General features: G+C 38.3%; 1 protein-coding gene across 2 annotated transcripts; it reads left to right on the forward strand.

Annotated features, from left to right (window-relative positions):
* The first annotated feature begins 2,412 nt into the window (after positions 1 to 2,412).
* Positions 2,413 to 101,045, forward strand: GRB14 (growth factor receptor bound protein 14). 2 transcript variants are annotated; one of them, XM_036421851.2, is made up of 14 exons: positions 2,413 to 2,742; positions 4,168 to 4,300; positions 61,818 to 61,974; positions 75,758 to 75,879; positions 78,274 to 78,348; positions 81,355 to 81,492; positions 85,640 to 85,750; positions 85,981 to 86,076; positions 90,256 to 90,336; positions 96,360 to 96,476; positions 96,568 to 96,640; positions 96,777 to 96,864; positions 99,316 to 99,409; positions 100,674 to 101,045. In XM_036421851.2, exons 1-14 carry the CDS (start codon positions 2,594 to 2,596, stop codon positions 100,818 to 100,820), a joined length of 1,581 nt encoding a protein of 526 aa, XP_036277744.1. In that variant the 5' UTR covers positions 2,413 to 2,593; the 3' UTR covers positions 100,821 to 101,045. The 2 variants fall into 2 exon arrangements, with proteins under 2 accessions (XP_036277744.1, XP_036277743.1); XM_036421850.2 differs by lacking the exons at positions 2,413 to 2,742; positions 4,168 to 4,300 and adding an exon at positions 46,376 to 46,592.
* The last annotated feature ends 43,134 nt before the right edge of the window (positions 101,046 to 144,179 follow it).

Below are 144,179 nucleotides of genomic sequence, written 5' to 3' on the forward strand. Positions count from 1 at the left end.
ATAAAAGATACCTTTAAGAGCTCTAAGATGTAAGACACAAAATGCAAGAATATACTTACAAAGAGCTGGTAACTAGAAAATAAAAACTATTAAAAAACAAGAAAAATATAATATAGACAACTCATCATAAAAATGGGCAGAATAACTGGTACTTATCAAAAGAGGTTGTGCAAATGACAGATAACCGTGTGGAAAAGTGCTTAACCTCATTAGTCATAAAGAAAAGTCAAATTTCACCATGAGATAGTGCTATACACTCACCAGAATGTCTATGGCAAAAATCCTAGTAATATTCCAGTTGTCAAGAATGTAAAGAACTTGGGAAACTTATGCATTTCTGATGATGGTAAAAATTGGTACAATCAATTTAAGAAACTGGCAGTGTCTATTAAAACTGATCTCACAATGCCACTCCTGCACATATACCATATGGAAATGCATGCACTTGTGCACCAAGAGAAGTATACAAAATGTTCATGGTAGCAGTATTAATAGTCAAAAACTGGAAATTGTCCTGATGTTTATTAGTAGTAGAATGGATAAATAAATTGTGGTATTTACATATAATAGGAAAAAAACTACAGCTACTTGTAAAAGCATGAAAGAATCTTATATAATAAAAATCTAATATGCAAGTAAACTGAAAGGCAGAACAGCCAGCGGAATGACTGGTCACTATGATACGCACTGATTGCCTCTCCTGTTAGAGTGCTCCAATAGTATCTTTTTTAGGAGAAATGGCTGCCTGCAAGTTTTGGATGGAAATAGGGATGATGGCAATGATGATGATAATGAAAGTTTCTTTCTTTCTGTCTTTTGTTCAAGTTTTCTGCTAATACAAAACTTTCATTTTGCTGGCATGACCTCAATATGTCTGTATGCTTTTACATTAAACTCTTTAAACACACACACACAGAATCCACACCATGATTTAGGGAATTGGATGTGAGTGAGGGCTTTGCCTGGAACACAGCATCTACATGTGACCTATCATTATCATTATTAATGATATCCCTCAGGAAAACTACCCTTTTGTCCTATCTTGGCCATCGCTCTGTATAAAGCCTCCTAGAGAACACACCCACCACCTGACCCAGGCCATCCTGCGCTTTATTGGGTGTTCATGTTGACATCAGGAAAATGAAGAACTTGGATTCATTAAGCTCTTTCACTCAAAGAATTTCTGCCTCCGTGAAGTTTCTCCTCGTTTCCTCAAAGGCTGGGAGTTAGCGACCCCTGGATGTCAGCGGAGGTTGGTGCCAGTGTGTGTGGTGGTGGGGCGGGGGATGGGGAGAATGCACGGATGTTTGGCCCGTTTCCTCGGGAGGCAGAGTGTCATCTGCCTTTCCCTGGACAGAGGTGGTAGAGGTTAAGAACACCCGGTGAAACAGATGCCAGGGGCAGATGTTGTCTGATTTGGTCAAGGAACACAGCGTAAAACATTTGGAAATCCTCCATGGTGCCCGGGGCTGGGGGCACGTATGGAAGAGCAGAAACAAGCGTATCACCGTGATCCTCTTGGTAGAATCGCCTCATCGCAGAAAGGGAACATAATCGCCATTACAAAGGGGCCTGGATTTTGAAAGGGAATCTTCTGGGGGTGGAAGTTCGCCTGCACCAATTACGTGGGCTGTGTTGCTCAAGGTCCTCCATGGCTTTCAGCCCCAATTTCCTTATCTGTAAGATCTGACACGAGGCGCTAGGGCCAGGCGGAGTGGAAACTTATTAAACAAGAGCTGTTCCGATGGAAAAAAAAAAAAGAATCATTTCTTTTCTAATTCCTAAGACATCTTCAGGTTTCCTTGTGCTTTCTTAAGAATTCCCAAACACTTCAGCAGCTTTCTATATTGATTGTACTTACTGCCTCCCCTCCTCCTCCCACCCTGGCCCCTTAATTCCCCCCACCCCAGCCTGGGGCTGCGGATGGAAGGAGGGGAGACTGGGGCCAACCTGGCCCCCTGGCCCCCTGGCCCCCTGGCCCCGTGGGCCTGTCATGGCGGCCCAGCCCCAGCTTAGGTGATGATCTCAGCTTGCAGAAGGAGAAGAAAGGAATAGAGGGGGGCTGGGGGTCCGGGCGGCGCGCACACAGCCCCACCTGCAGGCCCGCAGGCAAGCCGGGCGGGATCGCCGCCCGCTGGCTCCCCGCCTCCAGCGGCGCGGGGCCCACTCGGACCTCGGGCTCCTCCTCGCGCCCCGGCGCCCACTTGAGGGGCTCGGCGGCCAAGCCAGGGGCGCAGCCACCAGAGCCCGGGGAGGACGCCAGTGCCCCGGAGCGCCCCCGGCCCGCTCGGGGCCCCACGGCACCCGGCGGACTCCCCGCCCCCTGCGCGCGTCGCCCCGCCGCCCTCGGCCCCCACCCACCGCTCCTCCCCTCTCCGCACCCTCCGCCCCCGCCCCGCCTCCCCCTCCGCCGCGCCCGCCGCTGGAGCAGCTCCGGAGCCGCCCGGGCCGGAGCGCAGGCGGCGAGGCCACCGCACCTGCAGCGCGCCCGGCGGCCGGACCCGGCACCTCGCCTCCCGCCTCCCGCCTCCCGCCGCCGGCTCCCGGGCGCGGGTCCCCCCGGACGCCCGGGCCCCCGATCGGATCGGCCGCGATGACCACTTCCCTCCCGGACGGCCCGGGCGCGGCGGGCAGGGCGGCCGCCCAGGTGTGCGGCGCGGCCCGGGGGAGGGGCGATGCCCGGGACCTGGCGCCGGGCCCCGGGCTGCCCGCGCGCGCGCTCCCCGCCCCGGCGGCGGACAGGTAGGAGCCTGCGGGCCCGGAGGGGCCGGGCCGGCGGCCGGCGCGGGGGCGAGGGGGTGGGCCGGGGGGGGGGGGCGGGAGCCATGTGCCCAGAGCGGGGCCAAGTTTGGGAAAGTCTCCGAAGACCAGTCCCTCGGAGCTGGCAGCCACCGGGGCGGCGGGACATTGCGATCTGGAGGAGCCTTATAAATAGCATCTTCGCTCCGGGAGAGCCCGGCTCTGCCCATCCCTGCGAAGCGGGAGGCCTCGCTTCAGGCTCACCGCCCACCCCCTTTATTCTTCCTGGCCCTGTATTTAAAATATAAATAAACAAACAAACAAATAAATAAATAAATAACGCTTTTTATTTTATAGATATTTAAAAATATTTTATTGATATTTTACAGAGAGGAAGGAAAAGGGATAGAGAGTTAGAAACATGGATCAGCTGTCTCCTGCACACACACCCCCCCCCACACTGGGGATGTGCCTGCAAACCAGGTACATGCCCCTGACCAGGATCAAACCTGGGACCTTTCAGTCCACAGGCTGACGCTCTATCCACTGAGCTAAACCGGTTTCGGCTTATTTTATAGATTTAAAAAGTCCTACCTTAAACGAGTTCACCTCCCACATAGAGTCTTACAGCGACCTGGAAGGAGAGAGAGCATGGATTGACACTTGAGCAGTGAAAGAATAGAGGCTTGGGAAAGGTCTCCCAATGCCATAGCATTCAGCACGAAGTGCCTTTAGAGTTCACGATTTTACACATGCTTTAGAAAAGGAAAGGGTTGCAGCCATACGCAATTCTCGAGTCCTTTACATGCATACATGTAATAGGTACTTTCTCCAGATTTTCAAAGTGCTTCAACTTCACTGAAGTTAAAATTACTTTCCAGTAGACTATTTACACTTGCAAGTTCTATTCACTTACCTACTCAAGCCTCGCGATTTGGTATCTATAAGTGCTTGAAAAGCCAGCAGACTGTGTGTGGGCAACATTGTGAATGAAATTTGAAGTGAGATGAATCACAGCTATAATTAATAAACCATAACTTCCAAAACTGATTAGTAAAATAGCGAGGGATGAATTCACTCTATTTTTTGTAGACTTTGTCAATTTAATGGATGCATAATAATGCCTAACTCCTAAGGGTGATTCTTGCATTCATAAATATATAGTATGTATTTGGGCTTCAAGGAAATGATCAAAGTGCTGGAAATGGGGTTTCTATGCCTGGTGACTTTTTATCCCCCCTCTTCCCAAAGGATAGGAAAACTATACATGATTGAATATTAATTAGCATTTTATCTTAACCCACAGAAGGTACATCACAGACGCTTGTCACCGAGTGGTGCATGTTAGCCTTAGCTTTTTAATTCTGACAGCACTTACATTTTACTTTCTGTTTTATGTAAATTACATCCTATGTTCTCTTGGTGTAGGAGAAAAAAGAAAGATCTTGATGTTCTGGAAATGTCATCTATTCCAAACCCTTTTCCTGAGCTATGCTGTTCTTCATTGACATCTGCGTTATCGACAGACCTGCTTCCCAAAACAAACTCAAGAAAAAAACAGGTATGCATTTTAAAAATCTAATTAAAAATTATCGGGAGTCCTAAATCTGTACAGTCTTTACAATGCTCAATAACTTGCAATATTAATAAAGGCCTATTTTATTTTTATTTATTTATTTTTAAATAAATAAAATTTTATTTTTATTTAAAAATTTTTTTTAAATTTTATTGTTTTTTTTTTACAGAGAGGAAAGGAGAGGGATAGAGAGTTAGAAACATCGATGAGAGAGAATCATGATCAGCTGCCTCCTGCACACCTCCAACTGGGGATGTGCCCGCAACCCAGGTACATGCCCTTGACTGGAATCGAACCCGGGACCTTTCAGTCAGCAGGCTGACGCTCTATCCACTGAGCCAAACCGGTTTCGGCTAAAGGCCTATTTTAAATAAGTCTATTGACTGACATAGTTCTTTGGCATTATTTGCCCGTAAGGCTTCAGTTTTCACAGTTGTATAATGGGAATGTTGAAGCTTACCTGTCAGGCCTGGCCAGGTGGCTCAGTGGTGGAGCTGTGACCTATGAACCAGAAGATCATGGTTTGATTCCCAGTCAAGGCACATGCCCAGGTTGTGGTCTTAATCCCCAGTGTGGGCCATGTAGGAGACAGCCCATCAATGATTTTTCTCTCATCATTGATGTTTCTCTAGTTCACTCTCCCTCTCCCTTCCTCTCTGAAATCCATAAAAATATATTAAAAGAAAACAAAACATGTAGCTGTCAGGTTTTGGGGATGGTTTAAATGACAAAATGTCTGTATGTGTAGAGTCTGAGAGCTTTTATTATTCACAGAGTAGGTGGAAGAGGTCTATGTGATACTAGATTATTAATTGTAGGTAAGGAATTGGAAAGGGGGTGATATGGGGATGTGAAGGGGATTGGCTGGTTAATATCCTTTTTAATCTTTCATATTTTCAACCCAAACCAACCTTATTTACTAAAGAAAAGTGATATAGTGGATCTGTGGCAAAGGTAATTGGAGTTTAGGACCCCATGTCTTCTTTATTTCAATTAATTCCTCTTACTGAAGGTAGGAAGGAGATGACTTGTAAGTGATCATTAGAAGGACTTTTATTTTATGACTAGAGGCCTGGTGCACGAAATTCATGCACGGAGGATATGTCCCTCAGCCCAGCCTTCACCCTCTCCAATCTGGGACCCTCAAGGGATGTCCGACTGCCCAGACATCCCTTTCACAGTCCAGGACTGGTGGCTCCCAACTGCTCGCCTGCCTGCCTTCCTGATTGCCCCTAACCACTTCTGCCTACCAGCCTGATCACCCCCTAACCATTCCCCTGTCTGCCTGATTGATGCCTAACTGCTCTCCCCTGCAGGCCTGGTCACCCCCAACTGCCCTTCCCTGAAAGCTCAGTTGCCCCCAACTTCCCTCTTCTGCAGGCATGGTCCCTCCCAACTGCCCTCCCTGCTGGCCATCTTGTGTCCACATGGGGGCAGCCATCTTTGACCACATGGGGACAGCCATCTTGTGTGTTTGAGTGATGGTCAATTTGCATATTACTCTTTTATTAGATAGGAGAGAGGCCTGGTGCATGGGTGGGGACCAGCTCGTTTGCCCTGTATGGTGTTCTGGATCAGGGTGGGGGTCCCCTTGGGACATGGAGCTGCCTGGGCAAGGGGCCTCTGGTAGTTTTCAGACCAGCCATGCCCCTCAGCAACCCAAGTGGAGACGCTGGTACCCTGTTTCTCCAAAAATAAGACAGTGTCTTATATTAATTTTTGCTCCCAAAGATGCGCTAGGTCTTATTTTCAGGGGATGTCTTATTTTTCCATGAAGAAGAATACAGTACACATTTATTGTTAAATGAAAATAAAGGAAATTTATTACCTGTATGCGGTACGGTAGTACGGTAGTTGTCAACACAAACCAGACAAACTGTGAATCCTACAGTATCAAGAATTTACTCATTTATTCAATGACCATCATGTCATCATCTTTTGGAACATCATCATAACAATTCAATTCCTGAATTTCCTGGTGAATTTCTTGTGACTCCATTTCTTTCAGAATCAGTGGGCCAAATCTCTCATGTTTAGCCTAAGGGGGGGCCTTATTTTTTGGGCGATGCCTTATATTTCACTCAGAAGGAAACCTGTAAGTAGGTCTTATTTTTGGAGGATGTCTTATTTTTGGGGAAACACAGTATCTGGGATTTATTTATCTTCTATAATTAAAACTTTGTAGCCTTCAGTAGAGGCCAGGGCAGGCTAGGAACTTGATTTCTTCCATCACCAGGGAAACCCAAGCTTCCTGTTCCCTCAGTGGCCACAGCCATTTTTGTTGGGATTTATCTTCTATAATTGAAACTTTGTAGCCTTCAGCAGAGGCCTGAGCCAGCCAGGGTGTGCAGGAAGCTTGGCTTCCTCCAACACTGGTGAAACCCAAGCCTCCTGTTCGCTCTGTGGCTGGCAGCCATTTTTGTTGGGATTTATTTATCTTCTATAATTAAAACTTTATAGCCTTGGGCAGAGGCCAAAGCAGGCAGGGCTGCGGAAACTTGGCTTCCTCCATTGCCAGGGAAACCCAAAGCTCTTGCTCTCTCTGTGGCTGTAGCTATCTTGGTTGGGTTATTTGCATACTCACTCCTGATTGGCTGGTGGTTGTGGCTTGTAAGTGTAACAGAGGTATGGTCAATTTGCATATTACTATTTTATTAGATAGGATTTTCTTTCTTTATGAGTTTCTAGCATGGTACCAACTTAAGCAAATTAGATTTCAAGATTGAAGCAACTAGGGGAGATCCATCACGATTACATATTTCCAAAAGAAAACAAAAAAAAATTACTCTATTCTAGAATAATTATATCTTTTCTTAACATTCTTCCCCCAGTTCTGAACCATGAAAACAAAGAGAGGCTTCACTAGGCAAAATGTATCTTGTTCTTGTAGGATAGAAGCAATACATTTAAACAGTCAGATGCTTGTAATGAGGAGAGAGAGGCTGTGATCATTTTTTCCCATCTGTTGTTTCCTTTTTTTTTCTGCACTTTTACTACCTGTGATGGGTTCAGTAATGTGTGTTTATAGTTTTAGGAGTGGAGGAAATACCATCGGAAAGAGATGAATCCTTGTAACATATAGTAGTAATGCCATCCATGGAATGTTGTGTTTTGACAAAAGTCTGGTATAACAAGGCATATACACTGAGTGGCCAGATTATTATGATCTCTGAACACATAATAATCTGGCCACTAAGTATATATCCTATATAATAAAAGGCTAATATGCAAATTGTCCCCTCGACCAGACCAGGAGTTCGACCAACAGGCAGGCCAGCCAACCGCCCATGTCCTCCCCCTGGCCAGGCTGGCCAGACCCCACCCATGCATGAATTCATGCACCAGGCCTCTAATATATATAATGAGTGGCCAGATTATTATGCATTCAGAGATTATAATAATCTGGCCACTCCGTGTATATTTTTCTTTGGTGCAGGGGAGGTGAAATTTAATTGGTGCATGTACCTTTTGGTTAAGGACTGGAGACAGTGGGAGTAAACATTCCCAAAGCAAACCTATGTTAGGAGTTATTCCTTAAGCGGTGGGCTGAGACTTTGGATGGGGAGATGAACAAGAAAGAGACTCTCTTGAGAACTTTATTGTAGAGTGAGGTTTAAAGTAAGAGCCCAAGGGAAAAATGCCATTCTGAAATGTCTGGGCCCGTTGAGAGCTTGGCTTTTGAGGCTATAAAATGGAAGTGTGGATGATAGAGTTGACTGTGTGTCTTGCTGGTGGAAAGAATTGATTCTGGATTGTCCATGTGACCCAGAACGGGAGAAGGAAACGTCTGGTGGAGTTTCAGAGCTCTGCCTGTTCATTGTGCCTAGGCTCCAAGACACTGAGCTAAGCAAAAAGGCCATCTAGCGGGTGTTTACCAATGTGGGGCTTTGATTTGGGGTTGGATTAATTTTGTGAATGGATATAGAGAATGCCCGTGTCTAAGAGATGCATCGGTGGGGCAGGTTTCTTTTGAATAGAGGGAGAAGTATTGCTTGTTTATGTTACTAGAATAAAAAGAGAAAGAGTGGGTGTGGATGTGAGGGTAAGCCAAGGTGTGCCCTACGTGTGAGTAGTCATCATCCTAGAGTAAGACATCTTATCTTGGGGAAGGACATTTCTTCAGATCAGGCTTAGCAAATGGCGCGATGGGATGAGGGTACTGTATTACTGTCTCAGACTGATTTCCTGCTCAGGCCTTGTGCCCTGTTTCCCCAGTGACCTCCTCAGAGAGCTCCGCACCCATAGACAGCTGTGCTGTTTCATGAGCGGAGTTCTGGCCTGAGTCCTAGAGACCGGTCCCAGAGGGGCGCTCCCTCCAGAAAGGGCACTTCCTGCTGATCTCTTCCTCCAGCCCAAGTGTTGGGGTCTCTAAGAAGAGAAAGGCTGTCCCAAGGTGGAAAAAGGAAAGGTACTTTTTCACATATTTTTTGTTTTCTTTTCCCTACTGTGACTTTGCCTTTAGAACTTACCCTTTGTTTTTATTCCTTTGTATAGGCTCAGTTCTTTAGAATGAGCGAAGTTTGGGGAATGCATGATTCTATGTTAGTGATTTCCCCAAGATCATTCAGTATCTTGGTAACACAGGTTACCCTTTTACAAGATGTTAATTTGTGGACCAGTTGTCTCTGAACTTTGGTTGAGATGATGCAAATGACAGTATGGAATAGGGACTATTGAATATTGCACATGGGTAAAACGTTCTAGGAAACTATGTATCTTCTTTATATTCTCTCTTTTGGTTTGCTTAACTATTCCTGTCATTTTAGCAATTATTTCTCCCATTAGAAATGCTAAATTTTATGTGGCTTTTCAAAAGCAAAATCATTTTACAGGAGATATATATATATATATATATATATATATATATATATATAGTTACAATTTGAGTTGCCTACATAATGCATGAGTGCTAAACTGCCATGAAACCACAAATAGGATATGCCTTATCTCTTTTTGCAAATACAATATCCCAGAGTATTCAGTATTGTTGGCATCTTGTATTTTTCTTTTTTTAAATGAGAGCTAAAATGAGATAAAATCTGGATTCTTTTTACTTACCCTCTCTTCTAGTATTTTTATAACATTGGCCAGATATATTTCCTAGGCATAGTTCTTTGTGTTCACCAATAAAGCAATTTCAAAGTGTATCGTCTTTTTGTACATGGACCCGTCTCATATATTGTAGTAGCTCTGGTTAATTGCTTCCCAGAATTATGTAGTATATCTAATTCAAAATAAAACCTCTGAAGATTTTAAAGATAAAAAGACACCTATGAAAAACTATGTCATGGAATGTTCAAGCTGGAAAAAAATCTTTAGGATCATCTATAATAGTCAAATGAGCTTCTTTTACAGCTGAGCAAATGGAGGCTAAGAAATGCTGTGGCTGATAGAGGCATACCTGGGACCCAGAATCTGGCTTTCTTTTTTATTTTTAAAATATATTTTTATTGATTTCAGAGAAGAACGGGGAGGAAGAGAGATAGAAACATCAATGATGAGAGAGAATAATTGATTGGCTGCCTCCTGCATGCCTACATTGGGGATTGAGCCCACAACTCAGGCATATTGCCTGACATGTAATAGAGCTGTGAGTTCCTGGTTTATAGGATGAGGCTCAATCACTGAGCCACACTGGCTGGACAAATTTGGATTTCTTGAGGCTTTGACCATCTTTTTTTGAGGAAGGTACAATTTCCAAAGAAATGAAGAACTGTAAGTGTTCTTCAATTAATAAACTTAGTGTTGTTAGTGATAACTCTGCCATAATACAAGAGTAGGGGTGACAAATACCATTTGTTAATATTCTAATAGCTAAGGACCTGAATCTTTTTATTTTTATTTATTTATTATATTTATTTTAAAAAAAATATATTTTATTGATTTTTTTACAGAGAGGAGGAGAGAGGGATAGAGAGCTAAAAACGTCGATGAGAGAGAAACATCGACCAGCTGCCTCTTGCACACCCGCCACTGGGGATGTGCCTGCAACCAATGTACATGCCCTTGACCGGAATCGAACCTGGGACCTTTCAGTCCGCAGACCGACGCTCTACCACTGAGCCAAACCGGTTTCGGCATGAATCTTTTTATTTTTGACAAAGATAACTGTGCCATTGTATTTTCCCCTTCTAGTTTTCTTCTCCATCTTCAACCTAACATTGATAAGAAAAACTTACCAAAAAATTAGTTATATCGCTAAATAAGATGTATCAGCATTGTTAATAACTAGCTTTTGTATGTAGTTTATGGTCCACAGGATGAGGTAAGAGATAAGGCATCTAACAAGCACACCAGTGAGTGGGTCTCTGATCTAAATTTTAAGCTTTAAAAAAGGAAGTCCAAAGCCAGAAGTAATTTGCCTGTACATCTGCAGTTTATTTATTTATTTTTTTAATATATTTTATTGATTTTTTACATAAAAGAAGAGAGAAGGATAGAGAGCTAGAAACATCGATGAGAGAGAATCATCAATCAGCTGCCTCTTGCACACTCCCTACTGGGGATGTGCCCGCAACCAAGGTACATGCCCTTGACCGGAATGGAACCTGGGACCTTTCAGTCTGCAGGCTGACACTCTATCCACTGAGCCAAACCGGTTTCGGCACGTCTGCAATTTAAATAAAAGGAGATCAAAAAGATGATTATGCCTCTGTGTGCTTTGCCCCTCACCACACTATTTCTAGTGTATTCTGTATGCAACTAAACCTTTTTTGTTATTTCAGAAAAATGAAAAATATCTTCCAAATAATTAAGAAATGACTTTTCCATATATGCTCTGCCTTTGAATTTTTTCCCTTTCATTTGTCAAGGATGATAAAAAGAAGCTCATCTCTGTTCCCAAATTAGGGGCCTCTGATTTTAATCTTTTGTGATGAAGTAATTATTCTATTTTGTGCGATGCAGAAACTGTGTGCAGAGTCCATTAGCCACACTCTCATATACTCATTTCTCCAGTCTACACAATAGAAAACAATAAACTGCAGCCCCTATTCCCAAATATCAGATTTAGCAATTATTAGGATTTTATATCCTTTATTTCATCTATTTCTTTAAAAAAAAATTATTGTCTTTGAAATTTTATAAAGTAACCCCTGTACATCCTGGTTTTGTCTGAATCTCTGAAAAAATATTCACATTTCCTTAAAAGGCCATTATTCCCTAATGAGAACATTAATTACTTTTAAAACCATCTATAATCAAATTTTCTCATTTACAACCATCTATAATCAAATTTTCTCAGTTGGAATGTTACATCAAATACTAAAATTATAAACTGGCTGTCTTTCAAAGTCTTTAAATTAGTGCTTTGGAAATTTAAATTTATTTTCACATGAAACATTATAAATTGTATTTAGGCCACCCAAGCCATTTTACAAAATCCTATTTGGTGTAAAATGAAATGCAGATATTATGTAAAGGCAAAAAGAATAATAGAAACAATACTTGCTTCTATTAGGGTTTCAATTAAATATGTCTTTCCAACAGCAATTACTACTTTTGAATGTTGGCACTTGATGAATATAATTTTTCTTGGAGAGGAATTTGAAAGTACACAGATCTTTGTAGCAATATTGAAGCAGGCTTTAGAACAGTACTTCTTGAAGTGTAGTCACTGGACCAACCTTCCTCAGAATGAGCAGGGATGCTGGTGAAAAATATAGAAACTCGAACCTGTACCACCACCCACTGAAGAATAACTTCCTGGTGAAGGGCATAGGAATTTGACATTTTATTATTTTTCTCTTTGACATATGTACAAAATCAGGGGTATTCTTATCCTCTGCTGCTTTGAAACTCTGGGGCAATCTGACTTTTTGAAATTGTGGGCAATTTCCTTTAGTTGGTGAAAGGTAGGGATATTACAAATGGACTTTAGTCGCTCTTTGGACCAGGTATTGATTGTTTGGTGGAGGAAACAGAACTTCACATGAACTAGCCTGAAAGGTTATGTTATAGTACCTGAAGGTCAAAGGTCACTGGTCTCATGAGATATTAGAGACTAGAAAGTCAGCAAAAATCACCACAGCCATTTTCTCCCTTCTCTTTTGTTCTCTCCCAAGCGTAGCACGTAGTCTCTGCTTCCTGTAAATCCATTTCATTTTATGACCTTCTGCAGTCCTGCTTGTCTTGACTACGTGTCAGTGCATGTGTCCCAAACGGTCACCCAAATAGGTATTTCCTCCTGGTAACTGCCTGGAGTCTATATCTGGACAGAGATTTTAGCCCAGAGTGTTTAATTCTTATTCAGTCAGCTGTGGCCAAAGCACATAGGGCCCTGGACCAAGGCTCACTAAGCAAGGGTTGTGGGAACGCATGTTTGAACTGCTGGTGCAGGTTCAGTAGGTATGGTATATAGCGGTGGAGAAGAAACAATGGATGGCTAGGGACCCCCAAAAAAGATCTCAGAAAACAAATACCCATAATAAGTGTATGACGTGGTGATCCATTGATTGGTTTGGCTAACTTAACCTATAGTGACCAGTTTCTAAAACCTCAAATATCTTAATTCACTTGGAGTCTATTTAATTGATATGGTTTCAGTTGATGCCATCAGTTAGTGATGGGAACACCCTTGCCCATTGTTCTGAGCTTAGCCTCTGATGACAGGAGCTACCAACTCTAGTCTCTCACTCATTCATGCTAGTTACGGTACTTTCATTTGCAGCTGATCAATGATTCTCTCTCATTATTGACATCTCTCTTTTTCTCTCGCTCTTCTTCTGAAATCAATAAAAATATATTTTAAATTCAGCCAGCTTATATGAAATAGAAGTAAATTATGTTGTGTAAGCATCTGATCAGGGATAAGCAGACTTGGGAATTGTCCTTTTGGCACCCTTGATAAAGGACAGCTCACGGGAGAACCTGGGAAGTGACTACAAGCCTTTGCCAAGGCGTGGGAGCCGAAGGGAAACTTTTGGAATGAATTCACAAGAGAAACGGGAGAGCCAATATGGGGAGAACAGCCAATAGTTCTTGTCCTTCCCTTTGGTCCCACTTATTTAGTACTTTTCAAAGCCACAGGAAAAAACAAGCTCAAATAGGAGGATATTCTTTTTTTTAAAATACATATATTTTATTGATTTTGTACAGAGAAGAAGGGAGAGAGACAGAGAGTTAGAAATGTCAATGAGAGAGAGTCATTGATCAGCTGCCTCTTGCACACTCCCTACTGGGGATATGTCCGCAACCAAAGTACATGCCCTTGACCGGAATCGAACCCAGGACCCTTCAGTCCCCAAGCCGACGCTCTATCCATTGAACCAAACCGGTTTCGACGTGGAGGAGGATATTCTTAACAATTTTATACATATTTCTCTCTGTTCCACAAGATCATTTGTAAGTTGGCTGTTTACTTACACACATTTTCCTATAGATGTAATGTTACATATGTGGTTAGGTTGGTGTGGAAGTCAGTAAAAAACTTTAAACCCATAATAGCGCCAAAGAATAGTACATTTACAACATCCTGTTTACGATTTTTAATAAGTTTCTGTGGAAAGAGGTGAGTCAGTATGATGTGATGAAAAGATATTAGGCTGGGAATAAAGAAGCTTAGTTTTTAATAGAGTCCTGCTGATGGGTGAGGGAGAAGTGACCATTGCCCACACTTTCTGGGTCTTTGAGCACTGATTTCTTCCTATTCTGAGAGCCAATGATTCTGATGGCTCTTGAAGAACTAATGACTCAATGTAGTAGGTACAGGAGTCTTGGAAGATTTCTTTGGTTCCATTGCCCCAGAAGTTTTTTCTAAGCCTTTGTTCGATCTTCCCACCTGGTCACCACACCTCCTTTGATAAAGGGTCCATTTGGGATTCCATGGGACAAGGAGCATAGGAGCGACCTTTGTGGAAATGATGGGGGAAGGCGGGGCTAGTTAAACCACAAATTGTGCATCAAAGTCAAGGTCCAAATATGAGAGAGTCAGAAAAGGTATATCTGGAAGGGGGGTCAGATTAGGTGACACAGTCATATTTAAACTTAGATGTATGGATGTAAGATTAGATGTGGACTCTTTAATTTTATTCTTGACTTTTATTTAGGTAAATAAAAAAGTTGAAAGTCAATGTGAAAATGACACTCACACAAGGGAGTTTCTTGCCCTTTTTGACACTTCATCATACTCCTCAGAACTCTTAATTCTGCATTTAATTTTGATTGCTTTCAGTTATTTCTCTTATAAGATATAATCAATAATTTTGATAATCTCTTATTGTATAGAAAAGTAAAGCTGGACTTTATCTGATAGAGACCCTAATTGCTTTACTGGATGATGGATCATTAAAAAGATTCGAGCTCAGATGGAATTTAAAACTGTCATTGCTTTTCATTACCTCTGCACTCTTTTCTTTCTCCCCCAGATTCATTTTTCTTTCTAGCTCATCATAGGTTGTCACATCTATGTGTTCATTCTTTGCCTTTTCCCACTAGAACATCAATCCTAAGAGAGGGTAGGGACTTTGGTTTATATACCGCTGAATCAGTGGAGACTGCAATGCCTGGCACTTAATAGACATTCAATACATTTTGCTGAATGAAAGAATAAATGAGTGAATAAATTAATGTGGAAGGATCAGAGAAGTGGTTGTTATTAAAGACAGAAATGAGGAAATATTTAGGAATTTACTGATAGTTTAATATAAATGATAAAGAATTTGCAATGAAACTTAGAAAAGTGAAATTTAGTTTAACTACTAAAAGGGATCTGATGTTGTTAAAAGAGATCCTAGACAGGATAAACATTTAAGTGTTGATTTGTCGCTTTTAGCACCTTCTCAATTTGGGTCATCTTTACTTAGAACAAATTCTATTTTTTGTCTCTCTGGTCCCCTTGTAAGCATTTTCAGTTTTACCAGCTCACATGTGCCAGTGAAGAAGCATGTATACTTTATGGGGCTGAGTCCAGTAAAAGCTTTTCACTCAACCCACATTCACAGTGGAAGATTACTGTCATTCTTGGGAAGGGTGGCATATGTGTGTGAAGCGCAGTATTCAGATGAAAGGGTACTTTGGTATTATTCAACTGTGTATTGGCAAGACTCAGGCCAGTATCTGGTTTCTCTTTGGAGACATTTTGCATTATATTACAGTGCTCTTACTGTGCGGTGCCAGGGAAATTAAGATCAGCTGGAACACTCTGTAGGTCATTGGCTTGGAAGCTGAGGGCACTGGGAACTTGATGTTTTGTTTTAATGACCTCATTTAGGCTGAACCTGCCTTTGTTCCAAAGGCATAAGGGCCCCTTACAAAACCAAGTCTGCACCTTTGGGGAGGTTTAAAGAAAGTGACCAAACTATTTAAAGGCATTGGGTCGACGTCCATGTAAAGGGTACTTGGTAAATTATGGCTCTTGAGTCAAGAAAGATGAAGAGGCACAATTAAAGTCTCTTCTACTTGTTGTAGCCATTAAATGTCCTGGTATCTGAAACCTATGTTGAAGGTTGAAGGAGGTAGTTTTAAGAAAAATGGAAGGAAGAAATGTTAATAGGTCATGGGTCTTGTGCTCTGGCAGATGCTCTCTATAGAGATCTCCAGAGGACATCACTCCTGTGGAATGAAGCACCACCTGCATATTTCTCCAACTGAGACGTGTATATGCACAGGGGGTGCCTGAGGATTGTGGGAGGGCTGCATGGGAAGTTGTAAGATGAACGTGGAGCATCTTTCAGGAACAAAACTTTTAATTGAAAATAGGGGGAAATAGTTTTATATTTATATTATTTGTATTTGTATTTTATATTTCTATTATTTCTATTTCTATTTCTATTTATGTTTATATTTATACTTATATTTATATTATTTATATTTATATTTATGTTTATGTTTATATTTATATTTATATTTATATTTATACTAGAGGCCTGATGCATGCAATTTGTCATCCGGACAGACGGCCATTGGGTCGATTTGCATATTCTACTTTTATTATTTTATATTTACATTTATTTATATTATTTATATTTATACACTACTATTTTTAGAAGCAGAATCCACAGGTTATGTGTATATTTAAGAACAAATTAAATACCTTAGAATTATTGCTTACCCTGAGATGGACAGGGCTATGTGATTACTTTCTTTTGCATTCAGTGGTTCTGGTGGAAAACACTGAGAAACATTAGTGTTGTTTTCAGTTCTGTGGGAAGTGGCTCTTTGCAATCCTCAGGAGATTTGGTTATCATCACTTTTTTCCTTCTCAGTTCTTTAGACAAAGTTCTTTATCTCTAAAGCTTCTCTTATTTTATTGGTACCTATGCCATTAATATTGAGGATATTGGCCCAACTGGAGTGTCTCAGTTGGTTGAGTCACTGAAAGGTTGCTGGTTTCATTATTGTTCAGGACTTATACCTGGGTTGCTGAGACATCATTCTTTCATGGTATAACTGATGAGCCTGATGGAACAGAACATGTTTTAGATTTAAAAAAAAAATACTTTTATTGATTTCATAGAGGAAAGGAGAGGGAGAGAAAGATAGAAACATCAGTGATGAAAGAGAATCACCTCCCACACTGGGATCATCACAACCCTGGCATGTGCCCTGCCTGGGCATGGAGCCATCACCTAGTTCATAGGTCGATGCTCAACCACTGAGCAACACTGGCCAGTCCTATTTCAGATTTATCCAAAGGTTTCTTTCACTCAGCATTAGCTTGGACTCGATTAGTTTAGTTCTAAACATATAAAGTTGTAGTCATATAAAATTTAAATATAAAAATGCTTTTTACTTCTTTGAGAAAAATGATTCTTCAAAAACAATTATTAAGACAATTAGAGGCCCAGTGTATGAAATTCATGCATGGGGGTGTGCAACCCTCAGTCCAGCCTGCAAACTCTCCAATCTGAGACCCCTCAAGGAATGTCGACTGCCCGTTTAGGCCCAATCCCACTGGGACACCCCTTTCACAATGCAGGACTGTTGGCTCCAAACTGCTCGCCTGCCTGCCTTCCTGATTGCCACTAACCACTTCTGCCTGCCAGCCTGATCACCCCCTAACCACTCCCCTGCCAGCCTGATTGATGCCTAACTGCTCCCCTGCCAGCTCAATTGCCCCTAACTGCCTTCCCTAACTGCCCTCTTCTGCTGGCCTGGTCCCCCACAACTGCCCTCCCCTACAGGCCTGGTTCTCCCACAACTGCCCTCCCCTGCCAACCTGTTCACTCCTAACTGCCCTTCCTTGCAGGCCTGGTCCCCCCACCTGCCCTCCCCTGCCAGCCTGGTCACCCCTAATTGCCCTCCCCTACAGGCCTGATCACCCCCAACTGTCCTCCTCTGCTGGCCTGATTGCCCACAACTGCCTTTCCCTGCTGGCCATCTTGTGGTGGCAATCTTGTTTTCACATGGGGGCGGCCATCTTTGACTATATGGGGTGGCCATCTTGAATGTTGGAGTGATGGTCAATTTGTATATCACTCTTTTATTAGATAGGATATGGTTGATGCAGTTATAAAGCAGTGTGGTTTCTCTTATGCTGGTTTCCAAGGAGCATATATCCTGTCTTTATATTACTGATGATACAATTTTCAAGGTACTTTTGAATATGTTATCTTTTCTATCCTTTGAATATCTTACTATAGTAAGTATATGAGTTAGTTTTATCTCTCTTTTACAGATGTAAAGAGATAGGGTTAAAGATCGAGGGTTAAATCATACGGTATTGCATGACAGAGTTGACTTGAACCCACATTTTCAGATTTCAATTTCAGCCCTGAATGCCTAACACAAAATTTATAGGTGGACTTATATTAAAATCTAGACACAAAGTCAATATTGCAGATTTTTATATGGTGAAACATGCAGTGTGACAATAATAAAAAGACTTGTCCTTTAAGATGCACATGAAACCCATCCTTAATATATTCTGATATCCCATGACCTCCAGTTTTTTCTTATGGTGTTGGTATATTGTTTTCAGGAAACCAAACCTTTTCATTATTGTTTCGAAAAATGTCAGAAATCCTTACTGTTATTTTTTAATGTGTAGTATTTTGAATGATTTTGAGAAACTAGCAAGGATATTGGATGATTCTGAAATTAGAATGTATTTTGACTGAAAGAGTTGAGTTATACTCTGAGGTGTTAAATTAATTTTCATTGACAGACCCCTGCCTGAGATTTGAGATTTATGTTAGTAAAAATCCTGCCCTGTGGCCTAGAGAACAAAGCTGAAGGAGATGGAGTGAAGAGGAATGTGTTTTTGCTTCCTTTTTTCTCTTGGACAGGACCCAGGCCGCCTCAGAAACTGTAGATGTTTGGTAGTGGACCTGTCCTGCCACCTTAACAAGTCCAACATCTATCACTGGAACACTTACAGGGCTATAAATACCAGTGTAGAGAAAAATGGTTTTAAAGCATGGGATCAAAAATGATTCAAATATTTAGAGATCAAATTAAATTCCATTATAAAAAAAAGTTAGCAGTCCTTGTCCTTTACTTATCAATATGATACCCCATTCATCTTTAAGAAGTTTTTTTTTTTTTTTAATACTCACTGAGGATGTTTTTTCATTGACTTTTAGAGAGAGTGATAGGGGGTGGGGAGAGAAAGAGAGAGAAACATCAATGTGAGAGAGACACATTGATTGATTGCCTCTTGCACACATCTTGACCTGGCCAGGAATGGAGCCTGCAACCGAGATACATGCTCTTGACCTGAGTCAACCCTGCAACCCTTCAGTCGGTGGGCCAATGCTCTGTCCACTGAGCCAAACTGAGTAGGGTGAAAAGTTTTATTTTTTATTTTTTGTTTTTTATTTTTATTAGGCTTTAGGGTGGCAGTTCTCAAATCTTTGTAGGCATGTCACATACCTGGAGTACTTGATATAAGTACAAATGCCTGGTCCTCATTTCTGAGCAGTCTCGTTCCATAGGTGTGGAGTGGGACTAAGGTATTAAAACTTGCCCGGAGAGTCTTATGATTCTGATGCAGGCTCTCTGTAGACCCCTTTTGAGGAAACCATGGTATCATCTGATTGAAACAGCAGTTGGCAGGTCATTTCCCCAACAGAGGAAGAATTGGGAAATCCACCTTCCTTTCTGGAAGTGGTCTTACTTGTACATCCACATATTTTATATATGTTTGTGGCTCTATAACATTTTTTCTAAAGGGTAAAACTTGTTTAAATGTTTTTGCTTCATTTCAAAGCTGATTAGCTTCTGCTTGAACTTGAGGTTGCATTATCTTTAAAAGGTAAATTGTACTTGTTGTTTGAAAATGAACCTCAATGGCAGTGGGAACTGTCAGGGCTCCATGACTGTGGAAGTGGTGGTTGAAGTAGGTCACACAGGGGCGCTGTTGAGATATATTTTTGTTCGTGGTTAAGTTCCAAATGCAGACAGCAGAGGGGGCATGCTTTCAGTGACCCAAAGGATCTGGGACCTGATTGTTTTAGTATGGATTAGTCTAGATTGTATTGTTCAATTCATGTCATTTAGACTATTAGAGAAATATCATTCATTGAGATAAATGGTCTATTTAAGAAAGGACCATGTGATCAGAAGCCTTTATCAGTTAATTCTTTGAGGAAAAGTATTTTAATAATGCATTTAAATAATTCTGATTTCCAGTCACATTTTCATGATACATTATGAACAATGGTTCTAGATACCATTAGTCTTAGTTGTAAGAGTCTGATACACTAAAGTGTTAGTTGACCATAAAACTAGAATTGACAGATATGTCCTATAGATTATTTATTGAATAAAGTTTCATAGTTTTTTTTTTGTTTTGTTTTGTTTTTGCTTAAGAATTAAAGATAAATGTAATTCAGGTCATATTATATGATTAAAAACATTTGAAATAAAATCCCATATCCTATAACTTTTCCCCCTCTCCTTCCAGATGTAAATATTTTATTTGTATAACCTTGCTATGTACATCTATGTGGCATTTTAACATACATGCTTTCATCAATAAATGCTCTTTAGTAATAATAGAATATTATTAATTATTATATTATTTTCCATATGAACAACTATAAACCTGCTATTGTACAACCCTCTATAACTAAGACAAATTACAGGTATTTCTACTAGATTGTAAATCCTTGATAGCTAGTCTTGATTTTTTTCTCTATAATAAATTTTTACATAATTTTGAATGCTTAGCAATATTAATAATATAAATTAATAAAGATTAAAATTTTGACCTCTCTCTATGATCACATATCTGTGCTAGAGATTGGTTGAATGCACTGAAAATTATTTTATCCTGTAAATGCTTGCACATTCCCCTCATTTCTAGCTTCTGTGTTTAATGCAAGTGTCTGTGAAATGTTAAAGTCAGTTTTTGCCTTTGGTTTTCTCTTTTACCATTAATTTTCACTCTCACTGATGGTCTGGTGATACTGCTTTACACTCTTATTATGATACTATAAAATGTGGAGCTGTGCAAAGGCATAGGTGTGCTGTGGTTAATTAACTACTAATAAGGGGAATATATGATGTTATTTCTGTTCATTGGAGTAAGACTAAATGAAAGTTTTGTAAGTTATTTCAAGGATTGAAGGCTCGATATTGGAAATTTTTTTTCCCCAGCTGGTTTTTGATAACAAGTGAACTATAGTTCTTTACTGAAGCAGAGTAATGTGCACTGTGACCATTTCAGCTTTCCTCAAGGATAAGACAAAAGTTATGCTTTAAAGTTCAAGGTAATTTTTGTCTTTTATGTTTCCTTGAGCCTGATTTGAAGTGTAAAAATAAGATGCCAAGATGACCCAACTTAAAGAACACATTATTCCACAAAATAGTATATTTGTGTATGTATCAGTTTTTTTGCTCTTGCTATTCTAAACTACTTTCTATTTTTATCTTCTAGACTAAATGTACTTTAAATAATGCTTCAAGTAATCAAGAGGGAAAACACAGCTATGAAGGAAACCCAAAGAGTAGTTTTAAGAGAGACTTAGACTATGTAAGGAAACATTTTATTAAGGTTCTTGGTAATTCTTAGGGTTTTATGTTTTGTTTTGTGTTTTAGAACAACTGGAACTAAAGTGGCTTGGGTTCTTTAGACATCCAATTGGGCACAAATTCTTTGGAAACTCAATATTTATAAAGGTGAACCTTAACTCTATTTGCTTTACTAAAACTTGACTAATATCACATATATCATAGCTTTTTTTAAAAAGCAACTGTTATCACTGCTTAATCACTTTTGTTTTGGAAAAAAAAATATATGTAATCAGCATGTTTGAAGTTGGAAGTTGATATGTAGGTTCCCAATATAGAATGCAGAAGTTTGAGAAATAGCTGGTCAAAGCGGCAGGCGCATGAGATGCCGAGGGAGAAGTAGCACAATGGGAAAGGAAATAAGGCAAATGGAGGTGGGTATTTAGGACAACTTTCAGAGAGTGATGACTATTTCTACATGTTCATAATAAAATAGTTTGAAGAATCCATGCTTCACCACTTATAAAGCCCACACAAAGTAAGCAAAGGGAAGAAGGTTAGTCTTACCATGGCTTCCCAGAATACCTAGTGAATAGCAAAGTATGAATCAGAAAGTTTTACCACTTCCAAAAGAGAATACCTATCTGTACACACCCTGAAGAGTTTTGATAAACTTGAGATTCTTAAGGGTTTCAGTGATTTTTGGCTCCACATCTATAGTCAGTAATAAATACCATTCAGTGATTCAAAATGAGGATGACGAAATTGTAACATCCTTCTAGAAAAACAATTATTCAAAGACTTTGCTGGTGGAAATTCAGATAATGATGCTGAATAAATAGTTCCATCAGGCTTTGTGTATGTGTAAGTAAGAAAGATCTACTAAAGCAGCATAAAACAATACGAAAAATGTTTGGTGATTTGAAAAAAACCTTGCCTGATTTCTTATATTCATCTCTATTTGTTGAAAGAATATAATTTTATTTTATATTTATAATTTAAAATTATATTTACATTTCAATAATTTATTTGAACTATTAAATATTAAAGAAAATTAGAAACTATATACAAATAAAATATAAAACTAGAACTACTGAACAAAATCTAAAAGCACAATTGTGTTGCTTAGAAATAACTCCTGCTGATGTCTTGGGTATCTGTCCCATCCTTCCTACCTTTTTAATGCATCTAAACATAATTTTAAAAGTGTTTGTCAAATATTGTATATTGAACTAGAGTCAAAAGCTTTTAGCAGAAAAGGACTCTATTGAGGATTTCTTTTCTTGTTTTACAAATGTAGGGTCTGAGACCCAAATGAATTGAATTACTTACCAGTACTTGGCTATAATCCCTTTATCAGCCAGAGGAGAACCTGAGTTGATCTTTTTTCAGTGTCACTAAGTGCAGGTCCCACACTTCCTTTAATTTCTCAGATTGTTAGCAGGTTGCCATGCACACAAGTGCCAGACTGTGAAGATGGAGCTGCATGAACACAGTGTGCCCAGTGGCTGATGCCAGCCACCTGCTTGGATCCCAGCCTGGCAATGCCCAAGAGACAGGGCCTCCACGTCAGCTGGCTTGTTCAGGGTTGGCCCATAAGCCTACCTCAGACCAGGAGTAGCCTATGAAGTAGAGCCCTGGACCAAATTTACCAAACGTGGGGCCCAGCTGCTCGGAGCAATAGCTACTGCTTTGGAGAAGGCAGTGGGATCAGGGGATGGTTTCAGAGGGCTAGAGAGAATGATAGGGAAGTAAACTGGTCTGAGGCCTTTGGAAACCTCTGGCCTCCAGGCTAACCCCTGAAGATTGGAGGATTCCAGTCCTTCGTATATCAGTCCTCTAGTTCTCTGAGGGTTAGCAAACTAACAAGATGGTATTGTAGGACCCAGGGGGGCCTGGGCAGAATAACTTTTTCCCTTTCACATTTTTATTGAAAAAAGGAAGTACTGTTAAGACACGTTGAACCCAAGGCTCTGCTTGAGGTGTTATTGATGTGCATGAGGGGGAGGCAAAGAGAAGGAGGTAAATATAATATGTGTGTGTGTGTATGTGTGTGTGTGTGTGTGTGTGTGTGTGTGTGTTTGTGTGTTTGTGTTGTTTTTTTTTTCTTTTTTTAATCTTGAACCATCCCAAGACTTTTGGTACTCAGTAGACACTTTCAATGCAATGTTTTGTTCAAAACCTATTAATGGACTGGGATGGAAGGCGACCTCAGTGAGATGCTGACAATAAAAGCAAACACTAATGTAATCTGCCTGAGTACTTTTTCCATCCCTAGTCTTAGAAAGTCTATCATTCTGCACATAAGACAAAAGTATTGAATGTAGTTTCATTTGGGTGTGGCCTAATGTCACTCGATGTATGCTTTTTATTCTGGGATTGATACATCGGAATAAGTTCAGTCTCCTTCAAGTAGTCACTAGGAGTCTACGTTGATTCTAGGGATGGTGCTACTACTCAGGACTTTTGGAACAACTGACTTGTTTTTAGAGATTGATAGCAATCTCAACCAATGTTCCCACGGGTGGCTGATCTTAATTCCTTCTGACTATCTGATTTTCAGAAAGAGCAAAAGATTGTTGAGAGCCAATTCTGGAGAATGATGTAAGCCCTCAACCGAGGAAGAGCATGAAGAAGTTAATGAGGCTCTGCGTTTCTTGCTGGACTTGGACATTGTTGGTATTCCCCAGGGGGAATATGGAGGCTGTGCGTGGAGAGGCACATTGTTAGAAGGAGGATACAGGATGTCTAAAACTTGCTGCACCGTCTTCTGTGGAACTGCAAAGTAGAATATTTGAACTAGGATAGTATTGTTTCCAAAGGTAATTTCAACGAAATACCTCCCAGCAGGACAGCATCACGAAATCAAACACACCATAACTGCAAATCCTATAAATAGCAGTTGAATACAGTCTTGTAATTCTGCTCCTTTAAAATGTCTGTAAAATATACATATTGGTTCGTGGCAAGAGCTTTATGCACCGTGCTGTGTACATCAACAGGTAAAAGCTGTAATGCTCAGTTTTGATGTGCCCCTCATATGTATCATTATGTGAATTTCGTTAAAAGTACCTTCTTAGAATGACTTATCTGAATTGGGAATTGTAATAAAGATCTGGGATGTTTAAACAGAAAGTATCTTTTTTTCAAAATAGCTCTTCCTGCAGCAAGCTGAACTCAAAACTACCGCATTGACTTTAGAACCATGCTACGAAAATAGCTTACAACTCTTTCCCTTTATGCCAGAAAATAAGGGTCTCTTCTTTGTTAAAGATAAATGGATAAAGATGGCTGAAAATAAAAGTATAGGTTTATTTTTAAACATTTTAGAATGAAGCACGACATGATGAAAGCTACATGAGTAACTTCTGAGACAGTAACTATAAAAACTATTTTTTTTAATTGATTTCAGAGAGGAAGGGGTGGAAGAGAGACAGAAACACCAATGATAAGAGAGAATCATTGATCTGCTGCCTCCTGCATGCCCCACATTAGGGTCAGAGTCCACAACCTGGCAGGTATGCTGACCCAGATTTGGAAGAGTGACCTCCTGGTTCATAGATCTATGCTCAATCACTGCGCCACACCAGCCAGGCTGCGGACACTCATTTTCTGCATCTATCTATCTATCTATCTATCTATCTATCTATCTATCTATCTATCTTTTTAATATATTGACTTTTTACAGAGAGGAAGGGAGAGGGATAGAGCTAGAAACATCAATGGGAGAGAAACATCGACTAGCTGCCTCCTGCACAGCCCCCACCAGGGATATGCCTGCAACCAAGGTACATGCCCTTGAACGGAATCGAACCTGGGACCTTCCAGTCCGACGCTCTATCCACTGAGCCAAACCAGTTCCAGCTGCATCTTTATATTCTGGTATATTTCTTAAGTCAGTATCATTGCATGGTCACACCTCATAAATATTTGAACATGTGGTCAAAATGCATATTCTTCCACAATTACAGTTAAGAATATTTTTTCTTTCTCCACCTACAGACAGCTCTGTAATGATGTCCACATTTGCTTTCTTGAAGTTTCTGCTGTGACCACTGGCAGAAACAGCATAGGGACCAGGTGGTCTGTTGAGTTGAGTAGAGAAATTCTTTGGCTGTTGCTTAATTCAGTAGTTCTCCTTGGTCTGTACAAGGAAGTCTAATGAGAGAACATAAGGATGCTGCTGTTAAGAGGAGGTACATTGGCAACATTTCTGCATTTCTTGCCTACCCTTGGCTGGCGTGTTTGGAAGTTTCTTTATCCTTATAAAACCAATAAATGAATAATTTAAATATTAAATGCATTTTTTCCATGTGATGTAATATTTTTAAAAAATTGTTCTACATTTAAAATCCTGTTACCTAGATAGGTTGTGAAGACTGGAAACACAAATTTGTCTCTTGGCAATTGATGAGAAGTTGGTAATTTCATTTGGTTTAAGAAATATTTTGTGACCAGTGTGATTCCAATGGGGAAGGATTGGGATGAGTAGGAATGGGTTCCTGAACAATGCAGGGACTGTCTTTGGGACTCTGTTTTATATCAGATATTCTGATGACAACACCATCTTTGGAAAGACCTGTCACATCCGCACCTCCTTATGATGTTGTCTGCAGGGATTCCATGTCACACCCTATGTGGTCTTTTACTTCTGTGAGAAAATTTTAAGGCAGCTGCAGTTTTCTTTACAGCTGGTCCTAATACCTAGAGTAAAATTTTGCTTTGGAAGATAATGCTAAATGTCAGTTGCTGATGGTAAGGTTAGCAGACTGAATTTGGGGAAAATAAAAGTAAGTATCTTTGCTTTGAATTATTTCTTGGAGCTTCACTTATTGACTGCCTGACTGATTCCCCCCTCCCCTCCCCTCCCCTCCCCTCCCCTCCCCTCCCCTCCCCTCCCCTCCCCTCCCCTCCCCTTCTCTCCCTTTCCTTTCCTTAGCAGTAAAGTTATTTGTTAGTTCATGGTATGAGATTTGATAGGTACAAACTATAATACATTATTTGTGTCAATTCCAGTATAAAAACACTTATCTGTAGAAATATTGGAGATGAGGATGTTTGGAGAATACAGCATTTTAGTAAACTGATTTAAAGAAAATTCTCACCTAAGGACGTTTTTATTAATTTTAGAGGAGAGAGAGAGAGAGAGAGAGAGAGAGAGAGAGAGAGAGAGAGAGAGAGAGAGAGAGAGAAACATCGATGTGAAGGAAACATCAATCAGTTGCCTCCTGCATGTGTCTGGATCTGGGATCGGACTCACAAACTTTTGATGTATATAGGACAATGCTCCAACCCAGCCAGGGACAATAAACTGAAACTTAAAAATATAAACCGAAAGACAACTTTTTATGCAGGAAATCTGCCTTGGGCAGAGTAGTGCACTTGAAATAATGAATGCTGAGCACCATGCCTGAAACACATAGGGTGTTTATAGGGCATAGAGAAAAAAGCTCTATTTTAAAGGATTTTTTTTTACTTGTTTAATAATTTGTCTAGGTATAGAATTCCAGGTTCAAAATAAATATGCTGTCAGACTTTGAAGCTCTTAATACATTGCCTCACAGCATCCAGTTTTGAAGACAAAAAGTTTGTTGCCAGTTTGATTTCTGTTTATTTGTGAAACTTTTTGTTTTAATTTGTTTGCTGGTTCTTAATCTTTTTTTTTTTTTTTTTTGGAAGCTCTGTAGTCTTTTTCTTATTGTTGGAGTTAAGATATTTCACTAAAATATGTTTAAAATACTGTCTTAAAACATTCACTCTTCCTGCTCTGTGCTTGGTAGGCTCATCTGAAACCTAGTCTTTATTTAGCTAAAAGAACATTATGTGTTTCATTATTTTCCCTCTTCTGTTTTCCCCTTCTGGGTCCATCTTTTGCCAAGCATTATGTCAGCATTGTGGTTTTGAGCAAGTTAACCTCTAACATCTTTGATCATCAGTTGCATTGCTATCAAGTGGAAATTATAGTCCCAGGAGGCCGGTACCCAATATGGTAATTATTCTTTCTCCTGCAGATGCCTCGCTCCTCTAGGCTTATCGTTTTGATCAAGGCACTTGAATCTAAATATAGACTTCTGGCTCCTAAAGTGATGTCTGGGCTGTTTTTAGCATGAAGGTTATTGGACATGCCTCTGTTCTTCTTCAAGGTAGCACTGGCTCATTCCTGAAGGCTTCTTTGGAGACTGTAGGCTGTGTTATATGGCACATTCAGAGACCAGCACAAGAGGAGTCAAAGCATATGCGGAAATGGGAAGGAGGATGTTAAATGTCAGGGTGACACAACACTTTGTTATAAGGTAGAAGTCTATGAAAGAAAACAGTGGCATGTACAGGATTCATCTGATGAGTGTGTGCCAGATTCATTTTCCCAGAAGGACAGCTTGAATCACATCACTCTGCTTAACAATCTTTACTGGGACCCACCATTGCCTACAAAATTAACAACAGATTCTTGTTAATTTTCTAGTTGTCCAAAATATTGACTACAGTGAAATATCCCAATCTTGTATCCTGCTATTCTCTACATATTCCTTTTGTGTCATCAAAATATATTACTCTGTTTCCAAATCTATCCTTTGTTCCTTTTCCATGCCTCCTGGTCCCACCAGCAAAATCCTTCCCTTTTAAGGTCCACGGCCTCTTCCTGTGGGAAGCCTTTGTCAATCTCGGTAACGTTTTCCCTGTATGGGAAAGCACACAATCTGTGCATCTCTCTGGCACTTAACGCACTACACTGAAGTGACTTTAGGTAGGAACTATGTTATACTACTTAGGTCTAACAGTGCTTCCTGTGTAATCTGTGCTAAGTAAATACGGTTGAACGAATAAATGAATGGATGCATTACAGTTACTCTGCATAGTGATGTTTTACATAGAGAAAAGTAAATTTGGACTATATTTTTTTTTAATGGAGCTGATGTAACTAAAATTGTACTTTGTTGACTGTTTTTATTAGAGGTTTTTATATTATCTGTATGATCACTTCTTAGTTTTGTGTGAATAATTATAAGTGTTTGCTAATGACACTAGGGTAGTGTCAGCTACTTGGGAAATAGTTACTCAGCTTTCAGTCCTTTTTCAATAGTTTATATGAAAAAAAATGAAAATGGAATATAATATTGCTGGTGACTGAAAATATTGTATGCTTGCCAATGAAATTTCTTGTGTCATCAAACTTGCTTGCTTGGGAAAAAATAAACAAACTTGTTACTTAGGATTGATGGGAATAAATCTTCTTAGAGTTGAGGTCTATTTTAAAATGCATTCTGTCTTCTACTTCTTTTCCCCTGATGAAGTTAGAGATACTAAAAGATCTTATTCTTTATGTTACAGCATTCCCTATAACTTTTATACAGGCATTTGGGGTTTCTTGATGAATGTGAAGAGGAATAGGGCAAGACATCCCATGGGAGTTCGTTATGAATGATTTATAATATTTGGGAGAAGAGCAGCCAAAATTTTGTCTTTAGTCAGTAGGATGACATTGATTTATGGCAAATTAATGTATTCCTATATATTTGTGTAACATTAATAATATTTAAGAGAAAAGTACTTAAACTTTCTGGAATGACCTTTATGTTTATTTATTTATTTATTTATTAAACAACTAGAGGCCTTGTGCATGAAATTTATGCATGGGAGTCGGGGGTGTCCCTCAGCCTGATCTGCATCCTCTCTAATCCAGGAGCCCTTAGGGCACATGTGTCAAACACAAGGCCCGCGGGCCAAATCCATCCCGCCAGGCCTTACAATGTGGCCCGCACCGCTCCGCATCACTGCACTCCGCTGCGTTTCCATCACAGTGACAGTTTATGACTGTTCAGTAAACCATTCGGCCCGCGATTTAGGCTGGATTTTAGATTTTGGCCCCTTCTCTGATTGAGTTCGACACCCCTACCTTAGGGGATGCCCTACTCATGGCGTAGGCCCGCTCCCTGTGGTTTGTGTACAGGGACTGATGCTCTATCCACTGAGCCAAACCAGGGAGGGCTGAAAATGACTTTTAAATTGTAGGAACTTACATTATTTTAGTCATCTGATAAATATACACATATATTCGTTTCTTTCAGGGCATGAATGTGTTTATAAATTTATATTAATATTTTCCCCTTTATGAATAGGAAAATACTTAAAGATCATTTTGTGTAAATAATTTATTTTACAGATAAGGATCGATTCCCTGAGAGTTGGTAGAGGACTAGGGTCAAAATTCAAGTCTTCTAGCTAGTGCCGTAACACATGCATAGATTCTGGGGATTAGGACATGGACATTTTGGGAAGAACCATTATTCAACCTGCTACAGGGAACAAAGCAAAGCATAGTTGGAGAGACAGGCTCTAGAGAAAAGAAGGGGACATTTTTGAATTACTTGAAAATGTATTTTGTTTGGTAGTGGAAATCTGTTTTGTGGCTGATGATTCCTCGTAACATGGAGCATGTTTCACTTGCTTGAAGGGAGAAGCACATATAGGAGATCTGTAGATGAAAGCGCCACTCTACCAACCAGCGCACTCCTGCCTTTAGCTAGTAGTTAATGAGAGCCTGCTAGAAACAGTAGGCTCAGGGGTACAAAGATAGCAACACATGGCATTTCTTACTTTCCCCTGACTAGAGGTTTCGAGGGAGTTTTAAATGACCAGTTTGACCAGAGGTGTTTAGAAAAGATTCCTCGGTACTAAGTGACATGAGATGACTTATAGACAATTCAGATATTTGATGATTGTATGAGAAATGTCAACTTTCTAAATATAATGTATTGTAAAGATATGGGTAATGTATCATAGAATGTACTAAATTAAATTGCAGGGATAATTACTCAGAAGTAAAGATACAGGAAGAGTTCTTAAGGAACCATTGCCAACAGACCGAAGTTCTATCCACTGAGTCAAACTGGTTTTGGCTAGTTTTTTTTTATGTTAATTTTTGTATAAATAGTAAATGAATTATAAAAAATTAAATACCTGAAAATAACCAGTTCATGATCACATCTCTTCTCAATCTCATCTTTCTAACTAGAGATGAATATAATTAAAAATTTGGCATGGATTCTTCTAGTTTTTTTCCTATGGGCTTACCTATACATACATATATAGCTTGATTTTACACAAATGGGGTCACACTAAATTACTGTTCTGTAATTAAAAAAAAATTCAGCAGTATGTTTGGGAACCTTAATTGTTAATCTAAACCTTAGTTCTATCAGTTGCTACTTAACAATCCATAGTCTGACTGCAGTACCTTTTATCAATATGTAACCATTTTTAGCACATCAATTATTTTAAAAAATTTCCTCTTATAAACAGTGATGCAGTAAACATTCTTTCAGGAGCCTTTCTAAATATTTATGCTAATTACTCTATGAAAACAGGAAAGTCGGAGTCATAGCAAAGGGTGTGGCTTATCAAGATTTTTATGGTTGCCCCCAATATCCTTCCAAAATCTGTTCCCATTTAGTATTCTACTTTCAGTATCTGAGAGGATTGCTGTCTTCCGAAAACTGGTGTCATCATTTGATGTTTTCAGTCTGATATTTTTGTCCAGTAGTGAAAATGCCTTGTTTTAATGTTGAGACCGAATATCTTTTTCTGTTTCTATATTCAGTGATATAATATGTTTACCAGTATGTGTGCATATCTGCCCTTTGTTGATTTTTCTTTTGGGATGTGATTTTAAGAACTCTTTGTGTATTCTGGACATTAGTCCCCTCTTTAATATGTTGCACATGTTTTCTCTCACTCTGTGCCCTGTACAGTATTTGGATTTTATATGTGAGTCTTCTATACTATAAACATTAAAATATTAATGAGTTAAACTTGTTAATTTTTTATATGGCTTCTAGGTTTGATTTAGGAAAGTGTGTGTGTTTTTTTTTTCCCACCAGAAGATTATTCAACTAATGTAGTTATTTCTTCGAACATGTTTATAAATTAGTTGATTTTGAGAAATTTCTCTTTAGTTTTCTAATATAGGAGTGTGTCATGTTGGGCTTGTTAAAAACAACATCCCACTGAGTAAATTTGAAGATCTAATGAGCTTTATTAAGTGATCATGAATCAAGTAGTATCCCATTAGAAGAAGGCTCCAAGGGGTTGTACAAAATGGAAGGTTTTTATAGGAAGAAGGGTGTGACAAGGAATTATTAGCAAAAGAAAAGGATTATATTTAGGCCAGGACAGGTTTTTGTGTGTGTGTGTTGGGGGAAAAAAGGGTCAGGCAGGGTTTTATCAAGTCAATCACATCTTTATTTATTTATTTTATATTTTGGCAGGAGGATGGAGAGGGATTTTTGTCATTCTTGTTGTCTAGAAAATTCCATACTGTGTAATTGAGATTACATTTCTGGTGAAGGTTGCAACTGCGAGAAAGTTGAGTATTTAGTCTAGGTTTGTTATAATGGGGTTAGAGTGTCTCATCTATTTTCCATTCATTTCAACTGTTGTATGTGCACATGGATTTGTCAGTATCTTTTAGAATTTGAATGACTGCAGTTGTATAGTATATCAGTTAGGGGAAACACTTTCTTCTAACTTTCTTGGCTGTAAGTGTATGTTTTCTTTACATTCATCTAGTTTGAATAGCATAAAATTTATTTTTCCCTTAAAGATTATATAAAATTTACCTGTTAAAAAACAATTTGGGACTGGGACACTTTATTTTTGGAGTAGCTCTGGAAAATTTTTTTCTATGGTAATTGAATTTTTTGTTTTCTGGATTCAATTTCTGTAAATTATATTGTCCTAGAGAATTATCCATCTTATCAATGTTTTATTTGCATAAAACTGGGGGAAGTGGTATCTTAATATTCTTTTAATTGCTTTATTTCTCTGGAGTTATTTCTCATTTTATACACTGGTACCTTTTTTCTTTTTCTCCCTGGATTTGTTTCACAGATCTACTTACTTTAATTATATTTTCTAATTCTGGATGTTAATTTATTTTCACTTTTGTTTACTAGTAGATGTGTTTAAGGATATGAATTACCATATGATGAGATGTTATCTGTGACCTAAAATTTGACCAAGTTTTTTTTTAAACACACTTTTAAACAGAAGTTATATTCTCTGATTTAACCTTAAGAATTCAATATGCAAACAGTTAAATCTATTATATTAATTGCATCAGTCTTTCTATTTTTATATTTATACCCACTTGTTAATCCACTGTTGCTTCATAGTTTGAGAGGAATGGATAAGAGTCTATTTTACCTAATAATAGACAAATATGTAAATTGATGGTACCTCTGCTACGCTTATAGCCAATCAGAGTGAGCATGCAAATTAACCCAACAAAGATGGCGGTTAATTTGCATACACACCTGGGTCCTTTCTCAAGCCTGAAGCATCCCAAGCCAGCAATCAGAGGGGTGGGGGTGGGGATTTCCCAGCAATCAGGTCACCCCTGTTCAAGCCTAAAGCCTTGAGCCTAGCTGGCGATTGGAGGGGTGGGAGTGCCCTGTCTAAGGCTAAAGCCTTGGGTGGAGACATTACTCCATTTAGTGGAAATTATAACTAGTGGGGTCTACTGAAACTTGCTGAATGTTGTGGACAAATAGTACAACAAAGACTGCCCTCCCACCTCCTTATACACAGTATTTATAAGATATTAGAACTTTTTTGCCTTGATCTCTAAAGAGTTTTTTTAAATTTGAAGTCCAGTAACTTTGCTAGGTGTCTTACTATTGACTGTTTAAAGTGAGTTTCTCTGGGGAGCTGGGCAACATTTTCAGTAAGTATTTTATCACAGAAAGTTTTCTTTCCTTTTATGTTTATTTATTCTTTTCCATTATTTTGATTTTTCTTTTGTGGAGATTCCAGTTGCATGTATTATATAGATACTAGAGGCTCGGTGCACGAAATTCATACACAGGGGTGAGTGTCCCTCAGCCCAGTCTGCACCTTCTCCAATCTGACACATCCCTCTCATAATCCAGGGCTGCTGGCTGCCAACTGCTCGCCTGCCTGCCTTTCTGATTGCCCCTAACTGCTTCTGCCTGCCAGCCTGATCACCTCCTAACCACTCCTCTGCCAGCCTGTTTGCCCCTAACTGCCCTCCCCTGCAGGTCTGGTCACCCCTAATTGCCCTCCCCTGCAGGCCTGGATCCCCCCCAACTGCCCTTCCCTGCAGGCCCGGTTGCCTCCAACTTCCCTCCTCTGCCAGCCTGGTCACCCCTAACTGTCCTCCCTGAAGGCTTAATTGCCCCCCAACTGCTCTCCCTTGCAGGCCTGGTCCATCTCAACTGCCCTCCCCTGCTGGCCATCCACATGGGGACAGCCATCTTGTGTGTTGGAGGGATGGTCAATTTGCATAATACTCTTATTAGATAGGATAGAGGCCTGGTGTGTGGGTGGGGGCCAGCTGGTTTGCCCTGAAGGGTGTCCCGGATCAGGGTGGGGGTTCCCTTGGAGTGGCCTGGGAAAGGGGCCAGTGGTGGTTTTCAGGCCAGCCATACCCCCTGGTGATCCAAGTGGAGGCCCTGGTATCTGGGATTTATTTATCTTCTATAATTGAAACTTTGTAGCATTGAGCAGCGCCAAGACTCCTGCTTGCTCAACGGCCACAGCCATTTTTGTTGGGATTTATTTATCTTCTATAATTGAAACTTTGTAACCTTGAGTGCAGGCCTGGGCTAGCCAGGGTGTATGGAAAACTTGGCTTCCCCAATTGCCAGGGGAAATCCAAGTCTCCTGTTCGCAGCCATCTTGGTTGGGTTAATTTCCATACATGCTCCTGATTGTCTGGTAAGTGTAGCGGAGTGATGGTTAATTTGCATATCACTCTTTTATTAGATAGGATCCTTTACTTGTCTTTAGATCACTATTTCTAATATAAAATTTGTAGCAGTATATAGTGTTTTGGCTGCTGTTCTCGTATCTGTTATTTTTGTACTTCAACTCTGATTTCACTATAGATTTCAATACATAGCAATTAAATCTCTTGAACTCTGCCATCAAATGTTTCATCCCCTCTTATTATCTTAGTGTTTCTTATGCTTTAATTTTCTTCTTTGAAGGTGAACAGATATGATTTTGCTTATTTCCTTTATTCTTGGTGTCATATATGATCTTAATTTCTATCTGATTGTTTGCAGTACTTTTATTGTAAGTACCCCTTATCTGCCATTTGTTTTTCCTGTACCTTTTCACTTTTCATCAATACTATGTTTGCACAGATTCAATCCATTGTTTCCATTTAAAAAAATATATATATATATTATTGATTTTTCACATAGAGGAAGGGAGAGGGATAGATAGTTAGAAACATCGATAAGAGAGAATCATAGACCAACTGCCTCCTGCACACCCCCTACTGGGGATGTGCCCGCAACCAAGGTACATGCCCTTGCCCGGAATCAAACCCGGGACCTTTTGGTCCGCAAACTGATGCTCTATCCACTGAGCCAAACCGGTTTTGGCCGTTGTTTCCGTTTTATTATTTATCTTTATAGGGGGTAGGTTTTTCTTGGACTATATTTATGGGAAGACCCTGAGGAAGAAGGTCATGGTAAAAAATATTTTCCTCTTATGTGTTTGAATTTTTTTTAAGTCTTTATTTCTTCTAAGCTAATGAGAATGGGAAGGTATTACTCTCTCTTTTTAAAATATAATGCCTTCCTACTGCTACAGAGGTATGGTGTTCCCTGAAAGGATAGATTTCTGAACTCATCTGGTTATTGTTATTTTGTGTGTGTGTGTGTGTGTGTGTTTTTGTGTGTGTGTGTATGTGTATGTGTGTGTGAGTGTGTCTGTGCTCATGAGCGACATTGATGAGAAATTGGATAATATTGTCCTACCAGTCTGATTCTCATACCTTGCAGGTAAACATTAAATTTTCTCTAAGGAAGTCTTAAGAATTTTATTTTTTCTCTTTGAATTTGTCACATTTTCTACTATTTCTTCATTTAAATTTCTTGACTTTGTGGTACCTTTCATCAGATCATTCTCTTCTACCTTTCCTTTTTTTAATTTTTTTCTGTAATTCATATTCTATATGTGTTGCTCTTTTGGGATTTTTTTCTTTTTTTTTATCATTTCTTTAATTTTTTCTTTTACATTATATAAGACACTCAACTTTATCTCCCACACTGCTTATTAGTTTTTAACTTGTTTATTATAATAATATATTATCATAATTCTATACCATTTATAATATCCAAGAATGGTGTGGTTTTTTGATGACCAGTTTTACATAGCAGAATGTCCTCTTTTATCAATACCATAGCACCTTGAATCTTAACTCTATTTGAAGAGTTCAGTTAGACTTTTCAAAAAATATTTTCTCCTAAACTCTTTCTCATATTTTTGGAGGGGTACATATTTATTCTTTTTCAGGTTGTTTGTTTTCTTCAAATGTTTAGTGATCCTTGCATGTCTACTATTAGTGTACAATTATTTATTTAGATATATACTTTTTAATTTTTTATCTCTTGTCTCTTGGAAGTTCTGGGTTGTGTGCATCTCTGCTTTATTTTTCTCTTAAGTATTTACATAATATTTATAATGAGCTTTCATTTTCTTTAGGTATACTTTAAGTATAATTTCTTGGATCTGTTTTCATTTCATTTCTTTGATATGTAAATTTTATTTTAATTTCATATATTTTTATCAACTTAATCCCAATAACTTTCTAGCTTGTAGAAATTTTTAAAATTAATGATTTACTGAAGGTAACTTTCTTATGTCCTACCACAGTTTAAAAAAACAAACACAATTTCTTCTTTCTTAACAAGTATATTTTTTCTTTTTCCTTGTCCTCTTCCTTCTTTTTCTTTGTGTCATTTTAAGATTTTGGTGATATGAGTAAATATAGGCACTTGTTTTTTGACTCTTCTCTTGACCCATTCTTTGTAAATTTTTGATGAGTATTTTTCTTAAGAAAACCTTAAAGTGTCTGAAATCTGAAGAGCTTAGATAAAATGTTTATATATTTTTATAGTCTATACTTAAAAAAGTTATAACTTATTTTATAAGTTTATATATAGGAAAATTTAATCACCTTTGTGTGCACTTGGCTACCTGATCCTACTATCATCATTGTTATCTTTAAACTCTTGACTTCTTTCTAATCTGGTAGTACAGATTTCTCTCTCTTTGGCTCATTTAAGCCTTTCTGTTCTTCTTGCTTCTAGTTACCATTCTGAGAAATAACACAGTTCATCTTCAACACTGAGGTAAAATTCACAACCTATCAAGTATTGCTGCCTTCAAGGACAAAGTTAAACTCTCAGCATGACTTTTCTTGCCTGGTCTCATCCTCCATGTTTTCTCAGACTCATTTTTGTATACCTTTCCTTTACCTGGAATTGCACATATTCTTGAAATGTATGTCTTCCTGGGAAATTTGTCTGCTATCTCATGGTGAAGTTCAACTCTTTCTTTTTGTGGTTCCAGAATTTAGCATATTGTTATAATTATTTTTAACTGTTAATCTGCCCAATAATTCCTTGCTAGGTAGTCATAATGCTCCTAGAAAAATATCAGGTGTAGAAAGCATATTTTTATTGTTTTCAATATATTTTTTATTGATTTCAAAGAGGAAGGATGAGGGAGAGAGAGATAGAATCTTCAATGATGAGAGAGAATCATTGATCACCTGCCTCCTGCACATCCTTCACCGGGGATCGAGCCCACAGCCCCGGGCATGTATCCTGACCAGAAACTGAATCCTGACATCTCGATTCATAGGTTGATCCTCAACCACAAATCCACACAGGCCAGGTACATAGGCATTTAAAAAATACTTGAATAAGTATGGTTTACTAATACCATTACTTGAGCTTTTAAGTCAATCTATGATTTCTTTGAAAGAAGAAATTTAAAAAAAATATATATTTTTATTGATTTTAGAGAGGAAGATAGAGGGAGAGAGAGAAACATTAATGATGAAAGGGAATCATTGATTAACTACCTCCTGCATGCCCCCTACTGGGGATCTGCCCTTGACCAGAATCAAATCTGGTACCTTCAGTCCTCAGGTCGATGCTCTATTCATTGAGCCAAACCAGCTAGGATGAAAGAAGAAATTTTTTATTAAAAATTTCACATCAATGAGAAATCCTTTTATAAGGAAATAGCTGTAAACAAGGAAGGGGAAATAGGATAGAGGTAGATCAGATCAAGTTCATCAGGTATGAAGACCAAAGCCATGCCCTCTACCTAGGGAAGTAAATTTAGTGGCATAAACTGAGCAAGAACTGAGTTTAGATATAAGATTTAGGCTGTCAATTACTATATCAAAATATTTTAAGATTTTTATGAAACTCGTGTTCTCAGGATGAGTTAAACTTAGTGCTCACTCTACTGACGACTAGCAGAACTCTATCAGATAGCAAAAGAATATCCAAATGTTCCTGTGCAGAAGACTGTGTGCTTTCGATTGGAATAAATCATAAGGCCAGCAATTGTTAAAACGAGAAAGGAGGCTTGTTTGCTGTGTAACCAGAGTGACTAATCTTTCCGCGCTGATTGTGCGCGAACATAATGCCTACTGTGTACAGAGAGAGCACTCTGCAGAGGATATTGGAGGTTGGGACCAGTCTGTAAGGATTATATATTTTTTTGTCAGGCCAAAAATAGGGCTTATAAAAGGATTTGTTGGTTATCAAAGCAGTGTATTAATAAGTACAGAGCATGACATGAAAAATGGAAAAGTTTAAGCCTTAAAAAGAGTCCAAAACAAAGGAAGCTATAATTTAGATGGAAGAATGGTTTCTTGGAGGGGAGAGTTTTGATCTGAGTCTTTGAGTGAGATAATGGACCTGGATAGGAAATGATCTATTAAAAAACAACGACAACCACTTTTCTGTTTTAAAGCTCCCCCTCCCTCCCCCCATATCAAGTGTGATGGTAAAAGAGAAGTTAAACATGTCCCTACCCTCAAGGAGTCTACATTTCAAATGATATAAAGTGCAAACACAGCCCTGGCAAGTTTTGCTCAGTGGTTAGGCATCAGCCCATGGATCAAAAGGTCATGGGTTTGATTCCCAGTCAAGGGCATGTCCCTCAGTTGCAGGTTCCCCAGTCCCAGTAGGTATAAGGGAAGGTGAACATCTCTCTCCCGTTGATGCTTTTTCTCTTTCTCCTCTCCTCTCTCCCTTCCATTATCTCTAAAAATCAATGGAAAAATATCCTCTGGTGAGAATAAAGAAAAAAAGAATAAAGTGCATACACATAGGAAACAGTCACTGAAGCTTGGCTAACCTAGTGTATTATAAGAGTAAAGAGACAATGTGGAAAAGTTGGATATAGTTTGAATCTATAAAATGGGATTACAAAATATCTGCTTGACAGGTGTGTTAGAATAAAATGAAATGACAGGTAAAGTGTCTCACTTGGTAGGCAATTGATGTGCATGCTGTCTTTCTTGTTCTACTTCTCAGTTCCAAGGTGGTTTGTGGGAGAAGGGGGAAAGAAGAGGTGCCTGAAGGATGCATGATTAAGGAAACTGTCCAAAGAGGCATGGCCTGTCTTGGGTCTTCAAAGGTTGTGGGGTTTAGTGATGAACATACATACAAAGAGATAGGAATGCAGAATGTGCATTTGGGAGATCCAACAAGCTTTTATTAATATTGAGTGGTAGACGTGATTTATAAGGCAGGCTTGGAACCTGGAGGCTTGGAACCTGGAGGGTGACTGTGCTTATGTACATTCTTCTTGTGACCAGATCCCAATTTTCCTAGTACTCTGAATAATTGTTTACATGTCACCATGTGTCAGCTTCTTTAGTAAACAGGAATCAGAAGTTGATCACCTTTGGGTTCCACATAGCAACTAACATAATAGGTTATACATAGTAAGGCCCTCCATACATATTTATTCAGTTAGTAAGATAAACACTTAGGTGCATCAGAAACAAGGGCTGTTGAAGGTGAACCTTATATGCTGATAGTATATCAGGTTCTGTAGCACAGTGTGGGAGAGAATGTTGTTGGGTGGAACAGTAGAGTGTCCTGGAGATGGCCAGATGCTGTTTTCACCTTGGCTTACTGGCTCACGTATCTTATGAACTTGAGCAAGTTCTTGTTCAATATGTACTTTTATTTGAGCCCATTTCTTAGTTGTCTGTTCTTCTGACCTTAGTTTCATCATCTATTAAATAGCTAATGCCTCGCTCATAGAGTTGTGAAGATAAAGTGAAAACTAGCTCAGTGCCTGGCTAATATAGGGTGCTCACATAAATATTATTAATGGTCATCATAATAGTTATTTTTGTTATTATTAATTCACATTGAAACATGCTTATGCGCCTTTTTGGTGGCAAAATTCACAGTTATTCTATTAAAATATTGAGCAAAAACTGAAATAATGGACAGTACTATTCTGTAGTGCTTCATTATTGACCTTGCTATATTAAGTTCAAAATGATGTTATGTCAAAATTTCATTTTTGGAAATAAAGACCTGTGACAACCTAAGGAGAATGCATCTTAAAGCCCACTACTTCGCAGTAGGAATTCAAGGAGTGTTTTTCAGTACCTGCCTGGGACTGTCGCAGTCTGTACACTAACTTGATTTCTTTGATCCTCATAGCAGTTCCGAAATTGTTGGCCATAGCTTTTTATCCTCATTTTTGCAGCAGCTGAGGGAGTTAAGGCTCAGGTGACAGCTTAGTGAGTATGAAAGTCATTTAGAGTAATGATAAAAAAGTTAAATTTTGAATCAGTGTCTACAATAACTAGGAAGTAAGATAAAGCAGGGTCATTATGAACACTGAGGAAGGATTACTGAACAATGAGACTGTTTATATTAAGTTTGGATGTCATCTCATTAGTCTTTCTGTTGACTATGAAAAGTATGTGTGAGTTTTTCAAAGATAGATGCCGTTCTGGTAACATAGAGTCACAGAATGTCACATTTTGCTCTTTGTGGTTTTCACTGAAAATTTATGAACTAATGTTCCAAAGAGATGACATCACACATCAGCAGTTAGTTGTCTGTAATGTTTTTTAAGCCCTTATTGAGGCTTAAGAATATTAATAAATGCAGACATAACTATGGACATTGTTTTGACTCGAGGAATTCAGTTTAGTGTTTTAAAAGCTCCATACTGTGATATAAAATAGCAACTTTGATTTCCACATTCCCAGATTCAAACCTTGGTGTCAGTTTTGACAGCCTCACTCTGTATCCATATTAGTTATAAAATTCTGCATATTCTTGTCCTTTGATCAAACCAAATGCCATTTCCTTCTTGAGGCCTGCTGTGATCTCACTTCTCTTACCTTGGCACATTCCTGGTATTTGGCATTTAATCACTATTAGACTTACTTAGCCCCCTCCTAAGGGTGATTTTTAAAATACCAACTATATTTCATATGTCTGTTGGCCTTCCTTATGTCCTCTTTCAAAAAGTATCTATTTAGCTCGATTGCCCATTTCTGATAAAGTTATCTTCCTTTTGTTAAGCTGTATGAGTTCCCTGTAAATGTTGGAGGTTAAACCTTATAGGTGATAACATTGGCAAATATGTTCTCCCATACAGTGGGCTTTCTTCTTGGTTTATTGATGGTTTCTTCCGCTGTACAGAAGTTTCTTATTTTTATGTAATCCCACTTGTTTATTTTCTCTTTAGCTTCCATTGCCCTAAGAGCTGTATCGGTGAAGATATTGCTTCGGCATATGTCTGAGATTTTGCTGCCTGTGGATTCCTCTAATATTTTTGAGGTTTCCTGTCTTATGTTTAAGTCCTTTATCCATTTTGAGTTTATTTTTGTGTATGGTATAAGTTGGTGGTCTGGTGCAGCCACTGTGGAGAACAGTGTCTCAAAACTAAAAATGGAGTTTCTTCAAAAAACTGAAATAGAACTCCTATTTGACCCAGTGATCCCACTTCGAGAAATATATCCCAAGAAACAAGAAACACCAATTAGAAAGGATATATGCAACCTATGTTCATAGCAGCACAATTCACCATATCTAAGATTTGGAAACAGCCTAGGTGCCTGACAGCAGATGAGTGGATTAAAAAACTGCACAATGGAATACTATGCTGCAATAAAAAAGAAGGAATTTTGCCGAAACCAGTTTGGCTCAATGGATAGAGCATCAGCCTGCGGACTGAAAGGTCTCAGGTTTGATTCCGGTCAAGGGCATATACCTTGGTTGCAGGCACATCTCCAGTAGGGGTGTGCAAGAGGCAGCTCAAGGATGTTTCTAATTCTCTATTCCTCTCTCTTCTTCTCTGTGAAAAATCAATAAAATATATTAAAAAAAAAAAAAAAGAAGGAATTTTTACCATTTACAACAGCATGGATAGAACTGAAGAGCATTATGCTAAGCGAAATAAGCCAGTCAGAGAAAGATAAATATCACATGATCTCACTCATTTGTAGAATATAATGAACAACATAAACTGATGAACAGAGACAGAGAAGCATCGATCAGACCGTCAAACCTCAGAGGAAGGTAGAGGAAAGTGGGGGTAAGGGAGAGAGATCAACCAAAGAACTTGTATGCATGCATATAAGCCCAACCAATGGACACAGATACCAGGGGGGTGAGGGCATGAGTGGGAAGAATGGAGGGGGGAATAAGAACACATATGTAATACCTTAGTCAATAAATAAAATAAGATAAAAAATAAATAAAAATAAAAAACAAACTATAATCAAATATTCTTTATTCCACTATGAGACAGTGACCATACCTTATTCATCAAGTGTTTTTACTGCCTGACTCAGTGCCTAGCACATCATGGGCACTTTATTTCATGCATTAGTAGGTGAATTGCTTTGATTCTGTTGGAACCCCATTTTTGAAATCAGATATCATACTTCTTTGTAATATTCAAAGGCTAAATGGAACAAAGAAGAAAGAAAAAACTGAGTATCTTATATAATAAAAAGGTAATATGCAAATTGACCATCACTCCAACACACAAGATGACTGCTCCCATGTGGACACAAGATGGCCTCCACAAGATGGCAGGCAGGGAAGGGCATTTGGGGTCAACCAGGCCTGCAGGGGAAGGCAGTTGGGGGCAATCAAGTCTGTAGGGAAGGGCAATGGGGGACAACCAGGCTGGCAAGGGAGAGCAGTTAGGGGTGACTGGGTCGGCAGGGGAGAGCAGTTAGGGGCAATCGGATCAGCAGGAGAGCAGTTTGGCATCAATCTGGCTGACAGGGGAGTTGTTAGGGGGTGATCAGGCTGGCAGGCAGAAGCGGTTAGGGGCAATCAGGAAGGGAGGCAGGTGAGTGGTTGGTAGCCAGCAGTTCTGGAATGTGAGAGGGATGTTTGACTGCCTGTTTAGGCCTGATTTCACTGGGATCAGGCCTAAACATGCAGCCAGACATCCCTAGAAGGATCCCAGATTGGAGAGGGTGCAGGCTGGGCTGAGGGACACACACAACCCTGTGCACAAATTTCATGTACTGGGCCTCTTGTAGGTAATAAACTTGAAAATATGTAGTTACTGTGAGCTTTGTTATTGTTGGTCACAAATGGTGACTTTGCTTTCAGTATTAGATTTTTGTTGTTATGTAGTTTTATTTTTTATTTTTTTAAAATATATTTTTATTGATTTTTTACAGAGAGGAAGGGAGAGGGATAGAGAGCTAGAAACATCGATGAGAGACAAACATCGACCAGCTGCTTCCTGCACACCCCCCACCGGGGATGTGCCCGCAACCAATGTACATGCCCTTGACCAGAATCGAACCCGGGACCCCTCAGTCTTCAGACCGACGTTCTATCCACTGAGCCAAACCAGTTTCGGCTGTAGTTTTATTTTTAAAGACCATAACAAATCTAACTAGATAAGGATTAAATGAATACCCCCAAACTAGATCTGTCTGTGACATTTTTCTTTATTTCACATTAAAAAACCATTCTTTTCAATGACAGTTTACATTTAGTATTGTTTTGTATTAATTTCAACATACTGCATAGCAGCATAGTGGTTAGATAACCATATACTTAATGAAGTGTTCCCCTGTGTATTTCTAGTACCCTCCTGGCACCATACATGGATATTACAGTATTATTGACATATTCTCTGTGCTGTACTTTACATCCCCATGTCTATTCTGTTACTACTAATCTGTACTTGTCAGTCCCTTCTTCTTTTTCACCCAGTCCCTCAGCTCCCCTCTGGAAGCTATCAGCCTGTTACCTGTATCTATGAGTTTGTTTCTGTTTCGTTTATATTCTTTAGATTCTACATATGAGTGAAATCATATGATATTTGTCTATCTCTGACTAACTTATTTCACTTAACATAATACCCTGTAGGTCCATCCATGCTGTCCCAATTGGTAAGATTTCATTCTTCATTATGGCCAAGACATATTCCATTGTTTATATGTACCATAGTTTTTTTAATTCACTCATCTACAATGAACATATGGGTGCATATATTCTTTCAAATTATTGTTTTGGGTTTCTTTGGATAAATCCCCAGAAGTGGAATTGCTGGGTCATAAGACAGTTTTATTTTTAATTTTTTTCAGGAACCTCCTTACCGTTTTTCACAGTGGTTGCACCAGTCTGCATTCCCACTAACAGTGCACAAGGATTTCTTCTTTCCACATTCCCTCTACCACTTATTGTTTGCTGACTTATCGATGATAGCCATTATAATAAGTGTGAGGTAATATCCCATTATGGTTTTGATTTGCACTTCTCTGATGATTAGTGATATTGAGCATCTTTTCATATATCTATTGACAATCTGTATGTCCACTTTGGAGAAATGTTTATTCAGGTCTTTTCCCCATATTTAAATTGGATTTGTGTGTGTGTGTGTGTGTGTGTGTGTGTGTGTGTGTGTGTGTTAAGTTGCATGAGTTCTTTATAAATTTTAGATATTAACCCTTTCTTAGATGTGTCATTGGTGAATGTCCTCTTATTCAGTGGGTTCTCTTTTCATTTTGTTGATGGTTTCTTTTGCTGTGCAAACCCTTTTTCTTTTGATGCAGTCCCATTTATTTAGTTATGTTTGTTTATCTTCTTTGTCCTAAGAGAAATATTAGAAAAAATATTACTAAGAGAAATGTCTGAGATTTTACTGCCTGTTTTCTTCTAAGATTTTTTACAGTTTCAAGTCTTACATTTAAGACTTAAATTTATTATGATTTTATTCTTGTATATGGTATAAGGAGGTGGTCTTTCTCTCTCCCTCTCTCTCCCTCTCTCTCTCTCTCTCTCTCTCTCTCTCTCTCTCTCTCTCTCTCTCTCTCTTTTTGCATATATTTGTCTAATTTTTCCAACACCGTTTATTGGATAGGCTGTCTTTACATCATTATATATTTTTGTCTTCTTTGTCAAATATTAATTGACCATAAAGGCATGGGCTTATTTCTGGGCTCTATTCTGTTTCATTGATTAATGTCTGTTTTTATGCCAGTACCTTGCTGTTTTGATTACTATAGCCTTGTAGTATAGTTTGTTATCTTGTAGCATGTTTCTCCAACTTTGTTCTTGTTTTCTCAAGATTGCTGTGGCTATTCAGTGTGTTTTGTGATTTCATATACATTTTTGGATTATTTGTTCTAGTTCTGTGAAATACACCTTTGATGTTTTGATAGGAATTGCACAAAATTTATAGATTTCTTTGGGTAGTATGGGCATTTTAACAATGTTAATTTTTCCTACCCATAAGCTTTCATTTATTTGTAACTTCTTCATTTTCCTTCTTCAGTGTCTTATAATTTTCTGAGTATAGGTCTTTTACCTCCTTGGTTAAATTTATTTTTGATGCAATTATAAATGGGACTTTTTCTTTAGTTTTCTTTTCTGATGGTTTTTTATTGGTGTACATCTGTGACTTGTTATATTAGGTGAATTTTCTTCCCCCTAGATATCATTGTGAGGGATTATAGGTTTTAAAAAATCAAAGTAGGAAACCCTAGAGTTTGTGAAGAGTGTAGTGTTTCTCTTTCTTTCTTTTTTTTTTTTTTTAATTGAGGAATATGAGATCACCATGCATATAAAACTCACCCAAGTGTAAAGCAATAAAGTGAACCCTGACTAAAAGCAATCTGGATAATGAAGTGGAAAGTTTGTGTCTGAGTTGTCGAGAATCTTTCATTTTGCCTTGTGACTACAACAAGTATGTTGCGATCTACCGTGTTTCCCCGAAAATAAGACATCCTTCCAAAATAAGACCTAGCGCATGGAAAGATAAGACATCCCCTGAAAATAAGACCTAGCGCAACTTTGGGAGAAAAAATTAATATAAGACACTGTCTTATTTTCGGGGAAACGGTAGAAATGAAGAGGAGTTCTTCATGGTGAAGGCAGGGGGTTCTTCCATGTGTCATGGTTGAAGAGCACTGAGTAGGTGCTTATTGCAGGATCAGTTCAGGAGGGATTTTATAATTATAAAAACTCAAATTACCTTTGATCATTTTTAGTGTTTCTTTTACTTTTATTTAGGCATTATTGAATTTTTTCTTGTTAGGGAGCAATGTTTAGTTTTGACCCTCCTCCAACTCTCCAAAGCAGAATACAATTTTTAGTTATTATAAGAAAAAAGGCAAAATGATCATTAAAATGTTGGTATTGCTTTGAACAGTGATTATTGTGTAAGTGGTTTTCATTAAGTTACACATATTCGTGCTTTTTAAAAACAAGCTTTTTAGACTTATATATTGTAGTTTACTACTCCTTTTATATTTAACATTATTTTTAGGTTGATTGCTTAGGTAATATTGCAACAGGAATATTTAAATGTGCAACCTCACTGATAGCTGAAAGGTTCAGGATACTAAAATTTTAACTGTGTAGGAGTGAAATGCATATACTAATAAATATATTAAGAATCTTTTATTATAACATGTAAATTAGCACTTTGGGACCAATTCTAACTTCAGGATTATTTTTTGTTCCTCTGCAATGCATTCCAGTTGACGCATTTATCAATTTTATGGGTAGCATAAATAAATTTAGTTCATCTGTCTATTTGTATAACTTTAAGTAGGCCAATGTAAATAGTTTCTTATCTGCCATATGTTGAAATGTTTTAGAAAAGTAAAGAAAAACTGGCTAGTCAACAAAGATGGCATTGAGTTTCATTGTTTTGGAAAAAAGAGTGAAGTGAATGAGATGCCTGTTCATCTGGTTCTTTAAATATCATCAACAAAAGTATCAGAATGTGTCTCCAAGGACAAAGGCGGAGTTTTCCCGGCTTTGATTGGTTGCTGCCTGCTCCTGTCCCGCAGCCATCCTTAATAGGCTTTGGGTAGATCGGAATCACACAAGCAGGCTGACATTTATTGCTATCCTACTTGTTTCTTTGCCCTGAGCCCTGAGATTCTCAAGGAGCCACTGTAAAAGATTTCTTTCATTTCGTCCATGATCTACGAGAGGGGATCACACTCAGAAGAGCAGGCATGAGTTTGAGTGCGAGGAGAGTCACTCTGCCTGCAGTAACACCCTTAGTGCTACCGACGAGGGTATGTGCTGCTTTTTCTTTTTTCCTTGCTGTTTTTCTTTTCCTTGTGACTGTGTGCTTATTCATATGTTGGAGACTTTAGTTACATATCCTGAGAGAGACTCTAATTCCTTGAGGCTACAGGTAATTAAAGAATATGTTATTGGTTTAAGATTAAGGAGGGGGGGGGGGAACCCCCACACATCTTTGCTGGAACATCTCTGTAGTAAAAGCTCCCTGTAAAAGCAGTTCGGTCTCCATTTCAGGGCATTGTGATTTAGAGACTGTATTGAAGCTTTTACTTTTTTTCTTCCTTCTATTGTAACTTCAGGCCTCTTTTCCTTGAGTGCAACAGGAAATCTGCTAGCTATTATGTTTTCTATTTGTTTACTGAGGAACAGTTTGTTTGTTTGACTATAATTTCTTATATATGCATCTTCGTTTTTGTATGGACTATATAATTGTTTTTACTGCTTACACATGTAGCACCAGTTTATTACTCTCTGGTTTCTACCTATTTGGATTGAGTGTCTCCCTATTTGCTTAAGAAAAACTTTGCAGTAAATTTCCCTGTGAAAGGGCTTTCTGTTAATTATTAATGCAATCAAGCCTGTGTATGAAAATGGGTTTTTTTATGTTAGTTTTTTGTAAAGATTATTTTCATGTCTTGCAGCAGTATGTTTTATAAGGTGATAAATATACCGTGTAAAGTACCATTTAAGTAAGACTGAATATACTAACTTTCTCTTGAAATTGCATCAAATAAGAATATCCTATTGACTTCTTTAAAGAATCAAATATCTTGCATAGAAAAAGAAAGCACAAAAGCACATTTTTGGCAATATTTTTTTCTGAATTATTTTGGTGCTACTAGAAACTGCAATACTTATTTCCATACCTGACTTTTAATAGCTAACTGTTAGTTAACTATTAGTGTATTCCACTAAGTCAAAGGTCATGGTTTAATTTATTTGAAAATGACAACTCTAATGATTAAGATGGATTTTTAAAAAATAGAAGTATCTCTTTTGTCATTTTCAACTTTTAGGTTTTCAATTTCTTATCCTATTCACCAATTTATTCACTAGGGACGTTTTACTTGGCACTGGAATATATAAGGTAATTTTGCCAACGTTTGTTGTTTATAATCTTTGTTGATGACTTTCTCTCATTTTATTATTATTTTTTTAATATAGTTTTTATTGACTTCAGAGAGGAAGGAAGAGGGGAAGAGAGATAGAAACCTCAGTGATGAGAGAGAAGTATTAATTGGCTGCCTCTGCACAACCCCCACTGGAGACTGAGCCCACAAACCAGACATGTGCCCTGACCGGGAATTGAACCATGACCTTCCTGGGTCATAGGTTGGATACTCAACAACTGAGCCGCGCCGGCCAGGAATTTTCTCTCATTTTAAGCAAATTTAATTTACAATATTTTGCTTTGAATCTGTTTTGATTTAGGTTTGCCAGTGCATTAATGATGACCATCAAGGTTTTCTTAATCATTGGGAATGTGAAAAGGCATATTAACATAAATCAAATCTATGTTTTTATGTTTTTCTTCTTTGTCCAGTTAATATTGCAGTGTAGACCGACCATGAAATGCTCACCATGAGGATTTTTGGACAGGGTGCTGGTGTAGTGGAAAGCATACCACCTGGACTCTCCATTTACTGGCTCTGTGACCTTGGCATGCCACCTAGACTCTCCGAGACATTATTTTCTCACCTGGATCACAGCTGAGAGATTTCCATCCAGTGATCTCTTAAGTCCTATTTGCATGTAGTTCTGTGAATCAAATAATATATTTTGCATTTTCATAGTTATAGAAAATATTCAAACCATTTTTATTTTTCTATTTTCGGAGAGTATAAAGCATTACAAAAAGGTGCTGTCATTTTTAAGGACTTGGAGCAGTTAGTCTAGGCCCTAGACTCTAGGGAAAGTGGTATGAGCACACCTTGGCTCTGCCTGGTGAATTGCAAACCAAGAGTATTCTGGAAAGCCATGGTTATAACTGATGTTAGTTTTGAGCTGCCACTGGACACATCATTGGGATTTCTCTTGGCCTTTTGATAATAAGCTTCTTGCTGGGTTTCTATTATAATAATTACAGAAGTCAGAATCCCCTAAGCCCAAATCTATGTTGCTCCTTTGCATTGAGTACAGATATTAAATGTTCATATATTTTAGCCCATTGTCATTTGCAGAAAGCACTTCTTTCACCTGATATTGTAACCCCCAAAGGACCCATTGTCTATAAAATTGTTCTGAACATTTTAGAACCTCTTATTTTAAAAATTTAGAAACATGTTATTTTTCTGGCTAAAATGCATACATCTGTTCTGATTATAGCATACTTCTTCCCTGCCCCCCCACCCCCCCAAGATAGAAAATCATTCCACACTTGTAATTAACTTGTCATTTTCTGATGCACCATAATATGCTGCTTTTACAAATCAGTACAAGCATTTCTCAGAGTATTTTGGGAGCAGCTTTTTACATTCCCAAGAAGGCAGGTACTTTTCCCACAGGTTTGGCATAAAGTTTGCTCATCTTAAATGAGTAGTTCTTGCCAAATAATTTTCCAACTGGAATACTAATCATTTGAAAAGCTGAGACATTTCTGAAAATGCTCAGCAGCACTTGGGAGTACATTTCTAATCAGTTAGTATATCTGGCTTTAAGAGTCTCCTGAGAGTGATTGGGAAATTGAATTTTAAATATGGCCCTCAACATTCTATGGGTCTTTTTTTTTTTTTTTTTTTTTTTTTTTTTTTTTTTTTGTGGCAGATCAAATACACTTTGATTTTTGAGGAACGGAGTATTTTGGTAGATTTCCTGTCAAGCAAATTGTAAATAAATTTTTGGCTTTCTCTAATCGTATTTAAAAATGATTGCCTCAATTAGTGAATCAAAATTCTAGTGAAGATGATTTTATCACATCTCTTATAAATTATCAGATCCTTACCAAAGGCTTTGAATGAATCCTTTACCTCATTTTTTTCTCAGATAACTACTAGGTTATGCCTTTTTTTTTTTTTTTTTTTTTTTCCAGATGAGAAGACTGAGTCTATGGTTGTGAGTGACTTACCCAGGGTCACTCAAAAGGTCAATGACAAAGCTAGAAATAGAATCTAGGTCTTGTGACTTCCTGTGTTTCTTCTAGATACCTGTTACCTCCTGAAGTTAATATGTCAATGAAATTGCCTTATAGTGTGTGTAATTACCATTCAACTTCTAGTCTGGAATTAGTTTAGACAAATTCTTTCATCTTTCTTTGTACCTCTACCAACTTCTATACACTCTAGTGTAGAAAACACATTGTTCAGAAAGCAATTGTAGGCAATAGAATGAGTGTGTTAGTGTGTGTGTGTGTGTGTGTGTGTGTGTGTGTGTGTGTTTGCGTGTGAGAGAGAGAGATTTAGAGAGACAGTTTATACCCAGAGTGCTAGATGGTACATTGCATCAAGAAAACATTTTAAGGTTCCAAAGAGTTAACTAAAGACTCAAGCTGACTAAATTGTAAGATATACATTAAGTGCAAAATAAAATCCGCATTTTTTCAATAGAAAGGCTGCAAAGTCATAAGGCCAGATATCTATATTCTGATTCTGTGGGTAGAAATATTTCATGCCTCATATCAGATTAATGTTGTGTTGTAGATTATGCTTTCAGGCATTTCTGCATTCTAGTCTATAGTTACAGACATGTTGATAAACACAGAATCCTGAAGAGTCTCAAATCTCAGAGGAAAAGGAATAATTTTTAGGATGTATGTTTTTTAAGATTCATATCCTTTTGAAAATAGGAAGTTTGTGAGTATAATATGGAGTAATGCCATTTAACAGAATATTCAGCCCCCCTCTATACAAGAGAATAGTTTGTTATATTCATTTCCTTCATATAATTAGAGTCATTGCTATATTTAAAGATATTGAACACGATTTTGCAAAGAATGAAACATCACATCACTGTTTTGTCCAGAACCTTTCAGGTACGTTCAGAATCAATCCAAATGTATGTGGCATTCACTGTGCCTTATGGCCTGCACCTACTGCAATTCCCCAGCTTCACGTGACACCTCCTCCCGCACATCGTTTTTCTCTTGGTGCGCCCAGCAGCATTCACTGTCTGTCCTTCTGTGCTCAGGGGCCTATACACCACTCCTGTTTGCCTTTCCAAAGGTGGCTTATTGCCTGTGTCTGAGCTCTGGTACCACCGGGAAATCTGGAATACTCTTTCTCATCCATTTTAATGGAGTATCCATTCAGCATCAGTGGACATGCCTTTGTTACTCATTTCTCAATTCAGTAACTACTGTCATGGGACCAATTTTATTGTTACCTTTTATGATATTGAAGTTTTATTAGCTATCTTATGCTCTCTGGCTTTTCAAATTTGACTTCAAGTCTTCTTTGTGTATCTTGGGTATTTTTTTTTTTTTTTTTGTATATCTTACCCTATTTGGTTTTTAAAATTTGTCTCTTTTTGTCTTCTAACTAGGTTTTTTTAAAATTTAAGGGAAAGGCTCTTAAACAAACTGCTTTGTCAGTTACAGGCTGAATTTAATTTTATGTAATCATAGAACTCAAAAGAAGCATATTAAAGAGGGACGGTACTTATTTTTCTATTTACTTTATAGGAAAAATCAGTCCAAAGCGAACTGGCCGCCTCACAATGTCCTCAGGCCTCTAAGCTTCTTGCTTTCTCTCACATCTTCCTTAGTGTTTGTCCCTTTCCTTTTAAGGAAAGATAAATGCAAATCTGCAGGCATCCTGCTCACATTCCTGGCACGCAGCATGGGGAGGACCTAGGGCATGCCGGCCAGTCTGTGGGATATTAGTGTGCTGCTCCGAAATAGCCAGGAGCGTCTGCTTATGTCCTACTGGCCAGGACTGTGTCTCATGGTCAACACTGGACACAAGGAAGGCCAGGACATGTAGGGCTTGAACTCAACTCATTGCCCTCCTTGAATCCTCACCCAAACAGGATTCATTAGGAAGGGAGAAGGGAAGGGTGACTCCTGGTGGGCAAATAGTCATGTCTACTGGAAGTAGCTTGGATATATTAGGCATCCAGTATGTATTTTTCCCTTGGATTTTTATTGCTGTTACAACAGATACAAACTATGATTCTGCTTTTTGACCAAATGTTTTCTATTTCTTGTCTGCAGATAGTAGAAGGGGTGCTGAGTGGGGAGATAGCAGGTTTCCTGAGTAGGGGAGTTAGTGGAAATCCACAGATGGGGCCCTGAATTCAGATGGTTGGCTTTTGCTTGGAAGGTGGTCGTGGTGTGGTAGTAAGTATTTGCCCAGAGTTCTCGTCTTGCCAAACCTTGATCTTTCTGCTTCCCTTTTAATTTTTTATTCAGGGTCTCTACAGCATATTCACCCAGGAAGGGTGCCACTGAGATGAGTGGATTTTGTGTTTTCACTTTTTGTTTTTAACTGAGAAGTGAGTTTTTGAGAAGTGGTGTAGCAGAGATCCTGTGTTCTGGAGCCAGGAAGTCCTGAGTGTGAGCTCAGCTCTGTCACTGACCAGTGGGATGACGTAAGGTGCCTCTTCCAGACCTTTCTGAGAGTCAGTTTTTCTGTCTTGGAGGTAATGATGCTTCTATACAGAACAGTTGTGAGGATACATAGGGTAGATATTTAAAAATACTTGCCATATAGGAGCTCAAAAATGTGAATTGCTACCCCACTCCCTCCAATTTAAAATGGCATATTTTACTAGTTTCATAAACACTTAAAACTCTCCCTATTTCTATGAATGGACTTTAATTTGAATTAAAAAAAATTAAACCAACTATCATATGCTGATAAGTGGTGGTTAGGTGGTAATAGTGGGTTATGTTAGTTCTCCTTTTACTATCCCAGGGAGTGTCTGGTAAGGACTCATGGGTTGTATATTTGAAAGAAGTAGAATTGTGCCTCCTGTGCAGACCTGTTCCAGTAGACAGAGGTGTCATTGCCGTAATGTTAGTGACATGGTGGCAGGACTGTGTCACTTTTCATCATCACTGAACTTAAGGTGCAGAGTGGGTATAAATACTATCAGTTCAACAAAGACAATTTTTAACAAAATAAAATTGGGCTCCTCTGGCACTCACCTGCTACTGACCTTTCTTCTGTACCTTCGTCTGTCTGTCTGTCGCAGTCACATCATTGTTCTTGGGTTTCATATCTTGTGGTAAAAAGTCATGTGCTCAAGGCTCACCTCAGCCAGTCCACCTGCCTTTTTTGTTAGCGTATCCAGTCCCAGCTTGCTGCTGTGGACAGTTTGGTGTACTCACTGCCTTCCACACACACCAATAAAAATAAAAACAGCCGTCAGCTGTTCAGCACTGATTACACATTCTCTTTAATCCTCATAAGAGCCCTGTAGGGTTGAGGGACAAGTTGGGAGGAGGAAAATTAGGCTTGGAGAAGATAAGTGTCTTACCCAAAGTACACCACTAATGTCAAAGCACCTCTCTAATATCAACTGAGTGCTCTCAGGTTGCCAGTCGGTCCATGTTCCGGAATGAGAAATCTGAAGCTTGTAGCTGAAGAGCTGCCAGTCTAGGATCTGCTCACAGAGCGGGCTCCAGCGTCCATCACTGCCGTGAGCACCTGGACTGAACCTGCAAGAGACAGGGCCGTGCCCCATATCGCTTTGTAAACTACAGCCCTCGGTCCACATTTGGCAGTGAAGGCAGATTAAAAATAGCTGGCTGGTTAACAGTCTCAGACTCCTGCTGGGCAGTCTTAGGGCTGGTCTCCTGGCTGTGCCCCAGCACCCCAAGCCAAATCGAGAAAATAAGCATCTCTTCCTGGCAGAAAAAGGAAGCAAGACCTTTGGTAATTTCAGATATTAAACCCTCTGAGAGGATAAAGATTTTCTCTCCCTGTAGGATATTAAAAATGCTTGCTCTTAAGACAGCTCCAAAAGAGAAATTAAAAATCCATTTTGGCAAAAATAGCATTGTTAGTAAGTGATTATAACTTCCTACTTGGACATCCAGAGTTGGACATATTATACATTCAGTTGTATTTGTGAACATGTCAGGAATAGTATCTCTCCGTTTCAGAAGTCAAATTAGTTTAGGTAGTTCTGTCAAGGTTCGAAAAAAAATTTTTGACGTTATCATTCTAAATGCCAGAGAGAACCTCCCCTTGAGATCCCAAGTGAGGTCTCTCTCTCTCTCTCTCTCTCTCTCTCTCTCTCTCTCTCTCTCTCTCTCTCTCTCTCTCTCTCTCTCTCTTACACACACATACACACACACATACACAAGTTGTAATCTGCAAACCATCTTATTCCTCTTTTTTTCCACCCACCGGGAAATTGAGACTCCCTCTGCTGGCTATTTCAGTATATGCAACTTTTTTCTGGCAAATTATTCTAAGAAAAGTGAAACAAAGGAAAACATATTTGGACATTCAAAAAGCTAGGTCTTTGGGATGCAAAAGCATTTTTATGTTCTGGTGTTCAGTTTTCTAACACTTGCATCCACGATGTTCTGTAGAAGTGGCAGCTTAAAGGAGCATGCACCTTGGATGAGGACAGCGGAGGGAACAGGATCAGGTAGGATCCCAGGGACAGGTTCCATGCTCATGCTGGCTCTGCCAGGGACCAGCTGGGATCCTGGGCAAGTCACACCCTCCCCAGCCTCAGCTTCTTCACTGGTAAAATGAGAGGATTTTAGTGGATGTTCTCCAACAGCCCTTCTAAATCTTACATTGTAAGATTTTAATAGCATTGATTCCATTTCTTTCACAGGAATATGTGCTACCCGTGTTTTACACTGGCATAAAGTAAATATCTAGGAAAATGAAGCAAAGGTAAATTACAAAAATGTATACAAAGCATTTGTTCCTCATGCTGTCACAGCATGGGAATATTAGGTTTAGAAAGTGATATTTTGTTTGCTATTATAAGTTTGTAAGATAATACCCTCACATGTCCCAGAAAGACTGAGAACTGCCTGACTCATTGATTTGGTGAAAATTTAAATTATAAGATGCACCATTATTTTATATGCTTCTAATTAAATTATGACAAACCATTGATGGTAAATTACATCTAAGTTTCATGGAGGTTAACTGTGAGAAAATATGCTTATAGGAATCTGTAAGATAAGGTAGTTCTTAATAGTGCTTCAGCTGATGCCAGCCAGCTCAAGAATTGAACAGTGTGATGTGTCCTGGCTTCCAATAAGTCTCTTTTCTCCCCTTGTGCTATCCCCTCTGTCTTCTAAACACTCATCCTCTCCTCTTCAACTTGTCTTTCTCACCATGTGAGACGGTTTTTAACTTTTCTGCTGAGACATGTCTGGTGGTTATTCTGGGAAGAAATGATTGCTTAAAAGGTGAAATGAGACACTGGGGTAAGACTGCGTCCAACATAAGCATGACCAGTGGGTTTTTGCTTTAAATATGAATACGCATCAACACTTGCGAAGGTCTTTTCACTTCGAGGATGGATTAGTCAGCACTGGCATCTTCTCTGGAATTGAATGTGTTTCAAGAACACCAGGCTTCAGAGAACACTCCTTTGATGGAGTCATTGGACGCTTTCAGGTGGGATTTGTGATCTGACCCCCTTTATTATTCATATTGGATTTAGGATCTAGGATAGCATTTATATATTCATATGTTTATGTGTGTGTACCTCTACATCCATGGTTTAGGATATTTCTGGACTTAGTTTTTAATTTGACTTCTTTCATGATGAAATTGGAGCTGTGTGGTGTGTGTTTTCATTACTTTCTTTTTGTTTTTCTTGACCACATAGCAGAGCAAACTGAAAGAGCTTCCAATTTCTCTTTGTAACATCTCATCCCCTCTAGGGAGAAAGGAGGCCCAGGGAAGGGACAGTCTGCAAGGCTCTTGGCCTGAGGTAAGGATTGCAGGAAAGTAAAAAGCAGAGTAAGGGAGTAGAGTAGAGCAGAGGGGCTCTGAGGAACTTTCTGGGCCTCGCTGTCCCTGCGTACGGTCTTGCTTCTCCTGGTTGGAAGCCTCGCTGTGGCATGATTTGGCCGTGTCACTGGTCCAAGCGGCCAGGTGTGGCTATGCTAAGTCCTCTGTCCTGCCAAGTGTGGCATTTCCAGTAGTGAGGCCTGGTCCTCTTTGGCCTGGCCTGATGCTGGCCGGGACACGGATCCCTACCCAAAAAGGCTCCTATAAGGTCTATATGGGCCCCAATAACCCAGGTCTTTTCATCCTGAATTAGTTCCTCTCTTCATCCAGTCATGCCCTGTGATTTTCCTGTTGAAATGTGGTAACATGGGAATGTACGCAATTCAGTCTCTGCAGAGGAGGCATGCGAGTGATTCATCTGGTGAGACCTTGAGGATTGCAGACTAATAGGAAGAGCCTGGGCCAGTGGTGACTTTTGATGAGACCGCATCACCAAAACCCCAAACTGCCTGCCTCTGGTTTCGAATGTGAGAAAAAACTACATGAAACCTAAATTTTGTGGTAGTTTTTCTGTTACTTGTAGTTAGACTACTTCCTAAATGATTAAATCATCATGTGGTTATTGATCTTTTTTTTTTTTTTTTTTTTTAACTTCTTTGTGATCATATGCTTGTAAAGCTATCATTTAACAACATAAGCACCCAGCCTGTTTTGTCTTCTGGGTGGAAAGTATAGTGTCATTCACCAGTGACTGACTGGGCGCTTAACATGTTATATATATTGTAATTCTATGTTTTCATTCATTGAAAAAGGGTACTCTGTCATTTATGTATCTAAAAAACGATCTCTTATTGTGGTGGCCCCCTCTCTAGTTGTCACTGATGGAAACCCGTGTTCAGCAGTGCTGGGCCTTTAAAGATGCTCCTTCCATAGGCATCTGTGATTGCTCAGCTGGTCCTCATGACTCGGTCCCTCTGATCTTGGCATAGTGCTTTGTTTACTGTTGTCTACATATTTTTGCTCTTTCATTCCTCGGTATCTTTGCTCATAATATTTGTCCCACTCAGATATCCCCCTACTTTCTTTTTTTGCATTTTCACAGATTCCCAGGCTTGAAATGGACCATCGAAGTCACCTGGCCCACCTTTGTTTACTTCACACATTTCATGGAACCTTGCCTGTCTTTTCTGTTTGGTCCATATGTTTCTGCCCTTCTTTAGTTTCCAGACCTTGCCTTATCCAGTTTGGCTCAGTGGATAGAACATCAGCCTGTGGACTGAAGGGTCCCGGTTCGATTCTGGCCAAGAGCATATGCCCAGTTGTGGGTTTGATCTCCAGTAGGGGATATGCAGAAGGCAGCAGATCAATGGTTCTCTCTCATCATTGATGCTTCTATCTCTCTCTCCATCTCCCTACCTCTCTGGAATCAATAAGAAAACATATTTAGAAGTTTTTAGACCTTGTGAAGTTTTAAAGCTGCTATTTTGGAATCCCTAATGTTGTTTCTACAGGGCTACCCATGATGGTTTCACTCATCACTAAAATAACACGTTTGTTTGTGCACTATGTGCCCAGAGCTGTGCTAACTGCTGGGGATATAATGGGAAGCAAACATCATCCCTGCGATCATTCAGCCTCCTGAGGTTGGTGCGTCGTAATTACAGAGTCGCACACCTGCATATGTGTAGCAAAGGGCCTGGACCTAAACTAGGAGAGTCACTGAGAGTTTCCCGGCAGAAATAATGGTTTCTCTGAGTGGGGCTGGGTAGAGAAGGTGGAGAAGCGGTGTTCCAGCAGAAGGTGGAAAGAGGTTCCAGGCAGCAGAAACAGTCTGTGCAAATGTCCTGTGACGGGAAAGAGCATGGCTGTTTCAAGAAACTTGAGAAAAAGTATGGTTAGAGATCGAGAATGAGAAAGGATCCTAGGGAATAACGTTGAAAGGGGCCACGGGGGTATGGAATGGACCTGTCTGTGTCAATCAATGTATGTATTATTTATATTGATGATATGTTTTGAGTTAATATAACTAATTGGACATGTACTGCTGTAGGTGAAGTAAAGTGTATTGTTGAATATCACTTGTTAGAAAGAATTTAAGGCGCCTTACTACTTGATTTCTCTAACCTATATACTGTTTTACTCTAGATGAGTACTTGGCAGCTAGCAAACTAATTCAGGATGGTAGTAGGAAACAACAACTTTTCTTGAGCTTTTAGGGTCTTTTGGAAAACTCTTTCTTAAAAAACACAACATTCTGTTAGAGATTTGGAATAAGTACTGATGACTATGTTATTTTCCATTCTCTTCAAGGGAACACAATAAGTTGCTTAATTCAGAATATCTGAGATGTTTTCTCTTATCTTAGGACTCTGTGTTCCGTATTTAAAAGAATGTAAAAACCCAGGGCTACTCTGACCTCGATGTAAAAATATTTCATATGATTTAGGCACAGTTGCATTTATATTAAAATAATAGAGAAAAAACAAAACAAGCATTAAAGAGCTGTACAAATAAGCTCTATTTTGGGATATAGTTGAGAGCAAGTTTCTGTGATCCTTGTTCCTTATTTTCTATTATCTATAAATAATAGATATGTGTGTGTAATTAATAGATATAATAAATGAATGACTTTTTTTCTGTTTAAAAGTTATATATACTTTTCATCATGTTAAGATATTGGTATTAAATATGGTGTTTAAATTATTTTAAGTTAAATAATAAATAACAAGAGTTAAATGTGGTACTTAAATGTAGTTAATGTGAAAAATAAATTTATGACTTTAAAATTGAAACTTTGACCAGAAGGTAATCTTGTTTCAGTAGCCTCTTTCTTCCTTCCTTCCTTCTTTCTTCTTTCATATATTTGTTTAATCAATGCTTTTTAAAAATAAATTTATTAAGGTGACATTGGTTAATAAAATTATGTTTCAAGTACACAGTTAATTCTATTATACATCATCTATATATTGCATTGTATTCCCACCACCCAAAATCAAATCTTCCATCATCATATATTTTACCTCCTTTATCCTTTCCTACCCCTCTTCCCTCTGCTAACCACCATACTGTTGTCCGTGTATATGAGGTTCCCCCCCCCCCCACCCCACTGAATGATTATACCTCTTCTCTTTCTCCCTTCTCTGGATAAATGGGGGAAGCTATCCAGTAGCTAGATACTTACCTTTGGATCCAGTGCCCCTTCCTGCTTGATGGCATTGCCAAATGACCAGATGAAAACCCTAAATACCTTTTAAATACCCTTGCATGGGTCAGGTTGGAAAAGGACGTGGCTCTCCCTGCCATCACAGTCCTGGGGTCTGCAGGGAGGAGGGGAAAGGCTGACTGTTTAGCCCTCGCCCAGGGCTTTCCTAAGGCATTTCACACAGTCTGTTCTGAGAACCAGAATTTCCTGTGAGTGTAGAGTTAAATACTTGGTGTGCTTTGGGGGCAACGTGATATATTTTGAATTGACTTTCAAAATGAATCTCTTGATTTTTTTCAGAAATGGCCTTTGTCTTATTTTTCAAATATTCTCTGTCTTTTAGTCTCAAGACTTCAGAGGCCTCGAGATTTTTCCTGAAAAGTTAACCTGAAAAGTTAACCGTGTCTTGCTGCCTCTATATTTGAACGTTGTTGTGTCTACTGTTTGGGTTATGTTACTCTTTTATCTCTTGCCTCCACTTAATTTTTAAGGAGGGCAGTGTAGGGGAGTTGGGGTAGAAAGTGTATCAACTGCCTTGATAAGGAAGTCAGCCAAAACAGAGGTCTGCTCCGCCCTCATTCCAGCACACCCCCTGCAGCGGCTACTCTGTCTGTGTATTGCCTTCTCCTTGCTCTGTGCCATGTGCTTCCAGAGCAGTTTTTTAATCTGTAAACCACTCCAAAGGCCAAGGTTGCTCTGATAGCCAGGATTGCAGCGACACGCAAGGGCTTCCAGAACACAGCCTGTATGTCTACACGGTTGGCTGTCCTTGGGTGCTCTGTTTACGCTGGTGGGATGTTGTAGACAGACCTTATCAGTGCATGTCTCTTTTGCTAGCCAAGTGTTTGTCCTCCGATGAAACAAAGGGAGTTTTTCTCTTTCTTCAGGGTCTAGGCAGTATTTCTTCCTGCCGGTATACAGTTTCAAATGATCTTGTGGGTACATTGATATGATTAATATTCTTCTCACCCGTTTTTTTACTGTATAAAGTAAGCTAGGAATTGGGGCTACTGAACTGGAAATGTATAATATCCCTTTGTTAAATAGCATGATGATATGATCTCCCACTCTCTGTTCTACCTCTCAGTGTATAAAGAACTCAGGAGACAGGTGCTTGGCGATAGCGATTCTTAAGAACAGCCCTGCTATTTGGTTTTTACATGATCACAAAAGCTTTTAACTTCGTTTTAAAAGTATTTAAGTCTTGTAGCCTTTCTGGTGACTTGAATTTCTTCTCACATAGGAAGTTTTAGTGAAGTGATACTTTTGGCAAGAGGCACATTAAACTCTGTTAGAGAGTTAAGGCTTGGATTAACTTTCTCTTTTTCATAACCTTTAAGGAGAAATAAATAGGAATAGAGTGAGACTTTTAACAAAGGCATCCCATTGGTAGTGAAAGGGATTTTTCAAAATTACCAAAAAGATCTAAGAGATGACAGGGACTTACTACCATGGAAAATCAGCCAAAATATAACTTTTTATTTTTATTACAATTCTTTATTGTTGAAAGTGTTATATATATATATTGCCTTTTTAAACAAAATATAATTTTATTATTCACAGATGAATGTATATTTTGGATAAATGTCAGAATTAAGTAGGATTTTTTGAAGAGTACGGGTTTGAAAAGTATTACATTTTGCTCTCAGCAGGTGTTATTTATTTAAAATGAGTTCTTGTTCCTATTCCAGACATTTAAGTTGGCCTCGCTCTTCTAAATTTATGTGTCTTGATTCTTGGCAACTTATTTTGTTCAAATTTGTACCAGCACGGTTTGAAGAACATACTGGCTTTCTGGGTTGGTTGGAAATCCTTTTCATTTCCCCCATTTTAACCTCTTGCTCTGTCCTTTCCTCTTCATGAATTTGGCATAGGCTTCAGAATGTTTTCAATGTTTCATTTACTTAGCCCCTCTGATGTAAAAGATAGAGCATGAAAAACAAGAATCATGCTCCTGTTTACTGTAAGAAAACAAAGCAGAGTCAGGAAGGGCAGGGAACCCTTTTAGCAGCCACCAGGTCATTCCTAGCCCCCCAATTTCCTGGTGTGGAATGTGTAGGTGGTCTCTGAGGGAACTGAAACCATGGCTCACCTTTGCCTCTACGATGGAGCAGCCCAGGCTTGGATCTGCTTGTCCTCTCCGGAGTGGTCATCTTCACATTGCTTTTGGCGGGAGCAGCCTCCAGTGCTCGGTCCAGTCATTATCAGCATGGATATAGACAGCATCCTTTAGAGGCCCACCCACAGGCTGCTCTGTCTCTAGCACAGATGCAGACACTGAAGGTGCACTCTTAAGAGCAATGGCATATCCAGATGCAATCATGGGAGACACTGAGATTCCAAATAAATCTTGGGATCTTAGGGACCCACGTGTATTAACTACAAAATAAGTAAACTGAAATGAAAGCTCAGACAATCACATCTGACTAAAATTCAGAACTGCCTACTAATAATTGGTAATATCGAGCCAATTCTGACCTGGGATTATTAGTATGAAAAATTACATATGAGTTGTTCATTGAGAAGAATTTTATGGGAAATGCAAAATGGAATGGGCTTATATTCCACTTACAGTCCCATGGCCACAATTAATTGCAAGGGAGAAAAGAAAAAGGATTTAGTGAACTTCTAGCAAGTCTTTGGCAAAAATTCCATACCTGAAATAGAGAAGCCTTTTCAAAAAATTTGATTTTCTTTACTGCTTTTACTGTTAGAGTATATCTGGGAAGAAATCACCCATGTTTCTTGGATTATTTACAGGGTTTAAATACCGCATAGAAAATTTAAACTATTGATAAGAGATACAGAACTTTTGAATAGACGAGAGTGGTAGAGAAAGGACATCTTCTTATAATTAATTTAATTAACATATAACATTATATCAATAATAGTGGCTAATGGCTTTAAATGGTCTTTGGCTTCTGGTTTAGACATGGAAGGAAAAAGTAGAAATTGTTGGATAAAGTGATTTGACACATGTTATAAACAAGTCTTGGGATAAGTAATCATTCACTTAATGTATAAATAAATTAGATGTTGAGCAAACTGTATAATTTGTAAACAGCTCTACCAATAAGTTTGATGACTTCCTATAATGTTTCTAATGTAATATTTTACCTTTTTTCTTATTCCTACCTACACAGGTAATTAAAATCTACAGTGAAGATGAAACCAGCAGGGCCTTAGAGGTGCCCAGTGACATCACTGCCCGAGATGTGTGCCAGCTGTTGATCCTGAAGTGTCATTACGTTGATGACCACTGCTGGACTCTTTTTGAGCATCTGATTCCCCTAGGTCTAGGTAAGGATACAGAATCATGGTCACATCATTGCTTTTCTGTTCGGTATAGTTTAGATCATATGGCAAAAATTTTCTTTGGATATAGAAAAATAAAAGAAAATAATGAATAATTCTTTATTATTTTTGGTATTGGCAGTTGAAAGATGGAAATAAAGATAATAGTATTACACATTTACCACCCTTGTTTTTTAAATAATGATTTGTGGGAATTTTAGAGCTAGAACCTTGAGTCTAAATTGCTGGAAGGATATATTTCATAATAATTTTTAGTAGCACAATTAACACTTTTAAAGAAGTTCATAAATAAACTGTTGTTTGGATTATTTTTTGAATTGATTATAGGACAGATATGGGAGTATCCACAGTGGTGGTTCTTTTTAAGGGAGCATACACCCTAAACTTTTCTTGAGGAAATAAGTAACTCCTTCACATTTTAAAATCATAAACATAATAAGTAACCTTTAAATTTTGCATTTAAAATGCGTTGTTGTATTGTGATTTATAGAGGGTTTTTGTTTATTTTTTCCAAATCTTTTAATGAGTTATAAATTTTTTTATCTTCTGCTAGAGTGAGACAGGATTGGCAACAATTTTGTCTCCCCCCTTTTTTTGTCTCTCCTTTCTTATTTTTGCATTTATCAGTGTTAAATAACATGTTCCCATAATAAGTAGATGAGAAAGGAAAAAGTTGGCAATGCTGTTCAATGCTTTGAATTCTGCATTAATTTCCTGCGGTTACTATAACAAAGTACTACAAACTAGATGGCTTAGAACAACCAAGTACTTACTCTCTAGCAGTCTGGAGTCCAGGAGTCTGAAGTCAGTATTGCTGATTCTTGCGCTGAAAGGAAGGTATTGCTAGGGAGGCACTTCCCCTGCAGGCTTCAGCAGAGAATCTGTCCCTTGCCTCTTCCAGCTTCTGGGGGAGCTGCCAGTCCCTGGCTTATGTCTGCATCACTTAGGTCGCCAACTGTCATCACCATGTTACTGTCTCCTCTTCTGTCTTTCAGATCTCCCTTTGTCTCTCTGCCATAAGAACAGTAGCATTTAGGGTCTACCCAAATAATCCAACAGAATGTCCTCATTGCAAGTTCCTTAACACAATCATAGCTGCAAACTCCTTCTTTTAATAGCATTCATAGGTTCCAGGGATTAAGGTGTGGAGATTTTATACACACACACACACACACACACACACACACACACTCACACACATAGAAGGGGGTGGGAGTTAGACATAAACTCCTTTGCATTATATGTCTAAAAAATTTTACTGATAAATCATCGAAGTGATTTTAAAGTGACAGCTACATCATTTCCTTCCATTTGTTTAAAGAATTGAGAGTTGTATACCTTAGTCATGAGTCATTCATTTTCTTGCAAAGCCAGCTACCAATATAAAAAGTGTTGCCTTTGTTTGATGCATAGTGGGTGTTTACCCAGATCATTAGCCAAAGTAAGGTTGAGTTCAGATGAGAGGCTTACCTTTGATGAAATGGAGTAAAGATGATGCTGGCAGACAAGGCAGGTTCTGCTTTTTAAAGATGTTGGAAAGTGATAAGTGATTCCTCTAAAACTCCCTGCATTGCCTGGACCCTTCAGAAAGTGTTTGTGGACTTCCCGTTTGAAGACTGTTGTCTTACGACATGCCAGAACCTCGGGGAGAAGACAGAGGGAAGCCTGTGGGGAAGAAGCTGGTGGTAGTCAGACAGTGTCCACAGTGATTCTGAACCCCAGCCCATTCTCCCCCCCCACCCCCCAGTCACAGCTGATGGTCCATGAAATACAGTATGTCAGCTGATCTTGACAGCTGAGCATGCCCCTGCCAACAACACCTGAATTCTGAAGGCATATGCTACATTGGCCCTGCCATGTAGTCTCACCTTCCCTGGGCAGAAAAAGCTCCACCTGTACTTTCTTCATTGCCACTTGTGACTAATTTAATTCTATTCATGATAATTCATCTTCTAGAAACAGGGTGCTAACTCTTAACTATTACCTGCCATCTTCCAAACCGTTTCACTTACTTATGCTTGTCAGAACATAGCTCTTAATTAGAATAATATATAATTGCAGTATTTTAGACTCTTACATTTTTCTTCATTTTTCTTTTGGTGAGACTTTAAAACACCTTTTTTTTTTTTTTTTTTTTTTTTTTTTTTTTTTGTATAGTCACTAAAATGTATCCTTAACAAATAGCTTGAAGTAATAAAAATCTATACTGTAAATCAGCAGTTTTCACTGAGACCAATGCAAGTTATATTAGGGAATAACATGCACCAGTGTTTAAATGTAGAGGCTTAAAATGGAACACTGAGAAGTAATTCAAGCTATATACTAAATTAGATTTGTAGGTATCAAATTGAAATAAATTTCTCCATTACTATATTTTCTGGAAACTACTGAAATAAAATCAAAGGTGTGAGAATATTGTCTCATGCCTTCATCAACCACGCATTCGACCAAAGTTCATGAGAAAAAAAATTTAATTCTAGAGCTTCCTTGTATTCTTTTTGTTTTTTACGCCAATTATACTTTACAACAGTAAAAAAAAAAAATTATAGATATTAATGCTACCCAAATGGTAATGTGTAATTGATTTACCAGCTTCCATTTCTTCATCTAACAATATAGCAGCATAACCTTGGCTGGTCTTCCTCAGCATAAAATATAAAACCGAGGTGTTTATTTACACACATTTAATTTGCGCATGTGTGTCTGTAGATTCTAAATACTCTTGTAATATCCATTCAATCTAATAGTGATATTAAGTAACTTTTTCTTCATTTACATATTCAAATTAATGCAAAGAACTAGAACAGGTTTTTCCTACATAAGGGGATATGAAACGCAGATGCTCTTTGTCAGTAGAATGAAGCACAGGCACCATCACCTTTAATCTGCCTTGAGAGCTACTGATATAAAGAACTAAAGACAAATGATTTGCCAACATTTTGATGACTAGCTTGTCAGCTCTGTATATTGTTGAGAAGACACCCTTGATATCTTTGTGATTGACACAACAAATTTTCAATAAATAGAATTCCAAAAGAGAGGGGTGGTATCTGTTATCTAAGAAAATATATATGATTTTTCAATACAAAAATAATTCAGCTCATTGTAAGTACATGAGAGACAACAATGTCAAGAAAGAAGCAATATTATCCATAATTTTACAACATTGAGATGTTGATAGTTTTAGCATTATCTCTAATTATACTATGTATTCACTTTAGTAGATTACTTCTTTTTGTGTTTGGGTGTACTACAAAAACATTCTGGGTATTTTAATTTCCCCTCCCTCTTTATAGATTTTAAGAAAACCTAGGAATTCTCCCTGATTTCGCTTCCCCTATTGCCTTCCTCAAAGAATTTAGCAAATATCTATATCTTGTTTTGTACCAAGCACATTCTGTGTGTGGATCCTGGCGACATAAAAAAAAAAAAAAAAAAAAAAACAAAAGACAAAAAGCACAGCTTTTGAGAGTTTACATTTGAACAGAGAGAGAAAGATAACTAAAATGTGTAGTCCCTTAGGTCAGTGATCAGCAAACTCAGTCAGCAGAGTCAAATATCAACAGTACAATGATTGAAATTTCTTTTGAGAGCCAAATTTTTTAAACTTAAACTTCTTCTAATGCCACTTCTTCAAAATAAACTCGACAGGCTGTGGTATTACCTGGAAGAGCCACACTCAAGGGGCCAAGAGCTGCATGTGCCAACCAGGGCCTTAGGTGATGATGAGTGCTGGGGAGAAGAGGAAGGCAGGGGAGAGGGACAGAGTGGGAGGGGAGTGGGAAAGGAGGAGAACCATTTTAAACAGAGGCACCAGGGAGAGCCTCTCTGACAATGAGACTTTTGAGCAGACACCTGAAGCACACAGCAGCTGGCCTTGCAGTAAATGGAAGAAGATATTTCTAGACAGAGGGATCAGCAAGTGGAAAGGCCTGGATTAGACAATGTGCTTGTGTGCAGGAAGCCACCAAGTGGTGGGTGTGTCTGGAGTAGAGTCAGTGATTTGGGAAGTAAGGGGAGGAGTTCATGGAGCTGCCATGGAGCATGTCAGTTCATTGAGGTCTCATAGGGCATGGAGGGGACTTGCACTGAGTGAGAGGAATAGAATTGGAAGTTGGAGTCAGAGAGCAGTATGAGCTGATTTGGTTTTAACAGTATACTACTAAGGAGGCCAGAAGACAAGTTTTGGCCTTTTGGAGACTGAGCAACTTAGTTTCGTATTTACATCTAACTCCCTATGGCTTCCTGGCTTGGTCATTGTGCCCATCTCTCATTTCTGCTAGTTGTGCAGACACCACTGTGCCACCTTTGCACGGCGATTGGCACACTTATGGGGTTTAGTGTTTGCAAGGTCCTGAAGCCAATGGGCAAGAACATTTCGACTTATGGGACAGAGGAGTGTTGAGGGTTTTCTGCACTTAAGTTCACTTCAATGTCAGAGATAAGCTTGGGAAAGTTTCAGAAACATTCTGTATTGCTAGTAAATGTTGCTTCTGATTCCTTGAAGCACATTTCGAATTATTAAAGCTAGAAAGACATTCAAAATATAGTATATTTATGGATTCTAAAGTCTGTATTCAGAGTCTTTTCTGTGGCAAAGGAAACTTCAATCTTCTTAGTATTTTTAATATGAATGTATATGTGTGATAGCCACCATTAATGGGCATCTTCCACATTGATCTTGATAGATGGTGCTAATACTCCAGCTCATTGCAACCCTGCAACATATGTTATTTTTTTATTTATTTTTTTTTAATATTCATTGTCCCCATTTTGCTTATAGAATACAATGACTGAGTGATGAAATACCTTGCCTGGAGTCAAATATGATAGAAATCTAAGTTCTGTCAGATTCTAAAGTGTATGTGTTTTCTATGGAAGCACGCTGGTTTCTCCTCACTCCAAAGGGTCAGGCAAATGTTCCTGGGACTCCATGGTTAGTTTGTCTCTGTGGGACTCTCCATCTGTGTCTCTCATGAGTGCTAGAAATATAAGTAGAAAATGTGAAATTTTGAACCCTCCAAAACATTTTCAGATAAGTCTTCCTTACAGAGGCAGTATTAAAACTATTGGGATCAAACTTGAAGCACCAATCAGAAAGAATATATGCACTCCTTTGTTCACAGCAGCATGATTTACAATAGCTAAGATCTGGAAATAGCCCAAGTGCACAGCAGCAGATGAGTGGATAAAAAAGCTGCAGTATATTTATACCATGGAATACTATGCAGCAGTAAAAAAGAAGAATCTCTTACCCTTTGAGACAGCCTGGAGGGACCTGCAGAGTATCATGCTAAGTGAAATAAGTCAGCCAGAGAAAGACAAGTATCATATGATCACACTCATATGTGGAATCTAAGTAACAAAATAAACTGATGAATAGAGTGGATCCAGAGATATGGGAGCATGGAACAGAGTTCAGGGAAACTGGGAGAGGGTAGGTGGGTAGGAGGTAATCAAAACCTTTTATGTATATATGCATAACCCATGGTCACAGACAATAGGATGCGGAAGGCCTGGGGAGAGGGTGGCTGGAGGGAATCAATTTGGGGAAAAAGGGGGCATATGAAATACTTTCAACAATACAGATTTACATATATATAAAAAAGAAACTATTGAGATCAAAGTGATCCAACTTGGTTCACTTGATATCAGCTATTTATTTTGACTGGGTCAGAGGAGCACCTTGGAAATGACTTGTCCATGAATTTATACACAACATGAATGGTGATACGCTATTTGTAGCTTTGACTACAATATCAATAGTTCACAGCCTCTGCTCATAATTGCGAATAAATACAGCTGAGAATTTTAATAGGCAGACTAAATCATCAAAGGCAGCGAAACATCCTGATTTTGTTATGCATTGCCGATGTGCCTGATTTTGGATCATGCTCTGATGAGTCTGTGGCTGTCTACACGTTTTCAGAGGCATTGAATTTAAAATATCAGCATGTCGACGGATATTTCCCCTTCTCGTGTAATAACCACGTTTTGTAACTGGTGTGTTTTCCTTCACAGCCACTGAGTGTCACTGTAGTCCCCCAGATGGAGTGCCCAGCTTTTACAATCATTGTTAAGAGGATGGTGGGGAGGAAAACTCCAGTTTTCAGTCCTCAGGAACTTAATGGGGTCCATGTTTGTGTTGCTCCCGTTCTGATTCCTAATTGAAGCCATGGTATGAAGCAGTGGCAATTAACACAATACCTCAAGCGCATACCTCTAGACTCCTCGGGAAGAAAAATTAATTGTATTTCGGTGTCCTTGCTAGGGACAGCTAAGATTTCCATTATGAATTTCATCGTGGAGTGGCTTTAATAAGCAAAATGAATGACTGGAGGCTTTTAATGATACCATTTTTATGTGTGCAGCTAGCCCCACGTGGTCTCTTTAAGACAGAGCGTTGCACAGTGGTGGGGAGGGAACTCTGCACAGCCACCTGCTTTGAAGCTGCTCCTTCACTTCTTTCTTTCTTACAAAAAGCAGCTCAAGTGTTCTGTTCTGTTGCGTGGAGCTGCTATGCAGTTGTTCTTTCTGTGCTGTGTGGAATCTACCAGCCATCAGGCTGTGACTACCCCCATCACCAGCAGAAGTACCTGTGAGGCCTTCAGGACTCGCGGCACTGTGCCTCCCTCCCTACGGAGACTTCTAGAGCCCTGACCCAAGCTCTGGGAGACATGGTGTCCTGATAGCACATAAGGTTAGAGAATGTGAAACTAGCAAAGAGTGCCCATCACTAAATCTGCCTCCTGGTCCTGCTGGTTTTTCTTCTCACTCCCATTGCCTGAGTTCAGATCTCATTGTCTGTATCCCGTTATCCCGTTTTACACACCTTCCTCTTGCCTCTGCTTATTCCCAGTTATCCATCTGCATGAAGGCCTGGTTCTCCTTGCATTAGGTCCAAGGTCCTTTGCAGGGCCCTGGCTGCTCCTTCTGTCCCCAGCCTTGTGTCTCACCCTTCCCTTCTCCCATTTATTTATTAGAGAACTGCCTATAGTTGCCTGCATATGTTATGGTTTCTGTTCCTTGATTTGCTTGCTTATGCTGTTGAAATTCTCAGGAAGTCTTTGTCACTCATCTTTACCTGGCTAATTGCTGTTCGTCTTCCCAGGATTACTTGGAATTTAATATAAAAACGAGTGGCCTGATGCATGAATGAAGATTCATGCAAGAATGGGCCTTCGTTCCCCTGGCTGCTACACTGCCTTCCCTCTGGAGCCACCTTTCTGCTCTGGCCTGGAGCTGCCTTTCTGCCTTCCCATGCTGCTCAGAGGCCCGGAGTGGCTGGGATGATGTGGAATGCCTGTGTCGTCGCCATGGCGATGATGCAGGTACCCCACTCCATCACCAGCTGCTAGGCACCTGCATATGCAAATTAACCTGTCATATTTGTTAGGTTAATTTGCATACTCACTCCTGATTGGCTAGTGGGCATCGTGAAGTATGGTCAATTAGCATATTACTATTTTATTAAGTAGAGATATCAATAAAGTTTAACCCTTAGCCTTTTCCTAAAAATGCATAAGAGTACAAGGTAAGAAGAAAACCCTCAATTCTCCAAGCTTACTGATAGCTAACCTAGAGAGAGGAGAGAGAGGAAAACAGTGGGAGCCATTCTGTGCTCGGATTTCTGAAGTGGAGTGGCCCTTTCTATGAGACAGTGGGTAGGAAGACACATCTGCTTTTTCCATGTGCCCAGACCTTGGGCACAGACATTTGCTGCTCAAAAGCTGTTCCTTGTGGCAATCAGGATACTTGTTGGCATTGACCCTTCTCATGCATCCCTTAGGAAATTGCAAATCCCCCATATATCAGATTGGCGTGGAAAACACTAGGAACAGTAATGATGAACGGCATCCTGGGAGTGATGCTTCCACGATACATTCTATTGATGGGCATGGGAGATAAGAAATTTGGACAAGAAATACATATCATTAGGCTGCTTAAGTAAAGATTATCTATTTGTTTATTTTTAATGATTCTTCATTGTTGAAATTATTACATATGCTCTCCCTTTCCCCCATTGACCCCCTCCAGCTTACCTCTGCCCACCCAACCCAGGCCTTAGCCACCCTATTGTCTGTGTCCATGGGTTATGCATATATGCATATAAAATCTTTGGTTGATTACATCCACATACTCTCCCCACCTTCCCTCCGTGATTCCACAATTTCAAAAATAAAATCTAGTGCTATAATAATAGGGGAATGTTATAAATTTTGTATACCCATAGGATGTAAATCACGCAGCTTCTGCTTATCTTTTTGGAGTTCTTTTGATGATTGATATGGGCTAATATAAAATTATAGTGATGTTGATTGAACAAAAGTACATATTTTAACCAAATGTAGGAATTGTATATGTATTTACTAGTATGTACATATATGTTTACACGTATGCAGCATTTTCCAGTTATATATATGTGTGTATATAATTACCAGAGAAAAAGCAAGATGCAAATACACTGAAATGTTAACTGCTTTTTCCTGATTGACAGGTTTCACATGGATTATGATTATCGACTGTTTGTGTTTTTCAAGTTTTCTGTAATGGAAATGTATTGTTGTAGTAATCAGGGAAAAGGGAATAAACACAATTTTGAAGAGATTTTTGAAGAGGTTTTTAAAGACTTAGACATCTCCCAGAAGTCCCACATTGGGGCAAACTACCTGTCTTCTATGCTGCTATAATGATCTTCATAGTGCTCATATTATTGCAACGAGACAGTAATTCCATGAGAGTTGGAACTCTGAGTAAACATAGATGTTTGTAACCCAGGATTTAGGACAAATAAATGACTTTTGAACTAAGCTCTACTAAACTGGAAGGTACTTCTATCGAACAGTTCAAAGGGTGAATTATAACGTATACAGAAGGCAGAGACTTAGAAAAGAGATCAACATGCTGGGCCCACAAGGAAATTTACTCTGAGTTTTTAAGCATGCGTTAGGTGACTTAGAATTCATAGGAGCCATTTCTTAACCCTTCAGGTATTAGCAGTCAGCCCGAGATAATATGCAAGTATATGCGAACCCTGCGGGAAAAGAAGGCTTTCTTTGAATACAAGTTGTGATCAGAGTCTGGGTTAATATGAGGACTATTTCGATTTGCTGAGGAATTATCCACCGGCTTTTATACCATCAAGCTGAAGTATCAAGCTTTCCTCTCCTTGGATTTGGGGAGCTGAATCTGGCGTGGCAATTTTCCAGGGGATCTTGTTGGTATTAAGCAGTTTTCTTAGGTTAAGGAACCTCTTAGAAACGGAGCCCTGTTTTATCCTTTGCTTCTGCAGTTTTTGTTTTGCTTGGTCAGAGGCTGCTCATTTTTATCTGGAAATAAGATTGACAAAATGTGTGTAGTTTCTACCTGGCACAGAGAGAAGTACAAGGACCATTTGTCTCCTGGAGTTTCCTGTAACAAAGGTATCCAGAGAATTGTTTTCTGGGTGAATTAGAGGTAAAAGCCACTCTTGTTTCTTCTCTTATCAAGTGACGAGAAGCGTAGGAACTCAGGTTTCTATTTGAGCCCCACACTGTACTCTCAGCGGATTCAGCGAAGAAATCCAGCAGGAGGTCACAGGTGAACACTTTCCATTGAGGGTTTTTTTTTTAAAGGACTTTCAAGTTAAATGAACTGTTTCAGAAGGAACTTCTTTCTTTTCTTCTTTTTTATACGGAAAACGTTTCTGAAAATTAAATAAAAAACAATTATATGTAGTTATCATTATTTGTTAGTTTCATTCTGTTACCATAATACTACACCGATCTATTAGAAACAGATCTAGATTGATATGCTGGGTCTTATTTGCATGTAGTGTTTTTGTTGTAGAATAGATTTTTTTTTTCTCTTTTGGAGCCTTTCTTTCCTCCTTTTTGGCTGTTGCTGTGTTGAAGTGATTTAAGAGAGCTTCCCTCCTATTTTCTTTTACCACATAGGAGTGGTATTTGATCCTTGTAATTCACTTTCCAATGTCTAAGAAATACTTTTTTAAATTAGAAACATTAGAAAATATAAGTGTATCTTTGAAGTTTTAATAACTTATTTTAAAATAATATTTTAGATGGATTTATGAAGTTTTAAAAATAAGATTTTAAAAATAATCATGATGAATTCATGTGAAAATTACTTGGAGACGTTTTTCAAATAGTAACTCAAAAAAGTATCTGAGTTCATTCTGGGTGATAGTTTCTAATGTCATTGTTTTGAAATGTTCCAACAAAGAACCTCCTAGTTAAGGAATTATTTGTTTTATTTAAATGTTTCAAAAAATATTTTAAATTACTAGGATTTCTTAGTTGGTTAAAACCTGCTTGGTTTTTGAATGGGGCTAAAGAAGAGTAAAGAGAAAGTGCGTTTTAAGCCATCTAGACTGGTATTTTGTTTTGTTTATTCTAGACACCTCATGTAAATGGAGTCAAACAGTATCTATTCTTTTGTGTTTGTCTTATTTCATATAGCATAATATCTTTAAGATTCATCCATATTGTAGTATTAATATATGTTAGAATTTAATTCCTTTTAAGGATAAATTTTCCATTGTATGACTGGATTTTGTTTGCCCATTCACTTGTTGATGGATATTAGGATATTCCCACGTTTTGGCTACTGTGAATAATGCTACCATGAACATTGGTGTACGAACATATGGTCTAGTCCTGTGGTCGGCAAACTGCAGCTCTCGAGCCACATGTGGCTCTTTGACCCCTTGAATGTGGCTCTTCTACAAAATACCATGGCCTGGGCGAGTCTATTTTGAAGAATTGGCGTTAGAAGAAGTTTAAATTTAAAAAATTAGGCTCTCAAAAGAAATTTTAGTCGTTGTACTGTTGATATTTGGCTCTGTTGACTAATGAGTTTGCTGACCGCTGTTCTAGTCTATGCTTTCACTTCTTTTGGTTATGTACTCAGGGGAATTGCTGGAATCCTATACAATAAAAGGTTAATATGCAAATTGTCCCCATGGGTGGGAGTTCAACCTACCAGAGTTAGACGTGTGCTGACCACCAGGGGGCGGTGCAGAACATGGTGGGCATCTGTGATGTGGCACTGGCAGCAGATGGCAGTGGAGGCACTGCAGGCTCAATGGGCCCCCATGAGAATGGGACCACAGCGGGATGGTGGAGCAGGTGAGCGGGCAGCACCAGGCCAATTGGGTGTGAGCAGGGGCCCCAGTTGCCCCACTGTCACCCCACAGTTTGGCCCTGATTGCCGGCCAGGCCTTGGGACCCGACTGTGTGTGAATTTTGTGCACCGGTTGTTTAATATTTTTAGGATTTTCCTTACTGACTTTGATTTTATACAAACTTTGTGTCTGAGGAGGTAGAAAGTCTAGCAGTTAGGAATGAAGTGTGACTGAAAGCAGCTGTTGCTGGATATTTCACTTCAAGGAACTTGACAGACATGATGGCTAAAAAGGGGAGCATGAATTAGTTTAGAGCCGTGGTTGGCAAACTGCGACTCTAGAGCCACATGCGGCTCTTTGACCCCTTGAGTATGGTTCTTCCACAAAATATCATGACCTGGGCGAGTCCATTTTGAGGAAGTGGCATTAGAAGAAGTTTAAGTTTAAAAAATTTGGCTCTCAAAAGAAATTTCAATCGTTGTACTGTTGATATTTGGCTCTGTTGACTAATGAGTTTGCCGACCACTGGTTTAGAGAAAGGGAAAGAAAAGAATCAAGCCAAGGACTGCATCTTAGGATGGAGAAGGAGCTACAGGAGCTAGTCAATGAGACAGGAAAAGAGCAGTCAGAGCTAGGAAAGGAACTGAGTGTTGATACACACGTAGCTCAAACTCATCCATATTCATTGAGCACTCTTGCAGGAACTTCCTTTCAAAAGAATAAGCTTCTATTTAAGTATGACATTACTTTCAAGGGTTTGGGTGTTAGAGGTTACAGATCACTATTGAGTGTTGAATTTCTGAGACACGGATACTTTCAAAAAGGTCCCAGAAAAAGCAGATTCCTTACTTGGCTGTTCTCTATTTCCTGTTTTGCACCAGTAATTTCACAGTTTCTTTTATACCATTTTATTGCAGTATGACATGCCTTAAGAAATGTGAACAAACCATATGTGGACAACTCAAGGAATTCTCAGATATTGCATATACCTGAGTATGCACACCCAGATTGACAGCATATTTCCCATGCTCAGTGTTTCCCACCAGACCCCCACATACTCACCCACTATCTGCATTACCTTGATTTCTGACACCATAGGTTTATTTTACCTGTGTCGAACTTTATGTAAGTGGAATCATGTACCGTGTTTCCCCGAAAATAAAACATCCTCCGAAAATAAGACCTACTTACAGATTTCCTTCTGAGTGAAATATAAGGCATCCCCCCGAAAACAAGGCCCCCCCCCCCCCCAGGCTCTGTCTCAGAATGAAAATTAATTTACCTTAAACTGGTTGCTAGGGCCACCCCGACTGGCGTCTAGCAACCAGTGACTTTCCCCGGAGTCCTGATGTCACTGCTGTGTGGAGGTGGAGCGGAGGTCAGAGTGAGCAGTGAGCGCGGGGCGGGAGAGAGGAAATTCAGGAATTGGATTGTTATGATGATGTTCCAGAAGATGATGACATGATTGTCATTGAATAAATGAGTAAGTTCTTGATACTGTAGGATTCACAGTTTGTCTGGTTTGTGTTGACAACTACTGTACTACCGTACCGTATTCAGGTAATAAATTTCCTTTATTTTAATTTAACAATAAATGTGAACCGTATTCTTCTTCATGGAAAAATAAGACATCCCCTGAAAATAAGACCTAGCACATCTTTGGGAGCAAAAATTAATATAAGACACTGTCTTATTTTCGGGGGAAACAGGGTAGTATATATTCTTTGTGTGTGACTTCTTTTATTTAATATTATGCTTGTAAAATTTATCCATATAGCTGCTTATTGCTGTAGTATATATTCCACTGGATGCTTTAGATAACTTATTTGTTAATGCTCATGTTGAGAAGCATTTGGGCTGTTTCCATTTTGTGGCTATTATGAATAGTGCTGCTAAGAATGTCACAGTTTCCTATTAAATAGGTATTTTGCACCTTATGTTCACTGCTTTAAAGTTGTCATCGCTTATTTCATTTAAGTGACTTTTCTTCTAAGTGCCTTCCCATTCTAGCTAATTATCTTCATTGTTAATACAATATGTATTTCCCTGAACATTAGTTTGAAAGTATAAAGTGCCACAATAAATTAGGTTCCTTAAAAATGTTTTGTACTTGCATTAATATTTTCCTTTTAAAAGCATTTATTTTAATTTTTCTTAACTATCCAGATTTTGTATCTGAAATGCATATTGAATCTGTCAAAATTTTTCTTCTTTTCATGGGCTGAATTATTCATCCTGGAGGAAAATATTTTAATTTTGGCAGCATGATGAGTTGGAGAAAAAGAATAACTCCCATATTTTTAATGCTGAATTGTTATCAAACTTATATTATAATTTAAATAGCAATAAAAGAAGGTTCACAATTAGCAAAAAGTACATTGTGATATTTTATGTCATTTTTTCTCTTCAGGTTCCAGTCTGCTTTGGTATAAAAATCAGTTATTACTAATTCAAAATTGAAGAAATTTTTATCAATCCACCTATTTCAGAATTGAGTTGAAATTTTCTATCTTAAGTAAAAATACATACATAATATATTTTATATATTTGCATCAATCTATATATCCATATGTATATTTGTCTCCCTAGTTATATTTTTATTTATCCATCCATCTATCCATTGACATACTAAAACATTCTTTACAGAAAGAATAATAGAAGATCATGAGCTGGTGGTTGAAGTGCTATCTAACTGGGGAATGGAAGAAGAAAATAAGCTATACTTTAGAAAAAATTATGCCAAATATGAGTTTTTTAAAAATCCAATGGTAAGTGATATCCCCATTAATAGTTGTGGAAAATAAATAAATTAGTTGTATTTTATTTTAGTTTATGTGAATAAAAGTGTTACCATAAATAAAATGTAATTCCCTAATTGGTAACTTGTAGGTAAGAATTGTGGTCCTTTATAATTTCCGTCATATTTCTTCTTACTCTAACATTGATTAGTCAACATCATCACAGAAATTTATATACATGTTTTTAAGAACTCTTGCTTCTTCTTGCTTTTAAAGAAAAAAAATTCTATACATTTCATTTAGAGAATAAACTATTAGATATTATCAAGGAGGTTCCAAAATAATATAATTTAATACTTTTCAGAGAATTTGGGAAATTTAAAATATATAATTTCTAAAGTAAAAATGAACTGATGATTGTTGGAAGTGTTGTAAATTAAACCAGAAATTTTAAGATGGACATGAATCTGGCCCTGGCAGGATAGGGTAGTTCAATTGCTTAGAGTATCATCCCAATATGCCAAGGCTCAGTCCCTGGTCAGGGCACATCCAAGAATCAACTAATGAATGCATAAATAAATGTAACAACAAATCTCTCTCTCTCTCTCTCTCTCTCTCTCTCTCTCTCTCTCTCTCTCTCTCTCCCTCCCTCCCTCACTCCCTCCCTCCCTCTCTCCCTCTCTCCCTCCCCTTCTCCCTCCCTCCCTTTGTCTTATCCCTAAAATCAATTTTAAAAGATTGACATGAATCTTGCTATTGCAAATTATTTTGTTTTCAGTGCAGTAATCACTGAGCAAAGTATTGTAGAAATTAAATAAAGATCAGTGCATTATTTAGGAACAATTGTTTTCATTGTAGTACTCTTTAAATGATAATAGATGAATGTCACATTCTAATGAAGACTAGGGATCTGGAGAAGTCAGAATAGCCTCTGGGATTATTATTTAAATTGTGTATGTTTTTTCTGCAGCTGTAGTACTTTAACACTAGGTTTTGGAAAATTGGATTGAAATAATTCTTTATGGGGAATATGTGATACTAAACATAGATAGAATATTTTCAAACCCTGAAAGACTTCTTTTTTATTTGAACCTATTAATAAAAACATTATGATATTTAATAAAGAAAATAAGAGTTCTAATAAAAATTAAATAGAATTGGAATTTGAAGGGAAACTTATTTTCTTATTATGAATCTATAAAAAGCAATAAGTTAAAAAATATGGTTTAGTGTTTATTCTGAGTTTTATCTATTTTTTAATAATGTAAACAGGCTATACATTCATTTTGTAGACCTATATAAGTGGTTCCCAGCAGAGGTGGTAATTTGACAACATCTGGTGATGTTTATGGTTGTCACAAAGAGAGTGGGGAGGGCTTACAGTGAGCAGAGGCCAGGAATGCTGCTAAACATCCCACATTGCACAGGACAGGTCCCTCCCCCCCCATCACGTAGTATTATTAGACCAAATGTTAATAGAACTACTGTTGAAAAACCCACTCTAGAGGAAGTAATCTGTATATATAAAAGGCTAATATGCAAAGTGTCCCCTCGAGAGTTCAACCGGGAGACCGGAAGTTCAATCACTTGCTATGATGTGCACTGACCACCAGGGGGTGGCATTGAATGAAAGAAGGCTCTGGTCAGGTAAGGAGGGCCTGGCTGGCAGCCAGGTAAGGAGGGCCTGGCCGGCAGACAGAAGGAAGGCCCCAGCTGGCAATCAGAAAGCCCTGATCAACTGGTCAGGCCTAAGGACCCTACCCATGCATGAATTTTGTGCAGTGGGCCTCTAGTGTAGAATATTTTGCCAAACTTATCTGATCATAAAATTATCTGAGGAGTTGGGGAGTGCTTATTAAAAACACAACATCCAGGACTATCTAGAACTATGGAATCAGGCTCTTCAGGAGTGAGTGAGGCCTGGGAATTCCTATGTCAAACAACTACTCTACGTGAATTTTATGATTAAACAAGTTTGGAAAAACAGTGAGTGGAAAGAACTGGATTTTTGCTCTCTAGCTCTTCTACATGGTGGGCTGTGACTTTGACTATATCTTTTACTTCTATGAGCTTTGACTTTCTAAAATGGAGACGCTAGTCCTTTAGCACCAGCTAGAGTGGTTGCAGGACTCAGGGAAGAGATGCAGGAGCAGGCACTGTCCTGAGGGAAGTGTTTTGTGTAAAGTGAGGTACGGTATGCACATCTCTTTATGGTCATCATCTGACAGTGTTTGCTACTCTGGATCCTACTCTGACCATTTCATTAAGCTACCTGAAGGCAGGGTCCAGGGACTGGCATTTTTAAAAGCACCTCATGTTTTCAACACACGGATGTAAAGAACTTTTGCCTTAGATTACAATGGTCATAATTGGATCTGTTTTAGCACAGGTTTGGGGATAATGTAACCTGTATCTTTTTGTTAGTATTTTTTCCCAGAGCATATGGTGTCTTTTTCAACGGAAACCAATGGTGAAATATCCCCCGCACTGATTTTGCAGGTAAAATACATTTTCATTAAAATATTTAAGTAATAATAAAGGGTAACTTTTAGGTCCATATTTATAACTGTCCAGAATTTGAAATGTTATGCCTTGAATGATTACTTTTTGCTGGAGGTAAAACTGAAAAGAAAAGATCAAAATCTGGATAAAGAATTTCTTAAAGACATATGTACTACTATTTGTAATATTTTAAACAATAAGATAAAATTTAAAAAAAGAAGTTTTTAAATCCATAAAGGCTCCTTATTATTCTTCCCAGTTTGGGCCAATTATCAAAGAATTTCAAGCATTTAACAAGTATGCATCATGAAAGGAAACTTGCAGTTTTGCTCTGTGATGTGTTTAAAGATTATGTTAGTCTTTTGAAAAATTAAAATTTCTAGTAAAATGTAGTAATTTTACTAATAGGTATTTAGTACTAAGGTTTATAATAAATGTCCTCAATGCTATTTGTAATAAAATACTTAGCTATTAAATAGAAGAGAAAAAATTATCTAGAATATATCTACTTCATACACTAACATTTGTAATACCTATGATGGAAATACTTGAAATCTTAGCTGAATTAAGAGTATTGGTTATTTAATTAAAAATCTCCTAGGTTTTGCACTTGATTTCTTTTACACTGACTGTAACTTTAGGTGATAATTTCCCAAGTCATTTTCATTATAGTAAAATAATGGTTTTAGTTATTTTATTTTATTGTTGATAGATTAGTAGAATTTACTCTAGCAGCTCTGGAGTTATTACCAGGTTGAGGTTGAGCAATTTCTTTATAATGGGTCATGTTTAATCTAAGCCCTGAGCATCTCCAAGCCCACTCAATATTTTCTGATCTTAAATGAAGAAAACTTTTAATATTTTCAATATGGATACTACTTTAAACATATTGATAATGACATATATTGGATATGGCAGATTCATTTTCTGTGAGCTTCTTATGAGGTTATATTTCATTTTGCACTTCAAAATATTTTAAAAATATGATTAGTCTCAAGAAATCTTTCTTAAAGCTACTTACATGCTACAGGGTTTTCACAGATGCCCCATCAGAATATGAGGGGGAATGGTAGCAGCAATGCCCAGCACCTCAACTCTCAGCCAGTGGGATAGACAAGGTGGTGGGTTGGAGTTTTTCTTCCACCTCCTTTCCAAAATTCTCCTATAATGTAGGTCTATTACTTTAATGTTAAATTATAAAAACAAGAAAAACCAAAGCCGTGGAATCAGATGGTTTTTGCATTTGGCGCTGACCTCTTCTGTCCACTGAGGCGATGTTCCCAGTTTTTAAAATGTTTTTTCCTTTTCTACTGTGACCTCTGTGATCCCCTTTTAAAATTTTAATTGGTTTGCTTTAATAACTTGGAAAGCACTCAAACTAAAAATTGTACTTGCCTGTTTTGCATGTCAATTAATTAATATCTGCAACTCATTAAATTTAAAAAAATTAGTAATTTACTTAAAAAAATATAAATATCTACTAGTAGCCTTTCCTTGAGTAGCCTTTTAAAATGTTCCATTGTTTTAGCTAACAATTTCTCTTAACTTTCAAGTTTTAGCTTTTTTGCATTTATTTTTTAATAGGCATTTTTATTTTCTTCTAATAAGATGCTAATGCATTTCCATTGTTTTATTAATGATACTTACTTAGCACAGCCACTTAGAGCTCTTCCTTTTCATACTCTTTTTTTCCTGACCAACACATGTGCCAGTTAATTACTACTGTGTAACAAACTATTCCACACCTTAGTGGCCTAAGTACCCACTCACATTTTGCCAACAATTTTGTGGGTCAGACATTTGAAAGGATATAGCTAGGTGAGTTATTTCTTTCTTAAAAAAAAATATATATATATATATATATACATATACATATACATATATATATATATATATATATATATATATATATAATTGATTTTTCAAAAAGAGGAAGGGAGAGGGATAGAGCTAGAAACATCCATGAGAGAAAAACATCGACCAGCTGCCTCTTGCACACAACCAAAGTACATGCCCTTGACCGGAATCAAACCTGGGACCCTTCAGTCCGCAGACCGACGCTCTATCCACTGAGCCAAACCGGTTTCGGCTAGGTGGGTTATTTCTGACACATTGACTCACGGAGGGGCTGAAGATTCCCGTATAGGTTGGCTTTTCACTACATGTGCCTGGTCCTCCTTGGCCTCTCTGTCTCTCTCTCCCCACATGGTGTTTCATCCTCTAGTATTTCTCAGGGTGGTCACATTTCTTATGTGACAGCCAGCTCCAAGAGTTAAGTAGTGGAAGCCGTCAGGCTAGTTAAGGACTATCGTTACTAGTAGGATGGGCTGACTGTCACTTTTGCCAATTCTATTGGTCAAAGCAGTCACCAACAAGCATTGCTGAAATTCATAGGGGATGAAGAAACAGACTCCACCTCTTTGTGGTTCAGTGGCTAAATCACCTCACAGAACACGTGGAGTGGAAGATATGGTTGTAGTTCTCTTTGGAAAACGTAACCTGGCATACCTACTCACAACTGAGAATCCTAGAGACACAGAGATACAGTTTGCTTTACCCTCATCAAGGAGGTGAACTTGGCTTAACTTTCTCAATAATTGAGTAACTGAAGTCAGGATTGTGGTCCTACACCATCATAAGTTGAAATTGATATTTTCTCAGGAAAAATCATAGAAAAGAGTGAAAAGTGTCAGGACTTAATTCCATAGATGAAGTGTAATTTTTCATATGGACATTCAAATAGCATCTAATTTTAATGTTTGGCTAAGTATTGATAGCTTAGAATCTAAACATATTTTGTAAACCTATTTTCACTTGGAGCTTAAAAGATTGATTTAATTCCTATTGTGTATGTATTGTCATTTCTGTAATGGTATATAGGTGGTATATAGGTGATATGGTTAGATTTTACAAGTTCATATTTGAAATCTGAACATGATTAATATAAAGGTACAATGTCATTGATTTAAAAGCAGTGTGGAAGTGTCTAATTTCTTTTTTCAGATGTTTCTGAGTTCAAGCACATACCCTGAAATCCATGGCTTCTTACATGTAAAAGAACAGGGAAAGAAGTCTTGGAAAAAGGTTTACTTCCTTCTAAGAAGATCTGGTTTATATTTTTCTACTAAAGGGACATCAAAGGTACTTGGAAATATAAATGATTATATAAATCATAGATGTTGCAAGTTAAAATGAGTTTTACTTTGTTTTCTTTATTACTTTATTACTTGATCTCAAGAGTTGGTAATGTTTTTGGATTCCAAACATTTGTTATAATCTGTTTGAAAACTAACTATGCAGCTTTATTTCCCCCTAGATATATCCTTTGATGGAATCTGGATGATCTTATTTCAGTACCACATCTTCTGCTTATCTTTCCCATTATGAATTCACTTTTTTTCCTCCTTACCCTGTGGTGCAGATTTTATCCCCAATATAGTTCACAACCTTTTCTTTATTTCTTAAAATAATAATAATAATTATATATATATATATATATATATATATATATATATATTTGATTTTTTACAGAGAGGAAGAGAGAGGGAGAGAGAGTTAGAAACATTGATGAGAGAGAAACATCAATCAGCTGTCTCCACCTCCTACTGGAGATGTGCCTGCAGCCATGGTACATGCCCTTGACCGGAATCGAACCGGGAACCCTTCAGTCTGCAGGCTGATGCTCTATCCACTGAGCCAAACTGGTTTCGGCCACAGCCTTTTCTTTTTATGCCAGGACATACTGCTAATCTTGCCCATTTTTGAACTTTGATTGCTATTGATGCCATTAGTAACACTCAGCTGAGTCCGTAATTGCTCTTTAATGCCTTTGTGTCTGTTAGTTTTCTCTCCTGGAGGAAATTATGTTATGATCAGGGATAGATATATTTGTTTGTGTGCTTGAGTATTGAATAATATCTATGTCTACAGTTGCATAGACACACATGTCCATACCCACATACGTAATCACTCACACATGCAATTCACACAATGCTTGGCACTGTGCAGTCTGTGTTTCTATGCAGTGTATTCGATGTGGACTATGCCATATGGTGTGTGTTTTGTAAGTGTTGACATTTCATGCCATGCAGTGATATCTTTCAAGAAAAACTGCTTTGGGGAGTTTTCATAAGTTATTTTAATTGTATTTTGTCAGGGATGGCATAATTGGTTCTTTATGGGTAATCAGACCTTTTCCTCTCGCTGTTTTACAATATTATTATAACCATTAATGTTCAGTAATTTGTCTGCCATATTTCTAAGGTGCATTCAAATATATTCTAATAAAACTTGCCTGATTCTCAACATATGCACTCAGTCTTTAAATTCCTGTTTTTCCTTTATGCTGGGAATGCTCATCCATTATGTATTTCCCATTATCATTATTTGATCCTTTATGTTTTTAGGAGCGTTAGCTGTCTTGACTAGTCATGGACCCAGGTGCCCCTTTGCTGTGACTGCCTAACTTAAGTCTCTTCCTCTGTCTTCCTGGGACCTTCTTCCCTTTCCCTGTGTGTCTCATAAGAACACTTGTCATTGGATTTACGTCCCAACCAATAATATAAAATAGTTACAGTTTCTTGAGGGTTAAGACATGGACATATTTTTTTGGGGTGCTAGTATTCAACTCAGTATAGAAAACCAGTGAAAATATTTTAGCAAGAGAGTAAAATGATTAAGTTGTAAGATTAGTATGACCATAGTGAGTTTAAAAGAATCAAGGAGAGAAAGAGTGAGGAGGAGGAGGGATGGAGAGAGGAGAAAGATGAGAGAGAGAGAAAAAGAGAGAGAGAGAGAGAGAGAGGAGATTGGAAGAAGAAAAAGGAGGAGGAGGAGGAGGAGGAGGAGGAGAAGCAGCAGCAGCAGCAGCAGCAGCAGAAGCAGCAGCAGCAGCAGCACAGATCTTAATTGGATGATAATTTTGGTAGTTTAGGGTGGAGGTGATGGGATCTAACCTGGATTCATAAATTCATAATTTTATCCTCGCAGTGGTCTTCCCCCTGCCGTGGCAAAATCCTAAGCATCAAATCCCTATTCATAGGTTAGACCGTAGCTTTTTAAACATAGTGTTTGACTTTGCTGTGCATCAGTACATAATGTTCTCTTTAGTCTATGGCCAGTGAGCTCATGTTCCATATCCTATACATGAAAAATGATTTTGAGTTTCACTCAAAAAATAAATTTGAGGTATTAGATAGCCTCAAGAATTATGACTGATACAAATTATGGAGATTATCCAATGTATAATACTGACATTTCTACCTGGCAAGGAGACCATATCCTGTCCTTTTTCTGTGAAAAGGGTTTCACTTTATTTTTACTTTCTAAAGACGTAGGCTGTGTAGGAATTAGATAACCACTGCTGTAAGCCTTGGAATACGACTGTGACTTATTTTTATAGGGAAGCACCAAATTACTCTCCTCTCCAAACCCTCTGATGTATACATGCACATGCTTAACTTTTGCTAGCCATGCCAACTCAGTCTTGTAGTCTTATAATGTCCTAAGCCTTGATATGCTTATAGTAATGGAAAAAATCAATCAACAGAGAAAAGTCATTGTGACTGTGTGGACTGCCAGTGTCTCTCAAGTTGTCTTTTCTCACATTTGAATGACTTGGTGACATTGACTTGTACAGTATATCAGTGGACAGGGATGGTCTTAATTCACCTTCATAGAAATCAGACCCTTTTTACTAACAAATCATCCTCTCTAGGAATTAAGCTTTAAAGGCCATGCCAATCAGAGTATCTTTTTCATTTCTCTTCCCTTGTTTCATGGGCCCTGTGCTGGGTCTATTTTAGCAATTTTCTTTTCTGTGTTATTTTCCCATGGAGTTGGAACTATAGTCACTCATTAGATATAAATGCCTCAGAATAGTAACACGCAGAGAAACAGTTACGTGCATAGCAATTCTCACTGTGCCAATCATCGGGGACAGCATAGCCTGCTGGTAAATGACTGAAATTTCTGTGGATTAGGATTTGAATGGGTTGCTAAAATTGCTGCATGTTCTGTTCTTTCTTTCTTTCTTTCTTTCTTTCTTTCTTTCTTTCTTTCTTTTTCTTTTTTTCTTTTTTTTTTTTTTTAGAGTATTGCTTCTCAAATCTCGGTGCATAAGAATTGCCTGGGAGCTTGGTAAAATGCAGGTTTTGATTCAGTGGGTCCTGGGTGGACCCTGAGATTTTGCCATTCTAATAAAATCCCAGGTAATGCTGATGTGGTCCAGGACCACACTACCAGCAGCAGGGTTTTAAAGAACAAATGTATTTCAGTCAGTTTTGATTATATATTCAACCCCAGAATTAAACACTTCTCTAAGTTATTAACCTATCGCAGAATAATATGACCCTGTGATTTCCCATGACCAGTTCTAAATCCCATGGATTTTCCAGAGAAGAGATAGCTGTTCATGATTTCACTTTGCCTTGAAAATCAGACACTTCCTACTGCCAGGTAATTTCCCTGAGCTCGTCGATACAGGCTTCCTTCTGTTAGTGAAGGGAGATAGTCATGCCTCCTATCTCATTGCTTGCTGTGGTGTGTTAGGCAATCAGTACACAGGCGTGAGAAATGCTTATTTCTGAACGAAGCAGGAATCATTGTCTGTTGCTCCTTTTTCTTCTCTAACTGCTGCAGAAGCTTAAACCAACCTTATTCCCTTTAGTGAACTACAGTGATTGAAACTCAGAAAGAAAAAGGTTCAAAAGCCATTTTTTTATTTTATTTTTTGCTTCTATCCCTTGGAATCCTTTAAATGGTAGTCAAAGAAAATATTTTGAATAGTTTTTTTGTTTTTTGTTTTTGTATATTGGAAGTTAAATAATAGAAAAGTTGCCACTGCTCAAATTAAATGATATTGTGTCCAACCCCTGGTTATTTAAAGATAGAGTGCTTTATTATTTTTTTCCCCCCTTCTGTTTCTGTGACATTATTTGGGATAATTCTTGCCAAGGTATAAACTTTCTATATGTATAAAAGGCTAATATGCAAATGTCCCCTCCGTAGTTCAACCAGGAGAACAAGGGGAGTTCGATCACTCGCTATGATGTGCGCTGACCACCAGGGGTGGATCAGAACATGGCGGGTGGGTGACCAGCGATGGTGGCGGGGCACTGAGGGAATGAAGGAAGGAGGAGGCAAGGAGGCAGGGAACCTGATTGGCCCTGATTACTGGCCAATCAGGTGAATTTCATGCACTGGGTCTCTAGTGTACTATAACAGAAAAACAGAAGATATGGTGTAAAATACATACCTATGTCAACACTCACACACTTTCTCTTTTTAGGAACCACGGCATTTGCAGTTTTTCAGCGAATTTGGCAATAGTGATATTTATGTGTCACTGGCAGGCAAAAAAAAGCATGGAGCACCAGCTAACTATGGATTCTGCTTTAAGGTACAGGCTTAATATTTTGATAGATGAATAAAGCAAGCCTCAGCCTTTTAGGTAAGCTTGGGTTTTTTGTTTGTTTGTTTGTTTTGTTCTTTTTTTAATTTCTTAAAAAAAGAGGAGAGAGAGAGGCAGCTTTCTCTTACATATATGGGAGAATTTTAGTGGCTTTTATTTCAACAGGTGTTACCTTCAAGATATGCATTAACGATAAACAATGTGCTGTGGCCTTCTAGCCTAACAAAGCGCGAGGGCCCCGAGACCTGAAAATGCTCTGTGCGGAAGAAGAGCAGAGTAGGATGTGCTGGGTGACGGCGGTGCGATTGCTTAAGGTAATCTCACTGCAGTTGGGCGTTTCTATTAAAAGCTGGGAGTTCCATCAGGGCTTGGGAATAGCTGTCGTTCAAAACGCAGAGATTCACTGTGAGTCTGTGTGGGTATGTGAGGAGGAAGAAGAGAAATCACCGCCCTCCAATGTGTGTATTTTATTTTTATCTAAAAGATAAACATTTGCAGAGTAGAGTAGAATAGAGTAACCTAATGTTGTATTTATCTTTTATGTGTGAAATAAGTATTCCATTTTTAGAAATGTTCTGATTTTAATTTTGTCTAAGAGTATTTCACAGAGAGCCGGGAACAGATGGAAACTTCTGTACATGACTTAGTGTATATTTTAAAAAAACATGGCCATCCATCCGATGTGAACTATGTTTTAAAATGGGCCCACCTAGATAGGTTTAGTGTAGTAGTTTCATGTTTCACTTAAGTGTTGTGTAAACTGCTTTCTATTTTAAGTACATCTCAGATTATTATGTAAAGATTACTATAGATATATTATTAAAATGTCTACCTTTGTGTAAAGTAGAAATTACTACTTCATAAGCATAATTTATGGGTAAGCGTTTTGAAAGGAGTAAGAATGTCCTAAAAGTAGGTAGGGAAGAGAGAAACAGAACCGATGTCTTCCAGAATGTATAAAAAACATTTATTTTTTCAAATTTATATGCTAGTACATTTAACACAACTTTGCCACAAAGATTGTGGCTTCAAACAATACAAATTTATTGTCTTACACCTCTGCCATGCAGAAGTCTTAATTGGCCTAAAAAGGAAGTGTCAGCAGGGCTGTATTCTCTGTCGGAGGGCATCTATTTCCTGTTCTTTCCAGCTTTTAGAGGCTACCCAGACACTGGGCTCATGGCCCCTTCCTCTCCCAAATCCAGCATCGTGCACCGAACTTTATTCACACCACCATGCCAATGGTCCTCTCTCTTCTGGTTCCCCTTCTACTTATCAGGATCCCTGGATACTCACCTTATTTCAAGGTCACCCGATTAGCACCCTGAATTTCATATGCGACCAAATTCTTATTTTCCATGTAGCCTAACAGTCATAAGTTCCAGAGATTCAGAGGTGGGTATTTATGGGGCCATTATTCTGCTACCACCTTGGTGTTCCCTATTTGCTTCAATTATGGTAAAGCTTTTCTGGGTGAGGCCCTTTAAAAAAATAATATACATATATATGATTAATTTCAGAAAGGAAAGGAGAGGGAGAGAGAGATGATGAGAGAGAATCATTGATTGGCTGCCTCCTGCAGGCCCCACACTGGGGATCGAGCCTGCAACCCGGGCATATGCCCTGACTGAGAATTGAACTGTGACCTCCTGCTTCATAGGTTGATGCTCAACCATTGAGCCACGCCGGCTGGGCCAGTGAGGCCCTTTATTCTGGGGCCAGTAAGAAATTGGCGAAGGGTTTCAAACAAGCAAGTGATATCATCTGTTTTACACTTGAAAATATTCAGAGCTAGGAGTCTGGGCTTGTCAGCACAGACACGCTCCTAGAGGACTTAGCTGGTTTCCCTGGCCGGTGGTCAGTAGGGTCCCTGTTGGATCCCTGTGGCTGGTGCCCCTGGGCTTGCCTGGTGTTAGCGGTACCTTTAGATGGTCTCCTTTGGGGGTCTATTGTGTTATTTCCAGAGTTTATCATGGCACAGTAAGTCCTCACTTAATATCCTTTACTGGTTCTTGGAAACTTCGACTTTAGAAACGATGTGTAACGAAACCCATTTTACCATAGTCTAATCGATAAAAATACGTAGGAGTTAAGTTCCTGTGGCATATTTCTGGTCACAAAAACATCACCAAATTTTCAAATAAAGACCCGGAATGTTTGTAACATTTAACCATTGAAATAAAAGTGAGCTATCCATACTGTTAAGAAAGGTGTATCAAAACAAGTGAGGTAACGATTTTCCAGTCTATTCAGGGTTGAGGGTGGCCGACCCCATCCTGGCAGCTCATGGCCCACGGTGGGACCAGCCATGGAGAAGACGCCCTTCCACCCCAGGCCCCACACCCACACTCGCTCAGGCTGGGACAGAGTGGCCACGCCGACTCACCTCAGTTGTACGTGGTTGGGCTGCGGGAGGAAAGCGGAGTCCCAGAGAAAACCCACACAGACACGGAGAGAACATGCAAACTCCACGTACACAGCGGCCCTGACTAGGAGTCCATCTTTTCCCCCTCTTTGACGTTATGATAAAATGACATTATTCAAGCACTTGCTGGACTTAGTGGGGAGGAGCAGGGAGAAACAGCTCTAGTATGTGAGATGAACTAGAAGTGCCCTCTTGTTTTCATTATATCCTACTTTTCTAGAGATAGGCTCCCCAAAGGATTTTATTTCTCTTTTGTTTTCATGCACACATAAAAAACTCCCCATGTATCATCAGAGGGAGATACTCCTGTTCTCTTTGGAGAAATTCCAGCTACGTACAAAATCATAGAAAATTCGAGACTTAGACAAGGGATTTGCTCATGTACGGTGCCCTAGTTACATCTCTCCTTCCCTTCCCCTCAAGTAAAACTATGCTGGCTTCACTCTAACATATTCTGTCTCCTTTCCTGCCCCTCTATAGGGGCAGGGAAGTGTTAAGGTGACCCCTGCCCTAATCCTCGCCCAGAGTTAAATGCCGACCAAAGGCCTCCAACAGCACTGAAGCAACTACCTAACACCGCAGGCACCTGGGACAATGTGTCTCTGAAGAAAACAGTCATATTAGCTGGCAGAGGGCTTTTCACCACAGATAAATAAAAGGCCAAGCAGCATGTACCTTATGAAAGCGTTGGTTGGAAGTTATTGTATATCCTCCAAAACAAACTTGATTAGGAATTAAGCTCCCCTGTCTTCTTTTTCAAATTATTGTAGATTTAGAGTTGACTTACAATAAAATTTATTAGGTCTCATTAATGTCCATCAAACCTTAAATTAGAAAAAATTATTTTTAGATTTTGAGAGGAAAAAAAAAAGGATAAAGAAGTCAACACAGATCATTTTAAATGAATATGGGAAAGCAAAATTTTGAAAACAGTGACTTTCTGCACTTCACTCTGGTTTTCTGTCTAATTACCAAATCTATCCACCTCACTGAAATTGCTTTTAAGGAAATAGTCTTTATAGTAGAGAAACAGCTCTGTTGGAATGTTTAAATGGTATTCACCCCAAGGGTAAGATTGGATTCGATGGTATCTCTTTCATCTTTTTTATGTAGGACCTACTTTAAAGTTCATCCTAGCTCCATGAAATGGAGAGCTGTAGAGTGTAAACTGCCCCCCTCCTCCAAAACAAAACTAGCCGTCTGTCTCAGGGGCTGCTTCCTTCCTTCTTTCTTTTAAAATAAACTGACCTATATCTAAGGGGGTTATCTTCCAGTTTCAGACAGGGACCCCTGCAAGATAAGACTGGTCATGGCAGTCGACATACTTAATGTTTCTCAAACTAATAATCCAGTATTATAGTTTAAACCCATTTCCCAGTTGCAGCCTGGCAGCCCAAATCAGGCTATTACCAAAAGTAAAGATGCTGCAGTTCTTACATACCGCCATTTACATTGTATTTTGTGACCCTTTGTCTGAAATCAGCCTGATTCCCCATCACGTTGGTTTTCCTGAATGTAAAGCCATCCATAAAAGCGTGTCCTAATAGTACCGTTGCCGGAGGATTGTGCAGTGCCAAAGGTCTTTGACACAGAGCCCCGCCATGGATTGATCAGACTATGTGATCCATGCCATGGATTGATCAGAGACATTGTCAGTGACTGATGGGTGAATTTTACCTGGTTTTGCTTAGGATATGTTTGCAGAATTTTTGTAGCATAAATCCTTCCCAAGTACGTGTTCTTATCAGTAAGTGACATAACCCTCTGAACAATTTTAGTGCTAGTGGCGCTAAAAATAATGTCTAGAAATGTCAGTTCCAGATCTCTATACTGATGAGCTACACTGAAGAGTGCCTCCAAATAAAAAACACTGTGTTTTTAAATGCATCCTTTTAAGGAACTGAATGCTCATCTTACAAACATTTTGTTATTAACTTACTGTTTTTAAGGAACACTTAAAGTTTTTAGTTTTTATTTTGATGGTGTATAACTAATGAAAGTATTAATTGTTATGACTTATCTGTGCAGTAAAATCAGTGGAATGTGTCTTTATTCATTTGTTCTGCAGTATGGCATGCAGCTGTACCAGAATTACATGCATCCGTGTCACGGTAGAAGTGGCTGCAGTTCTCAGAGTATATCACCCATGGTAAGCACCAAATCTTGAACCTATATTTTATTTTGTATTTATATGATGTTAATTTGCAGTTATGTGGCATTATAATAAATGCACGTAATAATGCATCTACATTCTTTCCTTTTGGTCAAGTAAAGCAACTCTTTGGCATCATCTTACCATAATGTTATATTGAATTGTTTATTCTTTGATTTTATATGATTGCAGCCTATGTGATAAAGTCGAAGCAGCAGAGTATATATTAAATATTCAATTAAAATAGCTATATGTTAAAGAAATGTTTAAATATTTGAAAGAATTACTTGAGTCCTTTTGTCTCATTATTTGAGGATTACCGTATTTTTCGGACCATAAGACGCTCCGGACCATAAGACACACCAGTTTTTAGAGAAGGGAAATGAAGAAAAAAAGATTCTGAAACAAATAGTGTCCTAAGATATTTTATGTGCATTAAAACCCAACATCACAGTCATAAACACATGTAATCAACCCTGTAAAGTAAACAGCAGCATTTAGAACCATTTTAGAGCCGGGCAAGCACACAGAGACCACACAGAGCCGGGCAAGTAAAAAAACGTTTTTTTTAAAGTATATGTGTAGGCTATATTTGGACCATAAGACGCAGGGACTTTTCCCCCCCACTTCTGGGGGGGGAAAAGTGCGTCTTATGGTCCGAAAAATACGGTAGATCTTAATAAGATGATATATAGAATATTTTCTGTGGGTTTGTAAATGTTTTCTTAATTATTGATTCTTAGTGTGGGCTTATTTATTTCTGGATGGTCTATTATAAATATTTGAAATTTTTAAAGCTGTACTATACATATGTGCACTATTTTGCATTCTGGCTCTCTAACAATAACATTTTTAAAGTTCCATGTCCTTAAAATACAAAAATATTTTAACAGAAAACCCCCAAATTGCCAGCTAAAATGTAGGCCATGCACTATTATATTAAGTCTACTGCTGCTTTTCAGATTTGTACTGAATACAATGTGGGTATTTATTTTCAGACACACACAAATACATCTTTGTTCTTCTTCAGGACCTATTTTAATTTTCTGTACATTAACGCAAGAACTTTATTTATTTTTATTATTGACACTATTGCAGATGTCCCCCACTTTCCCTCCCTTTGCCCATTCCACCCAGCCCTCTTCCCCTTCCTTCTCACCATTTCCACACTGTTGTCTATGTCCATAGACAATGCATATGATATGGTTTTTTTGGTTAATCTCATCATCTTCTTTCATCCTGTCCCCCTTATCTCCGGTCCCTCTGACCGCTGACAGTCCATTCCATGTATTCATGCCTCTGTTTCTTAAAGTTTATATTCAGCTGTTTTCATCTGTGCTTCTTAACATTGAATATATCAGGAATTCAGACATATGTGTCTGTGTTACAAATCAGCTAACGTGCTGCACTTCCACTTAGGTTAAAAATATGCTCCGCATGCCTGTGACCAAGGCAGGCACATTTCCCCACATGTAATGCAGCAGATGAAATGCTCGCTTCTAGGAATGAGGCATGAAATAATGTTGATTATGAAGCCAGATAGGCTAATAGGGAAAAAGAACTCCAATTCTGTAGTTATGTTGCTTTAACTATAAGTTATGGAAGAGTAACTTCTCACCTTTGTATCATATCACTTTTAAGCCTTAAAATAAGAAACAGGAATGCAATGAATTTCTATAAAAGCAACTGCATTAAGGTATTTTTATAATTTGTCAGCTTATCTTTATCTTTCAATCTATATGAATGAAAAGAATAATGAATTTTATTATCTTAATCCTTTTCTAAATCCTTCTACATTTCTTTGAGAGTGTAAAGTTATTAGGATGAGCGTGTTAACAGCAGCTTTGAAGGCAATTATTGTTTAGTGCCCTCTTAGTCATGGGGGAAAAATTGTCATAAAGAACTTTCTGGTCTCACCACTGTCGTCAGCATATAAGAACGTAATTATTTGTGCTTGTTTCTGTTGAAAGTGATCCTACTATTGGTCAATAGGTGTATGGCAAGTTGGTTGGTGTAGTTTTCCTTGTTCAACACCATAGGAAATGACACTCCTCAAGTAAATCTGATTGGAAATAGGATTGGAGGAGAAGAGGGTTAGGTGACTGTGTGGTGAGGAACTGTCTGTCCTGTACAGCAGTTGTCACAGTCAAAGAGCATTTGAGATTTGAGCTCCACTCTTCTTAATTTACATGAAGGAAATACTTGTTGGGGAAATAATTGTATTATCTATACAGAATCCCACTTTTCTAGATTATCAGTGACCTATGTAATATGTACCAGCGCCCCTCACCTGCCTCTGCTGGTTTTCATCCCAGCACTATTTTCAGAGAACATAGAAAAGTTAGTGTATTTTAGTTATGGTTTTGAAGGAACAGCAGTATTATCTTATCTTCAGAGATACATTTTGAGAAAGGAAATGAGAAAAACATGTCCGTATGCCATAATGAACATCTTAGCTACCTATAGCACTTAGTAGCCACCCCTATCAGCCTTTGAAACGAAAACCATCAGCAAGTATTTCAGGAAGCCAAATAGAGTTGGTCCTTTTTAGGGAAAACAAAGGATTCATTTAAAGGGTCATCTGTTAACATGGTCCTGGATAGAGTGAGGGGATGGGAAAAACAAGTCTACAGAAATTCTTATTCTTCCTCACTTTTGACCCTGAGCTGGGCATTCTGTGCCACCATTTCTGCCCTGTACCCCCTACTCTGTGATGCATAAAGGTACCCTAGATAGAGCCCGTCAGTCACTGCTTTTACCAGAAGCTGCCCATGTGACCGTAGGAGTCACTGGTGTCCTGCAGTATATGCAGGGGGTGGTTGAATAACCTCCAGAATCAATTTCATCTCTGATGTCTTGTGGCTCTGTATGAAGCAGATGAGAGGTAATGTCTGAGGAGATTCTGTGCCCTCTTGCTAAGGACTAAACTGCAGTTTTATCTAGATCTTTTCAATGGGGTAGCAACTAGTTGCCACCTCACTGAACTGCCTAAGAAGCAATTTATATCCACTTAGAAGGACTGGATCTGGTCTTTCTGTGCGGCCTGGATAATCCAGACTGTCCTAGGTCTTTTCTCTCTTTAAAAAAAGAAAAAAGAGGCATGCCCTTAAAATCATGGACCCTTTTTTTAGGGCTTGCCCTGTTTATCCCACAAGAAGAAAGAGCTGGAAATAGGGACAAATGCTTTGAAAAATACACAGATTCTGAATATCAACATTGCTTTTCTATGTAAAAGAAATTGAGCTGAAAATGACTTTTTGAGTTCAAGTATGATCTTGCTTCTCTTCCATGTCTTTGTCCACCAAAGTTAAACTATTAATTTTTCATCTACCACCTGCCATTCAGCAGAATATATTTGCTATATTCCCATGTTTCCTTCTAGTGTAATATAGCAAATGAAAAGACTTATTTCTATTGTAGATTCCCTACTTATGTCAAGTAATGATGGAGCATAAGATCTTGTTTTATATACTGGGCTATCATATTATAGGAAACAAAAATAAGAACACTGGGTACATTTACTGTTCTCTCCTAACAGTGTTTTTATGCCACTAGGACCTTGAGATTACAAAGCCCATCTTGGCAGGTGAAGTAGAGAGCTAATAAGGATGCAGCTACCATTTTGAGTGAGATTAGGTGGTCTGTGGTTTGGGCAGGTAGAGGCTTTTCATTAAAGTGGGCAAAGCAAAAGTGTATCCACCTGGTCCACAGCCGAGCACAGAAGATCACAGGTGAGAAGGGCAAAGTCAGGTGTGACTGAAAACAGATATTCCAGGGACAGCGTCTGTCTGGCAAGAGCATCTGTCAGTTACAAAGGCTCGGGTAACAAATAAAAGATTGCAGGCCGGGTCTCTAGAAATAAAGTTGAACCTTAGGAAGATTGTGGACTACCATAGCCTGGTCTGAAGAGGTCTACAGATGCTAAAAAGTGCAGTGTGGATGTGGGGATAAATGAGCCCCCTGATTTTTCTGTGTGTGGACAAGGTTTAAAACACACATGTGACTGTGGACGTGCTGGGAATGGCTGAGCCCAGCAGAAAGACATAAAATGGTCTTAAGCCAGGAGTCTCTTAATGTGCATTGGCTCCTCATTTACCATTAGACTTCCTTTTTTGTTCTGAAACTCTGTCAACTGGTGGGGAATAACTGGTAAACATCGCCCATGCTGGTTTTGAATGTTTTTCTTTTTCTTTTCTTTTCTTTTCTTTTCTTTTGGAAAGTTTTATTTTATTTTAGATTTTTAAAAATGAACTCAACCCATGCATAACCCATGGACACAGATAATAGGTGAAGGCCTGGGGCAAGGTGTGGGGGCAGGCTAGAAGAGGTCAATGGGAGAAACAGGAGGACATATGTAATATTTTCAACAATAAAGATTAAAAAAAAAAAAAAGAACAGAAAAGAAAAGAAAGAAAGGTTGTTTTTAAAAAGTGAATTTTGCCCTAGCTCATTTGGCTCAGTGGATAGAGCATTGGTCTGTGGACTGAAGGGTCAAAGGCACATGCTAGGACTGCAGACTAGATCCCCCAGTAGGGGGCGTGCAGGAAGCAGCAGATCAATGATTCTCTCTCATCAATGATATTTTTATCTTTTTCTCCCTCTTCCTTCCTCTCTGAAATAAAACGAACTTTGTAAAAAATATTTTAATTGATTTTTAGATAGAGAGGAAGGGAAAGGGGAATAGAAATATTCATCTACAAGGGGAAACATCAATCAGCTGCTTCCTGTACACCCCCTACCGGACATATGGCCTGATCAGGAATTGAACCATTAATCTTCTGTTGCATGGGAGGACACTCAACCAACTGAGCCATATGTCCAGGCTCTTTGCAGAGTTTTAATTCTTAAAAACTGAGTGACAGCTCTTGACTGGAGATTTTGACAATTGTCTTTTTTATTTTTTTAAAGATGCATGATGTGGGGTGGCATTCTTTTAAAAATATGGTTGTGAAGAAGTAGAGCCCTAAACAAAAAGTATAGGTTTTGGATATTTTATTTCACATTCAGAATAATATAAATACAAAAAGTAACTGATAAAAAATAATTAGCAAGATATTATTTGTTTAAAGATGTCTTCTTGTTATATCAGTTCTTCTTTTGTCATTGACTTATTTTTGCAGCCCTCCTTTTGCCATATTTATCCTCAGGAAATGAAACATTATTCATATGTTAAATCAAATAAAATTTAATAATGTAGAGTTATTTTATTAAATTTTATTTTCTACGTTAGATAAAAGTTGAGATGACAAACTTAGATATATATTTTATTTCTATTATAAAATGAGCACCATTGCCCATCCAGTGTGGCTCAGTGGTTGAGCACTGACCCATGAACCATGAGGCCACCTGTTCCATTCCTGATCAGGGCACATGCTCCCTTGTGAGCTCAATCCCCAGTAGGAGGCAGCTGAACAATGATTCTCAGCATTGATGTTTTTATCTATCTCTGCGTCTCCCTTTCTCATTCTGAGATCAATAAAAAATATTTTAAAAAATAAAATACAGTTATAAAAACTGAGCAGTTTTTTTGAAGAAATGATATGTCAGTTATAGTTTCATCATATCTTGAATCATAACATATAGCTGTTTCATAAACAGATAGATTTGATATTTAAATGATAATTGTCAAAGGACAATAGGGCGGTGACTTTGGAGGTAATGAATATTTTTAGCTACAGGAAGGGCTAAAAATTCCTTTCTAAATTGGCATTTTCCTGTTTTAGTAGAAAATATGAAGAGAGGGTTGTTTTAGGAGAAACTATGCTTTACCTTGAAAACTTTTAATTCCTTTACTCAGCACTCAATTCAATGACCTTACCTAATACTGTATAACTTATTTAACCAAACTATCTCATTGCATTGTTTTATCTTAAATATGTATTTTTAACATTTTCATTTCTTGCTAGCCACCTTTGAAACCACGTCCTAAAATGAAAACCTATTGCCAGCAAAGCACTGTAAGATGACTTCAAATACATTTTCCTGGTTAAAAAAAAAAAAAAAAATGTTTTCTTTTCCAGAGAAGTATATCAGAGAATTCCCTGGTAGCAATGGACTTCTCAGGCGAGAAAAGCAGAATTATAGACAATCCCACGGAAGCCCTTTTAGTTGCAGTTGAAGAAGGACTCGCATGGAGGGTACACATCGGTTCATGTTCTTTAAAAACATTGACGATTTCAGTTTGTTTCACCCAGAAAGGTGAAATGTGTTTTTCCCTTCTTTGTGCAGAAAAAAGCGTGCTTACGCCTGGGCAGCCACAGTAGCCCCAGGGCCTGTTCACAGCGCTCTGCCATAAGCATGGGTATGTCTGCACTTGCACGGGGGCTTCAGGGGAGGACATTCAGGCACAGCCACTGAGGGGTCCTGGTGGAAAGTTTATGTCATTAAACCGTGATCCTTTCATACAGCGCTTTTATTCCTTCCCTCTGTTTCACCAGCTATCCACCGGTCCCAACCGTGGTTTCACCACAGAATTTCTAGAGATGAAGCTCAGCGATTGATTATTCAGCAAGGTCTTGTGGATGGGTAAGTTTGATTTTGAATGGTCGTGATTAAAAAAAAAAAAAAGAAATATATATTATTTTAAAAAATATTTTTATTAATTTCAGAGAGGAAGGGAGAGGGAGGAGAGATGGAAACTTCAATGGTGAGAGAGAATCATTGATCCGCTGCCTCCTGCACGCACCCTACTGGGGATTGAAACTGCAACCTGAGCATTTGCCTTTGACTGGAATCAAACCCAGGACCTTTCAGTCTGCAGGCTGACACTCTATCCACTGAGCCAAACCAGCTAGGGCTATATATATATTTATTGATTTCAGAGAGAGAGGAAGGGAGAGGTAGAGAGAGATAGAAACATCGATGATAAGAGAATCATTGATCAGCTGCCTCCTGCACGCCCCTTACTGAAGACTGAATTCACAACCCAGCATGTACCATGCATGACCAGAAACTGAATGGGTGGCTTCCTGGCTCATGGCTCAATACTCAACCACTGAGCAACATGGCCGAGCAAATGGTCATGATTTTTTTTTCCTGCTATAGCCTGTAATTACTTATTCAACAACACAAAGATTTTTCCACTTCAGCTTATGGAAACGGAAGTGACTTTGTCCTATAAGGATGGTTGCCAAAGTATCCTAGCAATATCTATAGAAATCTGTTCCACTGTGTGTGCTTACTATTTGTGCATAAGTGAAGGTGATTTAACACTGTTGGTAAATAATGATCACTAATATTAAAGTTTGATGCAGGGTATGTTAAGTAAAAAGTTTCTTATACATTTAGATGGCCTTTTTTTTTTCTTTCTGTTTATATTGCAGTTTTTTTCCTCTAAATTTTAAAAGCTTAAAGTATTATAAACCTATCATAGTACTTCTTGACTGTTTCTCATGTTATCTTTTACTGAGGTATTTTGGGAGATATAGTAGAAATATAAAATGTATTATGAATGATTTATAATCTAAAGAATTTTCCTTTTCTCAAAGTATTTCAGATACTTCCTATAATACTGGCTAAATTCTCTTCCCAAATGCAGTCAAAATTAATGAGGTTGTATTGAGGTTTGGATGATAAATGAAACCAACATCAATTTAAACAAAGGGTGATGGGATCTTATATCTTTCGATGGTTAACACAAGATCTCAAGGTGACTTAATACTGACATTTGGATAAAAATGCATCTTCACATGGAAGATTATTAATAGCAAATCAGAATTCCACTAGACTCTAAATAAGAAAATATTTTAATATGCTTTCCTGCGTGGAGCACAGTCTTGTTAGATATAAATTTGGACAGTCAGCAGAATTACTATCTGATGAGATCAAGAAAAGAAATAAACCACAGAGTAGAGATAAAATGTTTTGGAGATTATAATTTCCCTTCTTTCTGAACCCAGTTTTTGTAAATTGAAAGGAATAATTGCATAAAGAATAATAGTATCTTTGTATTTTTAATTTAAAAATGTTTTATTTTAATTAACATTCTTTGAAAAGATGTGCTGCTGCCAGACAGTCCACTAGGTGGCAGTGGTGATTTATTGGGGAATAGGGAGGGACTCACAATGGAACTCCCTTTTGTCCCAGCTCCCAGTGATACAATGTCAGACTCTCACACAGCATAGATAACATGGGATGTCTCAAGTTTGGCTGCCTCTGCCTTATTACACTGAGATTAGTACTGGAGCCACCAGTGGGGACTGGTTACTCTGAGTGACAACAAGTAATACAAAGCTGGTTTTGCACTGTATTGCCAGTGAGTACGAATCCACGCCAGGTAGCACTTTTCTCTTAGGATATTACTCCATGTCTTGCTTTTCTAGCCTGACATTATAGAGGCTTTTCTGCTGCATTTTTCAAGGTTAGAGTACATGTTTTTGGGTGTTTCTTTATCTCAAAATATTATACTCAAACATTCAAAAAATGATTTTAGGATTGATTTTTTTTTTCTTTTTAGAATATATTCATTTCTCACTTTCTGTTGTACATGTAACAGTAGGAACCAGAAACAAAAGAAAAAAAGAAGTCCAGAGGAGGAGATTAAAAATTATTTTATTTTAAGTAATTTTCTCTTTCAGCACCTATTATGACCCACTACTTAAAATGAAAATATGCTAGTGCCCTATTCATTCTCTGTACAAAACAGTTACATGCAAATACCTAAATTTCCAGTGGAAAAAGGACACAGCACTAATTATTGATGCAGCGACAGCATTACATTGGTTATTGAGAGCTAACAATCTGACAAATGGGCTCTATAGTTATCCTTTTAAAATTAGCACTAATGACAGTTTGAGAATAGGAAGTAATGTTATACCATATTATTTACCAGGTTGGATAATGCCGTCATTGAATACACAGTGAAAGAAAACTCTGGCTGCATTTATGTATATATTTTTTAGATTCTGTATATGCTGTACTTATATGAAAACTATAAGTAAATGAAGAAACATACTGAAATTCTTTCTCTCTCTTTAGAGTTTTCTTGGTGCGGGATAGTCAGAGTAACCCTAGAACATTCGTACTGTCAATGTGTCATGCACAAAAAATAAAGCACTTTCAAATCCTACCAGTAAGTATTTGGTGGTTTCACATTCCTATGTTAGAGATGATTTTAATACATAAGCTTTCAGAAACTTTGGGTCCTTTTATTAAATATAATTTGGGAGCTTGTGCTTTGACTAGAGTTAAGGTTGGCATAAGTGGTTTTATGGGTCTGAATTAATATAAGAAATACAGGAATTGTAAAAATTAAATTTTCTTTTTCCCATGAAATATGATTTAGCAATATTGTATAGACTCTCTGCCACCTATTGTTAAAAGATCACTAAAGATTCTCTCCTAACTTCTGATGATTCTTTACAAACTATTGTTTTAAAGCCCTTCTCTCTGATCCCCACATGTTTTTTTGTTTATTTGTTTTGTACTTTTGTTTTTAATCAGTGTGGATGGATACGTAGGTGCTGCAGAACTGGAGATCATTTAAACTATTCTGAGCACATTTAAAAAGTTTTTGTAATTCTGTTTCTGAGTGGAACAACTTGCTTTGGAGTTTTTATTGCTGCTGCTGCTGTGTGTGTGTGTATGTGTGTGTATGTGTGTGTATATGTGTGTGTATGTGTGTGTCTGTGAGTATGTATACATCTGTGTGCATACATATGTGAGTGTGTGTATGTGTGTATGCACGTGATCTATATACTGGAATCAGTTAGTGTGCAATAGAGAATTATTCTACTTTCAGGAAAGTGTTACATGAGATTGCTAAATTACTATACTTCCTTTTGAATGGCTCTCTTTGGAATTATCCAAAGTCTATATGAAGTATCTTTCCTACTTCATTGATTATGTGAATGATGTCCCTGGCAAGTTATGAATTGCTTAATGCCAGAAGATCACACTGACTAAAGAAAAAAAAAATCACTGTCATCCCATTAACATAATGCTTGATTGCTTCAGAATCAATTTACTGATACAAATTGTGTGAATATTCATTTTTAATATACTAAGTGAGCCTGTTCGGTAGTCAACATTTAGAAATAGAAATTAATATCTGTAAATGGGATCATTAATAGACTGAATAGTGCAGATTTCTCACTGTATATTGATTCAGAATAGTCATGCTATTCCAATTTCAGAATATTGCACGAAGTACAGCCAAATTGCTTATTCTAGGATCAAATAATATTTCTTTCAAATGCAAGTGAAATTACAAAGAAAAAAGTAAGCATGCCATAACATTTTTTCACTGTCCTTTAGTTTTATAAACTTGTTAGTTTTGTTCTATATAAAGACACATTATGCAATGGAATGTGATTGTCCTGAGTTTTCTCCTGCAGGTGGAAGACGATGGTAAGATGTTCCACAGCTTGGATGATGGCCACACAAGGTTTACGGATCTAATCCAGCTGGTGGAGTTCTACCAGCTCAATAAAGGTGTTCTTCCGTGCAAGTTGAAGCATTATTGTGCTAGAGTTTCTATTTAGCCAAGCTAGAAGTGACTTGTTAAACTGGTGAAGAAAACAAGGAAAAAAAAATACAAAAGGAAAAAGAAAGACCATAAAAAGTGTGAAAGCATTGCTATGGTGAAAAGAATTTATTTCACCTCCAAGTTACAAAAAATAGTTTGTGCGTTGAAAATAAGCAAAGATTTGGATTGCTATTATAGTCATCATTTAAAATTCATTAGTTAAAATTAAACCTCTGAAAAAGAATGGTTTGATGTGTTCTTGTGTGATTTTACATTAATATATTATTTTCTTCAAAGATGCATATTTTAAACTTTTTTTTTTTGTCCTTAATATAACAACAATAGAACTTTCAACTGCAAAATATAAAAAGAAAAAATTGGGTTCAGAATGAATTACTTAAGGACTGAGTTTAAAATTACTCCTTTTTTTTTAATATCTTAAGATGTATGATTAAAAAGTCAAATTATCAATTAAAAGAAGCCATCCACAACCTGTCAATAAAACTAAAACTATTTTTAATTATATATTTTCTGAATTTCCTATAACCTTAAAATCAAATGCTATTTGAAGTATAAGTTTAAAATTATTTTGAAATATATTGATTTTTTTTTCAGGATGACTCTTACATTTTTAAATTATTAATCTATATCAATAATAGACAAATATAAAAATTGACCATATCCTCTGCAGCACCCACAGCCAATCAGGAGTGAGTATGCAAATAAACCTGACAGATGGTGGGCCTGTGGGCTGTGTGTATGTGCACAGGAGCCGAGGGGCTGGGGTCCTGGGGATGCCACTGGAGTGTCTGGTCCTGTCAGTCTGGCCTGGGGGTGGCTGGTGTTCCAAGTCCTTTTGGTTTCTGCAGCCCCTGGACTAGAAATGGAAACCAAGAGTGCAGGGAGCACCAGGAATTCTGGGAATCCGAGTTCTTGTGGCAGCCCCTGCCCTGGAAGTGGAAGCCCGAGCACGGGAGCACCACGAATGCTGGGAATCTTAGTTCTGGTGGCAGATGCGTTGTGGGATCTCCTAGACACTGGAGCAAAGTGAGCCTGGAGCGAGTTACTGTTGCGGGTGGGGGACGGAGGGAAAGCGAAGGTGAGAGACATACGTAAAGTCAGAGTGTCAAGGACAAATTAAAAGGAAGATATCCTGCAACCTCTAGGGAACCTCCACCAGTGGAGCAAAGGAAAACAAAACAAAACAAAAACAACTATTATTCTGTGAGCACCAAACCAAACTGCGTTGGGGTCTCAGACAATTTGCTCATACAATATGATTGCAAAGACAGACAGAAGCTCCCAGATTGGAGAGGGGTCCCCTGAGGGCTCCCAGATTGGAGAAGGTGCAGGTTGGGCTGAGAGATGCCTCCCCACATGTACGAGTGTTGTGCACTGGGTCCTTAGTTGTACTATAATATTTACACTGGCATTGCACCTATTAGTGACACATTACTCATTGCATTTAAAAAAAAATCATTTAGTAATTGGAATTATCTAGTCATGTGCCCCTTAATGGCAGTGATACATTTTGAGACATGTATCATTAGGCAACTTCATCTTTGTGCAAACATCATAGAATACTAGGGGCCCAGTGCATGAATTTGTGCGTCTTGAAGGGGACTGTGGGCTGTGAGGCTGCTGTAGGCACAAGGGTGGGTCTTGGCCCATCCTCCACACCCCCTCCCTCCACGACCCCCAGTCCCTTGTCTGCCAGCAGCCCCACTCCCACCGCTGCCGCTCCCATGTGCTGATGGCGCCAGCTGTGGGTGTGAGCAGAGCCTGTGCAGGACTGTGGCACGCTGGAGCAAAGAATTTCCAGTGACCACCAGAAGCTCATCCCGATGACAGCAACCAGTGCCTCACCTTGGTCTGGCACCCTCCGCTCACCTGCACCACCATCCCACCACGGCCACACCTGTCCCCTGGTGGTCAGCGCACATCATAGCAACTGGTTGTTGGGTTGTTCTGCCGTTCAGTCTATTTGCATATTAGCCTTTTATTATATAGGATGGGACCATTGTCATACATGTAGACCATCATTGACCATATACAGTGCATGACTGTGTGTTCATGAAAAAATGGTCAAAATATAGAGGGAATTTTATAATTTGCATATGCTTTCTTATAGCATATAATCTATGACAGTGTTACGTTGTCATCTTGATATTTCACATTTGTCTCCATGCTGAAAACTTTATGAAGTCTTCTAATTGACCCTTATAACAGTTAGGTGTGCTTTTTGAAAGTGGGATTTTTAAAAATACAGTATTTCAAAATTGCATGTTTTAGTTTTAAATAAAAGCTGTACATTTTTTATAACAACATCTGAAAACATCCACAAAATGCTAATTAAATTATTGCTGAAAATAATTATTGATTAAATTTTAAAATATTTTATTTATTTAGCTGATGCAAACCTATTTCTTAAAACATTGAAACTTAGAACATAAATTTGATACTATAAAATATAGATCTGGTGTCTATAAAGGCTTGGAAGACACATAGGACCTCAAAATGGAGGAGCTTTCAAAAGAGCTCTGAGTATTTCTAATTTATTTCCCATTTGTAAAAGTTATGTTTTGAATTGAAATGCGTTTTCTCCTTTTTCACCCAGTTCAAATTGACAATATCAGAAAATATAACATTTTAAATGCTAGACACTAAACTGTCCAATTTGTTCTTATCTTTATTATTTGTATCTCTAACTTTATTCATAATCTAAAGTTATTATGGAGCCCACATTTTGACTGTAATTGCTTACTTTGAACTTAAAACGTAAGTCAAGAAAAATTATTGAGGAAAGGTTATCCTTCCTTTTTCCTCTGATAAGGGTTTTGAATGTGTATGTGTATAAATCTAATATGAAATTAAATCTGAGATTGTCAGACACATTTATAGTTAGTATAATATTAAAATGGCTTTCCAGGAAAATGTGAATTACCTTTGAATTATTTTTTGTTTTAATTTAGCCATGTTCTGCTAGCTTGTTCCATTTTGGATAGAGATTAGGGTAAATCCGCTCTGTGTTCTTCTTTTTTCTTTTCATATGGTGGAGTTAGCACACTCTCCTCTCCTAGCAAGAAGCAAACACAGCAGACCATCTGGTCCACGATGTGTTTTTGACATTTTCTTATATAGAAAAATTAAGCAATTACTTTGAAACATTCAGGAAATCCAATCAACAAGATAAAAAAATAATTAAGAGTCTTTCATTCAGAATAATCACTTATTTTACATGTATAATGGTATGAGCCCTGACTGATTGGAATATATTAGGTGGAGAAGATCATTGTTTTAGCTCTGCTTTATGGTGCTCAGCATCAATTAATTAGATTCCGATGTGGTCTCTGCCTTCTGGTCACCAACAATGCCAGCTCTACCTGTGGCAGTTGTAATTATGGCAGTTATATCAGACTATGGATTATGGCTTTTCGGAAGAGGAAAGAATGTCATTGGTTATGGTTACAATTTGATGTTTCAAGCTGGTTCCACTATTTAGAAAACTCCTCTCTATTACTAGGCACTCTGAAGTTCTTTCATGCCTTGGAACTGTGCTTAAAGTAGTACCCTTGAGATACAGAGTTCTCATAACACTTATTGAACACCCAATCAAACTTTTATACCTGCCTTCTGTGGGATGTATCACCTCCCTGCAGCCCCAGCTCCCATAGTTTTACCTTCTGGGACATTTAGGCTTGCTGGTCACTGGGGCACTGCTTATAATGTCTCTGGTTGCAAATACTTCATGCCACAAAAAACCGATGTGAGTGAGGGAAAGGCCAGCCAGCCACTTGGCTGAGGACACCCAAAAGTCCATTACAGAGATCCCCCAACTTGAGAAAGGTGTCCAAGTGAATTTCTAACCAGTATAAATAATTGTTCCTGCACTTGCGATATCATGTGACTAGTCCTTTCCCATGCCCATTACTCTTGTAATTAAGAAAAAAAAAAATTACCACTTCCTAATTTAACTTCACATAACAGATAAGACATTAGAAACTGGAGTTAAGGTTATAGCTCTGACATGGACTTTGAATTCCAGCCCACTATGTAGTGGCTATGTAGCCTTGGTTAAATCAGTTTCTCCAATTCTATCATCATCATCCATTTTTGTAGCACACAGTCTAGAATATTAGTGTGTGTGTGTGTGTGTGTGTGTGTGTGTGTGTGTGTATGTATTTTGGTTTTTTGTGTGTGTATTTTGTTTTTACATTAGTGATTGTATATTTTGGAACCCCGCCACTGAGTGCCCTTTTCCACCACTGAGTGCCCTTTTCACCAAGAATACAGTGTGCAATGTATGTTGTGCCTCTGCTCTCATTTCTGTCTTTTCGATAAGACTGCTTTTATGGAAACAACCATAGTTACATTACAGTTGGGGGGGAAAGAAAGGGGAGGGAAGAGGGTGCCCATCTGTAGGACAACTGTGCCTACCTGTACCAGACCTACAGATCCCCCCGCTTTCTTCTCTCTGATTAAGACTATGAAGTGAGCTTTGGAGCTTTTACACTTTCCATCTCCCTCCCCTGAAATAACACTGATTGACAGACTAGGAAATAGGTGTGTGTTATGGCTGTTGAGTTGGCTCCCACTCCTGGTGACTCTAAATGAGTGATGTCCACAATGTTCAGCCCTGCTCAGCTCCTGTGGACTCCTGCCTATGGCTTCTTTTACGGAGTCAATCATTTTCATATCTGGTCTTCCGCTTTGCCTACTGCTTTCTATTTTCCCCAGCATTGTGGTCTTTTCCAAAGAACCCTGCCTTCTCATGATGTGCCCCGAATGTAGAAGACTTGCTTTAGAGACCCCCACCTGTACAACACAGGACATGGGCTAATGTGTGGCTGAGTGGAGAAAATTGAAAAGACTACGAGAGGTGATTGGTGCATGTCTGAGAAATTAATAAACTTCCACAGGATGAATGTGTCCCTGGCCATACCCTCACAGTGGTCATACCCTTCCCTGAGAAGTGCTTGTAATGTTAGTGATCAGATTAGGAGCAAAAAAATGGTGTTCTTACCTGTGTGCTTGTTAAGTTCACTTCAGCATGTAGGGAGTGCCTATTATTTGAAAGGCACTTTTAGGGCTGTGAGACTGAATAATAGAGCACAGATATACAAGTGTCTGTCCTAGAAGCCAGGGTGGGTAAGTATCTATAAATACAATGGAAGAGAGATATTGGTAACACTTGCTGAAAGATGGGAGGAATAAGGTGGGTCCCGAAAGCCCTGGGGGAGTTACTTTTAGAAAATCTTGCAGAAAGGACTGTACAATATCATCAGAGGGACAGTGGCAAGGCCAGGCGGCGTGGAAAGGACATAGATTGAATGTAAGAGTTTTCCAGCAAATGATAGCTTCGCTGTAACTGAAGTATACAGGGTATTGTGACAGAGATGAAAGTCATGGCAAGTGGCACCAGGAAAGCAAGCTCCTGCTGCATGAGGGAGAGCTTCGTTGCTTGGCATAGTGGCTTCTATTTAATTAAAGAAAGCCAGAAGTTCCTCAGTGTATCACCCCGCTAAATTCTTAACTGTGTGAAATCCAGGAATGGGCTTTATTCATCTCTTTATCCCTGTATATTGGAAATTCTCAGAAATGTCTGTTGAATGAATGAGTAAAATAATTACAGGTTAGAAGCACTCCAGTGATGTCTGAGTTAGAAGGGCAGCTGTGTATAAGGTAAGGATGGGCAAGGGAATAAAAGGAGGATAACTCATCCAGAAGCCGATAATCAGAGGAGAGCCTGCTCTAGAGCCACAGGCATAAAAGAGAAAGGAATAATTTTATGGAGGGGGAATCATTAGTGATTGGATGAGTGTGATGAGGGATAAACAAAGAGAGGAATGAAAAATAATCGGTTTAGGGTTCAGAAAAACCAGGAAGATGGTGATATATGAGGGTGAAAAGGTTATGATTTTAACAAATGTTATCAGAATTATTAGAGAAAGAATTGGTTTTACTTAGAAACTATAGGAAGGTGAGGCCTGAAGGCTTGATGCTGAAAGAAAGAAATTAAGAGGATTTCATTTTGCATTGGAAATTAAGAATTTGGTCCTGAAAATAAAGAGGGGAGGCAGTGAGAGGATGAACCAAGAGGCCTAATAAGGTGGCAGAAGGCTGGAAGCTGAGGAGAAAGATGGCCATTGAGAAGTTTAAAGACCAGGTGGCAAAAAGACTTAAGAATATGAATATTGAGTACATAATTTTTTTTTTGGATGTGTGCTCTATAGTTTTGCAACTTAATGCCCTTTCATCTTCCCAAACCTGACATAAAGTCATTTTTGTTTTCTCTATTCAATGTAAGGTCCTGGCAAAGAAAGACTGTCTTGTTCATGATTGTCACCTCAGAACTTAGCAAAGTGTCTAAGACTGGTATTAGGTGCTCAATGCCGATGTGTTGAATGAATCAATACGATAAACAGGAACAAAATATGAGGTCAGTTTTGGGACTCCTAAAACTGGAGTTTCTGTGGGACATCCATGAGGAAATCATTCAAGTCCTCTGGAAATATAAATCAACTTATCTGTCTATTTCTATATATCAGTCTGCCTGCCTATCTATCTATCTATCTACCTGGTTTCAGATATTATGCAATAAACATCAGAATTCAGATATATCCTGTAGTCACTAACCTAAACTTGAAAATCGTTTTGGTTTCTTTCCATCCTTATTTTGTTTTAATTCATTGGAAATTTATACTCATTTAAAAATTGGTTTCATATTGAATTCAGTTGAAAACGTCCAAGAATCACCATCTGTTTTTCTGGGCCAATGGCATGGCATTTCTCCCATTTCACTTTTTAAATTGAGTCTCAGCACTCAGCAAACCTATAAATTCAATACAACTCTCATCAAGATTCCACTGGATTTTTTTCCCTCTGATGTAATAATTCTAAAATTGACAGGAAGAATAAACATACAACAACCAAGACTATTTAGAAAACAGTGGGCTATTACTATCACATATATTAAAATGTAAAGGAAGAGTAATTAAAATAACTTTAAAATTGTTTTTGTTGTTGCTAAGGACTCCCCATAGAAGAAAGCTACTCCCTTTCCTCTCTTTACTTCAGGAAACAGAGACCAGCATTGTTTGTGATTGTGCACATCTGAGTTGCCCTTACACATTCATATCCTACACATCGGAAAAGTGGTGGTAAAACCTCGTGTTTTTTAGGACTATTGAAGGGTAGTAAAGGGTAGGGTACTCAAAGAGGAGGAAATTGATTTTTATGTTGCATGAAGAAGAAATGAGCTAACTGAAGAAAGAGAAATATAGCTCAGACAAAATTGAGAAGCCAAATTGGTTGTTTGGAGGAGCAGAAATCTGTGTCCATCTTATCACAGTTCTGTGGAGAGGTGAACGATTGGAGAATGTCTGTGAGAATAGACTCTTAAGTATATTATCTTTGAGACTAAAGATAAGGGCTTCTGTGGCAGAACCTATGGTCAGAAGTAGCCTGGCCAGAGCACCACAAAGTGAGACTTGTTGAATTTCCACAAAGTGAGACTTGTTGCACTTAAGTGTCATTGAGCAAATTCATATTCCTTTTAAATGGGAAAAAGAGAAACCATTAAAAGAATCGAGAATAGGCTTGGATTTAGAAATTAATAAGTGACTCATTGCCTTTTTAGGGTTGATGGGACAACTACTATCTTATAGCTCCCTATATCACTCTTTATGCTATATTAAACTTCAGATAGTTCAAAAACTTAAACATAAAATATTGTCATAAAAAACTAGAAAAATGAATAGGAACATTTATGTAAAATTGTGGTTGTATTTAATCATGATATTAAAGCTATAAATAAAAGAAGATTTGAAACATACAAAATTAAAATCTATACAAAAGGAATTACCACTATAAATAAGGCTTAATAACAAAAAATGGATAAAATATTTATAACATTATTAATAAGAAATAAGTTTAATACGCAAAATGCCTTTATATATCAAAAAACAAGATATGCATTCCAATAGAAAAAGGCAAAGAAATTAACCAGTAATTAAAATAATATATAGCCTCCCCCCCAAAAAAATAAAAAGATGTTTAGCCTCATTAACATTTAGCAATTAAAATTTAAATTCGATTAGTTATTTATTTTCCTAATAAGTTAGTATTAAGTATTGTCAAGAATGTGGGGAGGAAAATCAAACATCTCCACAATGTTATTGATGAAAATTTCAAATGTTGCCTACTTTTGATAGAACAGTTGGGCAATAATTTTTGCCATTTTAAGAAATTGAGATATAATCGACATATAACATTGTATTAGTTTTAGGTGTACAACACAATGAATATATATATATATATATATATATATATATATATATATATATGTATATATATATATATATATATACACACACATATATATATATTTCAATACAATATTTCAAAATGATTACCACAATAAGCTTAGTTAACATTCATCACCACACAGTTACAATTTTTTTCTTGTGATAAGAACTTCTTTCTTGTGATAAGAACTCCTTTAGCAACTTTCAAATATACATTACAGTATTGTCCACTATAGTTACCATATTATAACTTATATCCCTAGGATTTATTTATCTTATAACTTGTACCTTTTGACCACTTTCACCTATTTCACCCCCACCTTCCAACCCCCACCTCTGGCAACCACAAGTCTCTTCTCTACATCTATGATTTTAGGTTTTTGGTGGTTTTGTTTTTGTTTTTTAATTTCACATATAAGTGAGATCATACAGCATTTGACTCTTTTTGTCTGACTTATTTCTCTTAGCATAATGCCTTCAAGGTCAATTTATGTTGTCACAATTAGCAGGATTTATTTAAAATTTTATTGAATTTCTTTTGCTAATCCTCACTGGAGGATATTTTCCCATTGATTTTTAGGGAGAGTGGAAAAGAGAGGGAAAGGCAGAGAGAAATATTGATCTGAGAGAAACACATCGATTGGTTGCCTCATGCACTCCCCTGACCAGGACCTGGGCTGGGGAGGAGCCTACAATCAAGGTACATGCCTTTGGCCAGAATATAACTCTGGACCCTTAGTCCGCAGGCCAACACTCTATCCATTGAACCACACTGGCAAGGGCAGTTTCTATTTTTTATAGCTGCATAATATTTGTCAATGTTTATGTAAAATAAAAAAATGTGAATTCCCTTTTATTTTGAAACTCTATTTCTAGTAATTTAGTCTAAGGAGAAAATTGGTCAAAGGCATCAAGATGTACTCATCAATTCATTTTCTCAGTCATTTACGTACTCATTCACGCGACAGATATTTTGTTGGTGCCCATCATAGTCTTGACTATGAACAACTGGATGCATTGGAAAGACAATGGCCAATCGATTTTGTAGAGCTTACACTGTGACTAAGGATATGGACACAAACCAGAAAAGCAAATGAAAAAATAGCTTCCAGTTACTTGTAAGGAACTACTAACAATAATAAAAGAATAAGTAATATATAGTACATAAGAACTCCAGAGAAGACCTCCCTAGGAAAGTGTCCTTTAAGGGGAGACATTGAAAAGAGAGCTAGGTGAGAGCCCTGTGGATAAAGGACTTCCCAACCAGTAAAAGGAACATGTGCTCAGGGGAAAAACAGCATTGCATGTTTGAGGAACAGGATGGTTGGCATGTTGTGTGAGGAAGGAGTAGCACAGACGGCAGTGAAGAGACTGTTAGGCCATGAAAAGGATTTGGGTTTTATTTTATTGTGGCCTTTGAACAAACAAAAAAGTCATTGATGGCCTTTGAACAAACAAAAAAGTGATAAAATGGGATTTATATTTGAACAAGCTTACTCTTAAAGCTTTGTGGATAATGGATTAGAATTGGGCAAGAGCAGATATTTGCTGGAGCACTATTTATAATAGTGAAAAAAAAATGGGAACAGAAAATACTTAGGGGATAGATATATAATTCTCCATCATAATAATCATGATGGAGAATTATATATCTCTATGGGAAAGATACCCACAATTTTTGAGTAAAAGTGTGCATATGCACACACATGTGCAAGTGCTTGCTGGCAAATAAGTATGAGAAAGATGGTCACAAAATGATAGCAGAAGTATAAAATTAGTGGAATTTTATGTGTTGTTATAGATTTTTATGAATAGGTATGTGTTTTATAACTAGAAAAATAAATCTCTTTTCAATTTAGAGGAAAAAAAAGATAGACTTATCTGCACAGGGGAAATCGTTCAATTCATTTTTTACTCTCTATCTTTTGTTTGCCTCCTTCAATTGTTTGCCATTTCTTAATGTGAACGGGTATTAGGGTCCAGCAAAATACACATGTGGATTACGGGGGTCTTGTCCCTCCAATGTACTGTTTCAATCTTTCAATCTTCTGCCAAAACATGTGGATTCGTTATTTCCCATTAATTCTCAATGGGCAATGAGCACACATCTTGGCCAATACCTGCTAATTCCTTAAAGAAAGAAGTCTAACTTTAGGCTCTCAGGCTCTGGTCTTTGTAACTCAAAAAACAAACAAACAAACACACAAACAAAACCAAAAAACAACAACTAGATAGTCTTTATTAAAAGAGACCTGTGTATTTTTTTTTAAATCTTCTGATATTAGGCTAGCTTTAGATTTTATTTTGAAAGACTGGTAAAGATTACAAGTGACCTCAGCTTCAAATTATCAAGTCCTCTTCCAGCGACATTATCCCAGACACACATGAATCCTAACTCAGGCATGTGGGAGCCTGGAGGTGGTTTGAACATGTTTTCTGAAAGGGCATCCCTTTTTTGCTGCCTTACATGGTGACACTGTGACATTTTACTACAGTAAAAGGAAGAATTTACCTGGAATTGTCATCTATCTGGTTAATTTTCAATCCCTTCAAGAAATGGGAAACAATCGTTTTCCTTTCTCTAAGTTCTAGCTGCTAGCTCTCCTGTTCTTCCCATTTGATAACCCCATCTCTTATAATACATTTTCCTTGGTTTCTCATAGAAAAATGGCTTAGCCTTTGTGCTTTCTTGGCCTTCCATCTCTTACCTTTTTGGTTCTTCTCAAAATTGTCCTTTACTCCAAGTCACAGTTGTTAACTTAGAGTCATTAAATCATAGCTTCCAAGTAAATACTCAAATTCTTTGTGCAGTAACTCGGTTCTTGAAATCATCTACGACTCTTCTAGTTGGTTAAAGACTTATTTTGGGGATGTAGAGTGAAGAGGATGATAATAATGGTGATGGTGATTGGTTAAATATTAAGATTGCTGAACGCACCATAGAGTCCTCCTGCATAACTATAATATGACATCCCTGGTGCCTGTATGTTTACCTAACTTTTGTAAAAAAAAAAATAAAAAAAAATTACATAAATAGAACATATTCATTGCAGAAAAGTCTAACAGAAGTAGCAAAAACATTTACCTGTAGTTTTACCACCCACAGAGAATAAAACACTGCTAATACATTGATATAAGTGAGTATAAGTTATGTATTGCCTTTGAGTGTTTCACATTAGTTATGCTCTGCCTATTTAACCTCATTTTTTCCCAGGTGTCTGACTTTTATTTATAAACAATCAAATTATTTTTTTCTTATGTGCACTATCTAGAAGATTTGATTTTTTTTCATTTATAATAACTTTTGAATGATTTCATGTCAATTTTGGCAAGTGACAATTTAAGAATTGTTCCACTTATAAAGATGCACCACTCCCCCATGCTGCCTCCAATAGGTTGTCTAAAATTGAGTTCTACATTCTGTATGGATTTCCATCTTTTGAGAATTAAAGATAAGAGGTTCTTTCTCTCAGTGCAGTGTTCCTCAAAGTGTGATTTGTGAACCAACTGCATTAGGAACTCCTCTCAATGATTCTGATAGAGCCCAGAAATCTGCATCTGTAATAAGCAGTCCAGAGATTCTGATGTTACTACGCTTTCAAGCCACTAACTTAGTGCACTTGACCATTCCTGCCCAGTACTAGACTATGCCAAACGTGTTTCTGTTTCCAAAATTATAGCAACAAGACAATTCAAAAAATTCCCTCTACTGTAAAATGATAATACCGATTTTTCACTGATCAGATAGCTAGTGATGGTGTTTTCTCACTATGTTTCAGTTACTTTTTTTTTTTTTTTTTTTAACTCACTGGGGTGAGGAACTTCATTTGAACTCTAACTCATACTACAAGAATGATTTAAGCTTTTAAAGGTTAGACATGTTACGCATTAAATGGATATATAGATTAACCTAACTAATGTTAGTACCAAAGAAAGAGTAAATGTGTAAAACACAGCAACTTTTGTATTAATGGTCACAGTGAAAATCTAAAGAATCTGAACATTGCTTGAGGACAGCCAGTGGATGTCACCAGTGTGCCACGGATTTGTAGAACCAAGCCTTGTTTTTTTTGCTGTTACCTCTCAGAAATAACCGAGGCTAGTGGTTTTATACGTTCGTAACATCTATTTTTCTCCTTTTCTTATAAATTATTGACTGATTCTGTACCAATTAGTTCTACCAGTTGGTAGGTTTGTTACCAAGTTAAGCTTCAAGACAAGAACCTGGACTCAAATGATTAAAAATTTAGAGGCAGTTGATTAAATATGCAGATAGTCTGTGAAGCTATTTCTTGAAACCATTATATTGCCTTTTAATACTAATGATTTGTATAATTAATAAAAACAAGCTTTAAAGCATTAAAGAAAGAAATTAGATATTAAAGGCAATTGGGCTAAATGCCAAGAAGTTAGAATATAATGCGATCAGGGCACATTTACCCTATAAGTTAGTTCTCGCTGTTTTGTTTTAATAATATAATTCCCTTTTTAGCAAAGACTATGTATTGCATTCTGCAATTGTTTTGAAAATTATGTGTTGGGCCAGTGAGTGGTCTGAGGGCTAATTAAATACATTTAGAGAATTGTATACTTCTTCTTCCAATTAAAACTCTTAATTACTCCAGTGAATTTTCTGATTTGAAGGTTTGTTGTGAAGTATAAGCAGTGAAGCGTAGATGTCCAGATCAAATTGGGATTGCTGTGGAGATATCCCTTGGCTTACAATAAAGCTATTTTTAGTTAATTATGAAATTGCCCTCACAACTCTGACCCTCAAATTCATGTTTTTTAAATGCATTTTTCTCCAGATCATGGATTCTTTTTTGCTATGAGCACAGATTTGGAGTCAGTCCAGGTCTTTCCATTGTGTGATAGCAAAAACAAAAAACAAACAAACAAAAAAAAACCCAAAACATTTAAACTCATTATACTTCTGCTTTCTTAGCTATATTATAGGGCAAATCAAACAATATTTATTATTGGTATAACTATTATTTAGGGCTCTGCTAAGTGTTAGGCACTATCTATCACAGGGTCTTTGCATGGTTTACCTCCTTTAATCATTGGAAAAACATCTCATAAGGTATATTGTGCTGTTCTGATATCACAGAACAGAAAACAAAAATAAAATACTGGAGCTTGCTTTTACATTCTGGAGTGTCTGGCTGAAATGCCTAAGATCTTTCACACCAGGGCTCTTTTTCAGTACATACTGCTGTTGCCATGCTTTCTAAAACCCAGGCATTGCCAAACGTTGCCCAAGCATTGACTTTAACGTGTTCCATGGGTAGTACGTTCACTAAGGGACTGGCAATGTGAGTGCCATTGATGCTCAAGTACAGTGTTCCTGGACAGAAAATATCTGACAAACCTCCTCCAGGGCCCCTCGAAGGGGGCTGTCTGTGCCCGCGATAGTACTGAGTCCAGTGTCTTACACTTCAGAGACCGTGGAGTCAGATCCCTGTAGACATTACTGTTTACGTTTGGCACATTGCTATAGAAAAAAGAATATTAAAGAGATTTTCAATCTTAACCTAGACATGGAGAGAACGTGAAGAATATAAACAATAACTTCAAGGCGATTTTAAGATTCTGGATTAAACACTGGGATTTACCATTTCTTCTCCTAGTAGGCCTGGCCATCACCTGTTTGGGGCTGGTTATCCATCCTACCTCTGTGGGAGACATTTTCCTGAAGATTGCTGTTGTAGCTCCAGTTTTCACAGGGTTATCATTAACCATGTACTCTAATGTCATCCCAAACTCAGCATGACACAATTATATCTGTGGGTAAACATTGTGAGTCTATAAAATAGCAATTGTAAAATGATTAAAAATAGACTACATGACTAAAAACAAAGGTTCTGGATTTTTAGAAGCATGTATGTATATATAAGTATGTTTGTGGTATAATTTGTTTTCTGTTTCTTCACATTTTAGTGTTTGTTGGTGTTACTATCCCCCACTCCCTCCAGAATTTTGATAAAACTACTTTATTTTGCAGTTGCTTATATGTGTGCTTTTCAGTTGCTATTTAGTAATCATGTATCTATCTTTACCTATACCTATACCTATACCTGTACCTATACCTATACCTATACCTATACCTATACCTATACCTATACCTATACCTATACCTAGCTATCTATATATCTCATTTGTTTTTCCAAACCAGACTATAAGGCCTTTGCATAGAGGACCCCTGTCACTGGATGTTTCAGTTGGAAGGGACCTATGGGAGGCAGAATATATATGTAAGATGCAGGAGGTAGAGGGTAAAAAAAAAAAAAAAAACATGCCCAGGACCAAACCAGAGATGGGCGAACCTGCATTACCACCATTTGTCCACCAACCAGATCTGAAATATCATGGCTGGCATGTACACATAAGGAACTATCTGGCATTGAAATTTGGACTCAAAAGAACTCTTGGTTCAGAAAGGAACTCACTACATTCTGATTCATTTGCATCTCAGCATAACCATTGTGGCCTGTTGCAGTTTAGGTTCTTACAAGGGTATTTCTTGGATCACATGATCTCACACATCTAGAGGAAATAATGAACAACATAAACAGACCCAGAGAAAGAGAACCAGCGATCAGACTCTCAAACCTCAGAGGGAAAGTAAGGGAGGATGGGGGTAAGGGGAAGAGATCAACCAAAGGACTTGTGTGCGTACTTATGGGCCTAGCCAGTGGCCATAGACAATGGGGTTTGGGGGGCATATCTAGGGAGGGTTTTGTGATGGTAATGGGAGAATAAGGACAATTATGTGAGACCATAATCAATAAAAAATAAAATAAAATAAAAAAACAAAAACACATGAGCTTTGGGTCCAGAAAAACAGGGATTCAAATCCACTTAACAGCTCTGAGATCTGGGAACAACTAGCTTCTCTGTACTTCCCTTTTCATTTACAAAAAGAATTATTATAACGATTGACATAATATATATAAACCTTGAGGCCTAAGGCTTAGCAGAAAATCACTCAATAAATGAATGCTGTTTTAAAAATCCTTTCCTTTTTATTTACTCTATGTGAACACAATAATCATTCAACATAATTTGATTAAAAGAATAAATGACTGCTATTTTATGGATAAATTTTAAAGTCATTGCTTTTTACTTTTGTTCTTATCACTAGAGGCCTAGTGCATGGATTTGTGCACCAGTGGTGTCCCTCAGCCTGACCTGTGGGGATCAGGTCAAAACCAACTCTATGGCATTCCCCAAGGAGTCCTGGATTGTGAGAGGGTACAGGTCAGGCCAAAGGACCCCACTGGTGCAGGATCAGGGCCGGGGAGGGACCACAGGAGAGCTCCAGGGCATGTCCTGCCTATCTCACCCATCCCAATTGGCCAGACCCCAGCAGTAAGCTAACCTTCTAGTCAGAGTGTCTTTCCCCTTGTGGTCAGTGCATGTTATAGTGACTGGTCAAACGTTTGAACCTTAGCATATTAGGCTTTTATTATATAGGATAACCTTCTAATCCTCTACCTCTCAAATAGTTCTCAAAGTGAGACTGTTGTCTCCAATGTCTCTGTGGGTTCTCCTTTGGCTCATCACTGCCTTCTTATTTTTGGTCGGCTCTCATGCCCTCCTTTTCACTCCTACTTCCCCAGAAGTAGATATTTTTCCTCACCCAAGGTAGTCTTAATTTATTCACTGTCTCACTGTATTTCAAAGTACAACTTGAAATATACCTTTTCCATGAGACCTTCCAAGATAAAAATATTAAATTCACAGTTCTCTCAAATTTTTACATTTCTGAGGTTATGATGAAGTAGACTTTGTAAAATTACCATGCGTTTGAAACCCACTACATGGAAATGTATTTCATCTATTATTTTTCATTCTCTGGATGCTTCCTAGTTAATTAGGCACTCAAGTATTTGCTAATTAGACTACTAGATACATTTCTAACCAAACCATGCCAGAAAGAAATATAAAACAACTAGAGGCCCAATGCACAAAATTCATGCAAGGGGCTCAGCTGCTGCAGTGGCCTCCTTTGCCTTGGCCCTGCTGCTGCAGCTTCATCCAGAAGGACGTCTGGTCTAATCTAATTAGCATATATAATATAATATAATATAATGCTTTTATTATTATAGATCTTTCTCCAGAATTTTAGAAAAAAAAAATCACCATCACCAGTACCTCTATTTTCTTTTTTCTTTCTTTCTTTCTTTCTTTCTTTCTTTCTTTCTTTCTTTCTTTCTTTCTTTCTTTTTTTTTTTTTTTTTGAGGAATATGAAAATAATTTTAAGCCCATTTGTAGGTAATAAAATTTTCTAAAACATATTTTGGCCATAATTGTTTTCTCTACCTCCAATTAATCTTTCTAATGTCTTTTGATCATCTCCTATGTCTTAGATACTGTTGTAGATGCTAAGGAAATAAAACAAAAAAACATTAGGTTTCTGTCCTCAAAGAACCATGAAAGGTGAGGAGGTACAAAGCCGGTAACAGGTAAGTATAAAATTCTGGTTGGTGAAGTGATAGAACTCAAGAATATGAAAGGTGCACACAAAATGGGCAAATTCAACCTGCTTTCAATTATCACTCTTTTAAAATAAAATATTGAAAGGAATTTTAGAGACAGGACAGGGAGTTTTAGGTAATAAGGAAGGTCCATGGGAAAGGACTGCATAGACAGGGGATGGAGCTGCCAAAATGCTCGTCTTACTTGTACAGAGGATAAATAAATGCCAGGATAAGCGGAGAGGAATACATTCACAGAGGATAAATGAAAGTCACAGGTTATTGGGAAGAAGGAAACATATTGTCACAGGGGATAGAGGAATGTTGCAAGATAAGGGGAGAAAAAGGAGGGGATGGGCTTTGAGTTTGAAACTGATACTACCGGTATGTAGCAGAATGACCAGTGAGGAAAGCACTAAGTTATAGAAGGGTCCAATTAGAAAGGGACAGGCTCAAACAAAGAACTGCAGCAGCATATATAAACCAGAGACAAAGAGGCATGACACAGGTTTTTTTCATTTGGGAGCCCCGTCCGAGGAGTTTGCCATTGGGACACCCCTGCCCAGATTGACTTTGTGCATGCTTCTAATAAACTTCTACATTTTTTTTAATTTTTAAAATATATTTTATTGATTTTTTTTTTTACAGAGAGGAAGGGAGAGAGATAGAGAGCTAGAAACATTGATGAGAGAGAAACATCGACCAGTTGCCTCTTGCACACCCCCTACCGGGAATGTGCCCACAACCAATGTACATGCCCTTGACCGGAATTGAACCTGGGACCTTTTAGTCCGCAGACCAACGCTCTACCACTGAGCCAAACCGGTTTCGGCAACTTCTACATTTTTAATTAAAGAAATTTGATTCCACAGATTTATTCTTCATCTTCTTCGGACAAGGACCCAAGAGAAGAAGTCTGCACCCCAAACTCCACATTTCATATAATGTTTCAATATCATCTCGCAACTTGCCCATGAAGATCTTGATTTAGTGGATCCACACCCTCTTCCAATCCCCTGCACTTCCTTTTCCTATTGAACTAACTTCAGAAAAATTTAACACTTATGTCACATGTTAGAAATTACAAATATATGCATGTGTGTGTGAAAATATGTATTTCCTTAACAGCCCTTCTTCATTTTATGCATGAAATTACCATCTAGATTTCCTCTGATGGCAATATTGATAATATGGCATATATACTGATGACATTTGCTATTACCTTACAAGATCATCAAGAATATGGACAAGATCTGTTCTTACTGTAAACATCTATAAAGATAATAATATATTATATTTCTATATCACCTGATACTCTTTAATGCATTTTTACAGAGATCTGAGCCAGGCGGGTATTGTTTTGTAGGAAAGATGTACCATGTTCATAACAGAGTACAATGGATAGAATATTGGGCATATGCCACGTGTGGCAGCTTTTTCTTCACAAGGCAGTCTAAATATTTAAGCAATTCTTGTCATGTCAGAGAGTGCAAATGTTCTTCAGGTATGGTTGGTTGATTTTATAAATGAGTTTTTCCACTTTCCATAGTTACATCAACAGACATTTCACTAAATTATATTTAAAGATTTGACAAGACAGGTCCTGTGAAAAGCATGTTAGCTTAAATCTCACCATCTCGTCACACTGTGATTGGTCTACGGAAGGTAGCGGCTGAAAGGGTGGGCTTAATCAGCATGAACATTTGCAGAAAGTAATGAAATTTAATAATAAATAATTCCAAGAGGCCTTGTTAAGCTGGAACATTATTATCAAATTGAATATACATGTTGACAGCTATGCCAATAAATTTGAGAGCTGTGAACATTTACCACATATAAAGTAATGAAAGTCCTTTCAAAGGCTGTGCTGCTCTTGTTCTAGGAGAGGGATTGCTACCCAACATTTTTCTTTTCTATTTCAAAATGGAAAAATGAGTCAGAAAAATACTTCTAGGAACACATCTGCAAAGAAATGTAGTAGGTCTAAGTAAAATTAAGAAAAAAAATCCTAAAGAAGGTTATCATATTATCTCTATTATCAAAATTAAGACTACATATCTAGATTGACACAGCAATTTCCTTGAGGTTTTACAGCTTATCAAACAGAGAGTGTTTTTGGATTTTAGTTATGAATAGAAATATAAGATGATTACTTAATCCCTAGATCTTGATTCTGAATGCAGAACTGAACACAAACTCATTATAGTCACTGCATTGAACTTAAAAATAAAATTATGAGTGAATAATTAAATACAAGAATTGAAGACAGATTGCGTTATTTTTGCAAATACCGATAGTTTTTACAAAAAAGGTAAAAGAAGCAGACAAGCTCTGTTAAATTTGTTTAGAATCCATTGTTACAGAACATGGATATATTTAGGCATTAAATTGCCTTGGACATAAAAATACCTAGTATGCAACTTCACATAGCGAACTGCCAGAATTGATGATTACAACTGAGCTATGGCCAGAAGTGAATCAAATATATTATAGAGGCTAAAGGATAATAGATGAATTTGATAAAGAGACTCATTCTAATGAGGTTAGTTTTAGGCATAATTTCACAAAGCCTAGCTAGCATCATTGAAGATAAACAACATAATCCCCTTATTTTTTTTTTTTTTTCACAGAGTGTTCTTTGGACTTCAACACATTTTTATGTTCTTGTATTGGATCCAATAAACAGAAATGAAAGAATGAGGATGAATGACTATCCCTTGATTGTTGTGTTTTCCCATAAACATATCAAACCATGGAAGATTTAGCATCTACTTGTCAATTGTAGTCTTCGGCAGAATAAAAGATATCTGACTTGAATTGTCTGGGGGGAAAAGTCCTGAAAATACGTGTCCTGTGTCTCTGATTCAGGGCATGTTGTAACTATTACACTGAATTCTACATTAGTAGCATTGGACTGAAATGATTTTTCCCTCAGTTTCTGTATGTCTATCAAATAAGGGATATTTTTAAGTGGGGAGTAGGAAATCTGCTCTCTCTGTACTTCTCACACCTTGTTTCAACTTTGCATTGACTGTCTTCTATAGGTGTCTTCTCTAGCTACCCAGCATCGACCCAAACTATACCATGTTAGAATTACTAGTGGTCACCACCTTTTCCCCTTCCAAGCACATAGAAGACCAACTCCTGGGCTGAATGGACCCTGTGATTTGTTTTGGCCAAAAGACTGTGTGTTGGTGAAAATCTTGTGGGCCTTTCCCACTTGCTCTTGACACATGAATGGAAGCCATTTATCCTCAGGGTGATCCGCTTCAAGGATTAGAGGAGGATCATTTATGCAGGGATTGTCGCCCACAGAGCAGGATTCCTTCACAAGGGCTTTGGTGCCGCTCAGTCTACCTCTTGAGTGTTTCCCTCCTGGAGGAGGTTGTGTCATGCTCCAGCATGGTCTGAAGTGTCCACCAGGTGTTCTGGCTGTGAGACATCCAGGAAGGTTCAGGACAAGGTCAGCTTCTGCCTTTGCCTTGCCCAGGGATACCTGACATGAGCTACATTATTATTTTCAGGTGGCTGCTACTTGTGCTGGGCTTGGAGGCTCCAGGAAAGACCAAGCTTTGAACCATGATTGGCTGCCACTTATGTTGGGCCGGGGGCCCCTTAGCAAGAGGCATGGTATATAAAAAGACCATATGCTTGAATTTTTGAGAGATTTTAGAAAAATCCCAAGCATAAAGCAAGACAGGCCATTTATATGGAAAAAATAGTGGAAAGATCTTGGGTTGTCCTAAAAGTTGGGTGGAGTGAGGCCTCAGGGAATCACCAGGGTGGGCAAACAGTTTTAGCCAGATCAATGGAGACTCAGATATTGTGTCTTCCTGCTGACTCTGGGGGGAAGAGCTCAGAAAAAGGCACAATGGCCCCCACCAGCACTTCTGTCTGTGAGAAAGGCCTGAGCCCTCGCTAAACAATTCATTTCCTCCTACTATGACCTTTGTGCCTTCCCTTGTTGGACAATTCAGTTCTTCCTCATATGTTCCTTGAGCCTTTTCAGTGCTAGAACTCAGAGTGAGTAAGTCTGTGTGCAGATTATTTAAGCGAAGGACTCCAACAGCCTTATGTCTCAGTCTGCCACAATCCCCTCTGGTTTTCACAGCCAGGAGTTATGGGGAATTCTCTTCCCAGCCCTGGAACCTTGGCGGGGGGATGCTGTTCTGGGGCTGGGACCCTTTTCTCTTCAAGGGTGACCTCCACGGCTAAGATATCTTAGCTCCTCCTACCAGTCTTCACATGGTTTTTCTGTATATCCTTAGTTACAGGACTTCTGTTCAGCTAGATTCCAGGTGGTTCTCAATGATGGTTGTTCTGTAGTTTGGTTGTTATTTTGATGCGGTTGTGAAAGGATGTGCGTACCACCTTCACCTCCTCTGTCATCTTGACCGGAGCCCAGCTTTTCCTTGTACTTCCCACCCTAAAGCTAGTTTTAGAGCTTTATTTCTCTATGTAAATCTAAGAATCAGTTTGTCAAATTGCATGGAACATTCTATTGTGCCTTTGATCAGAATTGCACTGAATTTATAGATGCCCAAGGCATTGTGACTTTGTCTACATAATACACTTGAATAAAGACTGATACATACTCCAGTCTTTGATGATAATCTAATAGGACTCTCAAGAGATGTGAACCTGTTTTAGAGGCGCTTTAGAAAGAAGAGCAGGTGGTGTTTAAAATAGAAAAGAATTTGGGAGAGGATTCAATTTTTAAAAACAGAAATAAGAAATGAGAAAAAAAAATATATCACCATGGCAGGGAATGAAATGACATCTTATCAGATTTGTGGACAGGGTGAAGGGGTTCCTGGAAAGAAATCACACAAGAATGCTAGTCGCATTGTTTGACTCTTCAATGTCCTGAAATTGGAAACTTTTGGAGTGTGTTTCAAAGTGGTAACCCTTTCCTGCAAATAACAAATAAATTAGTTTTAAAACCCACTGCCAAGTTCAAGCTTCAGAATCTGCCAGTTTAAATGGTCTGTGCCAGTGCATTCTTGTACACCCCAGTTGCCTCTGCCAGCTTCCCCGCTGATTGGATACTGATGGATGGCATTGCTCTGTTCCATGGCAGCACTTTATAAATAACATAATGCTCTGATCTACAGCACAATGGCAATTCCTATTTTCGCAGCATTTGGACTGGCTGGAAACAAACCATTTCCCTAATAGCAGGCCTCTAGGTGGATATTGGACTCTGGGTCTGTCTCAGTAAATATGTCAACAAGGTATTAAAACACAATGTTTATGTTTTTATTACTATAAAGTTAGGCACAAAGCAAATTTACTATTTAAATGCACTTGTGCTGCCATAAGTGTGGAAAGAATCACTACATAAAATAAATGGATGCCAGGGGAAATTTCAAGTACACTGCCCATATTTGTTCGGTAAACATTTGCTGGATGGCATTAACTAACATTAGCCCTTTATGTAATCAGTATTTCTCTTATGGTTATTTTGGAGAACATATGTGTTTTTCTCCACAGATTAAAAAAAAAAATTTCCTGGCAATATTTGAGTGATGAAAGTTTAACCATCAAAAATTTGGCCAAAATAAAAACGTTACCAAAATGTCAAGATTTGTCATTTTAGAGTTACAGGCACTACTAAACTTGATGGCATTAAATGTAAGTCAGGAATTTACATCAGCTGATTAGGGGTTCTATAATACAAATGTCAGGTGGCTAGCTAGATTCAAAAAAGACCCAAGAATAAATTCCACAGGAACTTTACACAAAGGATATTGTAAGAATTGTAGACTTTGTTAATTATTTAGAGCTGCCAGGGGTTATATTATGATTTAATCAAAATTTTCCATTTTACTACCGAGAACACCAAGTTCATCTCTAATTTGAAAATTACATACAAGACTATGTTAATGTCATGTTGTATCCTTCCCCTACCCTGTCTTGTGGTGATACCTTTCTGTACACATGGAAGTCTTGAACTCCAGCCTAGAGAATGCCCCAAAATTCTTAGAATCTGTCATACTCTCTTGTACAGGCTTTTGCTTTCTTCTTCCAGTTTAAATGTTATTACCTCCACCACCGAATCCATGCTATTAACCTCCTGCATTTTCTTTGATAAACATAACAATTAGTAACATTCATTGCATACTTACTATATGATACCATTCTAAGCATTGACATCACTTTACTCATTAAATTTTTATGTTGACCTGATATTCTCACTCCCGTTTGACAGATGGAAAAACTGAGACACAGATATCTTAAATAACTTGAACAAGAACACTAAGTCAGGCCCTAGCCTCTTTGGCTCAGTGGGTAGAGTGTCAGCCTGCAGAATGTAGGGTCCCTGATTCGATTCCGGTCAAGGGCACCTCCTCAGTAAGGGGTGTACAGGACGCAGCTGATCAATGATTCTCTCTCATCATTGATGTTTCTATCTCTCTCTCCCTCTCCCTTCCTCCTCTCTGAAATCAATATAAATATATTAAATAAAGAACATAAAGTCAGATTATACAATTAAAACTCAGAAAATATATCTCCAATGCAGGATATTGTAATTTTTATGCGTCACTGGCACAGATTCTGCTCATACTTTATTCGCTTTTAAAACCCTTCTCCTACCCAGAAAAATCTCTTCTTGAAGTCCCCATGTATAGCCTCTCCCAAGGGAATATTAGTGGATTTCAATTTGGCTTTTCTACTGTGAACTTCTGAAAGGCATGGGCAGCATTACATAAAAATTGAAGTTTATACAAAAGTAAGAGTTCCTTTATTCATTGCCCCCAGAGTGACCGTGTGTGTGTGTGTGTGTGTGTGACTGTGTGTGAGTGTCTATGTCCAAATTTGAATCTGCCACTTCCTCAAAATGTGACATTGGGAAATTATTTAACCTACTGGAGCTCAATTTTTCTCATCTGCAAAATGGGGGTAGTAATAGTTGCTTCCTTATAATGTTATATTAGAAGGATTAAGTGTCTTATGTACATAGTTGCTCAAGATGGGTTAGTTGTTATAATAATTGTTATCTTTATCTTCTGAATTTATTATGCCATAGTGGTAGATGGACATTTGTTGCATAAATCGAACTATGAGGGGCACTGTTGAGCCAGATTGTATTCTGAATTTACCAACAAGTGACACAGTTGTTTCATGAAGTTCAGAGCTTAACCTTCAATACAGAGACATATCCCTTCCTTTGCTAGGTTGTCTCTTGTTTAGGGTCCTGCCACACCCAATGCCGCCCATAATGCACTTGTTATCTTGGTCGATATATAAACTTAGGTTACCTATGATATTATTTAGGACATAGGGAATAGATATGCATTTTTTTTAATGCACAAATGCTTTCTGAGCTGAAAGAATGGTAGAAAGTGAGAGTGTTGAGTCTTTTAAGTAGCTCCTTAAAACAGAGGGAAGGATCTACAGTAGAGTGGGGATCTGAGCCACTGAGCTGCTGCATAACCTTCAAGTTATTATTCTAGTTTTGCCTAGGACCATGGTTGGCAAACTGTGGCATGTGAGCCTCATGTGGCTCTTTGGCCCCTTGAGTGTGGCTCTTCCACAAAATACTACAGCCTGGGAGAGTTTATTTTGAAGAAGTGGCATTAGAAGAAGTTTAAGTTTAAAAAATTTGGCTCTCAAAAGAAATTTCAATCATTGTACTGTTAATATTTGGCTCCCTTGACTAATGAGTTTGCCGACCACTGGCCCAGGAAAAAGGAAACTAAAACTAAAACAACTCTTGGTTCTCTTTATCCATTGGCCCCATGGTGACTGTGTATGTGTCCATGTGTGCAGAGTTATGGGCCAGCCATCATCTTTGTCAATGAGTATTGGAAGAGCTGGTTTAGCACTAGAGGAGGAGGTAGGAGTCATAGTTCTGAAGCTTTTGCTTTTAAATTTTGACCTTAGTTATAAAACTGGAACCTATGTAAACAAATATGCAAGCACAGAAGCCAAAAAGGAACATCTCCTCGCAAAAGAATGACACTGTCCATGAGGAAGCCTGTGATAGACCCAGTGTCACAATACAAGGGACTCATCAATATGCTCAGCATCAATGTCTCAGGCTCCGGTGGGGAGGACAATGATGTGATCAGACATCCAGATAAGTGAGGTAACCACTCCCCTCCCCTGACCTGCAGGGAAGATGTCTGAGAGTACTGAATGAGGTCCCATTATTTAAGGAAAGATTTCGTCCAATACAATATAATGTTAGCATGTGAAGAAGAGATACTTATAAATCTCTGTGACCAATCAATTCTTCACTTATCAATCAAAATAATCTGTTAAAATGAGAAATACAGACCAGTGTGCCCCTGTTTAAACCTCTTCAATGGTTTCCATTGTCCACTGCACTTTGAATAGGCTAGAAGGTTACTGCTATGACCTGCAAGGTCTTCCGTGTTCCAGACCCTGCTTCCCTTTGCAGTGCCATCCACAGCTCTTCTAGGTATCCTCCCATTCTCCCAGACCCAGGGGCCTTGTTAAGCTCTTCAGTGAACCTGAAGTTTTCCCACATCCTTCTATCCAGAACATTCCCCCATCCCCCAAATATATGCATGAAAGTCTTTCTTTCTCATCTTTAAGGTATCTTTTAAAATAGTATCTCAAGAAAGTCTTCCCCATCCACCTTACCCTACTGCCTCTTATTCTCTATCATTAGACCTACTTATATCTTAATAAAAATTCTTAATTTAAATTATGGGTTTTTGTTCATTGGTTTACACTTGTGTATGGCCTTTCTTCTATGTTACATGGTGAGCTCCAAGAAGGATTTTGTGTTTCTGCTTTGTTTGTCACGGTGTAGCCAACATTAGCTTGCCTTGTAGAACATAGTGTGTGGGTAGGTGTTCAATAGCATATGTTGAATGAAGAATGAGTAAATGAATCAATAGTTCTAGCCTAGTCTCATAGAGATCTATTAGGCAAATCAGTCACATGAATTGGAGCCCCAAGTCAATAACTTCATATGCTTATGAAGACCCATCAAGTTAAAGGTGATCTTTTTCTCCTTGCTATGACAGAATAGTGAGTTCTGGAAGCCAATTTAGAGAAGAACTCCAGATGGCAGTATATCTGAACTCTGGTAAAGGTGGGGACTTATAAGATATTTAATGTGTATTTTCTACTAGTATGTGCAAGGAACTCTGTGCAAAGCTAAACCAGATGTGATCTCTCCTATCACATATTACAATTTAGAGGATGGGAGTGATCCTATAAACAGTTTTTTTGAGAGGTATATTGACAGAAGGAGAGTTTTGAAACATAGAAACACTGGGTTGATAAGTAGAGGTATCACTAAGCATGTGGTATTTTACCTGAGGCTTGAGGGATGACCACAAGCTGCTGGGAGGAGAACTTAGAGGTATAGTCTCCATTTAAAAAGGGGCAAAAGTAAACCCTGGAGGTAGGGCAGGGATATGTGTGGGTGAAAGACTGGGAGAAACCAGTGGGGATGAGAGTGAGAGGGGGTCATAATGATAGATCATGTAGGGTCTTATAGGCTATGCATGAGTTTAAATGTTATTCTAAGAAAGAGCGAGGGGGAGTCAATGAAATGTTGTAAGTATAGGATTGACAGGACCTGATATTATTTAATTTTTTTACAGAGAGGAAGAGAGAGGGATAGAGAGTTAGAAACATTGATGAGAGAGAAACATTGATAAGCTGCCTCCTGCACACCTTCTACTGGTTTTGTGCCTGCAACCAAGGTACATGCCTTTGACCGGAATTGAACCTGGCATCTTTTAGTCTGCAGATCAATGCTCTATCCACTGAGCCAAACCAGTTAGGGCCTGATTTATATTTGTAAACAGTTATTGCTATAAGAAGTGGAACATGAGTAAAATGAAAGGCTTCATGGTCTTTGAGATTGCTATTAGACAAATATTTCCATTAATGATAATGCAACTCAGCAAAAGCACCCCATGTGCCAAGCACTGTGCAGAAATAAGTTGGCATTGCTGGATGTCATCAACAATATTGCTGGGCCATATTTTTCAAAATTTATTTCTTCGTCCATTTTCAGTTTTCTTTTCATGATTAACTAAATCGAAAGCAAATGTTTGGGATCCTTTTAACCTGCTCACCTCAACTGTCTTTCTCTTTCTAAGCAGGGCTGTAATTTCCCCAAGTAGTGCGTGGCTGTGGTAGGCACCACTTATCCTGAAGAAGCAGGTTCTTTTGGGGGTTTATGCTTGAGTCCATTTTTCTTATCTTTCTCAAATGTCCGAAGTTAACTGATTTGAAAGGGCCTCATTTTAAATTACATTCACTCAGTGAAAACAGAAATTAACACTTAGAGACATCTATATGCTAATGATTGTAGCTCAGGGAATTCATTTCTAACCTTTTCAAAAGGCACTGGTAAAGAGCCATTTCACTTGAAAGCAACTTAGTAAAACTGGTAGATTAATTAAATACCATAAAATTTCTTTAAAAATCTTTATTTCATTTATCATTTATGCCATTATTTTTTCTGTTTTATGTGCTATACCTTGGCTAAGATCTGGCCTTTTAGGACATATTATCTAGCATATTTGACATGAATAATGCCAAATCCAGAGAAGTAATGTAATGCCATGAGTTTGAAAGATTGTAAAGGAAGAAAAAACAAAGAAAATCTGTTCATCAAGGCCATTCTCAGCTCACGTTGTAGCGTTGTGCAATTGTTTTTTAAGTGCCCTTCCCTCTACTAGCCATGCCCTGGGCGAGGACACACATTCAGGCTTGGTGAATCGAGTCTGGGTGCAAAGCCCCTCTTGCCCTTTCAGGCTTTGCCTTCACACAGTGAACAATTTGCACAGCTGTACATGAGGTGAGAATCTTTCACAGCTCTGGCCTCATCTTTCTTATTTATCTGTATCAACTTACCTCTACTGACCTCCATTCATGATTGCATATGCCTTTAAGTTCTACCATCAAAGAGAAGCAGACTCCTACTCCCCCCCCCCCCCCCGCCGCCCCACCTCCCAATCCACCCAATCCACCCAGTCCTGAAGATGAAACTCTGCTGAGAATTTTGGTGTCAATTGCATTTAGTGGAACTGCCTGGAGAGGAAATTATGTACTGGGACAGTGCAGCCCCATTCAAGGGGCTAGATCAAATAACCCAAAATTTTATATTATATTCACACCCACTGTAATCCTTCTATCTTCTCAATACATTGCAACATGTTAGAGCGTGGGTGTCTTTAAAAAATATTATTTAATAATGATTTCTGCTTTATTTTGTTAGAGCATAGGGCTTTGCAGTCAGGCCTGCCTATGCATCCTGGTTCTGCCTATCATTTACTGTTTGTATAACTTTGAGCACCTTATTTAACTCTTTGAACTCCTGTTTCCTCACCTGAAAAATGGGTACAATAACACTTTCTGGGAGCATTAAGTGAGAAAACATATGTAATGTGCTTGATAAGATGCTAGGCACAGAGGAAGTGCTGAGTGACAATACTTGAAGAGATGAGGATAAATTAAAGGAAGAAACAATTGGAAATACTGCTTAGTTCAGAAACTGTACTCACTAATGAGTACAGTCTCTAATGATCCCAAATTAAGCTGAAATAAGGGACCTCATAACTAAGCTGGTAATATTGAATGATCCTTTAAAAATATTTTTTAGTCATTCTTCCTTTACTTCTACTTGAACCCATACCTCAAAAGTGATATGCTATAGTCATCAAAGGGAATCATATCAATAAATTAGTTCATGGTGTATTTATTTTTATTACCCCTCCTTTTTTTTTAAACAACTGTAAAATTGGATGTTTTGAAATATATTCACACCCATAAAATCTTTACCCGTAAAACATGTCTATCACCCCCCCTCAAACTTTTCTTGAGCCCTTTTGCAATCTCTGCATTTACCTTCTTATCTTCTACTCCCACCAAACTACCTCCGCATCCCCAGAAAGCCACGAATCTGCTTTTGGTCATTATAGATTAGTTTGCATTATTTATTTATTTATTTATTTATTTATTTATTTATTTATTATTTTATTTATTTATTTATTTTTTTAAAATATATTTTATTACAGAGAGTGGAAGGGAGAGAGATAGAGAGCCAGAAACGTTGATGAGAGAGAAACATCGACCAGCTGCCTCCTGCACACCCCCTACTGGGGATGTGCCTGCAACCAATGTACATGTCCTTGACAGGAATCGAACCCAGGACCCTTCAGTCAGCAGACCGGCCCTCTACCGGTTGAGCCAAACTGGTTTTGGCAGTTTGCAGTTTTTAGAATTTTATATACATGAAATAATACAATATGTGCTCTTCCGTGTGTGTGTGTGTGTGTGTGTGTGGTTTTGATATGTCTTCTTTCATTCAGCATAATTGAGTTTTATTTTTAAAGTCAACATTTTGACCCCAGTTATGGCAGCTTTTTATACCTGAGCAGGACCCATGTTGTTGCATGTATCAATAATTTATTCCTTTTTCTTGATGAGTATTATTCATTTTATAGATACAGCAATTTATTCATCCTACTACCTATTGAGGCATGTTTGACTTGTTTCTCATTTTGGACTTCTACATATAAATTTGCCTTGAACATTTAAATAAAAGTATGGACATATGTCTTCATTTTTCTTAGGGAAATAGAAGTGAAATGATTAAGTCTATGGTAGGTCTCACTTTTTAAGTAATTATTAAATTGCTTCCAAAGTGGTTGTGATGTTTTGCATTCTTTTTATCAATGTACTAGAGACCCAGTGCACAAAATTCGTGCAAGGGCCTCAACCCTCACAGCTCCAGATTTGTCCAGAAGGTAGTTTGGCTGTATGGTCTAATTAGCATATTATGAATTTATTATTATAGATGAGAGTTCTAGTTGCTCTAAATTTTCACCAGTACTGGATATGGTAGACCTTTATTATTTCAGCCATTCAAAAAGTGATATATTATCTTACTGTGATTTTAATTCCCCTAACGACTATTTTGTGATCCTTTGATTTTTTTTATATACAATATATATTTTATGTGAATTGACTATTAACCTGTTAACCGGGGAGTTCTCTTTTTAATGACGCAACCTGTAATGGGCACATACTCTTTCACTAGGACGTGTCAGTACGTCACTCCCGGAGGACGTAATTTCATATTATTATTATTTTTATTTATACTTAATTAAAATGAACGATATATATATAGCACAAAGGAAAATACAATATCACAAACAAATAGAAAAGAATACCAACAAAAAAAAATGGAAACACCGAATTAAAAATTATAAATTTTTACAAACAATTATAAAGATTACAAAAAATAGCCAAAACTGGTTTGGCTCAGTGGTTAGAGCGCTGGCCTTTGGACCTAAAGGTCCTGGGTTCGATTCCGGTCAAGGGCATGTACCTTGGTTGCTGGCACATCCCCAGTGGGGGGTGTGCAAAAGGCAGCTGATCGATGTTTCTCTCTCATCTCATCGATGTTTCTAATTCTCTATCCCTTCCCCATTCCTTCCTCTCTGTAAAAAAATCAATAAAATATTTTAAAAAAAAGATTACAAAAAATATATACCGTTCCTCTCAGGGCGCAGCATATATTTCAAGGATGTATTCATACGTCCTATCCATTCCCGATATTGTTTACATTTGATGGATTTATAGGTCCCGCTCCGTTAACAGGTTAAAATATTTTGCTCCCCTTTTTATATTTGATGATTTGTTTTTCTATTATTGAATTTTGAGAGTTAGTTATATATTTTGGATACAAATCCTGTTTCAGAAATGTGATTTGCAAATATTTTCTTCCTGTCTGTAACTGTCTTTTCATTGTCTTTATGATGCCTTCACAAGGAATTCTTAATTTTGATGAAATCCAATTTATCAATTTTATTTTCATGGATCTTTGCCTAATTCCTGATTACAACTTTTTTCCATGCTTCCTCTAGGTTTAGGTTTTATATTTAAAATTATGACACATTTTGAGTAAAAATGTTTATATGGTAAAAGACATGGATCAATATTCCTTTTTTGGGGTATGAATATTTAATTGTCGCAGTACCATTTGTTGAAGACACAATTTTTTCTGCATTGAATTGCCTTTGCACCTTTGTCAAAAATCAATTGATCAAATGTATGTGAATCTATTTTTGGACTCTCCATTCTGATCCATTGATCCATTTATCTATAATATTTTAAAGGCCATGGTATATTTTGAAACCTTTTAGTTCTCAAGGCAGGTTGCTGAGTGCCATTCTATCAGTCTTCCCCTCTTTCCATATAGCTCAACTGGACAACTCAGTTTAATTTTGTCTTCCAGTGAAATTTACCCAAAGCATATTTAAAAGGGGTCAAAATCTCTCTCTACCTTTTGCCAGTTTTATTTTCCAGTTTTCTTTTCTATTTGGTTTATGCTTATTTGGGAAGTGGGGTGCAGATGTGATGAAAAGATCTTGAATAACTGCATTTTATTGCGTACAAACCCATAGAAATTGGCATAAAGTGTCAAAATGCTCATGGAGGGATAAGTAGTGGCAGTGGAAAAATTAAAACAAGGACCAAAATAAACATCAAGCTCTCACTAAATAAGTTCTGCTAATGAATGTGTCCATGTCTAAATTATGTCTATTTTTTCTCTGTCTACTGTAGACACAGAGGGAAAATATTCACTTTTGCTTTAGATATGACATTAGGGTCTCTCGAAAGCAGAGGCAGGACAGAAATCCCAGGGAAAGATCCATTTGAGCCTGGGCTTCCTCAGGTAGGATTCCACTTGTAAATCCCAGCTGTCAAAAATGTGATGGACAGAGCCTTAGAGGAAAGAGCCAGCCTAAGGGAGGAGTCCGGAAAGTATGTGAGTTGCAAACTTTAAGGCAGGGAAGATGGCTATCAGCCCTTTAATAGGTCCAAGCTGATTGGTGAGCTCTTCGTTGATGCTAATGAAGCTATTTTTATACTGATAGCTATATTATTTCCAGCAATTGTCATGGTTACACGGACAAAAAGGAAAAGGCGAATAGTAAACTTTCTGAATAAAGGAGATGACATGAAATTGGAATCATTTAATCATTTTTTCTAACAACAAAATAGGTTTTTTTTCTAAGATGAGTTATGTACTCTGGTTTGCCCCTGAAACTATACCTTCCACTGACACCAGTCTCCTCATCTGCTAACATGAGGAGGTTGGACTACTAGTACATGATCTCGATGGTCCATTCCAGCGCTGAAAAGTCTATGTGATTCTATGATTCCTTAATCTATTGCTCAGTGGCTGGAGGTTTTATGTTTACTATATGCAGAAACAATGGGGAGTTTTAACTTGAAAAATCTGAAATTTTATTTGCATCACAAGCCAAATTACAAAAAAAGTGACAGAAAGATGCCTAAATTTAAAAAATTGAACTCTAATTGTTTGGATCATAGGTAGTAACTTACCCATTTAATGATACATTGTGAGGGCAGGATATGGAAACATGAAAAATCCTGCTGGCCCTGGTTAGAGGTACAATTTCAAATTCATGATAAGTTAGTTCTTCTCTCAGAAAAATAACCTGCTTTCTGTGCCAACACCAATCATCTTTCAAAATGGTCCTCAAACATAATTTGGCAAAATGCTTCTTGCTAATATGGTGGCTGCTTATCAACCCTGTGCCTAACACAACCGGGGCGCTTATCTCCTGACTCTATGGAGACATTAAAAGAATGTATTAAAAGAATTTTATCAGGAAGGGATCTACAAGCAGATTATTAAGATTGTTATAACTCCTGGTCAAAAATGGGCAGGACTTTATTTTATTCTATAACATTTCTATACCATGGAATCTAGAGATAAAAGTGGTAGTGCATTAATCCCCTATTTTCATTCATTAAGTCTCCTACATTTCTTCCAACCTATACCCAAATTTTTTACGGAAAAGGTAAAAAATATATATAGTTTATGTATTCAGACTTAGCCTTGGCGTAGAGAACCTTCTGTAGCCCTTTCCTCAAGGAATTTACTATCAAAGGCCTGATTAGCAGTACACCAGCAATGAATGCCTCTGGTGGGGGCTTAATTATAGGAAACGTTTATGTATTACTAGAGGCCTAGTGAATGAAATTCATTCATGGGGGGTCCCTCAGACCAGCCTGCATCTTCTCCAATCTGGGACCCCTTGGAGGTTGTCCAACTTCCGGTTTAGACCCTATCCTGGCAGTCGAACATCTCTCTCACAATCCGCGACTCCTAACCACTTGCCTGCCTGCCAGCCTGATCGTCCCTAACCACCTCTGCCCGCCCATCTGGTCATCCCCTAACTGCTCTCCTGCTGCTGATCATCTCCTAATTGCTCCCCTGCTGGCCTGATCATCCCTAACTACCCTTCCCTGCTGGCCTGATCACCCCTCTAACCACCTCTGCCTTGGCCCCTACCACCGTGGGTTTGTCCAGAAGTTGTCCAGCCTAATTAGCATATATTAATTTTTTATTAATATAGATATGTTTACTATGTACCAGCTGCTGGGCACAACTCACAAGTGAAAAAGATCATGTTATTTCATCCCTTGGATTAAAACACTGAGTCTCAGTGGATTAAAAGGAAACAAAATCCATGGTTGCACAGATGCTGAACTTTTGATTTGGGTTCTGAATTCCTCAGGTGCTGAGGTTTGTCCTCTTTTCTCAGAACTGGGGATGGCAAACAGGTTTCACCTCAGCTGCCAATGCTGAGCAATTTATGGAGAAAACTGAATTGAGAAAGTTTCTAAGTACACTTGCTGGATTAAAGGGAAGTGCCTTAGTCTGTGTGTGGGGTAGCATGAAATCTTCATACTTTCCCTTGCGCCTGCTGGCCAAATACGTGGCAACACACCTAAACCATTGGAGGAATGCAGAGAAAGGAAAACTCAGCAGAGTCCTCCTGTAACAGGAAACTTGCTTAGAAAAGCTCAGAGTAAGCCAGATTTGATAGACAGATAGCATTTGGACAAGTGGACAGAAAACAACGCAGCACTCCAAAAGCGTTTGAGATGTGGAGCAAGAAGAGAGCACACCTCAAAGACAGAGATGGTGTGATGTTATGAAGCTGAGACACTTGCCTTCACACCTGTGTGAGCCATGAGATGCAGTGGAATAAGACTGGTTTGTTTAAACTGGTTCAAAGCCTCTGCGCTTACACCACTTGAACAATCTTTCTGTGTTTCATTAGTGACCAATGAGTTCTCCCTCTGTTTCTGTGTTTGGTTTTATGGAGTCCATTGTTGTAGCGATGAGAGCTCAGGGGAACCGTGTAATGACAGGGGGAAGCACTCGCTGGGGGAAAGAGAAAACACTTTGAAGCAGTGGGACTCCCAGGCTGCATCTGGGCACCAAGCCAGCTTCTCTGTAGCTGAGGAACTTGCCAAAGAAACAGCTGGCGATGGCTACAATTCACCTGTGATAAAGACCACCCACAGAGACCACTCAGCACACTAATCAATGATTTATTAATTGTATCAATGAAACAGATTATTTGATTGGCTTCAGGGGATTCAAACTCCCCCCCTTGGATAATCAGACACTGCCTTTGAGAACAGCCTAACCTTTCTCAACAGAGGCACACATTACCTGTCAATACTTTTATTTGAGGACTCCTAGTTACGACTTTTATACCAAAATATATCGAAACATTTAGCATTTATTGACATTTATGGAAGTGTCAGGAAATCCCAGTGAACGAACAGAGCCCTTCGTCATTCTGTCTGTCTTGGTTTGTAGAGTCTGTCCCTGGTGGCAGTGCTGTCCCTTAGGGGGTCCTAGAACATTCCCCCCCCCCCCCCCCAATGAGCTGCTGCTTCCTGGGATGCGTCACAATTCAGTTCAACTGACAGTGTTTTGTCAGGAAGAGTATATATTTATGTTTTATTCAGTTTTCTCTGTGATACTGTGAGGTGTCCTCAACCCAGCCCAGGTTTTATCCAATTATAAGCTGGGTTTCCTACAAAGCATCTGGATGACGTTTTCCTGCACCCTTACCAGTGGTCAAATGAACAGATGCAATACAATGTGGGGACACTCATCATGGCTTGTCCTGGCACACACACTGGGGCTGCCAGCTCATAGTCTATTTGAATGGCGGATCTCAGACAGGGACTCATGTAGAATTAATTAGTTAGTTAATTAATTAATTAATTAATGGAATCAGGACCTTTTCCCAACCAGCAAGGGGAAACAAGGGTGTAAATTTTTATAAAGGACCTGCTCTGGGCCCCCTTCCAAAAGCCAGGTTCTAGTTATTTGTTAAGGGTGCCAAACTCTCGTAGTTTCAGGATCAGTTTGTGTGGCCCCATTGTTCGTGATTCCTTTTATAATTCTTTGTGTGCTATTTTCAAATGTGGACCCTAGCTCCCATTTGGAGGCAAACCAGAATAGTCCCACTTACCATTCCAATATATTAAAATGTCTCTAAGCACACTTTTCATATCTAAAAATATATTTGTATTATATTAATTTTAAAACACTCGTCTACCAACACTCTCCTCATGTCTGGTTTATCCTGATCCCATTAAATAAGGGCCTAATCTGTGAGCGGACTGTGGCCCTTTCAAGAATATATGCATTTTAATGGGTTTGCTTAAGGCCTGAAAAAGATTCAAGACACAAAGGACTGAGTCAGTAATGGTGGGATTTCAGGCAGGATGACAGGCATTGAGGGATATACTTTTGGCCAGAGATTCTGCCTGACTCCTTTCAAAATAGACAGATGTCTATTCCATAAGCAAATGGACAATAGCTTTTTCTTCTTTTCTCCCTTCATAATTTTGACATAAGCTATGCAGTGGAAAGCAGGTACTGACTGGTTGTATCCATTATGTATGGGGGCCAATTTTATTAAGGATCTAGGAAATCCCTCCCTTGATGGCATATTTAGAAAGTACTATTGGCATCCCGTCCCTCCGTGTTACCGGTGAATGACATGTCAATGTCTTGATGCCTAGATCTTAATTATTCACTTTCTGCCATTTCCAGAGCCTTGAGATGGCTTTCGTCAGTGCTGACACACGGAATATAGCAAAGAGCATTAGTGGATTCCAAGTGTACTATGAGAACAGAGAATAAAAAAATATGTATGTGTGTGTATGAGTGTGTATGTATGTATACATACATACATACATATATATATATATACACACCCACACATATGTACACATATATGTATATATAAAGGTTGATCATAAGCCAATTTAGTGGCTTCTAGCATATGTGGTGAGAGCACCATCTTGTTCATACACATAAGAAGGCACAGTTACTGTTCTTTCCTGACCATCCCCCAGAGAGCACACTACTTTATAATTTGTGGAGTATTCTCTTTGAGGATAAAATGAGGTAATACATTTGAAAACATTTTGAAGATTTTGAACTGGAAAATATAGTTCAGCATAATTTCAACTATGATGATTTTCATGTTATCCATGTGCTTGCAAGTTACAGGTTACAACTTCTTAAGCAGCAGGGCTGGCATTGGCTGGGTTTTGACTTTGAGTGCCAGAATGGTACAATCGTGAAAAAGGCACAAACACAGCAAAGCAGAGGAATAAGGCATATGCCAAGGCGTTTGAGTTTTATTCCCAGCTAGCTGGTAACAAATCTTGTGCCTTGGGCAAATAATTTAGTCCCATCAATTCTTTGAATCCTTCCTTATCTTTAAAATGCAGAAGCGGATCAGTCCATTTTTAGGGATCCTTGGAAAAACTTTGTTTAAATATGTGACACCTCTCATCAGGGAAAGTTGCTACAAGTCTTTCCTTTTCAACCTCAAAAATTAGCTCTGGTCTCCAGGTCCCCTAACATGTTAGAGTGTAAGAATTTGACAAAACTGAAATATTTCCTGAAAATTGTTTTAATGCCAACAGCTATTATCAGCATGATATGCTGCCATGTCATTATAGTACATGGAAAGAACCAGTAAAAAATAAGAACACAAATAAAACTTGGGGGTGAATCTTTTGCTACTCAATACATTTTTGTTGTCAGTCTGATTTATCCAACTACAAAGAAGCAGTAAATGAAAATTTTTTCTTTTTTTAAAAATTTCCTTCCTTCCATTCTTCTGAATCCTGTCCTTTATAACAAAATAGATTTGAGAGAATCAGTGCTCAAAACTAATGAAGTGGTAGAAAATATTACAATTGGCTCTCAATAACCTTCTGAGAATGCGTTTCAGGCATCCTCACCATTTGTGAAATATGAAAGTGCTGAGACAGAAACAACAGGGGGAATGCACTTTTAGCAGTCTCCTCCTAGGAAGCCATAGCCTTTCTGTGTTGTGTGCCCATGTTATACACCCAAGTATGTCAGCATTTGGATTTTCCTCTAATATGCTGATATCCTGTAAATGGTTTATCATTTTTGTTATTTCTCCATTTAAAAACTGCCTTGTAAATTAAGTAGATTAAATTGGTTGTAGAAAAAACAAACAAACAGATTTATACATCTCTAAAAGTCTTAATAGTAAGGCAATATTTGCATAGTAACATAAAAAAAGGGAGGTATTAAATATCAAATTCTGTTTATGTCAGCAAGGTGCTAACCAAGCTGAGGGAAGAGCATGTGCAAAGGCCTCGGGCATTTCATGAGGCAGGAGAGTGCTTGGTTGGAGGAAGGAGACCTGAACACCCAGTGACAGGAGGGAGAGGAGGGGTAGGCTGATCTTGCAGGACTCTATAGGCCATTGTAAGACAACTGGGAATCACTGGAGGATTTGGGGAGAAGAATGACTAGAACCAAGTGATGCTATAACAGAGATTAGAAGGCAAAAAGAATTATTTAGGACATGAACTAACTGTGTACCTTGAGACAAGATGATAGTAATGGAGGTGGTGAGAAATGGTATGGATCTATTTCGATAGAAGAGCTGATATAATCTGTTGATGGATCGGATAAGGGGTATGGAAGAAAGAAAGATCCAGAATGGTTCAGAGATTGTGGCATGAGACACTGAAATTTTAAAATTGCCATCCACTGAAATGGGAAGATCAGAAATTTGTGCAACTATACGTTTTTGATGCCTATATGAGAAAGAAATGTTTTGTAAATCCTTAATATTGGGTAGCTATTTTCATTCATATTTAAATTTAAGAAAGGAGATTAAGAGATAGGAAAAAAAATCTGGGACTAGATCATTCTCTTGATTTCACCTATTCTTTTATTCAGTTACTAATTACTGTAATCTCCTACACATTAAAAGCTCCTTGTTAGGTGCTGACAGAGGTAGAAAAGTGTTCATAAGTGAATTATGCTGACAGCATGACTATAATTTAATAGTGGTACTGATAAAAAAGGGAAATGTATGTGTCATTAGCACAAATAAGATGCCATGGTGTTAGGGTATGCGAGAGTGATTATGAGGAGGTGACATTGTAAGATGGCTTGAAAAAATTGGTTGACATTTTATATTTCAGGAGGAATATTATTATATCACCAAAGCCAGAAAGAGCAGGAAAGAATTAAAGGAATTTTCTTATTTGTTAATGATTTTGAGAGTTTGTTGAAGGAATCTGAAAGAACAATCTATATCAGGATTCCTCATGAAGTTTTGAGAATTAAGCCCTAATACTCATTTTATGTAATGAATTTGCTTATATCATTCACATCTAGCATGCAAGTAGCTATCTACCATTCTTGGGAGATTAGAAAATTGTTACATGGTTGAAAAAGGCTTCTCTACTCTGAACAGGTTTTAAATTCAAGGTTATATTTAATTAGTATAGAATATCTCAGCTTCTTGTCAAACTTTCATATCTAACCCAATAAGAAGTAAGATGGGAGGCAGACTTGATGTCTGCTGAGCTCAACATCAGGTAAGAGGCTACGTAGGTAAGTGACAATAGCAGAAGAAATAAAATAAATTTATCTTATTCTTGAGGACCATATAATCTAATTGGGAAGACAAATGAAAGGACAAGTGCATGAGAACAGCTTCACAGCACAATCTAAATACTGACCAGTGATGTCATAGTCTTTAAGTGTGGACAAAGAAGGGTGGGGTGGCCATTTGCATTAAAAAATAAGCAAGGTTGCCTGAATTGAAGCAGAGAGGACATCCTTGAGGTTCTGAATAAAAATTAATCAATTAGCAAGCCATTGACTAGTTTTTAAAAATTGACTTTTGAGCAAGGATTTCATGAGTTAAACAATCGGAGACTTTATAGAAATGCTGACATTCAGATGGCTTTCCTTGATTTTCAGGGGGGAAAAATGTATGTACAAAAATCTTCCCTCATAGTTGGGCTTCTCAAATCTGCCGGATTTTTGTCTCCAAGGCTGACATCTGTCTCATACTTGAATGGTGGAAAATGCCCCCTTTGATAGGCTCTTTTCATTGGCAGTTACAAAAGTTCCTTTTGGAAATCACCGAGGGCTGCCTTCACGGAAGGCACACTCCCGCACGACGAATAAAACTTTGAAGGGAATGCAAGCTCTCATCAAGGCAGATTCTGCACCCACTGCGTGTGGATAACTGACTGACAAAGCGTTCCCTCTGAGGATGTGGGGCTTCCTGAGGGTCCTGAGGTACCAGTGTTTGGGCTCAGCAGGGCGCTTTAGCTTTGGAGCTCTCTGTGCCATTCTGGAAACATCCTAAACACGGCTGAGAGAGCAGAAAATCACACTGCGTCTCTCCAGGACCCATTTAAGTAGTCCGTGGCCAAAACAAACATTTTGTAACGGGAACATCCTGAGGGGAAGCATGCAAGGGCAGGCGCTGTTGCAGGTGGAGGGGCAGAGGAGGCACAGGCGTTCTGAGGCTGGCATGACGATGTGACAGCGCCCAGTGGTACCTGGGCACCGCACACCGCAGTATCACAGAAGTGATGCACAGCACTTAATGAGTCGGGACTGAAAACTTTAATTAGCTTGTACGGCTTTCTTATTATTTTATTATTTTCCGTTCATTATATTCCCTTGCTCAGTCTCTGCGGAGGCGCTGCATTTTCATCATCAAATGACGGGCTGGCTGTGTTTGTCAAATAAGAACCCTGAAACCATCAAGTGAGTGAGTGCCCGAGACAGTCTGCCCGCTCTGTCAACAGGATGAAAGTGAGTCTCGGGCTTTTTTTTTTTTTTTTTTTTTAATTACAAGGATAACATGTTCGCTCATCTAATAATGAAGATGGTTAGCAATTTTAAATTTTAATAATCAATTACTGAGAGTAATTCTCCATTAAACCACAAGAGAGCCATTAAATCTCAAAAGATGGAACATGCTGTATGTAACAGCAGCAAATTTTCTATTTTTAAATATCATTAGGGAATATCTGATTGTTTCATTTCTCTGCATTTCTTTTACCTTTTTCCTCATGCAGACCATCTCATTTTCTGCAGGAAGACAGCGCATGATCTTATAAATAATAAAAGAAAACCCTTGCAAGACTTGATCCAGGGGTGTGAAATATGTGCTAAGAATGTAATTTGTTTCAGTCTGGCATATTTTGACTGAATAATAAGGAAGGTGACTAATTAATATTATACGATGCTGTGGGCAAGGCGGCACAGTGGGCTCATCCACGCTCCTTTCACCTCTGGAGACCCTCAGTCAAGCCTCAGAGGGCTCCCAGCCGCTGAGCACAGGCTGGGGGAAGGGAGGGGAGGCGTCAGATGTCTTTCCTGGCTGTGGAGACCCCTGTCCATATTCTACAACCACCCTGAACATCAGCCTCTGCTCTGAGGAAATGAGGGGAAAGACAAGTGATTGTTACTTGGCTGTGGCAATTTGGCCGACTTACATGTCAGGGAGAGATAACTTGGTGACAGCATCAGCTGACCTAGCTCGAGCCTGGGTTACCCGCTCACTTTCATCCCACATAAACATTTGGAAATAGATGGGATAAAATAAAAGGGGGGGGGGAGAGAGAGAGAGAGAGAGAGAGAGAGAGAGAGAGAGAGAGAGAGAGAGAGGGAGAGGGAGAGGGAGAGGGAGAGAAGAAAGTGTGTGTGTGTGTGTGTGTGTGTGTGTGTGTGTCTTCAGATAAGAGATGGCCAGAAAACAGTGAATTATTTAGAATCAAATTAGTCTAAGCTCCCAGTAGAAGCAAACTGATTCCATTTCTGCAGCATCCGGGGCTCAGAGGGTGATGTGGTACTGTGCTTTATTTCTAAGGCAGACCATACATTTTCAGACCACAGGAAAGCCACTTTTGATCTAACCAATGTTGCTACACTCTCCCCTTCCCACCCCAGCTACCACCATGCGATCTATGGGCTGCAAGGAACTTTACTACCTTGAGTGTCATAGGCCCCATGGCCAAAGGGGAAGTGCTTATCATGTTGATTGCTTTGCTGACGGAATCTGTGTCTGTGTTCCCAAACTGTGCTGACCTTTCCAGGGAGTAGTTTGAGCTTCCCGGGGAAGGGTTAAAGCAGAACTTCTGTCACGCCAGGCAGGGTAAAGAGTATTTCATGGCATAGATCATTAAAATACAGTTCCTCTGTACTTATTCACATGAAAGTTCAAGTTTCTGGATATTGTAAGATTTCTGTTTCTCTCCTTCCAGGGACTTCAGTCATCATTAAAACCATGGCCAGGGACAAGCTGGCTGGGTGGAAATTCTGGGTGAAATCTGAATTCCGGTACACAGAGGGCAAGGAGAGGCAGAAGAAAGGAGCAGACCACACCAGATTGGTAGGTGGCATGTTTAACAAGCAAGGGAACTTACACAATGAGGCTTGTCTTGGGCAGTGGCTAGATAAGTAGATATCTGCATTTGCCTGCAAGAATCAGAAGTGTTTGCATAGATGCCTCAATGGGCTTCCATTACACACACAGTAACACGTTACTCTCCCGAGGTTTCTATTCAGGGATGGTGAGCAGGATGTACATTTCGAGGACAGGAGTAAGGGTAAGGAGCCTCCATTGCTCTGGTCCAACTCACAGGTCAACCAGCAATCACGTCCTCTCAATGACATCCTCCAACAGGAAAATGTAGTATATATTGGATAATTTCGGTCTTTGTTAGCACATCTGATAGGTGGTTTAGTAAGGAGAATAAGAAGAAAGTATTTGTTTAAATTAGGTTATGATGTGAATTCCAATTATCCAGTTATGATTCCAATTATCCAGAAGATGACTAATCTATCTTCTACCTATCTACTATTAGTATAAGTAACTGCATGTGAGAGTAATTGATATATATATATATATATATATATATATATATATATATGAACTTGTGAGAATTGGAATTCACATCATAACCTAATTTAAACAAATACTTTCTTCTTATTCTTACTAAACCACCTGCATGTGAGAGTAATTGATATATATATATATGAACTTTGAGACATATGTTTACTTTCTGAGATCACCAATCATTGATTAGTATTAGTGAACTATCATGATCATATATTCTCAGAAATACTTAGTAATATTGGGTGACTATGACATCCTATGGAGAACTTTAGTAATAGAATTAAGAGCTCCTGGTTTCACAGCCCCATTAGCCCTATTTGAAATGACCTGATACACATTTTAAGTGGAACAGAAGAATTCATAACCTCTGAATAACATAGGTAGGTTTCAAGAAACAGACATCCTGACAATCACATCTGTAAATCTGTGGTAGGGAATCCACACTAGTAGGTTGAGCTCTGCTTGATACCTTATTCTCTAATGTTCTTCCACATCCCATTTTCTACAGAAACAAATCTGGTCTTTCCAAAGGGCATATGTAGAAAATATTGCTTCTTTTATTTCAAATCTATATTTAGAGAATGCAAGAGACAAATTACAGCTCTTGATGCTGTGGTTTAGTGAAGTTGCTATTTTGGGGGCAAATGTGTTACTTCTGTAATGAGCATAAAAATAAGGTGACCCTGGGCATGAAGAATTGAGGTTCATGCTAGCTGTAAGCTTTTAGGGGGGAAGTTTTTGATTGGTCCCTGGGGTGCATGCAGGTAGGTGAGAACATACATTGGATCCTCAGCTATTTGGTTTTGAGGTCAGACTGTGGATTCCCTCCCCCATGAATCTTTACTATTTCAAAGTAGAAGAGAGAGTCATCTCTTAGTGGCTTCCCTAAGGAATATCTGATACTCCACAGATAGTTGGAGGGAAAGGGCAGTGCCAAATCCCCCTTCCCTCCCCAGTGGTGTTTAAGGCGTTCCCTAGGGATGGAAAAGTCATCCATGGCATCATTGACAGCAAGATTCTATTCCACAGAGAGGGGGCAAAGTCAGCTGGGGGCCACTCGAGGGAATCCTTTGTTGCTTACTGAGAAGCAGGGAACAGAATAAGGGTAAAGCCTCTGGGAGGCCTGATCTAACACCCAGTGGAGGGATGGAGCAGCAATTAGATAACCTTGCTAGAGTGCTCAAGGCTAGAATCATAGAAAGTTAGGAAAAACATTAGGAAAGCACTAGGTGTGGGCTCCCATATTACTGATGAGAATTGGGATGGCTTGTGGAGTTCAATGAGCAGCCCTGCCTACACCCACACTGAGAACCTGACTCAAAGCACTAGGTTTGTTCATTATGCGATTGTGTACAGTGAGGCAAATTATTTTCCAATGAGGGGAAATGCCACAACCCTCTTTAAGCCTCATTTTTCTCATCTGCTAAGTGAAGATACAAGTAGTGTAGGGTTCCTCAGCTTTGGCACTATTGACTTGGGTAATCCGTTGGACTGGATAATCCATTGTTGTCATGTGCATTGAAGGTT

This window comes from Pipistrellus kuhlii, unplaced genomic scaffold (assembly GCF_014108245.1).
Source record: "Pipistrellus kuhlii isolate mPipKuh1 unplaced genomic scaffold, mPipKuh1.p scaffold_m20_p_7, whole genome shotgun sequence".
NCBI lineage: Eukaryota > Metazoa > Chordata > Mammalia > Chiroptera > Vespertilionidae > Pipistrellus > Pipistrellus kuhlii.

What these genes read in the sequence shown, in the direction of transcription:
- GRB14 (XM_036421851.2), top strand. Translation starts at nt 2,594, where the DNA reads ATGACCACTTCCCTCCCGGACGGCCCGGGCGCGGCGGGCAGGGCGGCC. An exon ending in CTCAGAGTATATCACCCATG is followed by an intron (nt 90,337 to 96,359) that starts GTAAGCACCAAA and finishes TTTCTTTTCCAG; the next exon opens with AGAAGTATATCAGAGAATTC. An exon ending in GCGCTCTGCCATAAGCATGG is followed by an intron (nt 96,641 to 96,776) that starts GTATGTCTGCAC and finishes CTGTTTCACCAG; the next exon opens with CTATCCACCGGTCCCAACCG.